This window comes from Engystomops pustulosus, chromosome 7 (genome assembly GCF_040894005.1).
Source record: "Engystomops pustulosus chromosome 7, aEngPut4.maternal, whole genome shotgun sequence".
NCBI lineage: Eukaryota > Metazoa > Chordata > Amphibia > Anura > Leptodactylidae > Engystomops > Engystomops pustulosus.
The window spans coordinates 42,045,799-42,167,694 of NC_092417.1; the positions used below are offsets into that span (position 1 = coordinate 42,045,799).

A 121,896-nucleotide genomic window follows, 5' to 3' on the forward strand; every position below is an offset into this window, starting at 1 on the left:
AAGCTGAGGGGACGTTTTTCAGCACATATATACCGAGTATATACGGTATATTAAAACACAAATACTCACCTACGCTCCTCGTGATGTAGATCTTGGCAGTGTCCTTCTCTAAGCTTGACACACCAGAATCACGTAGAAAAGAAACTTATAATTAGCAGCACGGAGCGTGGGGACAAGATAGCCGACGCTCCAGGCTGCTGATTATGCTCGCCCTCGCCAAATATTCAGCCACAAGTGTTAAAAAAGTTGGAAATCATCCTCTCTGCCTTCTGTTCACGAAATATTGAATATCATTAATTTTAAAATGGAATCTCTAATCGCAAACAATAAAGGTTACCAAGGTTCATTTAAAATTAAAGGTGTGTTCCCATTTCAGCAAATAAATGTTATTGTTTGTATGATAAATAATTATACAATTATTAATAATTATACAATTTTCCGCATCAATTCCGCATGGTTTTCTAGATCTGTACTTACTGTCCTTTTATAGAAAGCTTCTATGTTTACTTCTAGTGGATAGAAATCTAACCATGGTCACACAGGTGCACGGCTTGTTATATCACACAGCTCACAAAAGCAAATCAGTGGGAAATGTTAACTGTTGTATGTTTATACTTTTGTGTTTGTATTTAAAAAAAATTATATTTTTGCCTTAGATACTACATATATGTATGATATACAACATGTATACCTTAAACCCTGTATAATTTACTACTGTCATATTGCTATATATACTGTCATATGTATTGTTAATTAATTACTTTCAACAAAACAATTAAAAAAACAAAAAATAAATCCCCCCAAAAAAGTTATCAAAAAGTCATCTTACATATCCAAAAATGTTACCCCAAAACTTATTTTTACCCTCCAGAAAATGTTTTGGTTCTAGAATATGGCAATTTACAGCTCTGATGCAGCACTACATACAGGCTGTTGGCTTTTAAAAGGGTTGCCCACTTTCAGCAATTGATATTGTTTGTGTAAAGAGAAGTTATACAATTTTCCAATATACTTTGTGTATCAATTCCTCATTCTTTTTTAAGATATCTACTTGCTGTAACTTTTTCTTACACAAAAAAAAATCTATTATTTGCTGAAAGTAGACAACCCCTTTAAGTTACTTTATTGGAAATCTATTTTGACCATTGATGCCTGCATTCCAGGGACACCTCAGCCACTCTGTGTCGGAAATGGGAAACACAACCTTTAACCCCTTACTGTCATGTGACGTAATACTACGTCACATGCCGGGTGCGGGTACATGGAGAGGGCTCACGGGCTGAGTCCTCTCCATAGCCGGTAAGTCTTTGCTGCATATTTCCGGTAACACCCACGATTGGTGTTTTCCCGCTGATCGCCGCCACCAGCTTAAAAAAGATCTTTCTGAGGATCGTCGCTCCCCGTGGCGTCATCGGGGAGCGGCGATCCATTGCTATGGCAACCTCGGGACTTCCAAAGAACCGAGGCTGCTTCGGGTTAACCCATTCATTACAATGTGCTATCAGCACATTGTAATGATTGGGGAATAAAATCCACATCGTGGATCGTACAGAAAACCTAGGGTTAAAGTACCCTAGGGCAGTGATGGCGAACCTTTTAGAGACCGAGTGCCCAAACTACAACTGGAATCCACTTATTTACCGTGAAGTGCCAACATGGAATTTTAAGCAGTAACTTATTGCTATCTGTTCTTCCACATCTTTCAATTGTATTGGCCCCCTGAGGCCACCAGTTAAAAGAAGGAGGGCAAATTTAGATTATAATTGTAGCTTCTCTCCAGGGTCTCTCTGTAAAGGAACAATGGTCGGGTCCAGCATGATGACCTCCAAAGATAATGCAGTTCTGTCAAAACCTTCTCACTTTTCCTGCAGTTCCAAACAGCCAACGAAGTGTCGAATAGCACTGAGAGCAGCATCCCTTAAGTTCGCCACCACTGCCCTAGGGAGTCTGAAAAATAGTAAAAATTTTTAAAAAGTAAAAAAAGAATTATAATAAAAAAACCTAAAAACTCAAATCACCCCCCTTTCTCTAGAACTGATATACCGGTAAATATAAATACACAGTAAAAATCATAAACACATTAGGTATCAAAACATCCATAAATGCCCGGTCTATCAAAATATGATAACGGGTTTACACTGTGTTTAACCCCGTGACGGAAAATCGCTCCCTAAGTCGAAAATGACACTTTTTTGACATTTAAAAAAAAATACAAAATTCTATAAAAAGTGATCAAAAGGTCGTACAGTCCTAAAAATAATAACATTGTAAATGTCATCAAAATCCTCAAAAAATAACACCTCCCAAAGCTCCATACACCAAAGTCTAAAAAAGTTATTAGCGCCAGAAGACGCCAAAATCCAAGGTAATTTTTTTGTGCAGGAGGTTTGAATTTTTTTGAAATGTTTAAAAATATTATAAAACCTATACAAATTTGGTATCCGCGTAATCATACCGACCCAAAGAATAAAGTAGACATGTCATTTGGGGCATACAGTGAAATCCAGAAAAAATCCAAGCCCACAAGAATACGGCACAAATGCGTTTTTTCACTGCATTTGGAATTTTTTTTACCGCTTTCCAGTACACGGCATGGAATTTTAAATACCACCATTTTGAAGTGTCATTTGTTATGCAGAAAATAAGCCATCACACAGCTCTGTAAATGGAAAAATAAAAAAAGTTATAGATTTTTGAAGGTGGGGAGTAAAAAATTAAAACGCAAAAACGAAAAAGGGCTGCGGCGGGAAGGGGTTAACAAAATAGTGTTGGTGCTTGTTGAAGCCACAGTGACAGTGACAAGTGTTTAACAGCCTTTAAAAGGAATATTTCTTGTGCTAGTTCTGTAGAATACTTTAGCACTTCAGCTTGTGTGAGCATGTGAAAAGATCAACATATCCAACGTGAATAAATGGATAGGGGCCAATAATGCTTTGATAACCTATAAAGTCATGAAATGTTTCAGTAGCACATTTATTAGGATAATTGCACCTAACTATAGACTACAATTTAAAATAATATTCTACCCCATCTCCAAAGCCGGATTATCATTGGCACTCTTAGAGCATCAGAACCAGGGTCCGCAATCCAAGTTACTTCAGGGGCACCCGGCCTGGAGCTCCAACAACCGGAAGTAAAGGCAAGTAAAGGCATGGGCCTCTTGAAGAAGTTCAAGAGGGGAGCAGTATATAAAAGGGTTCAAGGGGGGCAGTATATATAAGAAATTAAGAGGGTTAAATAATTAATTCAGAAGGGCCACTGTATAAAGAAGTTCAGGGGGGCCGTATATAAAGAATCTCAAGGGGGGGGGGTAGTATATAAAGAAGTTCAAAGCAGGGGTTGTATATAAAGAATTCAAGGAGGCAATATATATATATATATATATATATATATATATAGAAAGAGAAAGTCCAAGCGGCACAAACCAGAGGAAGTGGTGGGTGCAGGCGTCCTGGGACTCGGCCTGAGGTCCCTCAACGATATATACAAGAAACTGGGCAGCACTCCAAATAGTGATGAAAGAGTGTAAGTTCTTTATTCCATGTTCAGCAACAAAACAGCGACGTTTCGGCTCCAAGGAGCCTTTCTCAAGCCGTCTATACAGTGTAAATGGCAGTATTATATACAAATCCCCGTGGTCACATGACCTCATGATTCACGCCCACCAAATTACCATATTTGTGATACAAAAACTTTAAAATACATATAATTCATTAGTGTACAGTGATCTGTGTATTCAATGCAATATATGAGTACATATAACATACAGACAGTTAATATTTAATAAAAAACCTGTGACAATGATATTCCGTGAGTACTCCACGTTAACCTCGTGTATTGAAAGAAAAGTGCTGCAGTGCTTCTTGTGCAAATAGTTTAAAAATTGTGCTTGTTCTTCAGGTGTCTCCCCGTAATAGCTATGATCTCCTGGGTCCGCAAACTTGATCGCGGTAAAAATTGTATGGAACGCATCTTGGAACGCACGCTCTGTGTTTTTCACTGCGCGTGCGCAGCCTAATGAATAGAGCGTGTATGATGTCATGGCAACCAAGTGAGTTGAAACAAAGTAGCTGGCTAGCTCGATCGACTGTAGTAGAAGGTAGGCCAATCCTTTATAAAAATTAATTATATGATACAATAATACGAGGCATCAGCTATTCATACGGGTATATTAGCTGTACTAACAGCTGTGGTCACAAAAGACGGGCCAGCGGTTTGTTAACCCCTCCCGGGGAAACACTCCGCTAGAGGGGACCTTATTGTCCGATAGATCCCTAAGAATAATCGGGATAAACGGCATTGGGGTCCCATTCCCTAAATGACCTGAATTAGGTAAAAACCTGTAAACCCCAGCTAGAGCCTCAAGAGTTGAAAGGAAGGCACATACCTACGCCAAATGTAGATGGAGAAAACTGTAGAAACTGCATGTAGGGAAAGTCTATGGTCGTAGTATTGTGGAGAAGGATGCTTCACGGGGAGACATCTGGAACTGGCTTTGTATTATCTGTGTAAAAAACATATATATATTAGAATATTGCTTGTCCAAAAAAAATTTTTTATTTTGTTTTGTATACACAAGTAGTTGCTGCACACTTAGTCACCTATGACAATGAAGCGAAAATGGTACAGATATAAATGATAAGATTATAATGTCCACAATTTATAATCTACATTGAGGCCATTAGGTCTCAATGTATTCAACGTATGGATCCATTGTAGTTCACGCCTTTTGAGCATGCCCTCTCTGTCACCACCTCTCCGAGGGAGAGGTATATGGTCTATCAGGCGAAAGCGTAGATCTTTTTCTAGATGGCCTGCTTCCTGGAAATGTTTAGGTACCGGGAGGTCCCTACGATTTGAGCGTATGGTGTACCTATGTTGGTTTAGTCGAGTTTTAAACTCTAATGTGGTTTCTCCCACATAGAGTAAGCCACATGGGCAGCTTAATAAATAAATGACAAACGAGCTATCGCATGTTAAATAATGTGTTATCAAACCCTCCAGGAAGACCTATTGTCTCTGGCTCAGATTCCATATTTTCCAATATAGCCACCTTCCTGGATAAGGTTTTGTGTAATTTAGCATTTGAAGGTTCCTCATATATACGAGATACAACAGACTTTATCACTAAACTTAACAATATACCTACCACAGCTTTGCAGAATGTCTTTCTTGTATCTTTCGATGTAGTTTCATTATACACTTCTATTGACCATCACAGAGGCCTCAATGCCATAAGGAAAATGATCAGTACAACCTAACATTCACTTCAAACTCAGGACTTCATTTTAGTTTTACTTGAGTTTGTACTCAAGAATAACTATTTTCTTTTTGGAGATGAATATTTTTTACAGAACATGGGAGTGGCTATGGGGGCCAATATGGCACCCACATATGCCAACATTGTTATGAGAGTCCTTGAAGAAGATATCATCTTTCTCTCCCCACTGTTCAGGCATTGCATGAGGTGGTGGAGATTTATTGATGATGTCTTTGTAGTATGGACTGGTACTAAGCAGGAACTAGAGACCTTTCACAATTTTTTGAACACAGTAGACGAGACGATTAAGTTTACAGTGGTAGTCTCGGAAATTGATTTACAGTTTCTAGACGTCACAGTATCTATCCAGAATGGTCAATTTACAACCGATATGTTCACGAAACCAACCGATAGAAACACATTGGTACGCTACGAAAGCAGCCATCCACGAACAACATTAAATTCTTTACCCTATAGTCAATTACTAAGAACCAAAAGAATAACCAGCCAACCACAAAAACTTGAACAAAATCTACAAACCATGGTTAATAAATTCAGACAGCGAGGGTACCCCAAAAAAATTCTTGAGATGAATCTACAAAAAGCCTCTAAAAAAGATTGTGCTGAACTATTATCTCCTTCTCCAAAAACCAATAGACAGGATAGAATACCTTTTGTTTCCACCTTTAGTACACAAAGCCACAACATTGCCAAAATCATAAATAAACACTGGACCAAATTATCAGGCAGTAACATTACTGTACCCGAATTCCAAAATCCACCGCTCATGTCCTACAGGAATGCACAAAAGATCGGTGACCGTCTGGTGAGGGCAGACATTGGGTCACGCAGAAGTAGTAGACAGACAGGGATATTGGGCCAATTGAAAAAGGGATGCTTCCCGTGCTGCAAATGCATAAGCTGTAAATATATGATCAAAGGGTCTGGCTTTGAATACAACAACAAATGGCATAATATAACACATTATTTAACATGCGATAGCTCGTTTGTCATTTATTTATTAAGCTGCCCATGTGGCTTACTCTATGTGGGAGAAACCACATTAGAGTTTAAAACTCGACTAAACCAACATAGGTACACCATACGCTCAAATCGTAGGGACCTCCCGGTACCTAAACATTTCCAGGAAGCAGGCCATCTAGAAAAAGATCTACGCTTTCGCCTGATAGACCATATACCTCTCCCTCGGAGAGGTGGTGACAGAGAGGGCATGCTCAAAAGGCGTGAACTACAATGGATCCATACGTTGAATACATTGAGACCTAATGGCCTCAATGTAGATTATAAATTGTGGACATTATAATCTTATCATTTATATCGGTACCATTTTCGCTTCATTGTCATAGGTGACTAAGTGTGCAGCAACTACTTGTGTATACAAAACAAAATAAAAAATTTTTTTTGGACAAGCAATATTCTAATATATATATGTTTTTTACACAGATAATACAAAGCCAGTTCCAGATGTCTCGACGTGAAGCATCCTTCTCCACAATACTACGACCATAGACTTTCCCTACATGCAGTTTCTACAGTTTTCTCCATCTACATTTGGCGTAGGTATGTGCCTTCCTTTCAACTCTTGAGGCTCTAGCTGGGGTTTACAGGTTTTTACCTAATTCAGGTCATTTAGGGAATGGGACCCCAATGCCGTTTATCCCGATTATTCTTAGGGATCTATCGGACAATAAGGTCCCCTCTAGCGGAGTGTTTCCCCGGGAGGGGTTAACAAACCGCTGGCCCGTCTTTTGTGACCACAGCTGTTAGTACAGCTAATATACCCGTATGAATAGCTGATGCCTCGTATTATTGTATCATATAATTAATTTTTATAAAGGATTGGCCTACCTTCTACTACAGTCGATCGAGCTAGCCAGCTACTTTGTTTCAACTCACTTGGTTGCCATGACATCATACACGCTCTATTCATTAGGCTGCGCACGCGCAGTGAAAAACACAGAGCGTGCGTTCCAAGATGCGTTCCATACAATTTTTACCGCGATCAAGTTTGCGGACCCAGGAGATCATAGCTATTACGGGGAGACACCTGAAGAACAAGCACAATTTTTAAACTATTTGCACAAGAAGCACTGCAGCACTTTTCTTTCAATACACGAGGTTAACGTGGAGTACTCACGGAATATCATTGTCACAGGTTTTTTATTAAATATTAACTGTCTGTATGTTATATGTACTCATATATTGCATTGAATACACAGATCACTGTACACTAATGAATTATATGTATTTTAAAGTTTTTGTATCACAAATATGGTAATTTGGTGGGCGTGAATCATGAGGTCATGTGACCACGGGGATTTGTATATAATACTGCCATTTACACTGTATAGACGGCTTGAGAAAGGCTCCTTGGAGCCGAAACGTCGCTGTTTTGTTGCTGAACATGGAATAAAGAACTTACACTCTTTCATCACTATTTGGAGTGCTGCCCAGTTTCTTGTATATATATATATATATATATATATATATATGTATATATATATATATAGGGGTTCAAAGGGGGCAGTATATAAAGAAGTTTAAAAGGAGGGGCGGTATATAAAAAAGTTCATGGCGGTAGTTGTTCAAGGGGGTAGTATATAAAGACATTCAAGGGGGCAGTATATAAAGAAGTTCAAGGGGAGGGTCAGTATATTATATATTCATTCAGAGGGGCCAGTATATAAAGACGTTCAGGGGGGGGGGGGCAGTATATTATGTAATTCTTTCAGAGGGGCCAGCATATAAAGAAGTTCAATGGCGGCAGTATATAAAGGAGTTCAAGGGGGAAGTATATAAAGAAGTTCAAGGCGGGCAGTATATAATGAAGATTATGCAGGCAGAGGAAGGAGGGAGAGAGCAGGGAAATGTTCTGCTCATTGTAACAGCCTGAGAAGCTACAGCACTAAGGGGCTCTGGAAACACCCACAAGAGACCTTCAGGCTCACTAGCATAATTTTTAATATTGATTTTAGAAGAAAGGGGGCTATGGACAACAAATATAAGAAGAAATGTAGAGCTTGGAACTACTGAATGAGTAAGTGTTGCCGGTTTATCCATGCTAGATTTTGATGGTAAATTTCCTTTAGTTACATATAGATACCCTCTTTAATAATTGTATGTAGCACTCCCCTGCCATAAAATGCCCGTAAAGCAGTACATATACTGATTATATCATTTAGGGGTAGATTCTTGTCCCTTGATTCTTGTCCCTTGTATGCCTTAGTACAGTCTGCAGCTCATATTATGTATTTTCCCTTGACATCTGGGAAACCTACCTGACTTTTTTACTTCTCTGTTATGTCCTCCTGTTTTGTGCCCTATTTTTGATTTGTTGTTAGACATTGTAGCAGTACTGCATGGACACGTAGAGGTTTGCCAACTATATGATTGTTGCTTCCTTCTAGAGGTCTAAGCACTCTTATATGGAAGGGAAAAGGAAGAGGAAATCCAGGCACAGGTTGTACCTTAGTCATCAACAATCTTTACCAGATGAATATCCTGAAAAATATGTGTTGAGAATGATTGCTGATTGACAACAAATCCCACTGTAATTTTTAAAAATGTGTATATTTTTTGTTATAATTTTTGTTGGTTCTAGGTAAAGATATGACAGGTATATAAAATGGTCAGACAATAGAAGACATCCAGAAAAAGTTCTCTGTGGCATATAGTCATGAAAGTGTAACTAAACCTTTGACAAATTTGCATAATAAACAACGCAGATGATAATAGTAAACTTTGCAATATACTTTATTAACCCCTTAAGGACGCAGCCATTTTGTAGCTTAAGGCTCAGCCCGATTTTTTGGATTCTGACTTGCGTCTCTTTATACGGTTATAACTTTTGAACACTGTTACTTATCAAAGCGATTCTGAGATTGTTTTTTCCCCACATGTTGTGCTTCATTTTAGTGGTAAATTTTGGCTGATAAGTTTTGCGTTTATTTACAAAAAAAAAAGAAAATATGATGAATTTTTGGAAAAATTTGCCATTTTCGAAATTCAAAATCATTGCGTTTTCAGGCAGATCGATTTACCACCTAAATAAGTTGCTGAATAACATTTCCCATTTGTCTACTTTACATTTTCATAATTTCTGAAATGTCTGGATAATTTATTTTGACGTCACGCGGCTTGCAAATAGAATAGCGATTTTCCGTATTTTCAGAATTGACTATTTTGGGGATAAATACAGTTTTGAATGAAATTTTACATATTTAGCATCAAAACCCCCTATATAATCTACCCATTTTCAAATCTGCACCCCTCAAACTATCAGAAACAGCTTTTACGAAGATTGTTAACCCCTTGAGATCTTCATAGTAATTACATCAAAATGGAGGTGAAATTTAGAATGGTCATATTGTTCCCTTATACGTTCATTTAGCCCTAAAATTTACACATTTCCAAAAGATAAAAAGAGAAAACCCACCATACAATTTGTTCTGCAATTTCTCCTGAGTACAAAGACCCCCCACATGTGGCTGTGACTTGTGTTATGGGGGCACAGCGAGGCGCAGGAGGGAAGGAGGGACCTGCAGCTGCCAGGATTTTAGTTTCCTCATTGGCCCCTTTTGAAGGCTATAAAATTTTCGCTTTTTCGTTATTGGGGCCATGTGATGCCATTTTTTTTGCGGGATGAGATGCTTTTTCCAGTGTTACCATTTTTGGGTTTGTATCACCTATTGTTGAAAATTTAGGAACTTTTTTTGAGGACATGAGTAGAAAAGCATCAATTCTGTACTGGATTTTTTACTTCTTTTTTTTTTGGTGTTCACCGTATAGACTAATAATCATGTTATCTTTATTCTATGGGTCGATACGATTACGGGGATACCAGACATGAATATATTTTCTTACGTTTTACTAAATTTGTCAAACAAAACCCTAATGTGGGAAAAAATCTATCATTTATGTATTGCCGTCTTCCAAGTGGCATAACATTGTTACTTTTTTGGCTACGGAGCTGGTTGATGGCTTGTTTTTTGCGGGACATGTTGTACTTTGCACCAGTATCATGTCGGAGTACATATGGTTTTTTGATCACATTTTATAGCATTTTTTGTGGGATTGAAAAGGTAAAAATCATAATTTTTGGAGGGTTTATAACAGTTTTTTTTATGGCGTTTATCGTGGGGGTTCAATAATGATTTACTTTTATTCTACGGGTTGTTACGGACGCGGTGATACTATATATGTGGGGTTTGTGTTATGATTTAGACTTTTTTTTGAGTTATATGTCTCTTTATATGTTTTGGGGCTTTTGGGCATTTTTAGTGATTTATTACTTTATTTTTTTATTGAATAACTTTTTTTTTTTTACTTTTTCACTTTTATACCATGGGACATGAAGAAGCAATCATCTGATTGCTTCTTCATGATAATATTCTGCAATACTCATGTATTGCAGAGTATTATCAGTGTCAGCCTATACACTTGCATAGGCTGGCACTGTGCCAGTAAGATGACGTCACAGACGTCATCTTACCGGCAATTCTTGCAAGTAACTCTGGGGTCCAGATCGGACCCCAGAGTTACTATAGCAACGATCGGCGCCCCCCGAAAACGGTTCGGGGGGGGCGATCGTGGGGGAAAGACCCCCCAGATGCATGTTAGATGCCGCGGTCGCGCTGACCGCGGCATTTAACGGGTTAAGCACCCGCGATCGGAGACAACTCCGATCGCGGGTGTTACACTGGGGTGCCGGCTATCAGTCACAGCCGGCACCCCGTGTTTCCCGATGCCGGTTCAGCTCAGATATTGAGCCGAACCGGCATCAGCTCAGCGTCCGATATATCGGACGCTGAGCGCTAAGTCACTGCGCTCAGCGTCCGATATATCGGACGCTGAGCGTTAAGAGGTTAAAGAAATAAGGTGGTTTGAAGGGCCACAAGATAATGGGGTATGAGGGACCACAAGATGAGGGGCCACAATATTAGGGGAAGATGAGGGCCACAAGATGAGGTGGGATGAGAGGCCACAATAAGGAGGTATGAGGGAGCACAATATGATGGGACACAATGGGGGTCATTTACTAAGGGCCCGAATCGCGTTTTCCCGACGTGTTACCCGAATATTTCCGATTTGCGCCGATTGTACCTGAATTGCCCCGGGATTGTGTCGCACGCGATCGGATTGTGGCGCATCGGCGCCGGCATGCACGCAACGGAAATCGGGGGGCGTGGCCGAACGAAAACCCGACGTATTCGGAAAAACCGCCGCATTTAAAAACCGAAAAAGTGTCGCTTGGGGAGCGCTTACCTTCACCTGGTCCGAGGTGGTGCATTCCGGCCCGTTGAGATGATTTTCAGCGGAGCAGCGCCACCTGGTGGACGGCGGAGGAACTGCCTTAATGAATCCCGGCCGGACCCGAATCCAGAGCAGAGAACGCGCCGCTGGATCGCGAATGGGCCGGGTAAGTAAATCTGCCCCAATATGGTGTAGATGAGATGGGCCACAATATGAAGTTTAAGAGGGCGGTGAAGGGTTCACAATAGGAGCTGGCAGAGGCACATATTGCTTTTAATAAGAGGTCCTATCTAATGCTGGACCCTTAGTCCATAATCTCAAGATTGAATTGCATTTTAAGATGTATTTCAGGTGCATCTAGAGTTTCTCCTCCCTGAATTCAGATGTGTTTAGATCTAAATGCTTGCGACTTGTAAAGAGACTGTACTGCAGGGGCAGTGGACATAGCCCCACCACGTCGCCCAGATGGCCAAGAAATTAGCATATCTGTCATTGAGAATTGAAAGGTTACTTTCTCAATGAAGATGTACCAGTTCCATTTCCATTTGACTCCAGAAAAGTCGAGGCCAGGTTTCTTTGAAGGTTGCAGTTACGGTCTGTTTAGTGGCCAAGAAAAAAAAAGATAGAAGTTAATACAAGTACCAAGAAATACTTATATCGAAATAACACTTCCTAGGAGCATAGATGGAGGTTGTGTCCAGTGATGAGTGGATGAGATTATAGACTCAAATCCAGATGTATTTCGTCCTGAGGCAGGAACACAAAATATGCAATATGCACATACAACGCACATACGGTAAGTTGGGCGGAAGGTCCACCGCCACATGTGCAATCCTGGTAGGAAATAAAAACTAGCGCATCATGAGAAATGTATGGAAATGTTATACAGGTTACTGTCCACAATTATGGAGTGAATTGGGAGGTAGTACACTCCATTTAACAATGATAAAAGCAGGTGCAGAGGTGTTACTAGTCTCATTAAAGATTCAGAGCTGAAGCCTTAATGCAAATGTACAAAACACTTAGCAGCAGCAACTCTACCAATATATGCCCCCTGCATGTGCTTGTACCAAAAACAACAGCACAAATCATGTGCAGATAAAAAAAACACTAGAAATATACTTATTGGGGCTTTTGCCATTTCTCTCCCATCATTGCGTGAATGGGGAGTACAGAGCATTATAAAAAAGCAGCTCCTAAAATGCAGGAACAGGAGACACAATACACACAGAAGTAAATATTCTTCATCCTGTGCATCATACTGCTGTGCTGGTCCTCCTTGCTTCTCTTCAGGGGCTAGTGTGCAGAGAAGGTTTATGGATGATACTTTATTCTTTATTAAACTGAGCGACTTCACTAGGAGGAGGTGGTCTGTGTGTTGGGAAATGAGTGCAGACTGTAGACAGGATAGACCAGACATGCTCATCTCCTGCCTGTTGAAGAAGCTACTTAGTCCCCTTCCCCTTTGCTCACCATGGAGTCCATAACCTCCTTCTCCTGTTACACAGTCTAGTATTATCATGGCAACTAGAGTGCAGGGCTGAAGGGAGAGGGGCTGAGGCAGGAAGAAAGCAGAGATAAGCAAGTGGCTGCAATAAGGTAACAATTGTACAAAAATGCTATTTTTTAGCTATAACAGCTATAAAAACTTTATTGTAATGCTTTACGTTTTCCATTAACCTCATCTCTCTTCTACCAGTCTTTCTGGAGATATCTTTTGTTCTTCAATTGCTCCTTTCATCATGGTCCCCTTACCTGTTTGTTATATATGTTACATGTATATGTTCTTCAACAAATTCACTGGTTTCACATCTATCGCAGGTGGAACCAATGGTCAGCGTTTATTTAGGACGCCTGTTTGAAAAGTAGGATTTAAATGGTATGTGCCATTGGTGTATAATGTTGCAATGCTTATATATGTTCCCAATAAATTTGTCTTATGCTGAATGGGTAATTCTTGTTGTAGATAAAAATTAATTTAGGGGTTTCTGTAACCCATTAATAATTCAATGGATGAGTGAGGTAGCTGATCCTAATAATATGTCATAAAATACTTGGATAAGGTAAATATTTTTTTATATTTTGAAAGACTGTATTTGGGCAAATTTCTCTAAAAGTTATAAAATAAGTTATTTTTATTTTAGTTCTTAGCTATAAAACATAGGCTTTGGCTCATAAGATTCCTGTTCTCGTTATATGGAGGAGTATCATTTAGTTCGGAAAGGAAAACATGTTTATATGTTATGAGTGTCCTCTTGTTTTAGGTTTACTCTTGCCTCATAGCTGTCACTCTGAACCAGGAAGTTTAGCTTGACTTTAGGCTAGCAGTATTCATTGGCTGGCAGGAAGTGTCCCATTGTTATATAGAAAAACGGTTTCCTATTGAGGCAGCATTGTGTGAAACTCCCACAAGATGTTCATCGTAATGAACACGTTTACCTTTATACATTTCATACACGACACATTCATATCCTCGGCCATGTGAACTTTTATAGTGGAAAGTTTAGATTAAAACAATAACTCCACCACTTACCACAATAATAATACATTTTTGGGGGAATGTACCACCGATGGTATACGATGTAGTGAATGCACTGCACAAATCTTTAGTTCATGGATAGGACTTCCTAGCACTGTGGTCCTGGGTTATCTGCAAAGAGTTGCAGTTATCTGCAGAGAGTTTGTATGTTCTCTTCGTGTTTGTGTGGGTTTCCTCCAGGTCCTCTGGTTTCCTCCCACACTCCAAAACAAAGGTTGATTAGATTGTGAGCTCCATGGACAGAGATTCATTTGGCAAGCTCTGTGCAGCGCTATATAAATAAATGAATTATTATTATTTCCTACTACAGTTCAAAAACTTCCCATCAATGACTGTCCTCGCACCACTACCCTACCTAAAAACCTGCCCCAATACTGAAGGCAACTAGAAATACCAGACCCAACTACTAATACTGTAGACCCCAGACCAGACTAGTAATATCATCATGTTCAATACAAATAATGGCGCATCATTTGTTGTTATGAGTTAGTGTGGCTTTCTGCAGAAATCAATGTAATCATCAATGTTCTGCTGTGGACACACTTTACCCTATTTTCTGGAATGACACCTGACAGGATGGATATTAAAAAATTAGTGGTATCACCTACCTGTCATCTAACAAAAAAATTGGTTATTTTCAGAATATATTGTACAGCATCCCCTTAAAATACATTGGGGCAGATTTACTTACCAGTCCCTGCATGATCCCCAAGGTGCGTTTCCCCGATGAGAATGCACAGCTGCCGCGATTCACTACGAGCGTGTGCCCAATATCCTGCTTCTGTTACTTCCCCGATTAGGTCTGCCGGAGTTCACCTTCTTCTTCCTGGTGTATGTAAGTGCTTGATTTTGCGACACAAAATTAAAGTTAAATCCCGCGGTTTGTCCGGATCCATCGCTCGACGGCCCGATTTGTGTCACATGAAATCTGACGCAATTGCGACACAATCTGATTGCGTACACCAAAAACCCCTGCTAAATGGGGCCCAAAACGGAAATCGGCAGAATATCCGACGATAGTGCAGTCCGCGGACCCTTAGTAAATGAGCCCCATTGGCTGCAATACTAATGTTACCTAAATGCTGGAAAATATGTATGAATAGAGTCTGACACAGTACGTTTTGCAGTTGTGCTACCCGGCACTCATCATAAATAAATGATAATAGTAATTCTCCACACTTTCAACTTTGCAGCTGGGAAAGGCTGATAAACAGCAACTTAAATGTATTCACATTGCTCAGGGGTATTGGAAATGCTTGTGAGTAATACTGCAACTCTCTGCTTCCTCATGTATGTGGCAGTGTGCCTAATGAATTCCAGCATACCTGAATCTGAGATGAGTACCAAGTACAAACTGCTGACTCAATTAGGCTGTGCCGATGTTATTGTTTCCTTCATCCTGCAAGTAAAAGTCTGCCATCAAGTGACCGAGAAGAGTAACATCACTGAGTTACAAGAGCCCTGTTACAATACGTCCATGCCACACATACCAGAATAGTGTTACTATAAGAATACAGAGGGCAGGGGCGGAACAAGGCAGGCCCGTCGCCAGAACCCGGAAACCCGGGCAAGTGCCGGGGCCCCGGGGAGCTGGAGGGGCCTACTCGAGCCCCCGGATCAATTGTACCAGTGTCGCTATAAGACACTGGTACAAATGATCACCATCCCGATCGATTACTTTTCTGCTTCTATGCTGTGCTCGTTGGGAGAGCAGCATAGAAGCAGGATCAGTGTGTCGGCAGGGGGAGGGGGGTCAGTGTGTCCGCAGGGTGAGGGTCAGTGTGTCCGCAGGGAGAGGGGGGGTCTGTGTGTCCACAGAGGGAGGCCGATCCAATATAGCACACATGCACAAAACTAAATTAGGTGAGGCAAATGTGCTAATCTTACATTTGTCATTATTGAGTATAGAGTATTGACTCTTATAGCACATTACAATCACACCGCCTTAACTCATGATTCTGTCGCTGGCTGAACAGTATTCATATCGTATTAGTCACACACACGCCTATCCTCCCTGCCTGACGCGTTTGTACATAGACTATTGTTGGCCCATGCCAATGCCAATGTGCAGCATAATATATATATTAGCCCCATTTTTGCTGTCCCTGTAGTTATGCCCATGGTAGAGGGTATAATGCTACTGCTTAGGAACGGATAATAAGAAGAAAGGGAAAGGACAGACATGGAAAGTGAGCCCTAAAGCTAGACCCAACCAGCTGTGTGTCCATCATACCCCAGATAGTATGTGACAATTAGTCAATGTTCCTTTCCGGCGCGAAAGGTAAACACAGACAAAAAGTGAGTGTCGGAGGCATCTGTCTATCACAGCTAGCTTAACCGTCTGCAGCCCAAAGCAACAAGTAAGCAGGTGACAGACGGGAGTGCTACAAATCAATTAAGGTAGCCAGGAGTAAAATAAAGCAGCACAGAGACCAAAACAGGACAGAATGCAACACATATTCTGTTGTACTTTATGGGCAGAGAATAGAGCTGAAGATCAATCTTGCACAGATATTGCAGGGAAGGAAAGAAGAGCCCATGTTACAGCAAGGTGACTACTACCAAATTGTGCTTAGGTTTCAATGTAATATGGAAGTCTGGGGTCTGGGCAGCATATTATATGATGGCACCTAGAACATTTATGGGATAAATTAAGTAGTAAAATACATTTAAAAACTTAAGTCTCTGGGGATAGGTTGTACCAGGTCCTGGGTGAACAGAAAGGTGCTTTTATACAGAATTTGCCTCAGGTCTCTAAAAGCATGTTTAGTATTTCGTATTTAGTAAGAGTTTATAATTTAAGCAGTATGGCCAGCAGACTGGGGTCCAGGGATTCTAGGGACCCCAAACCACCCACAAAGTTTTATATTGCTCTGTAGAAATGATAAAGACAAGGATCTTCAGTCCTGAAATCCTCATACATGTTTGCCAGCTCTAGAAACACATTAAAAGTCTAACTAAAAGTCTATGGAGAGGCGAGGAGGAATAGAAGAAAGACAAAGGCTCATTAGCTTATTAATCTTTATTTTTTTCATCCTTTTTTTTAGATTTCCTCTGGCACATTGCAATTTTTGCAACATTTTGGAGATTTTTTGAAAAGTGCACTGAAGTCCGCCGGACATTTGTTTATCATCAGTAAGACACATTTATCTTCTATTCCATGTGTTCTAAATGTCGCAAATAACATTTATCTTTTTTAAATTTTCTAAAATTTGCACGCAAAAAACTCCAGACGAAACCATAGTTAAGGAAAACTTAGAAAATGGAAAGATGTGACTTAAGACATTTGTGCAACATTTTTGAGACATTTGTAAAAAAATGTTGCAAACAGAGATCTGAAAAAAAAAATTAAACACAAGGAAAAAGAAGGAATGATAAATTACCAAAGAAGCAGAAAATGGCCAAAACAAACAGACATAAGATAAATGACCCCCAAAGACACATAAAGGGGCAGATTTACTTACCCGGTCCATTCCCGATCCAGTGGCGTGTTCTGTGTGGAGGATTCGGGTCTTCAGGCGATTCACTAAGGCAGTTCTTCCGACGTCCACCAGGTGTCACTGCTGCGCTGAAATTCATCGGAATGCAATGAAGTACACCAAGCCGGGCTGGGTGCAGGAAAGCGCGTGTCCAGCGACACCTTTTTTTTTTTTTAAATTCGGCGGTTTCTCCAAATCCGTTGGGTTTTCGGTCGGCTCTGCCCCCCGATTTCCGTCGCTTGCATGTCGGCCTCGCGTGTGCCAAAAACCCGGGGCAATTCAGGGAAAATCGGCGCAAAATGGAAAAATTCAGGTAACCCGCCGTAAAAACGCGATTCGGGCCCTTAGTAAATGACCCCCAAAGACTCAAGTTACTGATTATGGGGGTGAGCTACACAGACAGACGGGAGAAGATCCCCTTCTTATGTGCAGCTTGTCTACCCCAGTAAGACCTAAGAATTACAGATGGAGCCTGCAGAAGGAAAAATATTGTGAAAAACTGAGTAATTTATGGACAACTTATTCTGAAAAATCACCTAAATAACAGATATGATGATTTGCTGCCTCGGGAACAGCATGTGGAAACCTGTTATAACAAATTTCTTTTATATGAAAAATATTAAAATACAAAATACAAGACATTTTATTCAATGATTGTATGCACAGCTTTGATATTCTTGTCCTGTAATTACTGAGAGGTATATAATATCTGATGGAAAATCTGTGTCATAATCTGCTTTTCCCTATGTTTCAAGCTGCATCTTCCCGGACTTGGACTTATATTACCTGGACTTGTAGGGCACCTGCCTGGCCTGCTATTGGTCTTAAAGAAAGAGGGACTTTGACACAGGAAAATTAATCCATGTAGAGCACTGGGGCCAGTCCAGTCGTGATCCCGCAGCGTGGATTCGGGCCTGCCGGGATTCACAAAGGTCCATGCACCCGATATCCAGCAGGTGTTGCTGCTGCGCCGAGGTCTGCCGGAGTTCACCTTCTTCTTCCCGGTGTATGTGAGTGCTGATCTTGCGACACATTTAGTTTTTTTAAATTCTACGGTTTTTCCAAATCCGTCGGGTTGTCCGTTGGCCACGCCCCCCGATTTCTGTCATGTGAAAGCCTGCGCCAAAATACGATCGCGTGCGCCAAAATCACGGCGGATTTCGGCGCAAAACGGAAACATTCGGGAAACCCGACGAAAGTGTGGAGACCATAGTAAATGAGCCCCAATGTGATCAGTTTTACAAGGATGCTGGCTTAGAATCATTCTATATACCGACAGAGTTGAAGTTGCTGTAGGTGAAGCAATGATTTATATGCAATAACTATGTTTTGCTGGGTGTTTCAGAAATGTTTTAATTCCCTTCATATCTTGGCACATTTCTTCTATGCAAGTGCATTTCAAGAGAACAGAATGTTGGCAGGCATTCACTGCTTGGACCATTTCACAATAAGTATACTGGTAAAACGCTTGTCTAGAAACATAACATTAGGAAATTGCTTAGAGGGAACCACTCACCTACTTTTAACCCAAAAAGCTGGCAGCCCCCTCAGGTAGGGTATGGAACGTCCTTGTTAGCAATTCCTCTGTAAATTTTCACTCGTTTATATGTCAACAAAATCTCAACCAAAGTGCAAAAATGAGCAGAAATATATAATTTTTTGCCAGGGAAGATTTAGCTTCATAGACTGGAGGGGGAATGTCACACAAGACACCTATATTTTGCGTTCTATAGAAGCGTGGTTCTGGTACCAGATTTAATAAGCAAATTTTCTCTTTCAATTCCCATCAGACTTGTAGTTCTGTGAGCTAAAGGGCTGGAGATATTTGCAGATAAATTCAAAATTGAGAATGCAAGCTACAGATAAAGATCCAGTTTAATAATATTAAACTTTATTTGTCCCAAAAAAGGGAAACTAACGTATCACATCCACATATATTCAAATAACACAATAAATATTAACAAACACCAATTTAAAAGACATATAAAACATCAGACGTTGATGAAAAATACATCAATGCATACATTTGTCTCACCAGGGGAGTTTAGCCTTTATAATTTACCGTATATACTCGTGTATAAGCCGATATTTTCGGCACAAAAAATGTGCTGAAAACCCCCAACTCGGCTTATACTCAAGTCTATGGGAGGTAAAAATGCTGTACTCACCTTTCCGACGTCCTCCTCTGTCTTCTGAAGCTTGGCTACGTCTTCAGGTCCCTGCTTCGTCGCACACACCATGTCGTCAGTCGCTTGCCGACATCACAGTGTGTGTGCTGCCATTGGCACATACTATGATGTTAGTAAGGGACTGACATAATGGTATGTACGACACAGCAGGGACCCAAAAACGTAGGCAAAAAAGAAGACAGAAGAGGACCTGCATGGGGTGTCAGAAAGGTGAGTACAAAGTTTGTTTGTTTGTTTTTTTTAAGTAACAGGACTGCTGAATCACTTGATGAATTTGCAGGAATAAACTACAAGGCAAATGGGCAACTTATGCAAAGGAGTGGCCAACCCCTTTAATCCCCATGGCCCTAGACCACAACACCGCAGCAAGAGCTGACACCATGCAGTACTATACTGTACAAATAGCTCACAAAAGCTCACCATATTATGTAGTTTAAGATCAATATCAGAAAGCAGAAACTTTTTGGAAGTTTCTTGCTACTTAAACATATTTAGGCTAAATGGGGCAGAAGGCTGGTTCCAAGCCAAAACAAGAAAAAGAACATAAAATATAAGAACATAATAAAAAAAAACTGTACCACACATCCACATATTATCCAAAAACTTATTGCCACAAGTCTGAACTACTAAATCCTTATCATGATATGTTGTCCCCTATTCTAAAGTCACAATTGCATGTCATCCTGGGTGAGCTTTTTTTTACCAATATGTTTGTAGAGCTTGGCAGTGGAGACCATTGAGCTAAAAACAAAAAACTGCGTTGTCAGCATGATCAAATACTAGCTGACGTCACACACAAAACCGGTATAGGCACTTGTCAAGAACACATAATAGAAAAATGATAGCATTCCAGGTTTATACATTTGTGGAGAAGGGATTTTACTAAAGTATTTAATGTGTAACTACACATTTTCAGCTATCGGTCATTGCAGAAATGAATAGTACAGGTAATAATAGTAAACTTTGTAATATACTTCATTAAGTAAGAAAAACTGTGCCTCTGAGAGACTTCAAAGGTCTACACATCCAAAGGATAAAGTTTTACAAGGATGCTGGCTTAGAATCATTCTATATACCGACAGAGTTGAAGTTGCTGTAGGTGAAGCAATGATTTATATGCAATAACTATGTTTTGCTGGGTGTTTCAGAAATGTTTTAATTCCCTTCATATCTTGGCACATTTCTTCTATGCAAGTGCATTTCAAGAGAACAGAATGTTGGCAGGCATTCACTGCTTGGACCATTTCACAATAAGTATACTGGTAAAACGCTTGTCTAGAAACATAACATTAGGAAATTGCTTAGAGGGAACCACTCACCTACTTTTAACCCAAAAAGCTGGCAGCCCCCTCAGGTAGGGTATGGAACGTCCTTGTTAGCAATTCCTCTGTAAACTTTCACTCGTTTATATGTCAACAAAATCTCAACCAAAGTGCAAAAATGAGCAGAAATATATAATTTTTTGCCAGGGAAGATTTAGCTTCATAGACTGGAGGGGGAATGTCACACAAGACACCTATATTTTGCGTTCTATAGAAGCGTGGTTCTGGTACCAGATTTAATAAGCAAATTTTCTCTTTCAATTCCCATCAGACTTGTAGTTCTGTGAGCTAAAGGGCTGGAGATATTTGCAGATAAATTCAAAATTGAGAATGCAAGCTACAGATAAAGATCCAGTTTAATAATATTAAACTTTATTTGTCCCAAAAAAGGGAAACTAACGTATCACATCCACATATATTCAAATAACACAATAAATATTAACAAACACCAATTTAAAAGACATATAAAACATCAGACGTTGATGAAAAATACATCAATGCATACATTTGTCTCACCAGGGGAGTTTAGCCTTTATAATTTACCGTATATACTCGTGTATAAGCCGATATTTTCGGCACAAAAAATGTGCTGAAAACCCCCAACTCGGCTTATACTCAAGTCTATGGGAGGTAAAAATGCTGTACTCACCTTTCCGACGTCCTCCTCTGTCTTCTGAAGCTTGGCTACGTCTTCAGGTCCCTGCTTCGTCGCACACACCATGTCGTCAGTCGCTTGCCGACATCACAGTGTGTGTGCTGCCATTGGCACATACTATGATGTTAGTAAGGGACTGACATAATGGTATGTACGACACAGCAGGGACCCAAAAACGTAGGCAAAAAAGAAGACAGAAGAGGACCTGCATGGGGTGTCAGAAAGGTGAGTACAAAGTTTGTTTGTTTGTTTTTTTTAAGTAACAGGACTGCTGAATCACTTGATGAATTTGCAGGAATAAACTACAAGGCAAATGGGCAACTTATGCAAAGGAGTGGCCAACCCCTTTAATCCCCATGGCCCTAGACCACAACACCGCAGCAAGAGCTGACACCATGCAGTACTATACTGTACAAATAGCTCACAAAAGCTCACCATATTATGTAGTTTAAGATCAATATCAGAAAGCAGAAACTTTTTGGAAGTTTCTTGCTACTTAAACATATTTAGGCTAAATGGGGCAGAAGGCTGGTTCCAAGCCAAAACAAGAAAAAGAACATAAAATATAAGAACATAATAAAAAAAAACTGTACCACACATCCACATATTATCCAAAAACTTATTGCCACAAGTCTGAACTACTAAATCCTTATCATGATATGTTGTCCCCTATTCTAAAGTCACAATTGCATGTCATCCTGGGTGAGCTTTTTTTTACCAATATGTTTGTAGAGCTTGGCAGTGGAGACCATTGAGCTAAAAACAAAAAACTGCGTTGTCAGCATGATCAAATACTAGCTGACGTCACACACAAAACCGGTATAGGCACTTGTCAAGAACACATAATAGAAAAATGATAGCATTCCAGGTTTATACATTTGTGGAGAAGGGATTTTACTAAAGTATTTAATGTGTAACTACACATTTTCAGCTATCGGTCATTGCAGAAATGAATAGTACAGGTAATAATAGTAAACTTTGTAATATACTTCATTAAGTAAGAAAAACTGTGCCTCTGAGAGACTTCAAAGGTCTACACATCCAAAGGATAAAGACAAGAGGCTAAAGATTAACTCTTTCCATAACTGAAGAATATTTCATTTCATGATTCTGCTTCGTAAGAAGATAAATCTATCCAATGGGTGTCTGTAAACAGTTAAAGGGGTTGGCTGTTCATTTATATAAATTGGCAGTATGCCTTTACTGCCTTAATAATAATCCCTGAATGTTCATCAAGGGATACAGCATAACTTCTACTTACTGTCTGTGCTGTCTGTAGTCTCCGTATTATTCTTTCTTTTCTGAGCACTTCTGAGCACTGATGAATAGGAGGAGCTGTAGCAGCAGATTATGACTTGCTCCTCCCATCTTCCTGTCTCAGTCAGTCTGGACAGACAGTGAAAAGAGAGACATAGTGGGAGATGGCATTAGGACAGGCTGGAGCAATGAAAGAGAGAAAGTTATGTATATATGCAGTAGGCGGAATGGTGAAAACAGGGAAAGACTGAAGCTCTCCAAGGAGGCAAAGACACAGGTACATGAGAAACATGTGTAATGGAAGATATTTTTTGAAAAGTGGCCAACCCCTTTAAGTCATTCATTTTATCAGGCTCCTTTATCTGTCATAGGATACAGGACAGAAAGATGATTTACACAAACTGACAAAAGCAGGAAAAAAGACTTTTGTAATAACATTTATTACAAAGTTTACAATTATCATTTGCACTCTTCATTTAAATCATTTTTCTAAAAATATATTTACACTTAATGCAAACCTGTCACCGGGCATGTCGTATTTAGATGGTGACAGGTTCCAATAACCTAAGCTATGCTGATTTTAAAACTGTCTTTTTCAGAATTCTGAATCATTTCAGTAGTTTATAATAGTTTATTTTACATTACCTCCTCATGCATTCTTCTACTACTCCACCCCATCCCCCTCCATCCATGTCTGCTCAATGCACATGACAGGAATTGGAGAGGGGTGAGGGAGCTGCATTAATGTGCAGGAGATGAGATTGAGACCGGCACACACAGGCTGCAGCTGTCCCCTCCCCCCACGGGACTCACCACACAATGCTGTAATGTAAAATAAACTATTATAAATTACTGAAATGATTCAGAATGCTGACAAAGGCATTTTTTTAAAATCAGCATAGCATACTCTATTGGAACCTGTCACCAGCTAAAAATCACATTCCTGGTGACAAGTTCACTTTATTAAGGTTTTTAAAGTATAGTTTCCTCTCACAGTTGAAACTCTTTACACATTTTCATTGTCCTGTTTACAGGACAATGTGATATGAACTGGTTTTCAAATGGAACTATTGCTGCAATCCAGCAAGTCTGCTGCTGTTTTGTAACCTTTGCCAACTATACAGACTCCATGATTCATGATTAAGAGGCCAATCATCGGAAACAATGAGATTCTACATTCTGAAACTGATCATTCTTTTTATTCTTGAACACTACACTTTTTAGTATACTCACCATTATAATTTAGTTTTTGCTTGAACATTTTAAAAGAAATTCCGCCTACAATAGAACAATTTATAAAACTTTTTGCAGGAATATGTTTTGGCATAGATCTATGACATATTTATTATATATTAAACGTCCCAATTATCATTTTTTCTTAATTAAAATTCAACCTTTCTGATACCTGCTATTAAAATACACGTTCTGACTTGTGTTATCTGTGCTCTAGTTTTAGAAGATAAATTTGTGTTGCTAGACAATGATCACTATGTCCAACAACTGTAATTAATAAGGGATGTAAAAGAGGATACCTGTGTACGCCTGTCTATTAGCAAAACCCCAACACATAAGCCACATATGGTAAAGGTATAGGGCAGTGGTGGCGAACTTATGGCACGGGTGCCAGAGGTGGCACTCGGAGGCCTCTATATGGGCACCCTTGCCATCACCCCAGGGCAGGGTTCACCAGAAAGGACTCAAGGCCTCTTGCAGTCCCAGGCAGCCCAGGACCCTAGAAGGAAGCTACAATGATAATCCAAACTTCTTCTCCTTCTTTCTACTGTATTGGTGTCCTCAGGTGCGTATACAATTTAATCCTGTGACAGAGTAGGGAGTAATGAGTTACTGCTTAAATTGTGGCTTTGGCACTTTTGTGGGTTTTGGTTGTAGTTTGGGCACTCGGTGTCTAAAAGGTTTGCCGTGACTGGTATAGGGTAACAAAAACTCAGATATCGGTGTACTGAAATGGATGCCTTGGTTCCTGTATGTAAAGACGAGAGCTGGTCCCTGCAGATCCTGGTTATTCCTGCTAGAAAGTTGCTAGTGTCAGAATATCACATGTACCGATGTTGTAGGTCAAGCGATTTTCAGGATAAAAATAGAAATGTCGCTATTTTAGAGGCTGCTCCGGCCGGTAGCGAAGTCTCCCGTGTTGCCTCAACTGAGCAGTTTCGTATTACACACTTGAATACAGAGGTCCAAAAAGTTCCTACGCATTTCCAAAGCGTTGTCTTTCTTCCCAAGGGAATGGAGCAGAGCTGAGTCTTAGATCTTCCTTTACACAATCGGGGCTTATGTGTTGGGGTTTTGCTAATAGACAGGCGTACACAGGTATCCTCTTTTACATCCATTGTATCCAAAAGCTATGTTGTTACCCCTTTTAATCAGTTCACATCTGTATTTTATAATTATTTGCATGATACGATACTTGTATTGTCGGCACACATCCCTCTACTAGTTAGCACAGGTGTCTATAATTTTCTGTTGTTCCTTGTATAGCGAGCCCCTTTAGCTATAATCCTACTGGGGGATGGATACCCAGTTTGTTACTAGCTGAGAGACGTGTACTTAAATTTAAGTAAGAACCCCCTCCATTTTCTTCACTCTGTAGAGCGCCTGTGATTATCATTACTTCACATATCTTTCTGTAATCTATGGCTATGGCTTCCGATACAAAAGTTCATCTTGGTCCTCTATACACTGACCTCTCACTGATCTTTTTTTTTTTAACTTTTAAAAAATGTTATTGTTCAATTTCACTAAGTAAGAGAAGAAAAAAACAAAATAATCCAATAACTTAAATTATGAAAATATTTGAATAAATAATGTAAATTGCCAGGCAAATTTCAGAAACATTCCCTCCACTTTATTCATTTAATATTTAAATCACATTTAGAAATAATAGTAAAAATCAAGAAATGGTATAAATTATCCATATACCATTCCTACCATGATCCACTGATGTAGAAGCAGAAAGACCAGCAACAATGGGGGTCATTTACTAAGGGCCCGAATCGCGTTTTTCCGTCAGGTTACCCGAATTTTACTGCTTTGCACCAATTTTCCCTGAAAGCACGTGATCGGATTGGCATGCACTCAACGGAAATGGGGGGCGTGGCCGTAAGAAAACCCGATGGATTCGGAAAAACCGTCGTATTTAAAAAAAAAGTGTTGCTTGACACTGGCTTACCTGCACCACGCAACGGATGGTGAACTCCAGTGAACTCTGACGGACTTCAGCATAGCAGCGACACCTGGTGGACATCAGGTGTACTACCTTAGTGAATCGCAGGAAGACCCCAATCCTCCACAGAGAACGCGCAGCTGGATCGCGACAGGACCGGATAAGTAAATCTGCCCCACTGAGTTTCTGCCGGCAGCAGTGTGAGGTGAACTACAAGCTACCGACAGATAAGTTATTTATGGGGGAGGAAGGCACAGCAGATATAGTGTGTTGTGGAATAGAAGAGATGTAGGAGAGCTGACATTGTGTGCAATAGGCATCTAATGGATTTCATCATCTCTGATCAGTCTCATCTATTTCTATGTGGCCGTCACTGAGTGATAGGAGCTAAAAAAGCAATAAAACTGAGTAAAATTGTAAAGTAATGTGTTAACATTACTGGGGGATTAAAATTTGAGAATGTGCTTTCATGGTAAAACCCCTTCTGTATCAATTTTTATGGTCTTTTACTATTTTTAAGATCTCTACTTGCAGTCATTCTATTGGAAGCTTCCTATAGAATCCACATCCAGCCCCCATGTCTACCCCTTATCACAATTTGTTTTTGTTTTTTTTATGTATCTAGACATGGATGGGTGGATTGCAGGGTTTCTCTATCTACTATATTGTATAAAGCTGGAGTGCAATTGCCTGACTTGTTTATTTATGTTGCTGATCTGTGAACTCCGCCTGTAACTAAATATGTTTCATTCTGATTCCCATTGTACTTGTAGATTTGTGTAACCATGCCGGCATACTTACTGGTCATGTTTCAGCTGGCAGGAACATTACATTGTGTATATTCCAAGCACAGCCTGATCCTGTGCCCAGATTGTGACAGCACATTAACACTGTAGCTATAATACATTTACAAATGATTTCTTCCATCATAGAATCTACGTGGATCCTGGTATTTTCTGTATTCAGAGGACTTGTGTGTAACATATATAGCCCACATGACACTGTTAACCTGAAGAGAACTCCTAAGGGAGGGGTTAGCAGTGTCAGCATCAGTAAGGAGGTGGGCTAGCTTGACTGCATACTGCAGCTGTTCACCTCCATGACTGGAACAGACAACTTCATTAAAAGACTTTTTAAAAAGAATGGTTCTGTCCCATGGATAGATGCATCAGTGGAACAAGCGTGCAGATACCTAAAATAGATGCATTTTATAAATGCAGTAAAAAATCACAAGAGCAGAGAATAGTCTGAATATAAGCAAAAAATCTGAATGAAAAAGAAAAAAACTGTTTTCAGTTCAGCTCACCTCAGTAGTAGGATGTTTGATACGTGGATGCAGGGACACCTGGGTTAGGGCACCAGTAAGGAAAAAAAATAGCTATAGAAGAAGAGTTTGTCCAGCTTCCAACGTAATGCAGAAAATTGTTAAAAATCCACTTTATTAGAAAAAATAATCAACATAAAAACATCATAGGAAGCCCATAATGAAGAAAAAACTGAAACGTTTCGAACTAGCTGGTTTGAAACGCGTCAGTTTTTTCTTCATTATGGAGGTCCTATGATGTTTTTATCTTGATTATTTTTTCTAGTAAAGTGGATTTTTAACTATTTTCTGCATTACGTTGGAAGCTAAAAAATCTGAATACCAGGAGTCAGAAATCAGAATCACAAGCATAGTATGCAGCAAAGTACAACACATCAATAGCCAGCACCCTTACAAGGGTGGGCAAGACTCTTATGTGATACAAGAGCCCTGGCCCCAACAGTGATCTGGTCATAACTCAGATATCCGGACAAAACAGAAGTAATATGAGTAAAGTGTGACGCCGTCAATCACAGCAGGGTAACTATCAGTCAACCAGAGTGAAGCTGCAGGAGAGAGATTGGTGTTAAACAATCCAACCAGATCCAATGACACAATCAGCACCTCCTCAGGTGCACTACACGGGCAGAGGATGATGCTGACACAGTTGTTACAGGTATATTATATTATTATCACCTTCACTATTTATTTCTGAAGTTAAAAAAGTATCCTCAAAGGTTTAGATACGCTTTAAGGCATTTTCCAGTTTATGTCAACATCTCCCGACGTGCCTGGGTCAGCTGCCACTAAAGCAAAGTCTACATACTATGGGGCTAAGAGGATAAATGCCAGGACAGTACTTGACATCCTCAGTCTATAGCAAACCTTCTGGTAAAGAGTGAACATGGCCACAGTGTGGCACAATGATACAGTGTGGAGGTGCTGGCAGCAGCAGGAGGTCAGAGAGCGGCACAATGACAAATTCTTTAGGTGGCAGCAACAGCAACAATTAAATTTGAATTTGAAGATTAGAGATGCCACATGCATCATTCATTATAATTTCCCTGAAAATATTATGTCTTTGCCAAAAAAGAACTGAAATTTAGGATATACAGCTCCCCCAAAATGGACACCCTGGGATTGGAGCAGAAATCACTACAGAAACTATGTGGATTTTACACAGATTTCTTTCTATTCACTTCAGCAACAAAAAAGAGCTGCAATTTGGGGTATACAGATCCCCAAAACGGATAGGAGCAGAAATCACTACAGAAACTATGTGGATTTTACACAGATTTCTTCCCATTCACTTCAGCAACAAAAAACACTGCTATTTTGGGTATACAGACACCCTGGGATTGGAGCAGAAATTGCTACAGCACAGTACAGTACAAGCAGCTAGACGCTGGACTGGCACATGCAGTGTGAAATGCCAAATTGCTGCCTATTTTTATAGGACTGTGTGACATCACATAAGCCTGCCGGTCGCTAATTGGGTTACAGGTCTGCCCATGTGATCAAGGGTGTTCCTTCCTCCATCCGAGAGTTCTCTGCCCATTTCTACTCGCGCCCATTTTGGTAATAAAGGAGAAAAAAAAAACCTTTGTTCCCACAAATCACCGTAAATTTCGGATTCGTGACAAATCAAATTTTCCCTAAAATTCAGACCGAATTCCACTTCGTTAGAATCAATTATCCCATCTCTAGTTAATGAATTGGCGCACAACCAAAAAGATTTAGATTTGTCTCCACATTCATAATGGTAAAATAGAACCCCATAGACCAATTTTTTGCAGCTCTACGTGTGCAATAGAAGTGCAGGAAAAGTGTCAGGATTTCAAATTTCCGCCCAAAGTAGTGTGTGCCACTTCATAAATAGGGCACAACAAGCGCAGCAAGGGAAATAAAAAACAGTTTTCTGGCAGAAAAGCAATAATAAATAAATAGTATATATAAATGTATATAATAATAATTTACCACCAATACCACATTTTTGAAATATCAAAGATTGTTTCTTCTTTTTATATTAATTTTCCAATAAAATCTCACACAATATGAAAAACATGTCAACAGCATAAATGTAAAAAGTCTCTCATTTTCGTTTTGAGGTGGTTTTGAGGTGCAGTTTTGTTAATTAAGCAGGAAAAAGACATGAACATGTGAATTTGAATTTGAAGGAGAAAAACTGTTCAACAAATGTCATTCACTTGTTGATTTGATGTCTTTCACTTAAAATAAGAAATATCACCTAAAACCACCTCAAAACTAATTGTATTGCAATTTCAACTGCAACGTGTGACAGCACGCACCCTAACCCTCCCGATGTTATGGCTCTTTCTGACATCCTCCATATCACAGCTGCTGGCCACGCCATCAATTGTGTGGATGGATGCAACTTTATCTACGGTTATAATGGAAAGCCAAAATAATCATCAAAAAGAGAAAAAGGTGATTTTTGTGCATCTAAACTGGTGGAGGTTCCGACAGGTGGATTGCAGAATGAGTTGTAGAAGATGAAGTGCCATTGTCTGACTTGTTTATTTATGTTGCTGATCTGTGAACTCCGCCTGTAACTAAATATGTTTCATTCTAATTCCCATTGTACTTGTAGATTTGTGTAACCATGCCGCATACTTACTGGTCATGTTTCAGTTGGCATGAAAATTACATTGTGTTTATTCCAAGCACAGCCGGATCCTGTGCCCAGATTGTGACAGCACATTAACACTGTGGCTGTAACACATTTACAAATGATTTCTTCCATCATAGAATCTACCAGGTGGTGTTGTCTGTATTCAGAGGACTGGTGTGTAACATAACCCACATGTAATTTTTCAAAAATTACTTATTACTGTGCACCCAGGAAACAATCAATGTCCCCAGAGAGGTAGAAGACCTGTCACATTCAAAATGTAACTTACCTGCTGGTGGCTTGTAACAGATCAGGAGGAGCTGGACAGAGCAGATTGTTATATAGTTACATGACTTATAATTTATTCATTTAAAGCTGGACTCATTCTGGGCTTAGGAGTCCATCCGGTGGATGGCTCTCTGTGGTGGATGGCTCTCTGTGATGGAAGGCTCTCTGTGATGGAAGGCTCTCTGTGATGGATGGCTCTCTGTGGTGGACGGCTCTCTGTGGTGGATGGCTCTCTGTGGTGGATGGCTCTCTGTGGTGGACAGCTCTTTGTGGTGGACGGCTCTCTGTGGTGGACGGCTCTCTGTGGTGGATGAGTCTCTGTGGTGGACAGCTCTCTGTGGTGGACAGCTCTCTGTGGTGGAGGGCTCTCTGTGGTGGACGGCTCTCTGTGGTGGATGGCTCTCTGTGGTGGACAGCTTTCTGTGGTGGATGGCTCTCTGTGGTGGACGGCTCTCTGTGGTGGACGGCTCTCTGGGGTGGAGGGCTCTCTGTGGTGGATGGCTCTCTGGGGTGTAGGGCTCTCTGTGGTGGATGGCTCTCTGTGGTGGAGTGCTCTCTGTGGTGGATGGCTCTCAGTGGTGGACAGCTCTCTGTGGTTGACAGCTCTCAGTAGTGGACGGCTCTCTGTGGTGGACGGCTCTCAGTGGTGGATGGCTCTCTGTGGTGGATGGCTCTCTGTGGTGGATGGCTCTCTGTGGTGGAAGGCTCTCTGTGGTGGATGGCTCTCTGTGGTGGACGGCTCTCTGTGGTGGACAGCTCTCAGTGGTGGACAGCTCTCTGTGGTGGACGGCTCTCAGTGGTGGATGGCTCTCTGTGGTGGATGGCTCTCTGTGGTGGACAGCTCTCTGTGGTGGACAGCTCTCTGTGGTGGACAGCTCTCTGTGGTGGACGGCTCTCTGTGGTGGACGGCTCTCTGTGGTGCACATTTATTAAAGTATTTGCGCCTGTTTTCTGTCTTACTTCTGTCTTACTTTCCACTAGAGATAACGTGTAAACGGCTTGCACATGTATTTTTAAAGTGTCCGCACCAGTTTTGTGTCCGACAAGACTGAAAAAATGTGCACAGTTGAATTGTGTGCCACAATTCTGTCTGTGCCACAATTCGAAAACATTTAGTGCTTCAGAAAAAAAATGGTGCATTTTGCCGTAGAAGTGCAGGGGCCGCCAGATTCAAGAAGACCGGGTGTCACATTTCAGGAATCTGTCGCATACTGCACTCTCTACAGGAATAGTGCAGTTTGTGCTAATTTTGATAAATGTGCCCCTATATGTACCCTTATCCCAGAAAATCTGTCCACCACTGAGCAGGAGCATTTTCTGGATTTCTATGCCCTGACTAAGTAGAAATTTAAATAATCACCAAAAACTCTTCTTTTCCCATGTAGCAAGCTCATTCTTATCTTTCCCCACCTTCTTCAACTTTCATTCACTTTAAAATCCCTGTTTACAGAAGATATCCTAGATGTATTGGATTACCAGTACACAATGAAAAGAGATGCATTAATACCGCCCAAATATAAACCAAAATCTTTATTGTACATCGACAAGGACATAGGGGATCATTTACCAATGGTTCGTGGAGCGCATTTTCGTTGGGTTACCCAACGATTTCCGTTTTTCACCAAATTGCCCCGGGATTTTGGCACACGCGAACGGATTTTGGTGCATTGCATCGTGCACGTGACCGAAATTGGGGCGGGCCGTCGGACAACCTGACGGAATTGGACGACGTGCGAGATTTAACATTTAGAAATGTGTCGTAAGACACGCACTTGCAAGCACCGAGAAGAAGCAGGTGAACTCCGGCGGACCTCAGCGCAGAAGCAACGGATGCAGAAACTCAGGCGAATGATCTTAGTGAATGGCGGCAGACCCGAATCCTCGTCTGACAACGCGCTGCGGGATCACGACAGGATCTATCAGGGCTGTTGTACCATCTCTGCACCAATCTCAATTCCTGGCAATTACTTTCCCCCTTACACCATCTCATGCCATCAAGTGGGCACGAAGGGGTTCGTGCCAGGCGGCGGTGTTCCTGCCCTGTGCCTGCAGACTAGCTATAGCCTGTGTCCATTCAGGTAGGGCCTGGCATTGAACTGTTCAACAGGGCAACCATCCGCCAGAGATATCAGGTGGCCAGTGCCTCCAGATATATCCAACATGGGCTGGAAATGGGGGTTTCATCATAAATTCACCCCAAAATGTTAAAACCACTTTAAAAAGTACATACAACACTTTACATGAATATCTATGGAAACTGTACAGTATGACCCACATCCCAAGTCCCCTCCATCAGCAGGAAATTGGTCAACTGTGAATTTCAGATATTATACGTTTGGTAGTATTGGATTACACAGAAGTCTATGAGCAGGGAGAAGTAGGAGCTAATGAGAGGTCCAGGTAAAGATAGAAGCTACTGGTGCTAAAAAATAAGTTTCTATCTTATCTTAATATTCACATCAGAACTGGTCAGTACTTTTCTGAGTTCTATATGGTCCTGCTGATTGTTTTGAGTCCAATTCATTAGGGAAGTTACATAGCAGATTCACCTCCACTTTCTGTGTCCAATGTATGATGGATACTGGCATCTGATATATGTTTTTAAAGAGGATGTCCTGAAAGGACTATTTTGTACTGCGGCCCAGGTATAAACATGACTTACAGTATAGACTTACCTCTTTACAGTGCTCTGGTGCAGTGCAGTTCTGCATGTCACTGTCCGTCAGTTTTTATACACAGTGTCAGTGATGACGTGATATTGACAGCAGCATGGCCCTACTACATTTTGGTGTAGCTTGTAGCTTAGGGCCCACAGTATAGAAAAGGTGATCCCAGACAACCCCTTTAAAGGAAACCTACCACTTTATAATGGCAGTTATAACCCTCAAATACCTTGCACCAGATCAGGTCGAGCTGGTGCCGGAGCATATCTTCATTATTTGCAGAAACCGCCGTATTCCTTATTAAACTGCTTTATTCTTTATATTTCAACCACGCTTCTCGCACCATGATACGTGCTCGGCGCACCATGCGTGTGACCGTGCGAGCGCCTGATTAGGAAGTGCCGGAGAGCTAGTGACGTCACCGAGCTCTCGGGCACAACTTCAAATTTTTATCCTGGCCGGCTTCGCACGCGAAGTTGCGCAGGCGTAAATACGTAGAAAAAAGGACATGCTCTATATTTTTTTGTGTCCTGCTCATGGTACATAACGTATGGTGGGCAATATGGCCATTTAACCCCATAAAGACCAGGCCCGTTTTCGTTTTTGCATGCTTCCAGCACTGTGGAGGCCATTTGAGTACAGTGAACTCATTGTCATGTTCAAGAAACCAGTCTGAGATGATTCCAGCTTTATGACATGGCGCATTATCCTGCTGAAAGTAGCCATCAGATGTTGGGTACATTGTGGTCATAAAGGGATGGACATGGTCAGCAACAATACTCAGGTAGGCTGTGTCGTTGCAACAATGCTCAATTGGTACCAAGGGGCCCAAAGAGTGCCAAGAAAATATTCCCCACACCATGACACCACCACCACCAGCCTGAACCGTTGATACAAGGCAGGATGGATCCATGCTTTCATGTTGTTGACACCAAATTCTGACCCTACCATCCGAATTTCACAGCAGAAATCGAGACTCATCAGACCAGGCAACGTTTTTCCAATCTTCTACTGTCCAATTTCGATGAGCTTGTGCAAATTGTAGCCTCAGTTTCCTGTTCTTAGCTGAAAGGAGTGGCACCCAGTGTGGTCTTCTGCTGCTGTAGCCCATCTGCCTCAAAGTTCGACGTACTGTGCATTCAGAGATGCTCTTCTGCCTACCTTGGTTGTAACGGGTGGTGATTTGAGTCACTGTTGCTTTTCTATCAGCTCAAACCAGTCTGCCCATTCTCCTCTGACCTCTGGCATCAACAAGGCATTTCTGCCCACAGAACTGCCGCTCACTGGACGTTTTTTCTTTTTCGGACCATTCTCTAAACCCTAGAGATGGTTGTGTGTGAAAATCCCAGCAGATCAGCAGTTTCTGAAATACTCAGACCAGCCCTTCTGGCACCAACAACCATGCCACGTTCAAAGGCACTCAAATCACCTTTCTTCCCCATATTGATGCTCGGTTTGAACTGCAGGAGATTGTCTCGACCATGTGTACATGCCTAAATGCACTGAGTTGCCGCCATGTGATTGGCTGAGTAGAAATTAAGTGTTAACAAGCAGTTGGACAGGTGTACCTAATAAAGTGGCCGGTGAGTGTATCTATATCAGTTCTATGGAATATACTATTCTTCAGACTCCCTAGGGGACTTTAACCCTAGGTTGTCTGATTGATCCTACCATATACTGCCATACTACAGTATGGCAGTATATGGGGATTTTCCTCATTTACTGTGGATTTTTGAAGCAATTGCAATGTAAACACCGGCGATCGGTGTAGGTGTTACCAATGTATATATACCCGGTGTATACCGGGTATGGAGAGGGCTCAGCCCGTGAGTCCTCTCCAAACATTGCCAGGCTCCTAAGCTCCCATTTATAATCAATTTAGAAAAATCTTGTGAAACCTTTTACAATCTTTTTCCAAATAATATTTTGATACAATGTAGATGGTTGCAAGAATCTAAATTATGATCAATCCAATGTTGAGAACATATCTGTGAACCCTTGTTGTTATTCTCAAGAATAAGATACTCCAAAAGAACAACCAGTCTTGCACTGCTGGAAATTTAATATGCCAAGGAGTTAGTTCTTAGTCTGTTATTTTCTCACCTATTATTTTTTTCCATTATTCATTCTTATACACAGTAATAATGGGATTCATCACTTGACATAATTATGTCATACCAGGAGACATGTCATTTCACACTTTCCAGCAGTTTTATAGGACCTGTAATTGTCAGGGTGAAGTAAAGATCTCCATTCTTTCCTGACTACTGCGCCTAGGAGAAATACAGTCACTCCTCTGTTACACCATCATGATTTCCAGACAAACCCAATTCTATATTTATATTTCCACACAGTGTTGATGCTGAGATGTCGGACTATTAACAATCTGATCTTTATGAACAGGAAATACACTGCCGCCATTCTGACAAGTCGACTATGCAGCTAGACTGGTTATATTGCTACTGCACCTAAAAGAAGTAAACTGGTTACTTTCCAATATTTTGTCAATTTATGCATAGTTGCAAGGCTCTTTCTTGCATAGACTTTATTTTTTCATAGATCTTCCTTTTGTGTTAGGTCTTAGTTTGTCAACTTACAATGGATAAGTGGGTCAACATGTTGCATTTTGGGATCAGAGCAGAACATGTTTAATCTGGACAGTAAAGTACAAATGTACCATCTTTGATTAATATTTACTACTTAAATCTAGCATATGTAGCGTATATACTCGAGTATAAGCCGACCCGAGTATAAGCCGAGCCCCCTAATTTTACCACAAAATACTGGGAAAACCTATTGACTCGAGTATAAGCCGAGGGTGGAAAATGCATTGGTCACAGCTGCCCCAGTGTATATAGCCTGCCAGACCCTGCCCCAGTGTATATAGCCTGCCAGACCCTGCCCCAGTGTATATAGCCTGCCAGACCCTGCCCCAGTGTATATAGCCTGCCAGACCCTGCCCCAGTGTATATAGCCTGCCAGACCCTGCCCCAGTGTATATAGCCTGCCAGACCCTGCCCCAGTGTATATAGCCTGCCGCCGCTGCCGGACAGATCGCACAGAAGATATACAGGGGTCGCCGGAAAGGTGAGTTTAGATATATTTATTTTTTTGACTCGAGTATAAGCCGAGTTTGGGTTTTTCAGCACATTTTTTGTGTTGAAAAACTAGGCTTATACTCGAGTATATAAGGTACTCTATGGGATATCAAAAGTGCCTTAAAGGGTTTTTCCATGAATTTGAAAAACTCTGAGGGGGCCATGGTGCAAAAAAACCCAAACATATTGCCGTGTTATTTCTGGTTTTTGGTTCTGACCAAAAATTGGAGGCGGTCATGGGACCCACTTCATTTAATTAGTGGCCTTTTCAAATCAGGGGACAACAAAGAAAGTAAAGTCCCCTGGAAAACAGAAGTGATGTCTCATGGTCCAGTGAGGCTAGTAATTATATGAAGATGGTTCATTGACTCCCCTCCACTGAAATACCCCTCAGATGTAGTCAGGATTACCAGAAGTCCTGAAGTTAAGCTGCGTCTAAAATTTTGGATACATGCAGTGTTTTTGGCATTCAATACACCATTCTTAATAGATTCACCACAATGGGGCACATTTACTAAGGGGCCGTCGGACGCATTTCCGCTGGGTTTTGCGTTTGTTTCCGATTTGCGTGGAATTGCCCCGGGTTTCTTGGCGCACACGAGCGGATTGTGGCGCATCGGCGCCAGCTTGCATGCGACACAAATCGGGGGCCTGAACCAAATTGTATCAGCAGATCAGCACTTACATGCATCGGGAAAAAAAAGGTGAACTCCGGCGGACCTCAGCGGGGGAAGCCACAGATGCAGGAAATTGGACGCACGATCTTAGTGAATCGCGGGAGATCCGAATCCTTGTCGGACATTCCGGATTGTGCGGCATCAATGGGAGGGGTAAGTAAATGTGCCCCAATATGTTATTCATTACTTTATATATTGTACCAATTAAGTAATCCCAAACTCCAAAAATCTTATTCTAATGTTTGGATTGGCACAATTGATCAATTTTACATCTGGGAGAACATATACACCTGTACATTCCTTGCACATAACACTCTGGATTATAGTTTTAATTTATGGTTTCGGTATTTTAAATTACTCAAAAACTAATTTGGGACATTGGGCCTAGGCATATTTTTTCATTTTTAAAATAAATTCCAGGACTGACATATCTGAGTGTTAGGGTCTAAAACCTAGCATTGATAGGTCTGTGAAGAGGAAGTGGCTGGCGTTCAATTGTTGTTTCCAACAGCTAATAAGATGGGATTCCGGGTATCAGACTCCTATCAATCTGACAGGTCATCAATATTTTAGTCCTGGAGAACTATCTCAATGTTCAATAAAAGTTATCTCATGTGAGTTACTTAGTTAAATAATTAACTCTTTTCTACATTTTTATAAAGAAGGCAGTGAAGCAGATACCACCAGGTTTATTACATCTCTGTAAGCCTGGGAGAATTATAGCTGCAGGTAGCTGTTCATAACAAACAAAGTGAACACCATAAATCAATGACTGTTGTAACCTCCGCTTCTAAGAAAGAAAAGCAATGGAAACAGCTCTTTGTAATTTACAATTATTGGAAAATGTTGTCCCGTGTCTCTGTGACAATAGCACAGAGCTGATGCAATAAAATCAGATTTACCTCCTTTGACTGATTCGACAGACCTTGGCCGGGGTCATTCAAAGGTCCTCAAAAAACGTTTACCACATCAGTATTTTATTCTATTGATTAGGGAATTGCATTCTGACCAGTTTCCTTACACAAGTCTATCACTAAGGCCCTATTCACACGACCGCTGGGGCAACGAATATATATCTGGCCGCTAATACAATAGATGGCTATGGCACCATTCCGAGCCGCAGCTGCAAAAGAGATGGAGCATGCTCTATCATTGGCCGTAAGAACGGCTCTATTTTCTATGAAGATAGGAGGGGTGAGCGCTGCTCCAGAGCTCCTCCTGTACCCTCCATATGTTCATGTGAATGTAGCCCTAAAGTGATTTTAACAGACACTTGGGCACATTCACGTACCCCGTCCCTGGAGTTTACCGAAAGGGCATTGTCCGATGATAATGCACTCTTGGCACAGTGCATTATCATCGGACAATGCACTTTCGGTACACTAAGATCATCCGATATCCTACATGTGTCGCTTCCCTGTTTAGGTCCGACAGAATTCACTGGCTGATCTAAGTGCTTGGGCTTGCGACACAATTTGAAAAATCCGAATCAGTTGGATCGTCTGACGGCATGCCTCCAAATTTGTGTCGCATGAAAGCCAAAGCAGCTTTTCTAAAAAGTGGTTGCGAGCGACACAATTCCATTGCAAACACTTGTTAAATACCTGTCCAAGCTGTGCAATCCCCGAAAGTGAGCAGTGCGCCCGTAAGTAGAGGACCCCCTCAGTTGCTCACAAGCAAGTCTGATCCAAGAAACGCTGATGGGATTACCCAGAGTAAACCTCTATTCACTGGACTGAACGGACATGCTGAGTTAAGTCTAGTGATACGAAGTTAAGTATGGGAATTCCACCAATTAATACGAAGTTCAGTATGAGAAATTCCACCGGTTCATGCAGCAAGTTTCCCGCACTGAGCTCCCTTGTTGGCAATCGACCTCAAAGATCATTTATATAATATATTATATAGCCTCCTGGGTTCTTGAAGCAAAGCCGCTTCAATGGAGTCATATGAAATCTCCACATGCTGTGGAAAAAAATGAAACTCCATTACTTAATACTGTAATGTGAATAAATGTCATTTATTTTAATTAATTCATTTTATTTTGGATGCTGAAGAAGAAGTTGCTACTTTGAAGCGTGTCCACTAAATGCTTTAAAATGAGACCACACTACATAAGTTTGGCAAGATTTTAGTGAGATGTGAAGCGACTGCAGGAGAGAGGGACTGCACGAGATGTGAGGGGATAAGGTCACATGCAGGTAGTGGGGCAGGCAAAGGAAAGGAGCCTGGGCACTTTGTCCTGTCCTGTGGTGCCAGAGGGAAGGTGATTAATGGAGTTAGTTATGTGCAGTTTGCCTGTGCAGTGTGCAGGGTTCATAAATGATTCATAAATTGTGGTGCACATTCTTTATGAATCTGGCGCCCCCTGAATTGCTCTGGAAGTGTGCACCAGTTTTTATTTTGCACTTTGTTAATAATGTAGAATTGTGGCACAGACAGAATTGTGGCACACATTGGACAGAACTGTGGTGCACGGTCCAACTAAGCAATAACACACTCCTTTTGTTGCACATTATTTCTGTCTTGTTGGACACAGAGCAGCCACAACAAAAACCTGGCACAAAACCTTTATATATACATGTACAAGTAGTTTGCACATTCTTTTCAGTGCAAAGTCACACAGAAAACTGGTGCAAACACTTTGATAAATGTGGGCCAAAGTGTGCTGAGGTAGCCTTACTATGACTGCGCAGGGACCAGGCATAGCTTAGGTTGTAAAATAATCAACTACAAATAGACTGCACATGAGAGTGAGGTGCCATTGCAAAGAAAACAAATTGGGGGACATTTACTATGGTGTTTCCGCCAGTTTTTTGGTGGTTTCACCTCATCTTCTGCTCTCCTACCTATTTATTAGCTGTCGGGGACAGAAAAAATGACTTTTTCCGCCTGCTCCGACTCTTCTCTGAAAAGGGGCGTGGCTTTGGCGGAGTGGAAACTCAGACACAATTAATATGTGTCACAGCCATTTTTGGACGCTGTAAACTGGCGTAAAGTAGACCAAAAGAAATTTGGTCTAGCAGGGACACAAATCAGTGCTATTGCACTGTTGCCTGTTCTCTGACTGTTGGACACATGGTCCCAGGGACAGAAAATGGTCTCGGCGCCAGAAATTTATCTGCACAGCTACACAATATTAAATGTGTGTCTTCTTACAGAGAGCAGGTCGGTAACAAAGCCAATGCATACACCGACACTTTATGTAAATGCCCCCCATTGTGTTGTATCCAGAGAGATCAGTTAACCCCTTAGTGACCGCCGTATCGGCTTTTTATGGCGGTCATTAAGGGTACTTCTTCTGATGCAACGCCTTTCTACGGCGGTGCGTCAGAAGAAGATTTCGGGACACCGGGTCTCGCTGGTGCCGGTGTCGGGCTGTGATATCACAGCCCAGACCCGGCACTAACACCCGGGATCGGAAAAACTCCGATCCCGGGTGTTTAACCCCTTACACGCCGCGGTCAAGCATGACCGCGGCATGCAAGTGTGTCCTCCGTGGATCGGACCCCCCCGGTGTGCTTACCGGGGAATCCGATCCCTCCTGCTGCTGCCCCGGGTCCCGACGAGTGACCCGGGGCTGTCGGCTCCTCTCTGTGCCGGGTTCCGCCTCCTGGCAGGACGCGGCTGTGTGTAACTGAGCATGCTTAGCATGCTCAGTTACTTACAGTATACACTGCAATACAAGTGTATTGCAGTGTAAAGGCTTGAATAAGCGATCGGACAATCGCTTATTCTAGCCAAGAAGTAGAAAATGTAAAAAAGTTTTAAAAAAAATTAAATCTTTTTATAATATAATTAAATAAATAAATGAAATAAAAGTCCCATAATCTCTCCAGTAACACATAAAATGCAAATAAAGTAAATAAAACACAAAAACACGTACATATTTGGTATCACCGCGTCCGTATTATTCTGTACAATAAATCTAAATCAATATTGAACCTGCTCGGTGAACTACGTAAAAAAAAAACTCCAAAAACTTCCCATAATATACAATTTTTCATCAAACACCATCACAGAAAATGTTCTAAAAAGTGATCAAAAAAAGTTACGTTCCCTAATATGATACGACTGAAAAGAACAACTGTTTTTGCAAAAGCCCTCAACCAGATCTGACAACAGAAAAATACAGAAGTTATGGCCCTGAAAAGTTGTCAATAGTAAAAACAATGCGATTTTCTCCAATATTGGTTTTGCTCAGGAAAATTGAGCAAAAATAAGAAAAACTATATAAATGAGGTATCACCGCAATCGTAGTGAACCAGAGAATAAAGATAAAATATTATTTTTACATTACGGTGAGTGGGGGGAAAAAAATGCTAACAATCCAAAATAAAAATTGATGATTTTGTTTGTGTCCCCCTTGAAATAGTTAATAAAATCTCAAGAATAAGCTTTAGACTCCCAAAATAAATTATCTATACATTGTATCTCATCCCATAAAAAATAAGCCCTAATATGTTCGCATTACCAAAAAAAATAAAAATTTATAGGTCGTACAAATCTGCTGTGAATGGCACCTCCATTTATTCTATACTCGGCCGTGCGCCCGTACAGCAGTCACCACCACATATGGGGTATCAGTACACTCGGGAGGAATTGGGCATCAAGCGTTGCAGTGCGTTTCATCATTTAATTTATTCTGAAAATGTCAGTTTTGGCCTAAATGAATGTATTTTCCAAAAAAATTCTATAGTTTCTAAATCGCAGGTCCATATTTTTTAACCCATGTGAAACACTTAAAGGGTTAATAGACTTAATAGAAGTTGTTTTACATATGTTGAGGGGTGAACTTTCTATAGTGGGGTAATTTATGGGGTTTTACTATTATTTAGGCCTCTCAAAGTCACTTGAAAGCTGAGTTGTCCCTCAAAATGTGAGTTTTGGCAATTTTCATGAAAATTAGAAAAATCGCACCTAAAGTTCTGTGCCTCATAACATCCTAGAAAAATGACCGGAAGCATAAAATATCATCCCAACATAAAGCAGATATTCTGTAAATGCTAATTATCAAACTTTTTGGGTACTTTTACATCTTGTCTGGAAACCAGAACATTTCAAACTTGGAAAATGAAGAATTTTTACAAACTTTTGCCAAATTTTCACTTTTTTTCAGAACGAAACGCAAAACTTATCACTTAAATTTTATAACTAACATGAAGTACAATGTGTCACGAGAAAACATTCTCAAAATCACCCAGATATGTTAAAGCGTTCCGAAGTTATAACCAATTATCGTGAGACAGGGCAGATTTGAAAAATCGAGTCTGGTCATTGAGCTGAAAACTAGTGTCGGTGATAAGGGGTTAATCAACCCCTTCCCGCTCTGCGTCGGATATATCGGACAATGAGCTGATGCCGGCTCAGTTCAAGATCGGAACCGAGCCAGAATTGGGATACAAGGGGTGCTGGCTGTAACTTACAGCCGACACCCTAGTGTAACACCCATGGTTAGATTGGGCTCCGATTGCGGGAGTGTTAAACCGATTAAATGCGGCGGTCAGCGCGACCACGGCATTTAAACTGCCTACTAGGGGTCTCGGCCCCACGATGACCACTGATTGTTCCTATGGCAGCCCTGAGGTCTAATTAGGACCCCAGGGCTGTCTGCAGGCAGTGCCTGAAAGATGGTGTCTATGACGTCATCTTAAAGGCACAGTGTCAGCCTATGCATGTGCAAAGGCTGACACTGCTAATACCCTGCAATACATCAGTATTGCAGAGTATTATCATGAACAAGCAATCAGATGATTGCTTGTTCATGTCCCATGGTGGAACAGGTAAAAAAGTGAAAAATGATGTTATTCAATAAAAAATAAAGCAATAAATCAATAAAAATGCCCATAAGCCCCATAACATATAAAGAGACATATAACGCAAAAAAAGTCTAAATGATAACACAAACCCCACATATATCGTATCACGCATCTGTAAAAACCCGTAGAATAAAAATGAATAATTATTGAACCCGCACGATGAACTCCTTAAAAAAACTGTTAAAGACCCACCAAAAATTATGACTTTTACCTATTTAATCCCACAAAAATGCAATAAAATGTGATCAAATACACATATGTACTCCAGAATGATACTGGTGCAAAGTACAAAATGTACCAAAAAAAAAAGCCAACAACCAGCTCCATTTCCAAAAAGGTAAAAATGTTATGCTACTTGGAAGATGGAGATGAACAAATAATAGATTTTTCCTCACATTAGGGTTTTATTTGGCAAATTTAGTAAAACGTAAGAAATAGGTGATACCAACCCCAAAATGGTAATACTGGAAAAAGCATCTCCTCAAGCAAAAAAAATGTCGTCACATGGCCCCAATAATGAAAAAGCTAAAATTTTATAGCCTACAAAAGGAGCCAATGAGGAAACTATAATCCTGGTAGCTGCAGGGCGGTCCTTCCCTTCTGCGCCTCGCTGTGCCCCCATAAAACAAGTAACGGCCACATGTGGCAGGGTCTCTGTACTTGGGAGAAATTGCAGAACAAATTGTAAGATGGGTTTTCTCTTTTTATCTTTTGTAAATGTGTAAATTTTAGGGCTAAATGAACGTATAACCGACAACATTTGACTATTCTAAATTTCATCTCCATTTTGATTTATTTACTGTGAAGATCTCAAGGGGTTAACAATCTTCCTAAAAGCTGTTTCTGATAGTTTGAGGGGTGCAGATCTGAAAATGAGTTGATTATACAGGCAGTCCTCTACTTAAAGAGGACCTGTCACCCCAAAATAGCCCCTCACCAAATGGGGCCCCCCTAACCCTCTCCCTAGCCCCTTTCTCCCCAGCAATTTTTTAAAAAAAGTCTATGGTCAGAAACGCTGTTTAAACAGATCCGACCTCTTACAAAATAAGAGGTCGGACCCTCATATCTGGGGAGCTGCAGTCGGCTTTATTCATAAGGGGGCCGGCCAACACTCCCCCAGCACTCCCCCTGTCACCGAGGACCAATAGGAGAAGCCGGGATTATTGACAGTGCCGGACGAATGTTATATATATTCGTCCGGCAGCGCAGCTGTGCAGCGTGGCCGGCCATGTGAATAAGCCCCGTGCCGCTATTAGTGGAACAGCGTTGGCGCGGCCGCATCGCATAGAGCCGACAGCAATTATGCAATACATGCTGCCGGCTTCTCCTATTGGTTCTCGTGACAGGGGGCGTGCTGGGGGAGTGTCGGCCGGCCCCCTTATGAATAAAGCGGACTGCAGCTCCCCAGTTATGAGGATCCGTCCTCTTATTTTGTAAGAGGTCGGATCTGTTTAAAGAGCGTTTCTGACCATAGATTTAAAAAAAAAATTGCTGGGGAGAAAGGGGCTAGGGAGAGGGTTATTGGGGTCCCATTTGGTGGGGGGCTATTTTGGGGTGACAGGTCCTCTTTAAGGACACCCAACTTACAGACGACCCCTAGTTAAAGAAGGGACCCCTCTGCCCACTGTGACCTCTGGTGATGCACTCTGGATGCTTTACTTTAGTCCCAGACTGCAATGATCAGCTGTAAGGTGTCTGTAATGAAGCTTTATTGATAATCCTTGATCTAATTACAGCAAAAAATTCTGAAACTCCAATTGTCATTGGAGCAAAAAAATCTTATGTCTGGATCTACAATTATAAAATATACAATTTCGACTTACATATAAATTCAACTTAAGAACAAACCTATGGAGCCTATCTTGTACGTAACCCGGGGACTGCCTGTATATGGGTTTTTTAATGCTAAATATTTCAAAAGTCATTAAAAACGTATTTATCCCCAAGATGACATCAAAATCCAGACATTTCCAAAATTATGAAACTTTAAAGTAGACATATGGGAAATGTTATTCAGCAACTTATTTATGGTAAATCTATCTGCCTGAAAGAGCGATGTTTTGGAATTTTGAAAATGGCTAATTTTTTTTTGTAAAAAAAATTACCACTAAAATGAAGTACAACATGTGGGGGATAAAATCTAAGAATCACTTTGATAAGTAACAGTGTTCGAAAGTTATAACAACACAAGTCACAATACAAAAAATGGGGCTGAGCCTTAAACTACAAAATGGCTGCATCCTTAAAGGGTTAAAGAACAAAGAGGATTGTAAAAATTTCTTAGATGGATATAAACAAAGCTATGTATCAGATAAACAGAAGACCAGGCTTTGCAGAGTTCAGATGAAAAATACAGAAATATGACAGCAAGCAGGGATGATGATAACGCATATACCAGATACGGGTTCACTGTCTTGTCTTTCATTCCTCACATTAAGTTCCTACCTTACCTTACTACAGTTCACAAATCACTCCAATACTTAGGGGGTCAATGAGTGACCTCTTTGGACCTCAGGATAACAAATCCAGTGACCTTCCATTGTCAACTGAAGTGATATCCTGTAACCTGAGGAGGCGGCTCATTGTCTGAATCAGGTTCTTTGACCCCAGGGTCTTCGGCCCGGCTCAGTTCTGGAAACTGGAAGTATCCAGTAAACTGGAGTTACAAAGGAACTGGAACAGAGTATTTATACTTCCCTTCCCCTTCCTCATACATGTCCTAGCTGAATTTATTATTGTGGCTGCACTGAAATCCTGGCTTTTTGCATGCCAAAATCTGGCACATTTGAATAATTGAAATATGATTAGTCATATTCATTAAACAACTACACCAAAACGATATATGACGTTTTCAACACTCTCTACTGTGTCGAGGCAAATGGGCGTGTTTTGTACTGCACCAAATTATTAAAGTATAAAAATAAGTATAAAAATCAAACAGGATGAGTAAATATCCCCCAATTTCTTGAAACCAAAGCACATTCACCCTATTACCCCCCTTCACCACCAAGCGGATCATCAGCAGCAGGAGCTGTATGTCGGACAACTGGTTTCAACAGAGCGCCTGAACCAGAACCCGGCAGCCAAGAGCACCAGTTACGGTTTAATCGGAGCACCTGAAATGCAGTGCCTACCGCAAGTCAGGAGGAACACAGTACCAAGGCTCCTGTGGTAACCAGCACCAGGCAGCTTCAGCACCAGTACTTGGCAAAAGTGGAGCTACGGGCAGTGTCTCTTCTGCCAAACCAACAGCAGCAGCACACTTCTGTTTCCCTACAATGCCGTTAGAGCCGCACCGGAAATCCTACTATAGTAACCCCTATGCATCTCTGTTTAGTCTGTGTCTATTTGTAATTATGACTAGTATATTTTTGAACCATATTGTTTCCCCATATGTAATGTAATATGGCAGTGATGGAGAACCTTTTAGAGACCGGATGCCCAAACTACAACCAAAACACACTTATTTATTCCAATGTGCCACAGCAATTTAAGTAGTAGTTTATTGCTACCCGTTCTACCACAACTTTCAATTATATCGGCCTCTTGAGGACAACAAAACAGTTAAAAGAAGAAGGGAAAATTTGGAATATTGTTGTAGCATCTCGCTATGGTCCCCCTGTACAGGAAGAAATGTGGGGCCTAGAGGGGGCCTTTTCCACATGTTCCACCTCTTCCTGCAGTCCCAAGCAAACAAGAAAGTGTTGCTTTAAAATAGCACTGAGAGCAGAATTTCTTGAGTCGCCTGGAACTGCAGGATGATTCTTTGAGTTCTATGTCAAGTGCTATGTTTATGGTTTGGGTACCCAAAAAGAGGGCTCCAAGTGCCACCACTGGCACCCGTCCCGCACCCGTTTGTTACATGCCTCCTGTAGTGTATTTATGTATCTGTAATAGAGATGAGCGAACACACTCGTCCGAGCTTGATGCTCGTTCGAGCATTAGTGACTCGAAACTGCTCGTTGCTCGGACGAGTATTTCGCCAGCTCGAGAAAATGGCATCTCCCACCGTTGTGATTTTTGGCGGTCAGAAACAGAGCCAATCACAAGCCAGGAGACTCTGCACTCCACCCAGCATGACGTGGTACCCTTACACGTCGATAGCAGTGGTTGGCTGGCCTGATCAGGTGACCCTGGATTAGACGAGCCCCTGCCCGAGCTGCTCGGATCATTCCCTGTCTGGATGCCGTTAGGGAGAGAGCTGCTGCTGGTCAGGGAAAGCGTTAGGCTGTTCTATTAGAATAGTGTTAGGCAGGAGTGATTCTACAAGAACCCAACAGCCCTTCTTAGGGCTACAATAACGTTTTTTTTTTTTTTTTTGCTTGTGGCTGGGCTTGCTGGCACTAGTAGTGCAGCTAGTACCATATTGTGAGGAATTTGCAGGGAGACTTGCGACCGTTGTGTTTAGCTCTTAGTGACACACATATCCACCTCAAACATCTAAGTGGGACAATTTATTAGGGGTTTGATTTGAATTAGGCACAGTCTTCTGATTTATTTTTTTTTACGTTTATTTTTTTTTATAACTCAAAGTAATCTGGCAAAGCAGTGTGCTTTCAGTGTAGGCTAGAAAATAGCCATAGGAGAACCCCAATGGCTTACTTAGGCCTACAATAGCGTTATATTTTACTTTTTTTTTGTTAGCTTGTGGCTGGGCTTGCTGGCACTAGTAGTGCAGCTAGTACCATATTGTGAGGAATTTGCAAGGAGACTTGCGACCGTTGTGTTTAGCTCTTAGTGACACGCATATCCACCTCAAACACCGAAGTGGGACAATTTATTAGGGGTTTGATTAGAATTAGGCAGAGTCTGCTGATTTATTTTTTTTTAACGTTTATAACTCAAAGTCATCAGGCACAGCACAAACACAACTACTGCAGGGGTCAGAGGCCGTGGTCCTGGGCGGGGTGAGACACCACCTGCTGATGGGGGAGCAGGGGAACGCCGCAGAGGTACACTCCCTAGGTTCATCATGTCTCAAGTTACTGGGACTCGTGGTAGAGCACTGTTGAGGCCAGAACAGTGCGAAGAGGTGATGTCGTGGATTGCGGACAATACTTCTAGCCATTTGTCCACCAGTCAGTCTTCCACGCAGTCCACCCATGTCACCGAAATCGGCACTCCTCCAGCTCCTCCACCTCAGCCTCCTTCCCCCCAGTCTGCCCCCTCCCACCAAAATTTGGCATTTGAACCGGCATACTCTGAGGAACTGTTTTCTGGACCTTTCCCACAGTCACAAACCACTTGTCCTGCTGCTGCTGCTGAGCTATTTTCCGATGCCCAGGTTTTCCACCAGTCGCAGTCTGTGGGTGATGATGACATTATTGACGTAGTGGAAGAAGTGTGTAAAGAGGTGTCGGACGATGAGGAGACACGGTTGTCAGACAGTGGTGAAGTTGTTGTCAGGGCAGGAAGTCCGAGGGGGGAGCAGACTGAGGGATCGGAGGATGATGAGGTGACAGACCCAAGCTGGGTTGATAGGCCGGGTGAACACAGTGCTTCTGAGACGGAGGCGAGTCCTATAGCAGAACAGGTTGGAAGAGGCAGTGGTGGTGCCAGACGGAGAGGCAGGGCCAGAGCTGGTGCATCAGCGCCAAATGTTTCACGTAGTCAAGCTCCCGTGGCGAGGGCTAGATTTTCAGAAGTCTGGAGGTTCTTTAAAGAAACACCGGATGACCGACGGACTGTGGTGTGCAACCTGTGCCAAACCAGGATCAGCAGGGGTTCCACCACTACTAGCTTAACTGCCACCAGTATGCGCAGGCATATGAATGCTAAACACACCACTCAACGGCACTAAGCCCGTTCACCTCCGGCCGTGCACACCACTGCTCCTTCCCCTGTGTCATCTGCTAGTCAGCCCCCTGCCCAGGACCCCGGCCCAAACACCTCCCGTGCGAAAACCCCATCTTCGCCTCCACGATCCTCCACAGCATCCACCAGCGTTCAGCTCTCCATACCCCAGACGCCCGAGCGCAAAAGGATGTATAGTGCAACCCACCCACACGCCCAAGCCCTCAACGTCCACATCTCCAAACTGCTTAGCCTGGAGATGCTGCCCTATAGGCTGGTAGAGACCGAGGCCTTTCGAAACCTCATGGCGGCGGCCGCCCCTCGGTATTCGGTCCCCAGCCGCCATTACTTCTCCCGATGTGCCGTCCCAGCCCTGCACAAGCACGTGTCAGACAACATCATCCGTGCCCTGACCAACGCCGTTTCTGACAAGGTCCACCTGACCACGGACACGTGGACGAGTGCTTCCGGGCAGGGCCACTATATATCGCTGACGGCACATTGGGTTAACTTGGTGGAGGCTGGGACCGAGTCTGACCCTGGGGCTGGTCATATACTGCCGACGCCGAGGATTGGGGGGCCTACCTCGGTCCAGGTCTCTCAGGCCTACTATGCCTCCTCCTCATCCCACCCCTCCTCCACCTCCTCCTCCAAATTACCATCCTTGGGCAGAGCGCCATCAGTCGGTAGCTCTAGGCACAGCAGCAGTGCCATCACTAAGCGACAGCAAGCGGTACTCAAACTGCTGAGCCTAGGCGATAAAAGGCACACCGCCCAAAAACTATTACAGGGCATCACGGGCAGACTGATCTGTGGCTGCCACCGCTGAACCTGAAGCCAGGCATGGTTGTGTGTGACAACGGCCATAACCTGGTGGCGGCTCTGCAACTCGGCAGACTGACACATGTGCCATGCCTGGCCCATGTGTTAAATCTCATAGTTCAGCGTTTCCTCAAGACATACCCCAATCTGTCAGATTTGCTCACGAAGGTGCGCCGCATCTGTGCGCATTTCAGGAAGTCCAGCACAGATGCTGCCACTCTCAGGGCAGCGCAGCGCCGCCTCCAACTGCCCGCTCACCGACCGTTGTGCGACGTGCCCACGAGGTGGAATTCAACATTAACCATGTTATCCAGAGTTTACCAGCAGCGCAGAGCGATTGTAGACTGCCAGATGTCAACTTCCACCAGAACTGGTAGTCAGGTCAGTCAGCTTCCTCAAGTCTACAATGAGGAGTGGACGTGGATGTCTGATATCTGTCAGGTGCTGAGTAACTTTGAGGAGTCAACACAGATGGTCAGTGGCGATGCCGCCATCATCAGCCTCACCATCCCGCTGCTTTGCCTGTTGAAAAACTCTCTGGTCAGCATGAAGTCGGAAGCTTTGCGCTCGTCACAAGAGACGGGGGAAGAAGATTCCCTTGTTGATAGCCAAAGCACCCTCAGGTCTGTTTCTCAGCGCATATCGGAGGAGGTGGAGGAGGATGAGGAGGAGAATGTTGGCGAGACAGAAGAGGGGAGCATTGTTCAGTCCTTCACTGTTCAGCCTGTATGGGCAGAAGAAGAGGAGTTGGAGGAGGAGGAAATGGAGAGTCAGGCCAGTGAGGGGAGTGAATTCTTGCCCGTTGGGACTCTGGTGCATATGGCAGATTTCATGCTAGGCTGCCTATCCCGTGACCCTCGCGTTCAAAGAATGTATTCCAGCACCAATTACTGGGTATTCACTCTCCTGGACCCACGGTACAAGCAAAATCTTTCCACTCTCATCCCTGGAGAGGAAGGGAGTGTGAAAATGCATGAATACCAGCAGGCCCTGGTGCACAAGCTGAAACAGTATTTCCCTTCTGACAGCGCTAGCGGCAGAGGGTGTACTTCTGCGGGACAAGTAGCGAGGGAGAGTAGGCGAGCAGGCAGCTTGTCCAGCACTGGCAGGGGTACGCTTTACAAGGCCTTTGCCAGTTTTATGTCACCCCAGCAAGACACTGTCACCTGTCCCAAGTCTCGGCAGGGTAGGGCTGATCGTTACAGAAAGATGGTGAGGGAGTGCGTAGCTGACCATACCATCGCCCTAAATGATCACACAGCTCCCTACAACTACTGGGTTTCAAAGCTGGACATGTGGCACTGGTGCTGTACGCCTTGGAGGTTCTTGCCTGCCCTGCCGCTAGCGTGTTGTCCGAGCGGGTTTTCAGTGCAGCTGGTGGCATCAGCGTACACGCCTGTTGACTGACAGCGCTGACAGGCTGACGCTTATCAAGATGAATAAAGCCTGGATTTCTCAGGATTTCCATTCTCCACCAGGTGAAGGAAGCTCAACCAGAATAATTTATGCACTCCTCCTCCTCATTTTCCTCCTTCTCCTCCTCTTTGTACACTAAAGCAGAGGAAACTGGCTATTTTTTTGCCAGGGCCAACTGGCTCTAGCTATAGTACTCTATGTATTTAATTTTTCTGGAGGGCCACCTACCCGGTCCTCTGTTTTAAACAATTTTTGAGAGTGCCACATACAGGCACTCAATCTTTTTAATTTTTCTGGAGGACCACCTACCTGCTCCTTTGGTTTGAAAACTTTTTTGGACTGCCACATACAGGCACTCAATCTATTTAATTTTTCTGGAGGACCACCTACCTGCTCCTCTGGTTTGAAAACTTTTTTGGACTGCCACATACAGGCGCTATCCAAATTAAATTGTCTCCTTAGCAGCCTCCACATGTCGTCTTTTTAGCTGCCTCCACACGTTGTCTCCATTGCTACCTCCACACGTCATTGCCATAGCTGCCTCCAAAAGTCATCCATATAGCTACCTCCATACATCGTCCCCTTAGCAAACGAACTGTGTCAGGCAGAATTTTGGGTTGTTTTCATGGCTTCCACATCAAACTTGTTAACTTTGTTGCCACCCTGCTGTGATATCCACAAAATATACTGGCAAACTTTTATCATTTACCGATATTATTTCAGCGCTTCTTGCGCATCTGTTTACATTCCCCTCACCTGCCAAAACCCAAACTTATAAGAACACTACTACACTTGATCTTATACAAAAGGTTCTTAGAAGTGCTGTTTGGGGAGTAGCCGAGAGACAGGGGCTTGGATAGGCGAAAACTCGCCTGGCAGCGGAGCGCCAGCTCCATCCCAAGATCCAACTAACATAGTTTTAACTGCAGCACTGTAGATTAAACTACTACTACTTCACTGCCTCCATACATCGTCCCCTTATCAAACGAGCTGTGTCAGGCAGAATTTTCAGGTGTTTCACCAGATACATAGTGGAACTCGGCCCATCTGTCGCCGCCATGCTGGAGACCTGAAGTAGCAATCATAGCAGCGCAATATGGATGCCCCATACTGTCACTCTTAATCATGGAAACATTTCCGAAAAAACAATTAAAAATAGAACCACTATGCTATTTCATTATTCCTAGGTGAAATATTCAAATGACCCGGCCTGCTTTGAAAATTATAATTTTTTCAAAGTAAACGCTTCTGGCCCCCAGGCCCATTTTGGGTGGGGAGGAGCCGAGAGACAGGGGCTTGGACAGGCGAAAGCTCGCCTGGCAGCGGACCGCCAGCTCCATCCCAAGATTAGGCAGCCTCAGAGGCATCCATGCATACTGCCCCTGCTGTTTCCTGTCCATTTTGCCTCCACGATCCTCCACAGCGTCCACCAATGTCTCCATGCGCAACTTTCAACTCTCTATACCCCAGACGCTGGAGCACGAGAGGATATGCAGCACATCATCCCCTTATCAAACAAGCTGTGTCAGGCAGAATTTTCAGGTGTTTCACCAGATACATAGTGGAACTCGGCCCATCTGTCGCCGCCATGCTGGAGACCTGAAGTTGCAATCATAGCAGCGCAATATGGATGCCCCATATCGCTCTTAATCATGGAAGTCGTCTCCATGGCTGCCTCCACATATCGTCCCCTTATCAAAAGAGCTGTGTCAGGCTCATTTTTCGGGTGTTTCACCAGATACGTTATGGAACTTGGTCACTATGTCGCCACCATGCTGTGTTATCGACTAAATATACCGTCAACCTTTTGTTCACATAGGAAATCATTTCAGCGCTTCTTGCTCACCTCCTTTGGTTCCTCTCTGCCACCCATTGGTTTGAAGCCTGAGTCCATTTAGGGCAGTGGTTTTCAAGCTTTTTTGAGCCGCGGCACAGTTTTTATACTTAGAAAATCCTGGGGCACACCACCAACCAAAATAGCACAAAATGACACTAAAACAGTCATATTATACATATAGTTAATAATATAGATTCTAAATTTATTTTACTCACTCAGTGAGTGAGTGTGAAACCTCTTCCTCAACAGTTCTCAGTTTCTCCCTGTTTTTAGTATATGCTGCTGATTATTATGTGGCTCATATACTGCAAAATAAAGGGGTACAATGAGAAGTACTATGGCCATGCTCATATACTCATATGAGATGGTACTTGTAGTACTCCAACCTCATGACTATAGTATTTCTCATTTTACATCGCTGCGCATTGCTGGGAAACATAACACAGGGGGCACCATAGTTTGGGGAACTTTCCCCGCGGCACACCCGACCATGTGTCGCGGCACACTAGTGTGCCACGGCACACTGGTTGAAAATCACTGATTTAGGGTATGTCGCCATGCCCCTCTCTAGCCTGCCGCTGCTGCCTCTGCATGCCGTCCCCTATAGTGTCAGGGTCAATTATTGGATGTTTTAGATGCTATCTAGCCTCATTCGGTCACTCTGTCATTGCCATGCTGTTGCCCATACTTTTGGCATAATGGTGCGTTTAAGCAGCCTCAGAGGCATCCATGCATGCTGCCCCTGCTGTTTCCTGTCCATTTCCGTGGTGTTTCCATCCTTTTCTGAGGTTCCCAGGTGCTTGGCCAAGCTTCCCTGTGCAGAGCCTTGGTCCCCTTGAAAAATGCTCGAGTCTCCCATTGACTTCAATGGGGTTCGTTATTCGAGACGAGCACTCGAGCATCGGGAAAAGTTCGTCTCGAATAACGAGCACCCGAGCATTTTAGTGCTCGCTCATCTCTAATCTGTAACGTTAAGCCTGTCTCTAACTGTGTAAAAATTGCCAGAACTATGTATAAAATAATTTACCCCCAGGGGATCAATAGAGTTGTATCGTATCGTATTGTACAGTCGGTTTTTTACTTTCCTCTCAACATGTTTGTTCTATATCATGTAAAGCCATTTTTTAAGGAATTCCTCTCCTCTTCACGTGAAGTATATATTTAAATTATCATATATACCCTCTAATACTAAATAATAATCGTGCTCATTACTTTTGTGAATTTAGAAAAACAAGTGAAGGATTGCTATATTTACTGAATGGAAAAGTATGCTTTTAAAAAGCAATGGGGCAAGTTACGTTCACGCCAGCAAAGAATAAGCATGAATGAGCATGAATTAGGTGCCAGGCTTGACCATACATAGATATAGGCTTTGGGGGAGATTTATCATAAATTTCTGAGGTAAAACTGTTCTAGTTGCCCATGGAAACCAATCAGAGCTCAGCTTTAATTTTATAAACATCTGTGAGAAAATGAAAGCTGAGCTCTGATTGGTTGCCATGAGCAACTAGAACAGTTCTGCTCTAAGAGACTTCTTATAAATCTTCCCCTTATCTCTTTATGATCTTTATAACTTTCCACATCTTAGAAATGGTGAAGCCGTATTGTAACTAAAGCTGAATTCGCCGGCTGGTGACACGAGCCCTTTAATGGATTTTTGAGTGTGTGTATGTCTCGCCGTCTATTAGCATAAAACACTGTAAAATAGATGAGAAATGCCTAAATAAAATATCACTAGTAATAGCTGCAATGAAGAATGCATGAAATATGTTTCCGCTAGGAAAAATACAACTCAGGCTCTGTCGGGAAAGTCTTACTTCTCAAGACATGAACAGATGGTAGTGGGATGGGAACACCTGTTCTTTCTAGGGTCAAAGGAAGTGTTAGCCAGGGGATCAGGTGTCTTATTGAGCCTTTTCTCACACCTATCTACACAAATACAGAAAACAAGCAGTTCATTGTCATGTCACACTAATTATTCTTCTCAGTTCCAAAATTTTAGAATGTTCCCTTTTCTCGCTTTTCTTTAGAAATCATTTTGTTGTTTTACATGAGTGTTTGAAACCAGACTCTAGATTATAGAAAATGTAACAACGCATTCCCCTGGCTGTTCTTTGTTGAAACCAAGCTTACTACTTTATTTTCAGAATAAACTGGTTTAAATTATGGTGCATTCTTCACATGGGCAGTGGCAAAGCATGATAAAACTAGAATGACCAAATTTAGCAGCAAGTTCAGAAAATTAAAAGCTTATGATTATTTTGTTCTCCTTGATGCACAGCGATAATGCACAAATGCACACAGTGATGTAGTAGTGCTTCAAGTAGCGGTGTCACAGTACAGTGAAAATAAACTGTAATGTCACAGTACAAGGATAATACCAAAAGTGATGTCACAGTAAGGGGATAATACAAAGTGATGTCACAGTACAGGGATAATAATACATAAAGTGATGTCACAGTAAGGGGATAATACACACATTGATGTGACAGTTTAGAGATAATGGACACAGTGAATTCAAAGTAAAGGGTTAATACACACAGTAATGTCACAGTACAGGGATAATACCAAAAGTGATGTCACAGTACAGGGATAATATGACTAATGATGTCACAGTACTGAGATAATACACACAGTGATGTCACAGTACAGGGATAATATAACCAATGATGTCACAGTACTGAGATAATGCACACAGTGATGTCACAGTACAGGGATAATATGACTAATGATGTCACAGTACTGAGATACCGGTAATACACACAGTGATGTCACAGTACAGGGATAATATGACTAATGATGTCACAGTACTGAGATAATACACGCAGTGATGTTACAGTACAGGGATAATATAACCAATGATGTCACAGTACTGAGATAATGCACACAGTGATGTTACAGTACAGGGATAATATGACTAATGATGTCACAGTACTGAGATAATACACAGAGTGATGTTTCGGTGTAGGGATTATAAGTAAAGAGGTAACAAAGGTTAACAGCATAAAGCAAGTAGCACTCCTAAAGTATCCACTATAAGTTTATTAAAAGGGTATTGCCACAAAGACAAGATTCTTAAATATATTCAGGATAACAAAATAACACATTGGGGCAGATATATCATGGTCTCTGCGCCTAAAAAATGCCGTGATCTCTCTGGGTTTTTTTTGCGCAGAATTGTTGCGGATCATTTATAATGAGTTTGCGCCAGATAGAACAGATGTTTCTGACTATCCCGACTCCTCCATTTTTTTTGACGCAAGTGGGCGTGGCCTAACTTTTCCACATTATCCGTCACATTTATGTGTATTTTGTCAACATTTTTAGGCGCAAATTTTGGCGCACAATAGACCAGGAAAAAAATGGTCAGAGAGCAAAGGCACAGTCCATGTAAGATTTTGGCGCACATCTCATCGATGTTGGCATTTTTATGGTGCATGACTGATTATTACCATCTACCCATTATTTACTTACAGCCGTGCACCACTTTAATACATCGGGCTGTGCTTTCAGGAGTCTGATCTCCGATGCTGACAGTCGTGCTTGCGCCAGAATAAGCAAATCCCCCCTATTCTCTATTTCACTGTTATTAACAAAAATACAGCATTTCATATAATTTCAACCTGTCTCTATCAGTCCTTTTGGTTGCCCGGGATCCGACCGTAAATTCTCTGATTTAAAGGGAACCTGTCACCATAGACCTCATTTTCACTAAAGACAGGTTGCAGAAGCTTATTACAAATGCAGTGCAAAATGCCTCCCTGCCGTTTCTAAGCATTTGCATTACAGTATAATCAGTGGCGGTCTGGCCATTCAACCCACCAGGGCTGTTCCTGGTGGGCCTACAGATCTGAGCCGGTTTGAGAACGTTCGGCTGTAACTTCACATGCTGCTGCCGAATTGCACAGGCCGCACGCCTGGCACGCACAGATTTCACAAGACTACGGGGCAAATTTACTTACCCGGCCCATTCGCGATCCAGCGGCGCGTTCTCTGCTCTGGATTCGGGTCCGGCCGAGATTTAAGAAGGTAGTTCCTCCGCCGTCCACCAGGTGGCGCTGCTGCGCTGAAAGTCATCTCATCGCGCCGGAATGCACCTCCTCGGACCAGGTGAAGGTAAGCGCTCCCCAAGCGACACTTTTTCGGTTTTTAAATGCGGCGGTTTTTCTGAATACGCCGGGTTTTCGTTCGGCCACGCCCCCCGATTTCCGGCGCGCGCATGCCGGCGCCGATGCGCCACAATCCGATCACGTGCGCCACAATCCCGGGGCAATTCAGATACAATCGGCGCAAATCGGAAATATTCGGGTAACAAGTCGGGAAAACGCGAATCGGGCCCTTAGTAAATGACCCCCTACGTGTGCTGTGCTGCGCACAAAGTGAGCATCCTCCTTCCAGGAAGCGGCCTGCAGAGGAATAGAAAGGCGGTTGTGGGAGCTTGTGCCAGCGCCAGCCAGGTAAGTTAAAGGGGTATTCCGGGAATATGAACGTCTGACACAAAAACCCATGATGATATAAATAAATAAATACAACAATACTCAATGTCATTAGTAACAAAATGGAGCTTAAATAATTTGATTTTATGATTTACAAAATGTATAACCTTTCTAAAGTAGGTGGAGTTATCACTAAGATGGCCGCCACTGGAAACTACAAGTTCCATGATCCTTTAGTTCTCAGTAACTCCTCCTCCCTCTTATGCTCTGCTCCCAGTGATGATGTAACAGGTTTTCTTGCTCTGTTACCATAGTAATGATGTGTAACTGCCATCACCAAAACACTAACCATACTGGATGCACTGCAACCAACTGACTACAGCCAAACTTAGTGGTGATCACATGACCCTGCCAAGGCAGGTACAGGACATGTGATGTGGACATGTGACCAGCAGCCATCTTCTGTCTTGCAACGGACCGTGCGGAGGAAATTAACGGACTGATTAAAGGGCCAGTAGCATTTTAATTCTTCATTACAGACTATGTCACCAGCATTTTCTGCTAAGGGGAGCAAAATTTTAAATAACAACTAATTACACATTAGCTTATATTTTGAGTGCCCACTTGTATATGAATTATGCTGATTCCTGGAATACCCCTTTAACATTTTTTTCCCAAGCACCAAGCTACTACTTGGGGCGGGGGCTGTCCAATATTATTACAAATGAGCAGAGTACTGCCAGCACTGTTTATAAAATTAATTGTGAGGTGAATATGTACTGCCAGTATTATAGCATACCTCCCAACATTTGTGAAAGGGAAAGAGGGACAAAATGGCGGCCGCGGCGATCCCCCTGAGCCACACCCCCAATCACTCCCTGGTCACGCCCCAAATTTTAGCCATATTATAATAATAAAAATGATCTCAATAAAAAAATATATATATATTATCCTCATTGGGATTAGAACCCAGAACCTGCAGTGTCCATGTACAACAATGACACAGTGCCCCAACCAACTGGGCTATAATCTCAGTGATTATCTAGGTGTAGAATTTTGGTAACTAAGAACTATGAGTACTGTTACACTGTGACACAGATTTAATGCCTTGGTATATAGAGATTATCTCAGAGATTATTGTAATTATTGAGACTATTATTATTATTATGGAGATTATTATTATTATTATTATTATTGAGATGATTATTATTATTTTTACTATTATTAATAATCATCTCCATAATAATAAAAATAATAACATTTATAATAATAATAATAATAGTCTCAATAATTACAATAATAATCTCTGAGAAGATCCCTCTCTATATATCAGTGCATTAGTCTGTGTCACAGTGTAAATGGCAGATAACATGTCTTAGTTACCAGAAATCCTCAGCTCTGTATCACTGGGCTTATAGCTCAGTTAGTTAAGCTCCTGTCTGCAGTGCAGAGGGTCCCAGGTTCAAATCTCAGCCTGGCCAAAACTTAATTTAATTAAATAAAGAGCTTGTGTCTGGGGAAGCCCTGGAGACCATATATGGACAGATGCTGACCTGAACCTGATGAGGTGGTCCTTGCTCTCTCCACTAAGCTGACACTGCTCTGAAAAGGATTCCCTCCTGATGTCTGCTCTGGGGAACCCTAGGAGATGCAGTGACCATGTATGGACAGATGCTGATCTGAAGCTGATGATGTGGTCCCTGCTCTCCGCTAAGCCTGACACTTATCTGAAAAGGATTCCCTCCTGATGTCTGTAGAAGCCATTCTGTACTGTGAGTTCTGGCTTTCAAAGTATTTACTATGGGGACCTGGGGGGAAAATCCGTGACAATCTGACAGCTGCCCGTGACGCGGGGCAGAGGTACGAAAAACGGGAAAGTCCCGTCAAAATCGGGACGGTTGGGAGCTATGTTATAGTAGTTTTTCTTGCCCATAGGGAGCAGTATAGTGACAAATCTTCTAGACCATCTTTGACAATTACTGCCTACAGGAAAACAGACAGGAGGAGTTCAGAAAGCAATTGGTAAGATAACTATATGGCTAGCTTCTCATTGTGAAGCCTTAACAAAAGTCACAAGATTTCTTAGTTTTCTGAGACAGATTATTTCATTAAGGCAATGATGTCTAATCCAAAAATCCCTTTATTGAACTGCTGTGCTATTTTATGTTCTATTTTGTTGTCATCCAGTGTTAACCATAACTGAGGGGTACTTCACTTACTAATCTAACACCAATGACTTCTTGACCACGCCCACCAGTGTTGACCACACCCAGTGCTGGCCCGCCTAAAATATAGGGCCACTTTAAAAAATTTTCCAGGGCCACTTTTTCTTCGCAGTCCTCCCCTGAGTATAGTTGTGTGTTATAACTTACCTTGCACCCTGTCAAAATCCTGGGGTAGTCACAGGGGATGTGCTTTGGTTGGGAGGCATTTAAAAAAACAACATGTGTTACTCACTCCTCAGACCCAAGCCCCCACCTTTGTGCTCCTGTACAGTTCCTGTTAACCAGCTCTGGCAGATGTGCTACGTTACTGCAGTCTTGTTGACGGCGCACACACTCTACAGCCGGTGGAACGGACTGGAAACTGCAGTAACAGTTCGGCTCTGTTACTATGCCGAAAGACACGGAACTCCTTGCATCATATTTCACTATGGAAACTGTTCTAGGTCCACAATGTGGAGCCAGCCTTAGATTTACCATCAGACACAGAAGGCTGCTCTTGTAGTCCTAGCGTCATCTTAATTTCATCAGATGTTCACATCCAATTTTCACAGCTCTGAGCCCATGAAAAGCTGACCGCACTAGAAGTGCCATCCATTTCTCTTTCACACACCCCTTGACTCCAATGGGAAAGTTTCGGATGAGAACTGCACATTATTGTTTTTTATACGGTATGACTGGATCAACGGTGAAAAACCTCTGGCGTGTGCATGGCACAATAGACATTAGTTCTGTCCGTTGGAGACTCAAACCATTCATGGCCAAGAGATCTCATTACATACAAGCCGGGAATATCAAGATCTGATAGATCTGATAGATAGAAACGACGTTAGACGAAAAAATTAATTTTGAAATTATATAAAAAAAAGCTAAAAGCTAAAGAAAATGGAATATATAAATTGGAATATATATAGACAGACAGGCTAGTTCTGGGGACATAGTGTAGCTCTTCACAGACTGACATGGCTGATGTCTGGGGACACCTACCTGCAGTACAGGTTGGTCATTAGTAATGTATTTGTGTGCACTACTGTACACATGCTGGCGCTGCAGTACCAGGAGCCGCCGCTAGGTGGGGCTCCCGCTTCCTCCAGTAGCTCCCGGAGACGTTCTACACGCCACTCTATGGTTGTTCTGAAGGGAGAACCAGCGTTGAAGGCTAAGGCCGCTGGTCGCTGGAGGACCCGAGCTTCCTCCGGGGGTGAGAGGAGATAAAATGGCCGCCGTGAGGCCGCCCGGGCCTGTCTGCTGTCGTTGTGTCCCTCTTGTTTTGCGGACGGGAAGGTGAAGGCGGCGGCGCCGGAGGAGGGGGAGGAGGTGACGGAGGACCATGGGCTCTCAGACGCTGCAGATCCTCCGGCAGGGAGTGTGGGCTTCCATCACCGGGGGCTGGTACTACGACCCTCATCAGAGCACCTTTGTCAACACCCTGCACCTCTACATATGGCTCTTCCTGCTCTGCTTCCCCTTCACCCTGTACATGGTGAGTATGGACGTACCTCCTCCATCTTGTGTGCTCGCAGGCCTTCCCCCATAGCACAGCCCGAGTGGTGGGCACTGCCAGGCTGTGGTGGGCACCAGCCTCTGTGTGCTGGAGAGATGCCAGGGGCTGGATGGGCTATGTCACCCACTGTCACATCTGACGCCCAGGAGGAGGGTTACACCTTACACCCCTATCATAGTGCCCATCCTGTGTGCCCCTTACACCCCTATCATAGTGCCCATCCTGTGTGCCCCTTACACCCCTATCATAGTGCCCATCCTGTGTGCCCCTTACACCCCTATCATAGTGCCCATCCTGTGTGCCCCTTACACCCCTATCATAGTGCCCATCCTGTGTGCCCCTTACACCCCTATCATAGTGCCCATCCTGTGTGCCCCTTACACCCCTATCATAGTGCCCATCCTGTGTGCCCCTTACACCCCTATCATAGTGCCCATCCTGTGTGCCCCTTACACCCCTATCATAGTGCCCATCCTGTGTGCCCCTTACACCCCTATCATAGTGCCCATCCTGTGTGCCCCTTACACCCCTATCATAGTGCCCATCCTGTGTGCCCCTTACACCCCTATCATAGTGCCCATCCTGTGTGCCCCTTACACCCCTATCATAGTGCCCATCCTGTGTGCCCCTTACACCCCTATCATAGTGCCCATCCTGTGTGCCCCTTACACCCCTATCATAGTGCCCATCCTGTGTGCCCCTTACACCCCTATCATAGTGCCCATCCTGTGTGCCCCTTACACCCCTATCATAGTGCCCATCCTGTGTGCCCCTTACACCCCTATCATAGTGCCCATCCTGTGTGCCCCTTACACCCCTATCATAGTGCCCATCCTGTGTGCCCCTTACACCCCTATCATAGTGCCCATCCTGTGTGCCATGCTGAATGGGGTCCCCCACAACACATCACCATATCATTATCTTGTGGATTCCTTCATCAGACTGTAATAATGTATTTAGGTCTATGATCAGTGCCGATCCATAGCCTTCATAGTCAGTCTGTGATCGCCCCCGTGTGTCACTACAACTCCCAGCATGCCTAGACCATCCCTGAATGCCAGGCCACGCTTCATGGTACCACCTGTCGTGGCTGTACCCAATATACTTTTACCTTTAATAATAATGAATCCCTCTTTATATGGCAATCTTGGGGTGGGGGATATATACAGAGCAAATAAGACATTACAGGCCAATTACATGGTCATAACAAGGGTTAGGGCCCTGCTCAGGCATAAACCTTTCATGGATGGGCAGTTAGTACATGTAAAGCTGATTAAAACTGGGAATTTACTGTTCAATCTGCCTGTCTCCACTACAGAGAAAAGATATCACCACCATATCACCCTAAAATAAGTTACTGAGGCTCCGTTTTTACAATTCCCCTTTGTTCACTGCGTAGCGGCAGTCTCTGTAAACCTTACCTCGCTTTATATCCTGGAATACTGGCCTGGCAGCAATCACAGTGGTGATCTCTGTTACATGACTGCTGCTGCCACAAGACTCCACAGAAGAATATTCTATCATAGTGGAGGTATATCCGAAGCCCTTGCACCCTAATGGTACCTGATATTGACACTAGTGTTAAACAGAGCTCTTATACATGAATGGGTATAACCTCCTCTATCCTGACAGCAGATGTGACGCCGTCGTTGGCTGAATGAGCATTCACACCTCTCATTTGTATGGCCAGCCTGGACTACCCAGGAAACTTTTTTAATATTTTAGCGGGTTGTCAAGGATTTTTTTTTTTTTAATGGATTCCAGATAATATAAAACAACAAAACACAGCTCGGTGTTTAGCATTACAGCCTTGCAGCGCTGGGGTCCTGGGTTCAAATCCCGTCCAAGTCAACATCTGCAAAGAGTTTGTATGTTCTCTCCATGTTTGTGTGGGTTTCCATCGGGTCCTCCGGTTTCCTCCCAGACTCCAAAGCATACTGGTAGGTTGATTAGATTGTGAGCCCCATGGGGACAGGGACTGATCTGGCAAACTTTGTGAAGCGCTGTGTGTGGTATATGAATAAAGTTTTATTCTACTGGGCACACACTGTCTTTCAATGCAATATACAGGAGCGAGAAGACTGTGGTGCTAATCTGAACACTTCAGTCTCAATCAGTGGGAGCGCTGACCCTGCTGATCTGATGAGTTGTCATAGGGACAGATGATCGCTTAGTGAAAAAAATATGTATTTTACCTTTGTGAATACTCATCTAATGTAAGTTTGCTCACGTTAAAGGGGCTTGTCCAATTGTTATTGTTTGTACTGAAATCTTATATCATTTTCCAATATACTTTAGCTGTCTTGCTGTCATTATATAGGAGGCTTCATTGATTACTTCCTGTGGATAGAAATCTGTCCCTGGTCATGTGATGTCACACAGGTGCATGGCTCGTTAGATTAATAAGAACTGTGTGATATAACGAGCCGTGCACCTGCGTGACATCACATGACCAGGGACTGGTTACTATCCACAGGAACTAAACACAGAAGCTTCCTACAGACTGACAGCAAGCAGAGATCTAGAAAATCAGGAGGAATTGACACAAAGTATTTTGGACAATTGTTTAACTTTTCATTACCCAAACCATATCAATTCTTTACATAAAACAACTTTTAGGTATCTCATGTATTTATTGTAATCTAGAATTTTTTCCATGTTGGAGGTTTTGTTTGTAGGCCTGGATGCCTATGTAAGTGAAACAATGATGGTGATGTTTAAAGGACATCTACCACCAGGATGAAGGATTGTAAACCAAGCACATTGACATACTGATGTGTCCACTCTGGCAGGATCCACTCCTCTTTAAGCTTACTATGCTCTTGGTTTTAAGGGGAAAACCTCTCAGGCTCATTTGCATACTCTTAGAAGCCTTTTTTTTTTAAATTGGGGTATAAGAAGCTAAAAGAGCTGATCCTGCCAGAGGCGGCGTACGACAGTATGTCAGTGTGCTTGGTTTACAATCCTTCATCCTTTAAACTCCTCTCCTGATGATGTCCGCATTGAGGTCACTGCAGCCTTTTGACATGTTAAAGTTATATCACCATTTTTTAATGAAATGATAATATAATTCTAGTAATTATTCCTGTGCTCATAGATCCCACCAATTGTGTCTAGCAATGCCTTGTGTTGATCTATACAAGGTGCATGCTGCCGGGCTCTGTGTGCAGGTTACTGGGTAGGTTGAGGAATAAAAAAGCTTTTGTAAGAGGATGATTTCCATACACTGTGGCTGGTTCATCTCTTCTTATTTGGTCCATGGGCAGCTCGCTGTCATGTACAGTTATTGTCTGTTCTCATGGCCTGGGGTATACGGCTAATTGGAGAACTAAGCCAGACAGAAAGATTGTAAAGATGGTCATGAACTAGTTCAGGGCACAGGAGTGTAAATTGTTAGAGACTGATCCTGTTGTTCTCTGGGTGATCTTTATTTCTATAGATCTTGAGCTGAGCTGCTCAGAATTACGTGTATGCTGGTCAGCAGGATTTTCTCATAATAATCCTTCAGTCCTGCTATTGTTTGTCCTCCCAAAAGCTTGAGTAATTTATAATACTATGCCAGCAGGAGGACGTGAGGAAATATTCCAAAACAAAATCTATGGATCAAATCAGGACAAAGGGAACATTTCACCAATCACATTCTTGGCCCTTAATATAGTATACAGTGAGAATGCTGGGTTATATATAAGGGTTACTTACGCTCACACTTATGTGACAAATAATAGAAGTGACTCTTCTCTTATATGTTCCCTAGTCCAATACTGGCAGTATTGCCTTACTGGAAATGATGTCCCAGTTGTCTTCATTTGACTGCTGCAACCAGTGTCTGGCTGTACCGCTAATATACATGAGTGGCTTGTGTCTGGCTGGTCTCAGTAGTCGCCTGCCGTTACCGAGTACACTTGTGCTTGATGAACATGTTGGCCCAACTGGGGCTATACTAGAAGGGCTATCCCAGTCACAACAAACTGCTCCCTTTCTACTGAATAAGGGCTAACTTGCTGATTAGCGGTGGAACCCCCGTGGATTATGAAAAGAATGTGGCGATCTCGTTCCATTCTATGGCAATGATGGACATGGTAAAGTATTGTCCATTATGATCTCTATCAATGGCATAGAGATAAATAGACCAGCAGCTGCATGTGGAGGCTGTTCAATGAATATAGGGGTGCAGTGGACCCCCCACTACTAAGACGTCCACTGATCACTTATGGATAGGGGATAACTAAAAAATCCCCTTAATGGGCGAGTTATGTTGTATACTTTTATGCCGCTGTTCACATTGGAGATACAAGTTATTCATTTGATGTGTAATTGGAGAGAAATTGAACTAGATATGGAGGCCATGAAAAGCTTGCCAGAGTTGATAAATGTTGTGGTGCAAAATGTGTAAAAAAATAAAGAAAAATTGTTGCCTGTGGAAAGTTTTTTTTTTTTTACATATGCTGAAAGCTGCACCTTGACTGGTTGCTATGGGCAAGTCCGCCTCTGTTTTACTATCTACTCCTCTCATAATCCTAGCTGGATGCAGATTGTTTTAAATAACATTTTCGTTATTTCAAAGAAATACTGTGAGTACACAGGATTATGGAGAGATTTTTTCAGGGCAGTTTTTAGCGCAGAAAATCTACAGTGGCAACAGGAACGCCAGGATCTCCGCAGCAGATTAAGATTTAATTATTGCTGCTGGATTTTCGGTATTAAATATGGGTGTTTATTATGTAGATGTGTTATGTTGTGTGTGGTTTTTATTTGGATTTACATGCATCTGTTACTTTTATCTGAACTGACTTCATTTTAAGCAAATTTTCTAAAGCCCATAAATTTCAATAAACGCCCAGGAATCATGTCACAGAAGAAAAGTGACGTTATCATTCATTTATTTTCTGCATCACAGAACAATTTCTGCACAATAAAAAAGACTGGTCCACATTATCTTTTCCGAATCGCAATCTCTTTGATGCTACTTGGAATCTAACCACAATATAATCAATGAAGGGTATAAAACCTGCAATGTAGTTGTAGCTTAACGCATTTCGGCCTCACAATGTGGATAGTTTGCTCTTGGGATAGGTCATAAGTATGAGGGTATCTGACTCCCGACACCCTGTCGACCAGCTGTTTGATATGGGTCTCTTCATTATGTACATGGCTGCATGCTTTTTGGCTAGGGTTTTGCAGCATTAACTTGATTTGGATAAAGCTGTAATTGCCTAATAACCTGCATGTAAACAAATAAGATGCAGTGCTCGCTGAAGGAGGGGTGCTGGCACCGATATGATATTGATAACTTATCCTGAGGATAAGACTTTATTGTTCTGAGACTGGAAACTTTAACAATGCTAGAGATCCAGTACTACTACATTTATTAAAGAAAATCAACCATCAAAGTCGAGAATGATAAACCAGACGCTCTTACTCCTAGATCCAGGCACCCTGGTAATCTTCTTCTGCCTCCTTCCTTCTAGAATCAACATTTAAAGTAATAAACCTGCAGGACTCTCATGGTAAATGCCAGAGCGCCTATGTGCTGTAGCTTCACAGGATGTTGTACTGTGCAGGAACACTTTTCCCTCCTTTCTGCTTGCTGTAATCTCACACAGTGGAAGAGGGGCATTGCTCCTGCACAGTGTAACAGCCTGTGAAGCTACAGCTCTGCTAACACCCCCAGAGCCCTTTTGCCCCATAGGCAATAATATATATAAAAGTTGATAACAAATACATGAAGATTACCAAAGTCACGGTGCCTGGATCTATGAGTAAGTGTCCCTGGTTTATCATGCTTGATTTTGATGGTAGATTTCTGTTAAATTTGCCATCTCGTCAATCTTTAGCTACTTCTCTGGAGTGTTACGGTGACATCACTATGACTCACTACCAGGAAAAACTGGGTAAAGTGCTTCGTATTTGCTTCTATAAATACATCATCTACAGCTGAAGTTACTATCGGCCTTGGTGGCTTGTATTTCTTTACGGTCGAATGGATCTCTGTGAGGAGCTTATTCCATCTTTAGAAGATTTGACCTCATGAGCCACCAATCAATCTGCCGGGCTCCTTGGATATTGGAGATTCCATCGAGCAACACTTAATACAGGTCTGAGGATCTCTGTGCAAGGGGAACATCAGCGCTAACTAACCACAACCCTAATAATGGGAGTTCCAGAGATTGTCAACAGAAACCACCATGTTATAGGGAAAGAATATAGGAGTATTTGACTAATTAGAAACATAAATGGGTCATTTATCAAACTTTTTTTTTTTTTTTTTTGCAACTCTTAGTGTATGGGTCTCAAAATTTGTGATTTTTACAAAGTTTTGTAAATTTCACCATGACCCTACTTGTGCCCGATTTCCTATTTGGGCACCTGTAAAAGTACAATTTTTCTCTGTCCAGAGCAGGCATAGACGTTTGTTTCTAGACTTTTAAGTGTCCTCCAAAATCATGGAGATGTGGGACATTGGTTCCTGATCTTATGGTGTGCCTAAGTGTATGATTGCATTGACTTGGTGACATTTGGGAAAGATTTGAGAAAATGAAGCAAGACAAATGAAAAGAAAAAAAAGAATATTCTATCATTTAAAGTAGATATTTATGGAGAATGATAAGGATTATGCAATAAAACAGACAAGCTGCAACTAGTTCCAAGGAATCACGGAGAAAACAAATCCACTTCCTTGAATATTCTGCTGCGCTGGGTGCATACATATTGTAGAAAATGGAATTAACCAGTGTAGATGTTTGTTACATACAGCAAAGGAAGGGATAATTTACTTTATTATGCATACTTTTGACAAATGTTCCTGTAAATTGTGTGATGGCATGCTATGTGTCTACCACTCTTATCTACAGCAGCTATGATCTCTAAGAACAAAGGTTTTGGGGACTGTTTTGTAAGGTTATGTTCTCATACCAACGCAGCGCTAGCATACAGGGGCGGGCCTCTGCCCGATTGCATATGTTTTTCTATGGAAATGCATGCGATTGGTAACCAGAACCTGGTGTCCTGCAGTAATACAATGCAAGACACCGGATACTGGTTACCGATAGTTTGAGTTTCCATTGAAACGCCTGCAGATAGCGCCAGCGTTGGCACTTTCGGATAGGACACTATGTACAATCTGCTCCGCTCCTGCTGTATATCTCGCTGCCTGCAGATAGGACACTATGTACAATCTGCTCAGTTCCTCCTGCTCTATAACATGCTGCCTGCAGATTACACTGCATTTTCATGGTGACACATTTACTTTAAATTCTGTTCACACTTTCTTCCTTTAGTTTTTTCTAAAAAAAAAAGTGATTGTAAGCAAACACACTTATCTTCATCCATGCTGCTAAGCTTCGATAAGTACTAACAGAGCCATTATAAGTTATTGGGATTGTGGCCAGTGTGAACAAAGCCTTACATAGACTTCTTTACATGTGCTTCTGTGTGTTACATAAATTGTTATTTTGTGTAAATCCAAAAAAGTAGGACTTAGAAGGCGGTGGTCAGACATCGGCAGAGGAATGTTAAGCTATTTAATACTTTAATCTGTAAAAGTGAACTCTTTGTAGTGTTGTATGTAGCTGTATCCTACATTTATTGCTGCATGTTCTATTGCGATGGATGTCGCGACTAAATGGAACTATACCCACTGGTATTTCTATACACTTGCCCCCCACTACCTGCTCTCGCCCGCTACTTTATATCAGATGTGGCGTGTAAGGGCGGCCTTGTATTGTTGTCTGGAGCTTGTAGCCTTGTAGCTTCCTTCTGAATGTGTGTAACAAACAAGCCAAGTGCCATGTTTTTCCTCGCAGGCCATGTCACATGTAGGTTTCCTAGCGGTCTGAGCAGCTGTAGCTATTGTTTCTGAGCTCCATTCATAACAGGCCATTGTTAAGTCTCGTCGCCAGGAAGCCTTTTTTTCAGAAACCAGTCAGCGCTTGTGAGATGGATTTTGCTTCCCAGAGAAAAATTAATTCCTCAAAGTTCCATGAAGTGGCAAATTCTGTTGCAACACTCTTGATAAAGTGGTTATTTCCCCCCCCCCCTTTTTTTAACATTTTGTACATTAACTATACAAAGGTGTGAGACAGTAAGAAAAGATGCAAGTCTTGTATATCTAGGGCTGCAATGCCCATTAGAGGAATGTCTTACCATTTACAGACACATTCAGATGACTTTTCTCTGGGTTTCAAGGAATGACTACAGTGCAGAGAATGGGATTCCATGCATCATCATCATATGATACCTGGAGTTCCTTTTTTACCTGCAAAACAGAAGCCCCAAGATGTAATCGTGATGTGTATCTATTGGTAAACAGAGGATAGTCTGTAAGAGTTATTAGGAAGTCATCTGAATGGAGGCCAAAGCTCCACTGCTGATTGTATTGGATTTTCCTGCTGAACTGCTTCCAGCTATTAAGATGTGAGAATTGTTTATTGAACAGAGCTCTACATAGTTTTAGGACTCTGCTTTGTTCAGAATATCACAGGGTTCCTACTAGATCAGATCACAATATGAGACCGCTGCCTATTTTACCAATGCTCTCTTTGGGACAGATGTACTATTGGTATCTAATAGTACAGAAGATTGTTCAGTTGTCTTATTGCTGGACATAATGGTCAGCATAAGGCTCGGCTGCACGTGATCATCGTAATTTTGTGAAAAATGGACTGTAAACTGGCCTGGACTAACCACAGTATGGAGGATGGGATTATGAGCATCAGTGATGCAAGGAGTCCCTGCTTCCATGCAAAACAACTGCAATCATGATATATCTCTGATGCTTGGAGCCCCATCTTTTGCACCATGTTGAGCCTGTGAAACCCACCATGGCACGGTACTCTTTACACATCTTGTGCAGTCGGCCTAACGTATGCAAGCCCATGCCGTAGCCCAGGTGTGCATGGAGCAGTGCACTGGAGAGAGAAGTGTGCGCTGCTCACCCCTCCCCTCTCCATGCGGACAAATGCGGTACAGTATGTACTTACGGGTGATTACTGAGCCTGCTTTATCTTTTCCCCCAGGTACGGTATGGCACGGTGGGCAATACTTCCGTCAAAATGAGTGATTGTATCACTCATTGAAATGCATAGGGGATGTATGAAAACCATACCACATACGTTGGTGTATTCAAATGGAAGCCTGCCCATAGCCTGGGTGAGCACACGTCGGTGCACTGGAGAGGAGGATGGGTCAGCGGTGTTCTCTCTAGGAAATAGGAACAGTAAAGTAACACAACAGGGGTAGGAGGAACCACACAGTGGCACATGTGCTGCCACCCATCACCAGCCTGGTTCTGCAGTAACAATGACTGCCACCACTCGCCTTCATCTCTCCTTTTGTATTTTCAGCCATAAAAGGAATTGTGCGCCTCCTACTTTTAAAAGTGTTTTTATTGTTGACTTCATTGTAGAAACATTGTGATTTTTTTTTTTCAGTGTGGTGTTTGTTGAGAAATCGGCTTGTTTTTAGGTGGTGAGTTATGATTTAGTGGTGGAGTATGTGTCACACTGTTCTGCCGCTGCCTGGAAAGGAAGTGAGTCAGTCATAACAGAATGATATAGTTAGTGGTTGTTCTTAGAAATGAATGTGCGGTTTTCGTCTTGTGAAAGCGTAAAGCTATTCTGCTGTTTCTTCCTTGTGCTGGAGGCTACTGACTACGCAGTCTCCTGGTCTGGGAGCACACGCCTGCTCGGCCGCTATTACACGGGCGGCTTTGTGAGCACCATGAGTTGACAAATTCCTCATAGACCTATTCTTCTCAGGTGCATCAGGGATTTAACTGTGAAAGGAATGAATGAAGAGGGAAATGTATGGAAAATCTTCATCTGTCATCACCCGTGATGATGTGGTCATAAAAGACTGTGATCAGGCAAGCTAATAATGAATCTGCTGCACACCCAGTGAAAGGTCTATCCCTGCTGATGCATTATAAAGACTATGCTGTACAGTTAACATAGTATTATCTCATTCTGAGGGCATCTAGTTTCTGAAAGCCTGGGCTCGATTTCAAGCTCAATGCACACGCTAAAGATTTTTAGGGCCTTAGGCTGTCTACACGTGAGAGAGTTTTATACGTCAAACTCGCAACGTCTGCTGGCTGGAACGTCCTGGTCACTGAGTGTTCGGCTGAACTGAACTCTGCATGTCCGTTCAGTTCTGGTTGCTCAGATTTCGAGCCGTGCGTTCCAGCCAGAACACGCTGCATGTTCGATACAAGTTGGACACATCCAACACACTCGTGTGTAAGAGGCCAGTGTTGACCAGTGGCAGGTGTCTATTAGAAGGTCATGTTTCGGGAGAACATTTTCGGTGTATTGTTTATGTCCAGACGATCTATGAAGGCAGAGATCAATTGTCAAATGTGTCATTGTGAGTGGATATCCAAATATGTAGCCATCACATAACCCCTGATTGGTAAGTCATTCAGCAAACGGCTGTCTACACTCTCTAATGTTGTGGGCAGCTTAAGGCTAGAGATGGTTTATAATTTTTCCAAATATTTGTATTATATTTATATTACAGAATTGTTGATATCAAGCCCTTTGGTAAAGGGTTCTACTGACTACCGGAACCCCCTCTGTTTGCAAGAAAGGGTTATCCGGAGAATGTGGATCCTGTTCTCGCTAATGGATGGAGCGGCAGGAGGAGCATGTGTCCTACTGCTCCATTTAGTCACAAATCGTAGAGCACCGCGCTCAGCTGTCTCGGCACTCAAAATCACTGTCTTAGTGAGTGCTGGGATAGCAGAGTGTTATCCTTGTCAATTCCTGACACCCCCCATACTAATGAATGGGGCAGCAAGATGCATTCCTGACCTTCTGATGAGCACTTATGAGAAAAGGACACTAAACAATCCAGAGGACACGGTCCTGTTCTCGAGAACAATAGAGGGTCCTGGAGCCGCACCATTTCTATTCAGCTACTCCAGGATAGAGGATAACTTAGGCAGTGCAACCCCTGTGTAGACTTCTAATAACACATAGGAGGGGATTAATCCTTTTTTGTGCCTATAGATGTCTGTGATTTCATATAGATTTCTAAGGTGACCCCTCGCCCTTTGGGCAGGGATTTAATAGCACTCCCATTGCATTATATACTGTAATACTTGCCCTTTGTATTTTGGCATCTCTGCAGTATGGAGCTGTGGGGAACGCTGCTGCTTTTACTGCCCTGTCTATGAGGCATTAGTCACATTACAGTCGCTGTACACTTGTATGCCACCAATGTGCACCGCTGACCTTTTAGATGATGGGGCAAATATCATGCTTCGCTCTCTATTTATCTAATATGTGTAAGTGATCACCCAAAGTGTCAACCGGAGGGCAAAACAGAAATGGGCCATTCCTTTGTTCAGTTCATGCAGGTCATACAAATCTGATATGTAGCTTTCTAAGATAATAAACATAATTTAATTATTATCTTTTCTCTTCCAGGCACTTCCCTCCTCTCTGGTGATTGTAGCCGTGTACTGCCCCGTTGTAGCAGGTGTCTTCATAGTGTTAAAGCTTGTGAACTACCGACTACACAGGGCCCTGGATGAAGGCGAAATTGTGGAGAGGAGCGCCAGCGAGTTAACGGAGAGGGTGGCAAAGGCGGAACGTAGTGACAGCTCAGCCAGAAGAGAAGATAGCAATGGACCTGGGTAAAATTAATGAATTTTTTTCTATGTTGAGTGAGTTCCTTACTTGTAAGGTAAAATTAGGAGTGGATCCTACTGACAAATTGTGTATCTTGCGTTTTCATTGTCTTAGATTGGAAATAGACAAGTACACTTCCGTCTCAACAGCGTTTTATTTATCATGATGCTTCTGTAGCTCACTTGACGAGGAAGAATTTTTTGGCTTTTTTCATAGTTTATTATTTGGTGACACATTAAGTTGCAAGTTAATTCCCATTTCCAAAGTTTTAGCTGAGTCTGGAATTGACACACAATAGCTAAAGGGCATCGAGTTGGGTGTCCCAATGGTAACACTTCCCAAAAAGTGCACAGGCTAGCAGTGCAATCATAGGGGTAACATAACACCAGGCCTCAGGCTGCTTACTTCAAGCAGGGGTAATTTATAATGACGTGTACATTGTTTACATTTACATGCTTTTCTTACATTTTATGAAGGGTAACAGGCATTTTAGGAAGCATTTATGGTAGTTCTTCAATATTAATTTGTTTCTTTGTGCCTCTCAGTGATCCTGGGGGAGGAATTGAGATGTCGGAGTTTGTGAGAGAAGCCACCCCTCCTGTTGGATGCAGTTCACGGAATTCCTATTCTGGGTTGGACCCAAGTAACCAGGTACCAAGTATACCAGCAAGCAAAGCAACTTTGTATCAATAGGTTAAGCCCTTTGTGTTTGATGCTCATTGATGCCTGATTGTCCAGGTCAATTTCTACAAATGTGAAAAAAATAAGCTTTTTTTCTAATTTTTCCGATTTAAAATGGAGCTTTTACCAAAATGTTATAAATATGTACAGCATTATTCCATCACCCTTTCCCAGGCTCAGCTACAGATGCAGAGGGTGCATGTACTTCTGCAAAGTGAAAGTGTTTCCTCCACTCCTTCTACATTCAGGCTGCATCTGACAGGCTAGAGGGAGGCAGACTTCAAATGCCTATATCTCCTGAAACCTTGCACCTAAATACACGATTCTGGTGTCATATTAAACAGGAGAGACTCTTCTTTACACCTTATGACAACCTTACTTGTCTCTCCTATTCACACGGCCGTTGGGGGGCGTATATACGGCCATCGTATATACGTCCCCCATTGGCCGGCAATAGGCGCACAGAGCCGCGCGGCACTGTACTTTTTTGTACCTGCGATGGTGTATCTCCTCGCGATACGGCGCCTTGCGTCGTGTATCTCTATGGAGAGGGGCGGGGACGAGCAGCATTTACCCCCTCCTCCTCTCCTGTGCGCCCGCCTTGCTAGGTTACGGCAGATACACGTTCGTCTGAATGTAACCTTAAAGTTACATTTGCAAATAGAAAGCTGTACATTAAAAAAAAAAATCTAATTTATTCACTACAATCTTAAAGGAGGACATCTATGGATCTGTGAAGCATACAAACACAATCACAGATATCTTATTAAAGGGGAGATTGTCAGAAGTAGATCTAATTGGAACATTACATAACTTGTTACTTTATTTTAGTAATATGTAAATCAATTGCATGGGCTACTGGGGCGTGTACTAGTTTGGCCAGGCTCTGGGAGCTAAGTCTACTCCATGCCCCAGTAGTTAATTTACATATTACTGAAATAAAGTTTTTAACATGTTATGTTCCAGGATTATTCAATTACAGATTAGGGCAGAGGTAGACAGGAGGAATCTACCTTTTAGATATACCTCTGATGGTAGGTTCCTCATGGTAGGTTTTCTTTAATATGACACCAGGATTGTGTTTCTAGGTGCCAGAGTTCAGGAGATATAGCTGTATGAAATTGGTTACTTTCATGACGTTTATAAACATTTTATTTTCTGCGCGAGGCATGTGCAAATAGGTGTATATTCATTTCAATCCATGTGTCAGCTGGATTTATCAGCCACAGCTCAGCATTTCAGTTCAGCTATAGAGATTTTGGAATGGTATATTCATAAGACTTGCACTGACTTGCTGGCATTTTTGAAACCGTTTTTTTTTAAGGATAATGTTTACCTCCAATTTGCTCTGCTGTAAACACATTTCTGTTGTGTGTGTGTGTTTTTTTTTTCTCACCTCTTCCTTCCCTTTTCAGGTTGGGATGTCTAGATATGGAGCTGCATCAACCAGTAAAGGTATGAAGTCAACCACTGTAGAGATAATGGGGGATTTGCATTTTCTATTTTAATGAACCTTTTTCTTTTGCATCTGTATATGGAAATTCATTGACACTATAGAATATAACATCCTTTATTTTTTGGTACCTGTTATTAAAAGGGAGATATTGCTTTGAAAACTATACTATTGTATGGCACAGTAACAATCCTGTAACTTATTAGAACAAAGTCTTGCATCATTTTGTGTGAGGGGGACAGTCTATTCATTTCTTAACCGGTTTACTGATAGATGGTGTTTCTTTCTTGTTAAAGTTTCCTCATTTCCTGCTTTTCTGATATTGGCAAGAACTAGAGCAAGCATTGTGAATGACATGCAGTTTAATCGAATTTTTTCATTATTTTTGTGGCAAACTACTACAGATTTTTTGAGCAAAAAATCCACCACCGTGCATATCACTTTTCACTTATATGGTACTATATATCACTATTGATTTTACCCTCGATATCCCCCCGAAAAAAATCTGCTGTGACCTTATAGGATAGGATGCTACTTGCTCGTCCTAATGAATCATCTTATGCCACATTGCACCAAAAAGTTCCTCAAAGTTGCACATGGTGGGAGCTTGAGCGCAGCAGTTTCCAGCCAGATTCATAATTTTTTGCAAGAAGAATTATTGAATATATGTGCGAAAATGTCTGCGAAGTTCATAAAGCATAAATGACAAATTGGTCATCTGCAGGCTGTCCTCATACACTACTGCGTGGTCAGTGTCCTCTAGCCGTTATTCTTGTTTTTGCACTAAGCCCATTAGTGTAGAATTTCCTCTTTAGAAAGCTGCATTGTAAAAGAAAAATAATCCGTTACCCCATATATACTGCATCCAGCGGACACAGAAGACATTAGTGTGACCCTTCTTGTCTCTGCAGGGGACACAGATGCAAAGACTTCAGATGATATCAGTCTGAGCCTTGGACAGAGCTATAGTTTGTGCAAAGAAGGAAGTGAAGACCAAGGTAAAATAAAAGTTATTTAGCATGCATCCAGCTATAGTGGTGACAGATCTTTCAGCGCAAATGTAGAAATGTGAGCTTAAGATGCAGGAAGAGGAATTGGGTCTGGCTTTTTCGTTCTGTATCTTTTTTCCTGTCCCTTCAGATTGTCTTGTTCCCTTCCCTAGCTGGAGATTTAAACAGAGCCAAAAATGAGAAAAAATTAAGGCAATTTATCTGAATTTGTTAACTTTTCACTCTACGCGCGGTCTTAAGTATCATACATGTTATGACAACCTTACTTGTCCCTCCTGTGCTTGTTTGACCTTTGATCCTTATTTCCCTTGACCTCTTTCAATGGCATAGATGTTGCATAATGCCATACACATGATATTGTAGCCGAAATCTATGACCAGTTGCACCTGGTGTAGATTTCATTTGAGTACTCCACCGGGTTTACGATGAGGTTGGAACCTCTTAGTAATACCTGCTTGTGGCACGCTAGGTGTGGTGGTTATTACTGGTACACAGTCCAGATTTTTAATGTGGTTTAAGTCAATTGTGACTCTCTTCCAGTGCAGATTAAAATCTGCATGTATTTTGCATGGAAACTCCGCACCAACTTGTGTGTATTTCAGTGTGATATTTGATGGATATCTTTATACCGGTTCCCCTCATGAGGATCGGCATGGTGTGCAGCTACTTTAATAATTGTAGTTTGAACTGGACAAAATATGGGTGTATTTACACAGTGAGGATTATATGTGTTGAAAATTGAATTGACAGAGCAATTGGAGGACCTGTCACCAGTCCTTACATGATGATCAGTCAAATTTCGATATTGCTAATTTCTTTCTTTTCTTTTTTGCAGATTTAACTGTGGATCAGAAACTTTTTCGCCTGGTCTCCAATGACTCCTTTGTCTCCATCCAGCCTTCTATATCATCCGGAGGCAAGGACTTAACTAGGGACTTCAGCGACAAAGGTTCGATTGCAACACACAGCCACCATCACCACGTGGATCTGTCCCTGTCTAACGCATGCGACACGGAAATAGCTTCACTGGTTCCATTGCATTCGCATTCATATAGAAAAGAACATAGACCAAGAGGTGTCCCAAGGACGTCAAGCTCTGCCGTTGCTTTTCCAGACACTTCCCTCACTGACTTTCCACTCTATCAACAAAGGCGCGGGCTGGATCCTGTTAGTGAACTTGAAGCTTCCAAACCACATTCTGGGTCCAAAGATTCTCTCGTAGAAAACGCTTGTGCTTCAGGGATTTTTCAATTAGACTGTCTCAAAAGCAAAGGAGCCCAGCAGCTTTCAAGGAACGGTAGCGTGAAACACATGAAGTCTGACAAAAGCATGGATAGCTTGAGGAGCCTTAGCACGAGGAGTAGCGGATCTACAGAAAGCTACTGTAGCGGGACAGACAGGGACACAAATAGCACCATTAGCAGTTATAAGAGTGAACAGACAAGCTCCACTCATGTAGAGAGCATTTTATCTGAACATGAGGAGCCGAGTGCTGTCAAGAGAGGCCTTTGTAGTGACCCAGAGGAGGAGCATAGTTCAGCTACTGATAAAAGGACTAGTAGTGTAAGGACTGCTGTAGAAAGAAACTCAGCTCAGGAAGCCAAGGATGCCAACACATCTGATGATGTGCAAAGCCCAAGGGGTCTTAGCTCATCGGCATCTGAAGAAGCAAACAAGAACCCCCATGCAAACGAACTCACTGCGCAAGTGGACTGGCTGCCTGGGAAGCTTTCGGTTAATCACGATGACCCGGGCGAGAAACCAGTGATTTTAGTAGACTTGAGATCCTTTAAGGAAACGGGTATTAAACATCGGGATAGCGATGTGCGACCCAAATCATCCAGTTTAATACACAGGACGTCCTCCTCTCATAAATCATGCAGGAGGCGGACAGGTAAAAAAAGAGCCAGCAGTTTTGACGCCAGTAGACACAAAGAATACGTCTCGTTTCAAGGCATAGCTGATACCAAACCTCACAGCACTGGGTTTTGTCATGACGAGGATTCTAGCGACCAAAGCGACTTGAGCCGGACCTCAAGTCTGCATTCGGCCCACCGTTTTAGCAGCGATAGCTCTTCCAGCACTACTTCGCATTCGTGTCAGTCTCCCGAGGCCAGATATACTGCTCTAAGGACAAAGTATCACATCAAAGAGAAAGGAGCAGAATCTCGTCGAACTCACTTAAGTTGTGAAGGAAGCGGCAAAAAGCGCTCCAATCGTAGGACTTCAAGTGCGAGTGGTACAAAAAGTCGTGCCAGGGTGTTGAGCCTGGACAGTGGCACTGTAGTAAGCCTTGGCGACCCAAACAGACTCGCAGCCCCTGAAAGTATCAAACCATTAACCACTTCAAAGTCAGATCTAGAGGCCAAAGAGGGGGAAGTTCTAGATCAGCTGTCCTTACTAGGTCGCGCATCACAATTAGAATCTGTAACTCGTTCAAGAAATAGTTTGCCTAGTCAGGTCACGTTTCAGGACGTGGAAGAGAGAGAATCCGCTGTTGCAGGTACGTGTCACTGAAGTTAGAAATTGTCACCGTGTTTGTTTTATAGGCATGAAAACTGCCAAAAGTTCTATGCTTAAAAACTGCATAGCATCCCGGAAATGTAACATGTACCTCTGGTTTTAATACACGGTATTTTAGTAATGCCCTAGTATACTGTAGTGGTCTAACAAAGCTGCTTCTCAGGGTATTCTCAGGAGCTGATCAAACAACTTAGACGATCATCTAACGACTTCAGTCTTTATACATTTACTCTTATTGTTACTAATCGGTTGAACTACCAGAGTAAAGGATACACTTTACATTTTCTGTGTTGCTGCAAATCCTAAAAGGAAATCTGTCACAATGAATATGCTGTCTTAAACGTGGGCAACAGGTTATAGAGCAGGCAGAGCTGGACTGGTGGATGTCAAGTTTTCCGGGAAAAGATTCTGCACAACTTGTAATTTGATGTAATCCTCTGCTCATTCTGACTACAGGAGTCCAGTGGGCGGTCACAAGGAGTAACTGATGGCCCTCTCTATATGTAAGGCTGGCTGCACCTGACTACAGTGTAGAGGCTGGGACTCTGAGCATAATATAATAGCGGGTCCCTATTTCCCTGCAACAGAACCACACCCAACAGTAATTATGATGCTGTGTTGCAGGAAAAAAGGGACTCCATGTATCATAAATCACTGTTAGAGTTCCCTCCTCTCCACTGTGGTCGGTTCATAAAATCCAGCCATCGCATGCGCCGTTTATCACAGGTGTGGCCAGCACTTGCTTATGATTGAGTGGGATCGCCCATACAGCTCAGAGTGCCCAGCTCCTTCTGCTCTATAACATACTACCTGCGGAATGGACTGATGGCATTGTCACAGATTTACATTAGATGTTAAAGGTTTTCACACAAAACAAGTTAAGTCCTATACACAGGATAGGGCTTTACTTGCTGATCATGTCGGTATCTATTATGAGACCCCCCCCCCCCCCCACAGATCACGAGAATAGGGGTCCAACGAAGTCTGAGGTGCCATAGTTGGACCCTTCCATCACTTCCCAAGTTGAGTGGAGCAGCCAGTCACACATGCCTGGGCAGCCCATTCTTTCCAGAATTGACGACTTAACAGACCAGGTCCATAAAATCACAAGAATTATTTACAAAAAAGTTCCACAAAGAAACTCGCTGAAACCCTTAGTCTAAAACGTAACCTTTATTTGTCGATATGTGTAAAAGGGGTAACACTGTACATTGATAGATAAAAAAATCTACCGCTCATGTGATTTAGTCTATTTATGGGCTGCCCCATTCATCTGTATGGAGCTGACAGAGATTTCCGAGTACATCACTGAGACCCCCACCGATCAGCAAGTTAGGCTTTCTCTTGTGGATAGGGCCTAACTTGTCTTGTGGGAAAACCTCTTTAAAAAGTTTTTTTTTTTTTTTTTTTGTCCTTAATGGTTAGCATAGAGTGGGCTTGAAGAAGAATAAAGAGTACTCACTTTCTCCCCCCCCCCCCCCCCCGTCTCCCGTTTTAAGAGACGCCTGCTCTTTCTTTTATTTTTTTTCTTTAACTTTCTGATGACGGTAACATCACATGATGTGATATAGGTGAATTAATGGTTGGTTCTGGAAACGGTGAGCGGTGAGGAGTGAATATTTATTATTATTTTTCAGGTTGCAGTTGTCTTAAGTTGTCTGCTGTCAATATGTCCTTTATGCTCAGTGCTAGTCGCGAAACCTTATTCTTCTCTGTAGCCTTAATGAAACATACACATTTGCTGCCATATTGTGCTGCAGGTTTTAAGTTTTCGATATTATGAAGACCTTTTCAGTGGACGGTTCATTCATTTCTATGTTGCATTACAAGTTCTCAGCTCCATGTAAGTGTGAACATGTACGGAACGACTGCTCCTTATCATGCCAGTGGTTTCCCACTCTCTAATTATTAAACCGGTGTTAAACACTTCTGAAAAACCTGCAGCGCATTGGAACAAGGAAGTGTGATGTTTTATTGTTTTTCTGATTTCTGTTATGTTTACATGGCACCAACATGATTAAATTGTGACTTTCTTCTCCTGTCTACAATGGTTGCATGCATGGCCTGGATCAGTGGGTGGCCCTTTTAGTCCTGTTAGTTTCTACTCTTCATATTTATGTGGTTTGCCCTAAGGATTCTGTAAATCGGCACTCCGTCATTCAGTTTGCTGCAGAATCAAGTTTTCATAAATTTTATGTCTGTTCTGTGCACCTGTATGGGAGCTAAACTGCATTTACCCATCACCAAATACACAGAGCCTTAAGCTATTCTTCTGGCATGGAAGGCAGCTAGAATCAGCTGATAGGTGGGGGTCTGAGTGCCTAACTGCCCGAAATTTAATGCAGCAGACCTATTTTATTAAAAAGCCATTAATATATTTTGGCTTGAAATCCCTTTTGATTTTTTTTTTCTTGTAGGGAGTTTAGACTTCCCATACACATTGGATTGACTTAGTCTGTCGGGTAAAGAGGCATTTCCATGTCTTATTGAGCTGTGAATATAGGTGGTTGTGTAGGATGCATTGCCTACTACTTTCTTCTATAGTTAAAGGACATCTGCCACCAGGATTGTAAATCATGCACACTGTCACCTCTGGCAGGATCCGTTCTTCTTTTAGCTTTCTATGCCCTGGTGTTTACAAAAAAATGGCTGCAAAAGGCTAAAATGATGCAAATAAGCCTTAGGGACTGTTATTGGAGCCTGGAGCCCCTCAGGCTCATTTGCATCATTTTTAAAGCCTTTTTTTCTTAAAAACCAGGGCATAAGAAGCTAAAAAATAAAAGCAGAACCTGCCAGCGGGGCACACACCAGTATGTCAGTGTGCTTGGTTTACGATCCTTCATCCTGGTGGTAGATGTCCTTTAAGTGTTAGTAGTAGAGATTGGAGAAGGTTACTGTTTGGTGACAAACTTTCCTTTCACAGTGGCTACAGGGTATCAGGAGTCCCCTAATCCACATGTCCAGTCCAGTAGAGCTGCAGGTGACCTGGGTGCTTGTATTACGGCTCATGCTGCCTTGGGTCATCAGCAAGATTGACCAAACCTTTTAAGCTTAAAGCTGGTTAATTATTTTGGATCCCAACGCGCAGGTTACTCCAATGCCAAAGTATTATTCATGGTTGATCTTGTTGTTCTGCCTGTTATCTGGGCAGTGATGTCCATTGTATTTACTTGTTGACCTTTCCGCAATGTTTTTAAGATTTAAAGGGGTTGGGCTCTATCCCATGGATAGGGCCTATCTTGCTGATAGGTGGGGGTCTCCGTGATGGGACCACCATTGATCACAAGAACAGGGGTCTGATGTCCCTGGAGATGACCAAAGCAGCTGATCTAGGTGTGTGTGTGTGTGTGTGTGTGTGTGAGAGAGATTTGAGCCCGATCCTTGGGTTCCCATCACTGAGACCCCTATTGTTTAGCAAGTTAGTTCTGTGGATAAGGCCTAACTTAGATGGGACCAACCCCTTTTAGTTTTGTGGATAAATGTGCTAAATAACCAATGTTTTTCCTTTTCTTCTATGCATATACAGTGTTTTAGCTTGTTTTTTTCCCCTAATTGTATGTGTGCAGGGAAATGTCTAACGTTTAGATTTTTTTTAAAGATTTCTTTTAAGCAAGAAAAAGTCCCCTATATATTTAGGTCTTTAAATTTTTATTTTTTTTTACCTGGACTGGAGCTAGATCCCCCCCCAACTGTTTCCTCCAGTTAGGACATTTTAGACAATATATTTTGACAGCCTTTCTATAGGATAGTTCTTCTTCATTAGTACAAATCTTGGGATCCCCACTAATCAGCTGATTCTGAAGAACCTGCTCCATTGTGTGTGGTTGGCAAGCTATAATACTGCAGCTCTGCTTCTCTTCGCATCCATGTACCTGAACCCGTTGTTCCCCTGAGAACTGTTCTTGAGGCACTGATCACATTGCTACCTGTCTCCAGGCCAGTGCTTTGCATTGCGTGTCTGTCCACGACCTTTATATGTGACAATGGCTGAGGCCTATTGCAACATCATGTGGAATTTTTGCTGTGATTCTGTTGCGCCTGCAGCAACTTTTAATTGCGCTCACATTTGCTTTCATCCGCTGTTACAAATGAAGTTACCCAACCAGTATTGCAGACAATGCAGTCATCTAACCCTTATTCCAGCAGCTTTTAGCCTATAATTTACATCTTGGTCACTTGTAGCCTTTTATTTCTTAGTTTCTCCATGAGCCAGTTTCTTTCTTGGGATTGTTTTATCCTCTTCTTTCTGAAACTTGTTTTTGCTCTTAAATCCCAATTTTTATCTTGTTGAATAGACTGTAAACCCACAGCAGCTGCCGCATTGTAATTTCTCCCTTTTTTTTTTTTTAACTTGTGTAAATGATGTGCAGTTTGTCTTGTTAATTAGCCCTTGTTTCGTGGAATCCACGCTATCACAGTAAATATGGCGCTAAATACTGGCTTTGTCTATGTAGGAGTTCATGGCGTCAGGGCTGGCTTTGCTGAAACCCAATGTATCCTGAAGAAGTTCTTATTTAGAGCATTTAATTCTGCCCTTCACAGCTGTTCTTTTTGGGGGTTTTTTCACCTCTTTTCTTTTTGCCTGTAGTTTGTTTTTCTGTGTTTTTACAGTTGCTTTGCATTCTATAGGCAATTTGCAGATGTACAGAAAATTATTTGCAGAAAATCTGGAGTGTGATGCAGTAGCATTAAAGTGATTTAAGATTGGGAAAAAGTAATGTAGACTATATTTTTTTGTGTGTGTGGAAATGGTTTCTCAAAAAAATTAATGATCATATCCTTTTTCTTGTGCGTCTCTGCTAATTTTTTTATGCATTTTTTTACAATGTACTATATGCGCATATGAAAACCTGCAACAAATATGATGTTTATTTGATGCAGATTTTTGCTTCATATGACTTCGCATCCGGTGAAACAAAACAAATACCGAAGAAACTCTTTTAATCCGTGTCAAATACGCATACAAAAACTGTGCATATTTGTTGCAGATTTTATGCAGATTCTAATGCTTTCATAATTTTTACTAGAGGGAGCTATAGAGTTTACTGCATAGTGTTAATAACATTTTTGCCACTCAATTGTTGGTTTTTGATTTTTTTACCTCCCATAGTTTAGAGTTTAGACCGGTATTAGACTTGGAAAGGGTCAGGGCGGTAGGATGATAACAATAATAATTCTTTATATAGCGCACACAATTACACAGCGCTGCACAGAGCTTGTCACACTCTTCACCCCATCTTCACAGAAAAAACAGAAATGTAGATATTATTCCTAATTTATTAAACAAGACTTGAAATATCACATGGTCATAAGTATTCACACCATTTGCTGTTACACTCATATTTAACTTGCATGCTGTTCATTTCCTTCTGATCCTCCTTGAGATGTTTCTACTGCGTCATTGCGTTTTGGTTTTGGTTAGACACACACCTGTCTATATATAAGACCTCAGAGCACATGAGGTCTAAGGAACTGCCCAAGGAGCTCAGAGACAGAACTGTATCAAGGTACAGATCTAGCCAGGGTTACAAAAGACTTTCTGCAGCACTCAAGGTTCCTAAGAGCACAGTGACCACCATAATCCTTAAATGGAAGGAGTTTGGGATGCCTTTAACTGTTCCTCAACCTGAATACCAAGATCACTGTGGTTGAGCTCCAGAGATGCAGAAGGGGAGATGGGAGAAAGTTACACAGTCACCTATCACTGAAGCCTCCACCAGTCGGGGCTTTGTGGCAGAGTGTGCCGACAGAAGCCTCTCCTCAGTGCAAGACATAAGCAAGCCGCATACAGTTTGTAAAAAGAGACTCCCAGACTATGGGGGAATTAATCCATTGTGTTCTTATTTCTTTTTTTTTTTGTGTGTGTGTGTGACTTATTAGGCACAGAATTGAGGAGCATACTAAAGTGAGCTGCCTCAAGGGTTTAATACAGTGTGCCATATTTATCTTCGGGCCCTCTAACCCTCCTCTTCCCCGCTCCCTTCTCCTCCATAGATTTCTTGATGGCGATTTGGAAGTCTTTTTAGCTTGGGTGCATTCAGCTTTTTTTTTTTTTTTTTTTTTGGAATGGTGCTTGTCTTATACAGTACATTTTAACTTGCATGTAACAGAGTACTGGACTCTGCATTGTTCCAGCTTGGGGTTTATTGTGGTAGTCTGAACACTTTTATTAAACGTACAGATCAATTGCAGATCAATTTAAACCTTCGGCCCGGTTTCCTTGAGGGGGTTCGGTCTGAGGAACTCACTTTGGACGCTTTCGGGATTTCCTGGATTGAATCGAGAATCACTGAATGTGTTGAGTTCAGTAAATTGAGATACAATTCATGAAATCCTGCAGCCACACAATGCGGGTTTCTATGATCGACCTCTTTTGGGAGTCCCGGAATTTCTAAATTTTCCTACCGCTTGCTCAGCACGCACTTGTGCCAGTGATAAGATCTCTTATAATATTGCTACATGTTTGATCAGAGATGATTTCTTTCCTCCTGCAGGTAGCATTCATGTTTTGTTGCTTCAGCCTCCTGTCCATTTTTATTTAATTTTTGATGTGTACTATTGTGTAATGTAAACCTTTTTGTGTAGAGGATATGGTATAACATAGTCCCTGTGATCGGGTTCATTGGGAGAAGCATAAAGTGAATATTTAGGTTACTTATATCAGAGATAGTTTTAATTTTCTTTTCACCTGAAGTCTCTGTCTTGCTGCTGCAGCACACACCAGTGAGGAGACTGTAACATTTCGGCGCGAACGCAGCACATTTAGGCGCCAGGCCGTACGGCGCAGGCACAATGCAGGGAGTAATCCCACTCCTCCCGCATCGCTCATTGGATCACCCCTCAGGTATGGTATTCCAAGTTCCATTATATGGCATGCTGCAGGCTTCTAACCATTACCCCCGAGCTTACTTCACCTACCCGCACCCACCATCCTAATACCCGGAAATACATAAGTCCTGCTTTGAACCCCCTCCCTTTCCTCTGTTGGCTTTCTCTGCATGGCACTGTGAGCATGTGATATGCATGGATCTGCTGCATTGACAAGAAGTAGCCAGAAACCTATATTCTACTCCCTGCCTAAGATACAAATCACCAATAAATAGACATCCTTTAGTTGTCCTCTTACTGACAAGATTCAAATGTTTCATAGTTCTAATAGTTGGGCCCATATTGGATGTCGGACCTCTAAGTGTTATGTCTGCCCAATTATATAGCAAAAAGAGGGTTGATTCTGCATCTGTATATAATTTGACATAGAATATGCAGAATAAGTCAATGAAAGGACTTTTTTTATTTACTGGTGATACCTGTTCCTTTTTGCCTATTAAACCAATAACAGCACCAGGTAAAGGACTCCTGTAGAAACTTATCTTTGTTGTTTTATAAAGTTTTTATTACAAAGATGATTAACTTTGGTCACTTAAGCAGATGTGTTTTGCAAGTGTCCGGTGGGTGGTTCCAAGGTCAGCAAGTGCCTTCTAATTGTTGTCTCCAGCATTTGTTGGGAACATACGGTATGTTTAGAGTACTTTAATCGCACAAGGTGCTTCCAATGCTAAACAATCAAGTAGTAGTACAGTACTAGAATCTTCAATCACTGATGGGGCAGGGCTTAACAGAAGAGTCTTAATGCTTGCTGTGCACAGTGCTGGAACCTTGTAAGTTAATATGCATATACATATATTGATAGCCTTTAGTGCTTTTAACTGTAGCCCCCCTACTTTCCCTTACCTGGTGCTGTTACTGTGCAGAAAACATATAACACACTCCCTTTAAGGGAAATCTACCATCAAAATCGACCAAGTCACTTACTTATAGATCAGGCACCGTGAGTGTGTTAATCTTCTATTTGTTCTCCATGGCCTCCTTCATTATAAAAGCAACTGTTAAAATTATGCTAATGAGCCACACTGTTACACTGTGCAAAAGCCCCTATGTTCTGTGGCTTCTTATGCTGTTACACTGTGCAGGAGTATTACTTACATCTGCTCCTTCTGCAGCACACAGGGGCCCTTGTAACACCCCCAGAGCTAATCTGGCTCATTAGTATAATTATAAAAGTTGATTTTAAAAGGAAGGAGACCATGGATAACAAATATAAGAAGATTACCACAATCACAGTGTCTGGATCTGTGCCCCTGGTTTATTGTGCTTTGTTTTTATGGTAAATTTCCTTTAAGATGCTCTTTTCCACAGTGGCGAAACTGACAGCATATCGCTAGCATATGTTTTCAGTACTCGGTCATGGAGGGGTCCTTGATTATGGCACCCAGGTGGTGGGTTCTACTTGGTGCCTTTCTATTGTGCTTTCCAGAATCTCTATACCTCTATAACAAGCAGCACCTAGCGGATAGCTGTGGTCATATCGGCCGTACACCGATAATAAGACTATATTATTACATGTCCATCGCCTGCTTCATTGTATGTGCTGGTCGTCTTATTTGTGATTACCCTGGCACTATTCACAGGTTTACCATCAGTAAATTATTCATGTCATGCTATAGATTACACAGACCCCAAAATACCACCTTTCGGCATTGCTGTGCTGCATTATGTGCTGGAAATGAGAATTTGAGAAGCTGATGGAAATGTATCCTCACAATCCTAGCCCTAAGCTTTATTTAGTGTACATGGAGCCATGCACTTTGGCTCAGAATGTAACCTCCCTTTATGATGATCCATGGTGATGGTTAGATCTGAACTGACTGACTTTTTTTTTTTGTTGTTAAATTGTCCTTAAAGTGAAACAGTGTATGGGTTATGTCAGGGGTCAGGAACCTTTTTGGCCGAGAGAGCCATAAGCGCCACATATTTTATAATATATGCAAGAGCCATACAGTATGTTCATACAGTACATAGCCAGCACTCCCACCCAGCACATGGCCGGCCGGCACCTCCCTCCCACCCAGCACATGGCCGGCCGGCACCTCCCTCCCACCCAGCACATGGCCGGCCGGCACCTCCCTCCCACCCAGCACATGGCCGGCCGGCACCTCCCTCCCACCCAGCACATGGCCGGCCGGCACCTCCCTCCCACCCAGCACATGGCCGGCCGGCACCTCCCTCCCACCCAGCACATGGCCGGCCGGCACCTCCCTCCCACCCAGCACATGGCCGGCCGGCACCTCCCTCCCACCCAGCACATGGCCGGCCGGCACCTCCCTCCCACCCAGCACATGGCCGGCCGGCACCTCCCTCCCACCCAGCACATGGCCGGCCGGCACCTCCCTCCCACCCAGCACATGGCCGGCCAGTCCCCCCGCCGCCGCCCTCCCGCCCAAGTAGACGGCCAAACCTGACTTTGGTTAGTAGTAATTCAGTCAGCAAAATAGTCCCTGGTGACATATGTGCCATAGGTCTGTTGCGTGCACTATAAACCCGGGATCTTCTTCCCAGCCTTCACTCAACGCAACACACGTGCTGTGGGAGCACCAGAGAAAGGTCTCATTAGACCCATGTCTAGGTAAGTATGTTTTTTATGGCCCCACTGTTCTAGCCTCTGTTCTGCTGCAGTATATTTTTTGGGGGAAGCCATTGCTGCAGCCAATTTCTATAGTCAGTGGTGATTTCTGTACCCCTTGTTGAAGCGAGCCTGTGCTGGGGATGAGGTGATCTGTGACCACTTGTCGCCAGCACATCCCAGCCTAACAACACTAGCTGCAAAAGTCTGTACTGAAATGGATGGCCGGAAAAGTCATTACTGCAAGTTCAGATTTTGGACATCCCCTTTAATTTACTATTTTGAAGGGAACCTGTCATCAGAAATTGGCCGGATAAACCACTAACAGTATGTTGTCAAGCAGCTGAGCAGATTCTAGATGTTTCCTTCATGACCCTGTGTGGTGGCATCATCCAGAAAATCAACTTTGAAGTTGGATGTAAATTGGTTTTATGAAGTCAAGGAGGTGGAGAGTTTAACACTGAAGTCAAGCTTTTTCTGCCTCAGAATTCCCCTTCACTGTAATTGATGGTTTTTCATCCAGAGACAACATTGATCAGATCTCTTGAAGTCTGAACACCTCCTCCCATGTGACTGACATCATGTGCCAGAGGCAGGGAGAGCTTGACTTCAGTGTTACTCTCTCTGCCTCCCTGACTTTATACATCTAACTACAAAGTTCATTTTCTGGGTAATACCACCAAGCTCGACCATGAAAGAAACATGATCTAGAAGCTGTTCTACTGATTGACAACATACTGGTAGTGTTTTATTAGACCAATTTCCGATGACGGGTTCCTTTAAGTGAAGCTGGCAAACCTCCTTCAAATCAGGTCTGCAATCGGACAATCCTTGTGTTGAAGCCTAGTATGGAGAGGGCAAAAGTCCCTTATACGCAAATGGCACAAAACTCAATTGGCCGAATATAGGAAGGGAGGCTCAATGGCATAATAGAATTGTATAATAGAAGACCAAACCCTGCACCCCCCCCCCCCCCCCGCATATTATTTTTTCTCTAGATACTTCAGCATATTCTGATCCTAATCGTCTCACTTGGGTCTTGTTTCACTGCCCCCTTTAATGTCTACCCAATAACTGTTTTCTTGTAGCCTTCAAGATGGTCATCAAGGCCAGCAGCCATCAACCCAGGTCAAAGTGCAGTCCCGCCCCCACTCCCAGGCTGCAGTGCTCAGCGCTAGCGCCTCCTTGCTGGTGAGAAATGGGAGTGTCCACTTAGAGGCATCACATGACAATGCATCTGCCGTAGGCAATAGCAGTTTGCACGATGAACTTGGTATGCAGGCCTTATGTAACCTTGGGGACATGGAAGTTTTAATGCAGCACATTTTGGGTAATGATGCAGTTCACTTTATTCTTTTTTTTCCATTCCAGAACCCTGTGTGAATGTGGCGGTGTGGAGATATTCTGATTCATGCCGTTTAACAAATTTTTTTTTAAATTTGGTGTACTAATTATTATTTTTCCTGACAGCTCCCAAAACTTAAGTCTACCTCTGCTAACATACACTTTAGGGCTCATGTATAAAATGGGTTGTTAAATGGTGCATACATGCCATATACGTGAAAACTCTTAAAGGGGTTTTTGTCATCAATTAACCCCCTTTAATATGAGAACTCTAGTTTTCTGAGCTGATTGTGGCGGTTTTAGAAACAGCACTTAGTTAATTTCTTCTGCAGTAAATACTACATCTCCCCAGTAGTGACATGTTCAGTCATTCTAATGGTTGTTCATATGATGCATAGACTAAAGCCCCATTCCCCACAAGCAAGTTTTATCTGACAAACTAGTTCCATGGGCTTGCGGGGTTTACCAGGCCGGACCAAGAATCGCTGAACTTAACTTGGCCTATTTGTTCGGTTTAGTGGTTTAAGGTCTGGTCCAGCACATGGAGTGAATTTATTGAACCAAAGTTGCTTGTGGGCAGTGGTGTTACAGGAGATCTACCACCAGGCTGAAAGCTTGTAAACCAAGTACACTTGCATAATGGTGCGTGCCCCCTCTGGCAGGATCTGCTCTCCATTAGCTTCTTATTCCCTGTTTTTTTTTTTTTTTTTTAAAGGCTTTTTAATATTATGTAAATGAGCCTGGAGGGCTCAGGGCTCCATAGATGTTAATGGAGCCTGAAGCCCCTCAGGCTCATTTGCATAATTTTTGAATGCCTTTTTTCTTACAAGAGCATAAGAAGCTAAAGAGTGGATCCTGCATGAGGGGGCACATAGCACTATGTAAGTGTGCTTGGTTTACTATCCTTCATACTGGTGGTAGATGTTCTTTAAATCTGCAGGAGCCGTTGTTTGAAAGCTGCTCTTTTTTTATTGAGTAATAGGGGGGGGTCCTAATATTTTTCTCATTGAAATGGGTGTTTTTGGATTCGGTTGATGCATATTTGCAACATTTTTATAAGCTTTGATCTCTTTTTTTCACTTTATACATGAACCCTCTTTAGTTTCACATATAAACTTGGTTATTGAATACTGGTGTAGAGTGTATTGCTGTGAACTTTTTCACATTTTTATCTTGCCTCGCCACAATGGGGCAAAACCGTAACTCTAGTCCTTGACTAAACGAATTACTGACATATTTTCTGTCCTACAGCATTTACAGCAATTTTTTTTCCAGGCTTTCAGGTTCCTCATCATATTTTAGAACTGTTTATATTGTGTATAGATCTACCATTTTGTTGCTTTCTAATCTCGTTTAATGCAGTAATTTCTCCTTCCAGTAAATTGTTTATACTAGATTTAAGAAGAAACAGTTTTTAGTTGTCTTTTTGTCTTTTGTAAATTGATCATATCTTGTCTTAACTATGTTGGTGCCATATAAACATATATGCAATGTGTACCTGTTATATAATATATGAACAATGTCTATGAATGGATTCATCTGATTGAAATAAGTCTAAAAGGAGTCTGATCTTGCAGTTTGTGTTATACTATATTCTAAAAATTCATCCCTTTTTTCTTTCTGGTCTTTTTATCTTTGGGTATGGGTTAAGCTAAATCACATTAACTGAACATATCTAAAAATACTGCTATTATACTGCAGTGCAACTATCCCTATATTGATCTTCCCCATGCTTGTAAAGTTTTACAGGCCATTTATAAAGTTGACTCATTAACTATGCATATTGGTGTTCTTTCAGCTCAGCCGTGCCACCTCATTGACAAGGGGCCTGCTTTTTCGTCAAAGTGAGCTTTGCTCTTCTACTTTGCTCACACCCTGACTCTGTCCCTCACTAAAAAGAGTTCCTGAGAAAGTGGTGACTTAGGTGACCGACAGTGGGGACATTTATCAGAAGTGTCTGAGAGCGAAACTGATCTAATTGTTTATGGAAACCAATCGGAGCTTAGCTGCTCACAGCAATTTTATAAATTAAAGCTGAGAACAGTTTTCCTCTGAAACCTATGAAAAGTCTCTCCTACTGGCTGTATGTGATTGGCTGAAGAGAAATCAGCTCGCCTCTCCCTCAGGAGTTCTCATTTTAACAATGTGGATGAGCTGGAGATGCGGCTGAGCAGGAACGACATGAATGTACTGGACACGGCTCAGAGGAAAGCAGATCTGACTCGCATGAGGTCATTTGCATAGATGGTGAATCAACATCACAAACCAACTGGGGAACTTTTTTAGGCATGGAGAAGAACAGTTTAGGGATGGTTGTACTTCTGTATAATAGCAGTTTTTAAAGAGAAGTTTAGTGTGAATTAGGTTCAATGACCGGTTCCCCTTTTCTAGAGGACACACTATAAATATTATAGGTCCAGTTCACATCCGTGTTCGGACCTACCTTACAAACTTCCATCACTTTGTATTATTTGAGTTGAAAAAGAAATAGCACTGTAGCTTCCTTAGGATTTTCCCCTCAAACAATCGAAACACTAACACCAAAAAGTGCACAAAAGTGGTGCAAATGGACACCATTAAAGGTTCTCTGAAATCCATAGACGTTTTAACGCATGCATTGGACTTTCGTTATTCTCTTTTAATTGATACAAGTCCAAATGCAGGTTTGAACGGCGTCTTAGACTTTTAATACCAAAAATGCTTTTGAACACGTCCTAATTAAGCTGCTCATACAGTCTAGGGCAGTGATGGCGAACCTTCTAGAGCCTCAGTGCCCGAACTTCAACCAAAAGCCATGTATTTATTGAAGTGCCAGCGCAGCAATTTAAGCAGTAATTTATTTCTCCTTGTTCTTTGACAACTTTCAATCGTTCAGCCTCCCAAGGACACCAACACAGTTGAAAGGAGGAGGGCAAATTCGTCTATCATTGTAGGAAGATTCTGCAGGTAGATTCTTTGAGTCCTGTCTGGTAAACTTCATTCTGGGGTGATGGCCTGGGTGCCCACAGAAAGGGCTCTGAGTGCCACCTGTGGCACCCAGGCCATAGGTTCGCCATCACTGGTCTAGGGGATGGAGGGACCAGTTTTAACATGTTTTCTGGCATCTTTATTATGAACTTTGTAAAACATCCGGAGGCACTCGGGCTGACGGTGCCTGAACACCTCTCGGCTCCCCTTGCTTTTGATTTATGCACGCAACCCACTTCAAACCTCCTCCTGCTGCCAGTTTGGGAATGAAGAGCGAACACGCCCAGCTCTCTCCAAGCCCTGGCTCTGACGTCACTGGCTGTATCTATTGTATTTCCCTGGCCAGGAGCAGGAGGCGGCTTGCAGCAAGGGGCGTGCATAAAATAAAAAACGGGGAAGCCGAGAGGCGCTTGAGCACAGTCAGCTTCACTGCCTCCGGCTGTTTTATAAAATTAATATTTATTTAATAAAGATGCCAGAAAACTACTAAAAACTGCCCCCCCCCATCCCCTAGACCAGTGGTGGCGAACCTATGGCACAGGTGCCAGAGGTGGCACTCAGAGCCCTCTATATGGGCACCCTTGCCATCGCCCCAGAGTAGAGCTTGCCAAACAGGACTCGGGGCCTCTTGCAGCCCAGGAACCTAGAAGGAAGCTACAATGATAATCCAAACTTCTTCTCCTTCTTTCTATCGTATTGGTGTCTTCAGGTGCTTATACAATTTAAACCTGTGACAAAGCAGGGAGTAATAAGTTACTGCTTAAATTGTAGCATTGGCACTTTGCAAAAAATACGCGGGTTTTGGTTGTAGTTTGGGCACTCGGTGTCTAAAAGGTTTACCATCACTGCCCTAGACTGAACGAGCAGACTAATTAGGACACTCTACCACCAGTCGATTGGTGGTAGATGTCCTTTAAGTACACGTTCAGATGGGCATTTGTCACATACACTTTTGATCTTGGAATATACGCTTTCTGAACACTGTACTTTGAAGTGAGACTGTATTCAGTCAAATACTGTAGCTGTTCTTTCATTTGAATAGAAGGCATGTAATATATTCATGTGAATAGAAATCAAGGATGTGCGATTATAAAGTAGACATATGATGTGTCCCCAGTCTGTGAACTAGAATGTTCAAGTTCATTTGTTTGAGACCTTGAACATAGTAGGGAATTCACAGAACACCTATGAGAACCTTGTATTACTTCATTATAAAATATGGATACACATCAAATAAACACCCATTTAACCCTTCATTTTTCTAAAATAGTGATGAAATGCTAACTACAAATTTGCTGAAACTAACTTCCTAATTTGTCATACTGTTCCGAAGTTCTCTAATCTGTCCCCAGAATATCTGCTTCCGCTGTGTTAAAGTCCCTTTATTCCTTTGTGAGGCACAGTCGTGTCATTTGTCCTGTTCTGCTCCGAGCAGCTTTTCCTTTTCCTCGTGTAACTTTTTTTGCTCTCTGCGTTGTGTGTGACCTTTGCTGTAGGATTGTACTTGAAGTGCGGCTTGTTGAATGCGAGTTCTGGAAAGGTTAAGAATGACTGCTCCTTCCTCATTGTAATGTGATTTCATGCATAGAAGTGCTGGTAGTATTCCTTACTCGTGTATTAAGATGCAATGGCGCCCACATACACAGCAATTTTTCATTAAATTACCTTTTGTAAGACATTTTTGAGATTGTACAATGTCCCCAGGAATGTAACCGGAGACTTGATTTCAGATATGTTCTATTCCTTTCTGAGCTATGGAGAATTTTATGCTGACGTTTGCATCATACGCTTCTGTAAATAATGGAGACATGACACTGTGACAGATCCAAACGGTGACCAATGGAAACTTATTTCATTTTCATCTATTTAATCTCATTTTTATTATGGTTTGTGATTTTTGATCTCAAGATTGGTGCTATATGCTGCTTTATTGCCATCAAATTTGATGGGAACCCCATCAGAGTTAATGTTTGGATCAAGCGCATGCTGTCACACAGTCATGGCTTTTGTAAACGGAGGCTATGAAATCTGTAAAATCTAATCTTTTGGATAATTTGTGTCTGTGGGCACCTTTTTGTTGGGAAATGTGTATTAAAGGGGTTCCTTTTATTTACAGTTTTATTTAAATTAGGGATATGGCATATAAATGTGCACAGTCCATGAAATACAGACCATGTGGTGGAAGCATTTCACAGACCAAAAACCATTTAGGTGAAGAATGCAGTTCTACAAGATGCAAGGAGTCCCTGCCTCCAAAAGTAACATCCGCACTGTACTGAAGACATTATAGTATGTAGCTGTTGTCTCAAGGTTTTATGGTGGCTCCTTGCATCATGTAACGCTATGATGCTTGGACTGCTGTTGCCAAAACACTGCTCAGTCCGTGGAATATGGCTGCTGCATGGTCTGTGTAACAACCAGATCACATTTGTGTCCTTTAACCCCATGAATAAGATTAAAAAGAGGCAATACTCTCCTAACCCTTCCTTGGGTGTTTTAGTTGGGATGTAGCGTGGATCACCTACTGATGACCGCTCTCTCGATCACTGATCGCAGAAATGATTGGCGGAGTGACATCTACTCTGTGGTGAAAAGACTAGGAAGTGGTGCCCAGCGGAGGACTGAAAGGGAGCGATAACCTATTCTATGCCCATTTTGCAAACCCCTTTAATAAATATTTTCATTAGCAACATAAATGCTCTTGTTACTGCTCACTGGTGTGAAATTGTTTAACCAGTGCCGTGTGCTTTCATTTTCTCCCATCACTTCCAGGTAAATTCACCCCATCCCTCTATGAAACTGGTGGCTGCGACATGTCACTAGTGAACTTTGAACCAGCTGCAAGAAGAACATCCAATAACCTCTGGTAGGTGTCAATATTTGTATGTGTGTAAAACCTGGTAAAGAAGCTAGGAATCCACTGGGAAATTGGTGTCTCCGGGTAGAGTTAAAATTGGGCACACAATAAACTGTGGCACACCCCTAGTGTAATACTGCAAGGATGGAAGCTGTATAAAGGTGCAATGCGTCAGGTGGTTTCTTCACTGATAGTGCTGGTATAACGCTTTGATTAGAGTTCTGGAAAGCCAGACCCAGTGATGGCAGTCTCCTTAGAATTCTAGATGATCAGGGGGACAAAACGCTCCAACACACTAGAGGTGCAGAGGCGGGACCACCTACTGCTGCCTCCTCTCGGTATGCAAATGAGCCTCGGGAGTTTCAGGCTCCATCAACACCTATGCAGCCTGGAGCCCCTCAGACTCATTTGCATACAGTCATTCATCCTGGTGGTAGATGCCCTTTAAACAGAGTAGAGGAAGCAGGAGCTGATCCCACCTTCTGGTCTCAGCTCTGCACCTTTTGTGTGTCGGGGGGGAAGACCAGCTTCCTGACCGCTTGAGACGGCAGGACAGCACCCAAAAAACGTGACTGTCCTGCCAAATCCAAGACATTTGGGACCTATAGATTTAATGAGGTTAATGGTTTAATGAGCAAAAAAAAAATCCCTTTTAAACTTTTGTAAAACTGTTTTTGCCTGTAGGATTGTGTGTAGGCTGTAACTGTATTACTTCTCATGTACTAAGTCACGGACGGTCATAGTATGGTAGAACCTGAAGGTTCCTGATGTAGACGTATGATTAAAAGATACAATAAATGTGTCTGTATACTCCTCGTTCATCCAAGCTGCATGATAGAAAAAAATCACTAAGTCAAGGGCAGAGTGCTTGCACTCCACAATATCAACATCTCCAGCTTCTCCCAGCTTATAAGCTTTATCTCCGTATGGGCAAAGTCCTTCATGTCCTTCATATCTCTTCACAGTCACGAATATTTGTGTTTCCTGTGGATATAGAATTTTAAAGAATGCGTCTTTAAGTGTTTAAATAAAGTTGATAAAATTTTGTTATTGGTTTAGTTACGCTTTAACTTCACAATCAATAGTGCAGGTTCTAAACATTATTAAAGAAATCTCTTCCTGTGTCCTCTTTTTTTTCCTCTGCCTTTCTTATTTAAGCAGTTGGTGTAAATCTGTTTTCTGTTCTGTATCCACCAACACCTGAGAGATGCAGGAACCTGATAGTGTCTAATGACTTAAAGGTGCTTTCCATATGGAAAGCCCCCAAGTAGTTGGGGTAAGAAAAACGCAAAAAACTAACATGCGTAACCCACTATGGATCCGGACTCTGGTACTTGCAGTTTTGGGGCCTGCACTTAACAGGAAGCTTGTGGGGGTGAGGTGGTCACCGGTTACCATTTCATCCAAAACGTGACCACCTCAGACATGGGGACAACACAGGAAGTGAAATCCTATGAAAATAGAGGTCATGTACTGGGTCCAAGGAGGGCTGAGTACAGGACTTCTGGATTCCCTGCTCGCTACAGGAGAAAGTATAAAAAAGGCACTTGGAAACTGCTGTATTATATTTAATGAACTGCACTGTTCATTTGTGCATTAAGAAAAACATTAATGCACAAGGGAGGGGTGAGCACTCTTCGACCCTTCTCCCTCCAGAGGCAAAGGAACACCTAACACGGTAATGATGCTGTAACACACCGTGTGCTCACCGCCTTCTGACTTGGAGCCATAGACTTCTCTTGTGGGCATGATCTGGCTGCAATTGTTGCGGCTTGATCACAGCCAGAATTCCGGACTTCTGAATGAGCCCCAAGTTGGCGTCCTTCTATTAATCCTAAATCAATGGCACAACCTAGCGAAAGGTCATCACCTTACAGTAAAGGAATAACCCAAGACGATCATTATACAGGCAGTCCCCGGGTTACATACAAGATAGGGTCTGTAGGTTTGTTCTTAAGTTGAGTTTGTATGTAAGTCGGAACCGTATACTTTATTATTGTAACCCTAGTCAAAAATTTTTTGGTCTCTGTGACAATTGGATTTTAAAAATGTTGGGTTGTCATAAGAACCAGGATTAGCAATAAATCTTCATTACAGACACCTATGATAACTGTTACAGCTGATTATTGTAGCCTAGGACTAAAGTACAGTAAATTATTAAAATCCAGAGGTCCGTTTGTAACTAGGGGTCGTATGTAAGTCAGGTGTTCTTAAGTAGGGGACCGCCTGTAATCATTTAGCAGAACTCGTACTGTAATCATGAAATACGTTTTCCTATAGCAGGTTATTGTTCAACTGACTGTCCACTTCTTTTGCAGTGACACGGATTCCCATGTATCAAGTTCTACCTCAGTTCGATTCTACCCACATGATCTAGTAAGATTATTTATGTTCCCTTTTCTTTATCCTAGCCGTGAATTGTTGTCGCCCTCGTGACGCCGTATGCTCCTGCTGCCTGTGCTGCACGTTAGAGGATATCTGCTCAGAGTTACTTTAGAATAACCTTGTTCTTTGCCCTGTGTGTTTTATACTTTCTTGGCTTCCTTTTTTTAATGGTTCAGACTGGAGCCAAACACAGGAGTTATGATGGCAAACATTGTGCGCAAATTGGAACTAACAAAAAGTACATAAATTATTTACACGCAATTTACTAGTATTTAACATTGTGCTCTGGTAAATGGAAAATATGTTGCCCTGACTAAGCTTTGTGTTGTGCAGCAATATAGAAACTCCTGGGAAATCTCCTTTGGCGTAGATCCAGCTAAATGTTGATGCTAGTCTAGGTATTTGTTGTTATATCTTCTTTTGGACTATGTTAAGGTGTCTCCCTCTAACTCTCTGGTAGCTCTCTCTCCCTCAGATTCGATTAAACAGGCTGCTCACCATAGACACAGATCTGCTGGAGCAGCCCGATATTGACCTAAGTCCCGACCTGCAGGACCAGATGCAGCCACAGGAGCAGGCATCCCACAAAGTGAAACACTACTACCGCTTCTGGATTCTGCCCAAGCTCTGGGTTGGCATCAACTTTGACAGGTTGACACTCTTGGCCTTGTTTGACAGGTAAAGACAACAATTGGTACATGTGACTAGCGTATCTTGACTTGCCATCTCGCTTTCCCAACTATGCGTTTTACTGACACGTATCTGGTTCTGTAACTCGCAGAACTACAAGCATATTGGAGGGGATTTTGTATGATGAGATTCTTATCTTTAATTGGACCTGAAATCATTGTTGTAGATACCATAGATCTAATGATGGGGTAGTCTTAATTTACCCTCCATAAGAGGGAATTCTAGAAAGAATGTCATACCCTACATGTGGGGGCTGCTAGTCTATTGGGGTGCAATATGCTAATAGGCTAGAAGTGCTATAGAAGTGGGTGTGACCAAAGGCCCTCTGTGCTCGCGTTTAACATTCCCCTCTGCTCCCACGGCAATTGCCCTCTCAGTCTTCCTGCTGTAATCTCAATGAAGCAGGGAGTTTAAGCACACAATGGGATGGGGGTGGAGTTCTACCTTGTACAGTGTGTGACTGTGAAGCTGCAGCATGAAGGGGCTCTGGTAACACCTCCCAGAAACCACCTAGCTGGTTGGCATCATTTTAAAAGTTGAATTTTGAAGTTTGGTTTCATATAAATAACAAATATATGAAAATTATCACCGTCACGGTGCCTGGATCCTGACGCTGGTTTATCATGATGGATTTTGATGGTAGGTTTCTTTTAAAGGAACTTTTATGCTGCATGGTAACAAATCACTCGGTCGCTTTTCCACTGCAAAAGTTTCTGAAATCCTTGTTTAATGAATACTTTATAAGTACCTACTTTAGACTAGGATACAAGTACCTTATATACTCGAGTATAAGCCTAGTTTTTCAGCACAAAATTTGTGCTCAAAAACCCTAACTCGGCTTATACTCGAGTCAACTAAAAACATAAAGACAAAACTCACCTTTCTGACATCACCTGTAGGTCCTCTTCTGTCTGGGACAGTCTGAGACAGAAGAGGACCTATGGGGGACGTCGGAAAGATGAGTACAGTGTTATTTTTTTTCCTACTACAGGGGCTGGGCAGGCTGTATGCTACAGGGGCTGGCAGACTATATACTGGGAGGCTGTAACCAATGCATTTCCCACCCTCGGCTTATACTCGAGTCAATAGGTTTTCCCAGTTTTTGTGTTGAAATTAGGGGTCTCGGCTTATACTCGGGTCGGCTTATACTCGAGTATATACGGTAATCTGCTCTGGTTAGATTGGAGAAGTGAAAGTCTAGAATAAAGTCTAGAAAAGGTTCCCACAGGTGGAAAATCATGGGAAATCTGTCTACGTGTCTGTATTAGATATTAGAGCACAAATTAATGCTGGATTCTCCAGAACAAGATATGCCCTTTGCCGTGGCTCTCGGCTGTAAACCACTGACCATACTAAGCGAGGGTATATGTATCCATATTGTCCTGCACGGATGACTCTTTGAAATGATTTTGGTTGATATATTAAATTTTCAACATTTTGCCACATCTTCTATTACTACTGACTCCAATGTTCCTAAAACCTTTCAGGAACAGAGAGATCCTTGAAAATGTCCTGTCTATCATCCTTGCAATTCTCGTTGCCTTTTTGGGCTCCGTTCTTCTCACAGAAGGCTTCTTCAAAGATATCTGGGTCTTCCAGTTTTGTCTTGTTATTGCCAGCTGTCAGTACTCCCTCCTCAAGGTGAGCTTATTACCATTTTTTGGTTTCATTTTCAGTTGTTTAGGTATTCAGAACATCTAGTTTCAGGTAGAAGGTCATGCTTTGTTTGCTGCTCAGCATATTTTTAACATGTATTTGTAAATTGTTCCATTATATATCTATCGTGACTGCTGGCATATATTTTATTTTGTCTATGATCAACTTTCCACCACATGATTTTAACTTCAAACATAAATGATCTTTTTAAAGAGACCACAGCATTGCATGGGTGCTATTATGCCCTTTATAAATTTCCCCCCAATGTAGTATGCCCCACTTAAACGCCATTCCTAATATTCCACCCTGGTGTCCCGGCTCTACTAGAAGATCCTGATGCCTAAACCAGGCGTAAATTTCTGCTGTTTCTTATGGGAGGGGTCACCTCCTCCTCTGCAGCACATGGCGGTATGCCCGCACAATGGGCATACCGCATCTGAATGCACCCTCGTGCTATGCTGGACATGCATATCTTTTCTACCAGAAAACTTGTTTGGGGCTGTGCATGATGTTGCAGCTCAAGCCCATTAGCGTGAAAAGCAGTGAGCTGCAAACAGGTCATGTGAATGATGGATGTGACCAAATAAGAGGTAATGGCGCTTACTGTAGCTGCTTCAAACAGCAGGTGAGTGGTGGGGGGGCTAGTTGTCACTTTCCTTCTGAACCACAACTAACGTGATATATTAAAAATACACAGAACACATATCCAGTATCTGAAAGCAGATCTGGGTGAAAAAAATCTGTAAAAAAATATTAAGGAAGACATATTTTGGCTTATAAACTTTAATATCATTCATTTACCTCACTGACATGGGTTAAAATGGTGGCCTTAGTCTTTACTCCAACTCAAAAAATATCGTCTTTTTCTGTTTTCTTGCAGAGTGTTCAACCTGATTCTTCCTCCCCTAGACATGTAAGTATTTGGTTGCGCGAATGGGAATTTTGATGAACAGTGTTATTATGAAACTTATACACAACTTGGGTCAAATTGGCAAAAGCATGACCAAAATAAAAGAAGTTTTGTTTTTGTCTGTAATATATAAACCTTTTATTTCAGGGCCATAACCGTATCATAGCCTATAGTAGGCCTGTTTACTTCTGTGCCTGTTGTGGCCTTATTTGGTTACTGGACTATGGAAGCAAAAACCTGTCTACCACCAAATACAAATTATATGGAATGGCCTTCACCAATCCTGTGCTCCTCATCTCAGCAAGGGACTTAGTCATTGGTAAGTGTGTCGTCTTCTCAATGTCTTGTCAGCTCATGTATATAACTTAAAGGACCTGTCACCCTGAAAAACGGCAATTTACGGCAGTTTAGAAAAATTAATAAAATATAAAAAATTCAAATCACCCCCCTTACCCTAGAACTGATATAAAATATAATAAACAGTAAAAATCAAACGCATTAGGTATCGCCGCGTCCCAAAATGCCAGATCTATCAAAATATAAAAACGGTTATTGCCTACGGGGACCTCTGAGAAGGGAAATGGCGCCCAAATGTCCGAAATACGACTTTTTATTTTTTTTATGTGATGTAAAATGGTGTAAAAGTGATCAAAATGTCGCACAGACCTCAAAATGGTAGCAATATAAAAAAACGTCGTTTCATTTCGCAAAAAATGACACATCACACAGCTCTGTACCCCAAAGTATGAAAAAGTTATTAGCGTCAGATGTCAAAAAAAATTTTTCTTTTTTTTACACATTCGTTTAATTTTTGAAAATGTATTAAAACACAATAAAACCTGGATAAATTTGGTATCACCGGGATCGTACCGAACCAAAGAATAAAGTATATGTGTTATTTGGAGCGCACAAAGTCGTAAAAACTGAGCCCAATTTTTCCTCATTTGGAATTTTTTTCCAGCTTACCAGAACACGGCATGTTAAAATAAATAACATTATGGGAAAGTAGAATTTGTTACGCACAAAAAAAGCCCTCACACAGCTCTGTACATGATAAAATTAAAAAGTTATGGATTTTCGAAGGTGGAGAGCGAGAAATGAGCAAAAAAAAACCCTGCCTCCTTAAGGGGTTAAATAGCTGCTATGATACTACTCTCTACAATTTAATTATTTTTGAGATTTTTTTTCATGGGGGTTGCACCAATAAGCAATCATCCAAATACTGATGAAATGCTTATGTATTTCCGGAAAATATTTTGCATCAGTCAGATTTGTTTGATGTTCTTTTCTGATTATAATTCCTGCATGATTACTGATGTATTTAGAGTAAGAATTCTGATATATATTAATTTGTGAGCTAAGTGCAATGGATTCTACTTGATAGTGCAAGGAGTGTATTTGGTTAAATCTAGCTCTTTCCACATGTTAATTTAACTTCTTTTTTGCCCCCACAGTGTTCACCCTTTGTTTCCCAGTTGTGTTTTTTATTGGTCTTCTGCCTCAGGTGAACACATTTGTTATGTACCTATGTGAACAAGTGGATATACATGTATTTGGTGGAAATGGTAAGTGTTGTTTCCTTTCACCATTGATAAGTGATGCTCTATAGTGTACCTATTCCAGGCTGTCATCATGTATAGTTCCATATAGAATCTATACAATAAAGTATATTGGGAGTTAGATTTATATCTCAGGATATACATTAATCTGCTGGAACCTCAAGGGTCCCGTCTCGATGCATCTATAGTGGTCATGTGTTGACTAACAGAGTTCCAGCAGATAAAATGAAATCCTATATAACACCACTGCTCCATTCATGGATATAAGTATCACTTTTCCTGAAACACCTTTAACAACGATTTATGGTTGGGCTCCACCATTGGAAACATTTTTCTAAAATAATTTCTCTGCTGATATGAACCTTATTTTTGGAGTCTATTTTAGCCTGATCACTAGCAAACATTAGTAAAAATCTAAACCCTTGTGGTGTTCTCCTTGATGTGGGATCAGTTATGGAAGGATTCTACAGATTGCTATATAATTCTTTGTATTCTGTCTTTCAGCTACCACCAGCCTGCTTGCAGCACTTTACAGCTTTATTCGTAGCATTGTGGCAGTAGCTTTACTCTATGGACTGTGTTATGGTGCTCTTAAGGTAAGTCTTTACAGCCTGTTTATAACATATTCGTCACACAATCCATTATGCAGATTGAATAATTTTCTGTTCATGAAGCAGCTCAGGCTCAAATAAACTAGTGTGAAAAACCAATTTGGATGAATGAAAACTTAATATGTATTTGCACCTTAATTTGCATTACGAAATTATTTACTCTGCGAAAGTTTCATTACTTTTGAAGTAGCAGGTAACGTGTACTGCAAGAGCAGATGTGGCCCATGTATTTCAGTACTGTAAAAGTAAATGACGTCCTCTTTTTGCCCTTGTGTCAGACTTTTGCCTCAGCAGTAAAGTGATCCTTGTACTTTGCATGATAAATATTAAATAGCTGATGTGCTTCAGATTTCTACACCTTGTCCGTCACAGTGTAACATTTCACCTCTGCTACCTTCCTGCATGGGACTTTGTCTCCGTTTATCACCTTTGTCAGCGATATTTCTCACTGTGCCTCTGGGCTTCCTCTAATGGATTTGTATGTACATTAGTAGGTTGTATTACTTGCCCAAGTTCTAAGACGACGTTGCTGTGCTCCATATTTTTCAGGATCCCTGGGACGCCCCGCATGTTCCTGTATTGTTCTCCATTTTTTGTGGTGTACTAGTGGCCGTTTCTTACCATCTCAGCAGACAGAGCAGCGACCCCTCTGTCCTCATGTAAGTTCCAGACAAATTACTTCCTAGTCTGTGGTTATAAAGAAAATTGTAAAATTGTGTATGATTAAAAATTGACAAGTACACTAAAATAAAATATAAGATATAAATAAGTTGGGTGGGGGGGGCTGTAAAAACAAACAAACAAAAAAAACTATACTTGCCTCCCTCAGTGCTCCTAATGTCCCACACTGCCATGACCGTTTGCTTAAAGAAGCATAGCAGCCGCCCCCCTGGCATGTCCACCCGTCCCAAACTCCCAGGGCTATAGCAGGTGCTTGAACAGGAATGTGTTGGCGTACCAGACTGCCAGAACTTTTCACACAGGAGCTGCTGTTCCCATGTAAACAAACGGGTACGGCAGCACAGGACACCGGGAGCAAAGAGGCCTGAAAAGGACACTAATAGGGTCATCAATATAGTGCTTACGCTGGTAAAGTTTGTGTAATACAGCCAGAACAAGCAGGGTCACATGCCAGCGAGAGTTCTTGTGACATCTTGTGTCCTGCTCCTTTATGCAAACATTACCAGGACAACTGCTGTATGGGTCTCGGGTTTACTCTTAAAGTTTTAAAGTACTTTAAAAAATAATTTAAAAAAAGCCACAATACCTCTGTAGTAGCACCCCCCTCCCCCCAAAGCCTTTCTTGTTTATCCATGTGTATGGTAGGTGTGTAAGACGGAACCTACGCGTTTTGCTTTATATCCAAGCCTAACTAATCCAATTGCTGCATTATAAAGATGGCAATGGCTGTTTTTTGTTATCCATGGTTTCTTGATGAAGTGTGGATAATACAAAACTGCTCTTACATAAGCGAAGTCAACCCAAAATTGGCTGACATTTTGGGTATTTAGCTTTTAAAGGCTGATATGTCTTCTGAGACCCTGGGGGTTAAATGGTTTTCATTGTAGTACCTGAGGTCTTGTGGTTTAATGTGAGACATGTTGTAAGTGACAGGAAAGTATATGCCGTACCCCCTTATGGGAATACGTTTAGCAGTGATTAGCACACGTGTGTAGATCCTGTTGCACTATACAGACTGATGAGGGATCACCATAGTCTTTCCAGTGACTACACAGGCTCTCGGCTGTCATCATGTCACTCACAACCTCTGTATGCAGCTCAATGGGAGCCCTGGAGGAGCTATTAACGCTTTGTCTAATCATCTGGAGTCTTATATGAAAAGTTTTAGCCCTGTGCAGTCCCTTTTAATAACAAGGGCATAATGAAACCACATATTTATCCTTGTTTTATTCTGGCTTGCTTTAGCTCATTGGTGCAATCAAAACTCTTTCCAAACAATGAGGATAAAAATCCAGAGGACCCTCTGTCAGAAGTGAAAGACCCACTTCCTGAGAAACTAAGAAACTCTGTAGTAAGTCAACCTTTTATTTAGTATATCTTAATTTTGTTTTATTAATATAAACATTCACATTCGTGTATAAACAAAATTGTGAATACTAGTCGCGGCTACTCCACGCCCCAGTAGCCTCGTTCCTCCGTTTCCCAGGTAATCTTCGGCGCGCAGCTCCTCGTAGCTTATGTTTGATTTGGCCTTAAAGGGTTGACCACTTTCAGCAAATTAATATGGTTTGTGTAAGGAGATGTTATACAATTTTCCAATATATTTTCTGTATCAATTCCTAACAGTTTTCTAGATCTCTGCTTGCTGTCCTATTTTTATGTCCTGTTCTATGTTTACTTCCAGTGGATAGAAATCTGAGCATGGTCACACAGGTGCACGGCTCGTTATATCACACAGCTCTGATTACTCTCTATGATACTAACGAGCCGTGCACCTGTGTGACCATGGTCCCCATTTCTGTCTACTGGAAGCAAGCATAGAAGCTTTCTCTAGCAGAAAAACAAGCAGAGATCTAGAAAACGGTGAGGAATTGATACAGAGAGTATATTGGAAAATTGTATAACTTACACAAACCATATCAATTATTTGCTGAAAACCCTTTAAGGGACTGGCATCTAATTTGTTCATTAAAATATTTAGTATTTTTCAAAGAAATATCTACAACTGCTTAGCATCATTTTCACTTTTTTAAGCTTTGCTTTATGCATTAACATTAAACGTCTAGTTTAACTTTAATGAATGAAATTCTTTTGTACACCTAGAATGAGCGACTTCAGTCTGACCTGGTTGTCTGTGTGGTTATAGCGGTTCTCTATTTTGCCATTCACGTCAGCACTGTGTTTACAGCATTACAGGTAAGTGATACCCTCTGTTCATGAACTCCTAAACTTGTACTTATAATAAATTGACGTCATGTTGGGTTTGTGCAAGTTCAGTGTATGTGTACAGTGCTTTGTATATTTTTATATTTCCTCTAGGTGCTGCCTTAATACCTGTTCAAGCATCAAAGATGCCTGCACATGCAGTTTTACTCCTTGAAAAGTGCCTTGTGTGCATTAATAATAACTCTGTCAAGACCACAAGCTGCAGCCACATCAAGTTTCTTCACCACTGCAACTCTCAGCCCAGATAAAAGGTCCTGTGAACAGCATCCGGTGATGCTCCAGTCACATGACCTTTTACAGGCGCGACAACCCAGCCTTCCTACATGGCACTAAACACTCCTGCTGTTTACTGTGACAGAGGGTCAACACAGTGCCACTTAAAATAGCGCTGGTACTGCGCATTGTGGCCGAATGGGATCCTGTTATGTCACAGGGATTCTTGGTGCAAAGGAGGCAAAGTGACATGCATGGAAGTCACAGATCATTGTTAACCGTGATCCAATGGGATGTAATCATTAGATCACTGTTATATGGGATCTGTATAAACCTACTGTAGGGTACACACATACATATGTCTACACATTGGGCCCCAGTTGTCTGCATTGGTCATAGCCTGCTATTAGGGTTTTCTGTGGAGGTGAAAAAGTTTATGCACCCCTTGTATAATGCATGATTACTATATTAATGCGAGATTACTATAGTTGATGCTAGTTTACTATAATATAGGCACAGAAGACAGTTATGATTTTCTTGAAGAAATATTTACGGTATTTATTTGCAATAGTATGCGCTATATTTATAAAGATTATTATTATTAGCTTGAGAAATATTTTAGCTGCGGAAGAGTGACGTTTTAAGAAAAAATGTCTCAACATAAAATTTCTTAGTGTCTTACATATGCATTGTGCACTGATGCTTTTTACGCCCTGTGTTTTGCAGCCTGTTCTGAGTTACGTTCTCTATGCAGTAGTCGGCTCGGTTGGTTTTCTTACTCACTACGTTTTACCACAAGTACGCAAACAGCTTCCCTGGCACTGCTTCTCACACCCGCTGCTAAAAACTAAGGAATATTATCAGTTTGAAGTTCGAAGTAAGTAATCCAGTGGCAATGGAAGATTATAAAAAAAATTTTTTTTGTTTTTTTTTTACATTCTTAAATTATAAGATTAGAAAATAATAAAGAATCTATTCACCTGTTTATTAATCGGATATATATGTCTTTTGCCTTCCAAAGATGCTGCTCATATGATGTGGTTTGAAAAGGCTCATGTCTGGCTGCTCTTTGTGGAAAAGAATGTTATCTACCCACTCATAGTTCTCAATGAACTCAGCAATGGTGCCAAGGATATAGGTAGTCCTAAGAAACTTGGTGCAGAGTGAGTATGCAACTTATAACCTCTTTTATAGCTTTACATTGGGTTCCCCTCAAAGTGAGGGCATATTGTGGAGGTCTGACCACTGCACTGACAGGTTGCACATGGTTCGGCTATCTCTGGCGCATTCATTGATTTGATTGAAGCGGGGAGCATGCCCTGCCTGCAACCCCCACCCACTAGTGAGAACAGGATCCCCATTCTCCTGATCCAGGGTTCCTGTAGATGTGGGTTAACTCGTAAATTAAGGACAAACACTGTAAAGCAGTCAGTTTTAATCCAGTTTAATCATTGTAGTGAGACATTTTGATCTATTTTGCCAACAGGGTTGGTGCGTTGTTCATCACAATTGCTGGAATGAAGCTGCTAAGGTCGTCTTACAGTAGCCCTACCTGTCAGTATGCCACATTCATCTTCACTGTCCTCTTCTTCACGTTTGATTATAAGGATTGTTCAGAGAAACTCTTATTAGACCTGTTCTTCATGTCCATCCTCTTCAGCAAGGTATACACTGAATTGTTTTCCTCTTTCCCTGTAATGTCCCTTTGTCCTGCTGATTTATGCCAAGTTTGTTGAAAAGTTAGTGACCAATAAAGTATATTTGAATTGATGATTAAAATACCATTCTACAAATGCAATGTTTTATTGTAATGGTATAACTATGGCGGTTTACTCTGTTTCAGCTTTGGGAGCTCTTTTACAAGTTGCGCTTTGTCTACACATACATTGCTCCGTGGCAGATTACATGGGGATCAGCATTCCATGCCTTTGCTCAGCCATTTGCCGTACCTCGTATCCTTTTTGGAATTTACTTTTCTTTAAAATGTTTAGTTTTCTGATGCCAGCATATTCTGCAGTGATTAATTCCAATCGTTCTTTGTTTCATGCAGAACTCAAGATGTGTTTCCTTAACCATAATCAGATTCTGCTATGCTGTTTGTACAGGCTATTGTGTCTGCTTTATTTTCAACCCCTTTGAACCCTTTCCTTGGGAGTGCAATATTTATCACTTCATATGTAAGGCCTGTAAAATTTTGGGAAAGAGACTACAAGTAAGTAATAGAAACATTCTGATCCTGATGACTTAATATTATTATATTGATGTATACGTAAAGTTTAAATGTTCCTAGTAAAAGTGTTCCTTTGTTTTTTAAACGTGCTAGAATGTTTTTTGGTTTGTTTGTAAAATGGAAAATTATTTTCTGTTACAGCACAAAACGCGTGGATCACTCAAATACAAGGCTGGCCTCTCAACTTGACCGAAATCCAGGTATGTAGTTGTTTTCTTTAAAAATAATATCCTTACTTTTAATGAACTATGATTACTTTCACCAACATGGAAATAAGAAATAATCCAGTAAGGAAGGCCGAAGTAACAAGATTTCCCTGTTTTAAATGCATAATACACAAGATGTATTAATTTCACATAAATAAGTATTATGAAGTTACATTACAAAGATAATCTACCCATTCATATGTGAGCACTGATGCTGCACAAGGATAAAGATTTAAATATAATTTTCATAGAGATAATGTAAATAGTAATGTCAAGATAGAGAAAGCAACTGGAGGTGGAACAGTGAGGATGAGGGCACATCGGTCATTGTAGAGTAATAGCATTTCTGTGTAATTTTGAGTATCTTGGTTGAACTCTCTCTGTTGGTATATAGATGTATTTTTTTGGTCTGTAAATGATAAATTTGTGAATGTTTTGTATTATAAAGGTAAATAATCCTCAGCATTCCATATTGCTCTCATACCAAATGTTATTACAAACATTTTGTGCATAACTAGAAAAAAAAAATAAAACATGTCCATCTTCTTTTTTGTTTTATAGGGTCCGATGACAACAACCTGAATTCAATATTTTATGAGCACCTCACCCGCTCATTACAGCACAGTCTTTGTGGGGACCTTCTTCTCGGACGCTGGGGCAATTACAACACAGGAGACTGTTTTATCCTCGCCTCGGATTATCTCAATGCTCTTGTCCACCTCATAGAAATTGGGAATGGACTTGTCACCTTTCAGCTTCGAGGCTTAGAGTTTCGAGGTACACATGTTGTTTGACCACTTTGGGATGTGACATTGCAATGGCCTGTAACACTTCTAATGTCTTTGTGGCCATGACTTTAAAAATTACTACAGACAAAGGCTATACCAGAAGAGTTTAGTTCTGCTAGCGGACATGCAACATAAAAGTATATGTCAGAATGGTTCTGTGAGCACTGCAGCACTTACCCATTCTGCTTACCCTGTCACCCATAAAAAAGGCACTAGGAGCTGCTTACTAAAGTAAGCAGCCCCTAGCGCTAGCCCATTTTTAGCAGTGTAAACTGCTAGCTTTATCAGAACCCTCCAATAGCAGACACTGCCACGAAGTGCAATAGGAACATCGGACCGTGCTCAAAGCGGTCTGGAGCATTAATGAGAGGGTGGGACTAGAAGGGGGTGACTGCAGCATGAAGCCTGGCAGTCACCACTGGCCTCTGGAGTTGGCAGAGTAGTCCGGGGAAAAAGCAGCACCTCGGTTTGCCCCCTCATGAATGCGCCCCCTCATGAATGCACCCCCTCATGAATGCACCCCCTCATGAATGCACCCCCTCATGAATGCACCCCCTCATGAATGCACCCCCTCATGAATGCACCCCCTCATGAATGCACCCCCTCATGAATGCACCCCCTCATGAATGCACCCCCTCATGAATGCACCCCCTCATGAATGCACCCCCTCATGAATGCACCCCCTCGTGAGAGGGTTCCAATAAAGCTAGCCGTTTATTACTGCTAACAAATGGTCCTAGCGCTCATAATTTATAGCGCTTATAATTTATTGTCCTCCATACCGTTGGTACACTTGCACATACATAACTAACCATCAAGCAGTGCTATATTTCTCCTGTAGTGATATGAGCAGCTGCTACTGCTAATATCTCCAGCTTCATTACATTCCTTTTGAATAAAGCTCGGCTACATTACCTAAACAATTGCACTTGAATGGGTGCAGTGAAGGGGAGTCATAGCCTCCCTCACACACACTTGGATAACCAAAAAATACATCACTGATGTTATGTGCTTGAAAAACCTATTCTTTAACTGTTTTGTGGATTAAGTTAAAGTTGTAATATTTTATTAACACTTCAATACTTGTCACCTAGTTGTCATGCGTAATTGGAAGGGTTTTATGGACTGACGCCTCTCTATACGGGGCAAGTGTCTGCTGCATTATCAGGGGACATCTGCTATATAATCTGTTAGGTGTTACTGTCATACCTGACCACTACACCCGTATAGCATCAGTGGGCTTCAAATGAAAAGCTTCACTTGCTGCCAGAATTTGTATATTAAGGTGATCAGGCTCACTAGTGTGATCAAATGTGGTTGCAATGAAATGTTGTGTCGCCCGCTAAAAACAAACGTTACTGTCGTTGGTTTATTGGCATTATGGTGATGCAAAGATCAGTACTTTCCTTTTTTTTTTTTTTTTTTTTTTTTTATAAACATAAGAAAACTAATAATATAACTTTAAATATCTTAGTGATTTGTATTGATCCAACAAATAAAGGGGATTCGTCATTTAGAACTCAGTGAAAGGCGTTAAAGCAAAATGGTGCGACTGTGTTTATCAGTTCCATTGCATTTGGTTTGGATTCCAGCTTCCCGGGACATGGCGCAGAATATTAAATGGGGCCACTAGGAAGTACAATTTGTCCTGCAGATAAGTTCCTCTTATGGTTCTGTAAACGGGAACATGAAAAGAGAAGTCTCGTGGAACGTGGGAAAACATATTGTTTACATTTTTTGCAATATAAACATAAAACATCATCTACCACCAGGATGAAGGATTGTAAACCAAGCCCTTTGACTTATTAATGTGTTCCCTTTCTGGGAGGGTCCACACTTCAAACTTCTTTTAGCTTTGTTTTTACAAAAAAAAGCTTTCAATATTATGCAAATCTAGGCTCCATTAACACGCAGTATAGAGCCCAGAGCCCTTCAGGCTAATTTGCATAATTGTGAATTCCTTTTATTTTGTTAAAAATGCAGGGTAAAAGAAGCTAAACTAAGAGCAGATCCTGGCAGAGGGTGCAGACACCAGTATGTCAGTGTGCTTGGTTTACAATCCTTCATCCTGGTGCTGGATGTCCTTTAAGTAGTCCAGAAAGGGGCACTTTACTGCAAAACTTGCCCATATTTAATCCTTTCTCTTTCAATACCATGATTTGTAGGCACCTATTGCCAACAGCGTGAAGTAGAGGCCATCACAGAGGGTGTGGAGGAAGATGAGGGGTTCTGTTGCTGTGAGCCCGGTCACGTCCCCCACATGCTCTCCTTCAATGCTGCTTTTGGACAGCGCTGGCTCGCGTGGGAAGTCTTGGTAACAAAGTACGTTTTAGAGGGTTACAGCATTACAGATAACAGCGCAGCCTCCATGCTTCAGGTTTTTGACCTTCGTCGGATTCTAACTACCTACTATGTCAAGGTAAGGAGTGTGTCCAATAACAGCGGCATTGTCTACATATCTCACTGTTGTATGTGTTAAATTTGTCTGTACCGTCCACTAGGGCATTATCTACTACGTGACAACATCTGCAAAATTGGAGGAGTGGTTGGCCAATGAAACTATGCAGGAAGGACTCCGACCATGTTCAGATCACTGCTACGTAGATGTGGACCCTACATTTAATCCAAACATTGATGAAGACTATGACCTTCGTTTGGCCGGCATCTCAAGAGAGAGCTTCTGTGCAAGCTACCTGAACTGGATCAAGTACTGCTCCTCCCGCAGAGAGAAGGTGAAGAATAATTTAGCATAGCTACACAAACATTTACAGCTAAAACCACTCCATTGCATTTAGTGGGGTTAGGAAACTGTTCATTTTATACTTTTTTTTGTTGGTTTTATTTCAGCCTATTGAAGCGGAGAAAGATTCCCCTCTGGTTACACTTTGTTATGGACTTTGTATTTTGGGGAGAAGAGCCCTCGGCACCGCTTCTCATCATATGTCTAGGTGGAGTAGACTCATTTTTCTTGAATGATTTTAGTAGTTATTTTTTTAGCTACAGTTTAGAATTATTTTTTTATTCTTGTATAATTGTAGCTTCCATGCGCTATCCTCTTACTTGCTTATTTCACAGCCAGGGTGGTGCAATGTGATCTGTTCAGTCTCATTTACTTAGCAAAATTTTGTTTAGTTTTATTATTGTAGCTGTTTAAATTGCAGTAGTGACACATGCTAAATGCACCCTTTCCCGTATTAAAGGCTGTATCGCCCATAGTGCCGCAGCTTTTATACAATAGCAGTTTTACTCTGTTTAGCTATGTTCTTTTGACTTTTTCCTTTTAGTAACCTGGAGTCCTTTCTCTATGGTCTGCATGCCTTGTTTAAGGGAGATTTCCGCATCTCCTCCATTCGTGATGAGTGGATTTTTGCAGATATGGAATTACTCCGAAAAGTAGTAGTTCCTGGAATCCGGATGTCACTAAAACTTCACCAGGTTTGTGTTGAGAATACAATCAATTAAAATTAAAAAGGGTTGTCCACTTTAAGCAAATAATCATTGTTTGTGTAATTTATACAATTTTCCAATATATTTTCTGAATCAATTCCTCAGTTTTAATGGTTTTCTGGAACTTTGCTTGTTGTCATTCAACGGGAAGCTTCATTGCTCCTGTAGATAAATGCAGATCAATGGTGATGTGATGTCACACAGGTACATGGCTCATTATATTGTAATCGGAGCTGTTTTATATAATAAAGGCTCATAAACCTGTGTGACATCACATGGCCATAGCTTGGAAGTAGACGTTGAAACTTCCTATAGAATGACATGACATGCTGTTTTCCTTTTTCAGGATCATTTCACATCTCCAGACGAGTATGATGACCCTGCGGTGTTATATGAAGCCATCATGTCTCATGAGCAAAATCTGGTAATTGCACATGAGGGAGATCCTGCCTGGAGAAGCGCCGTTCTCTCAAACTCTCCTTCGCTGCTCGCCCTTCGCCATGTCATGGATGACGGGACAAACGAGTACAAGATTATTATGTTAAATAAACGCTATCTCAGTTTCCGCGTTATCAAGGTGAGCAATTTCTTTACCTTTTCACTCTGGGTTGTCTTGGAGGATACAGAAAATATCTTGCCCGTTAAACTAAATCTACAGTTTTAGAAAGGCACAAACATAGTACAATAGTGGGAAGAATAATTCTTCAACATAAATAGCAATGCGAACTATGCAGTGCAGGTTGACTTATATCATCGCACCAGGAGACCCAGCAACAATACACCATGCTTGAGGCAGATATTGCATAAAAAAAACTATATTTTGCTAAAAACTTACAGTGCAGATTTGTACACTATAATTGTATCTATAATATAATTATATACACTAGAATTATAATTACATAATAAGAGGGTCATTTTTCAAATTTGTACATTGCCATTGTAACACAGAGACCTCTGTATTAGTTATAAATATCATTTATGGAAGTCACTTTACCCCTTTCTAACAGGTAAACAAAGAATGTGTTCGTGGTTTGTGGGCCGGCCAGCAGCAGGAACTGGTATTTCTACGGAACCGTAACCCAGAGAGAGGAAGCATACAGAATGCTAAACAGGCTCTCAGGAACATGATCAACTCTTCTTGTGACCAGCCTATTGGATACCCCATCTATGTGTCCCCACTAACAACTTCCTACTCTGACAGCCATGATCAGCTCAAGGGAATACTCGGAGGACCGATAAGTGTGGCAAATATCAGGAATTTTATTGTATCTACATGGCACAGGTAAAGAGAATCTCCTTTCGAAGTTTCATCTAAGAGACTGCTTTGAGACCTCCTAATAGGTCTACTTGAGAAAACACTTAGATTTCTCATAAATTAAATGTGTTTTCCATAAATGTGCAGTTTTCTAAGCCAAAGCCAGAAGCGGATCCTAGAAGTAACTAGTATAAACCTTTCCATGCTGACATTGGTTTAGCAACCTGCATGTTCCTATTCTCCTTGAAGTTTTCAGTGTGCCATCCCTCTGAAATCTGTTCTTTTACTAAATTGACCGCTCCTGCCGTCTTATGGCATATGTCCCTATGCATTATCTCTGACCGGATAGTGCAAATGATAGAGACAAAGCAATTATACAGAGATAATAATTAAGATGATCATAGGAGAAAGGATTGTATGTGCACGGATTTTTGTCAGGTTACGGTTTATCTTGTTTTTTTTTCTGTCTTCTAGGTTAAGGAAAGGCTGCGGAGCGGGATGTAACAGTGGTGGTAATATAGAGGACTCTGATGCTGGAGGCGGGACCTCCATTAATAGTAACAACCCTCCTAATGCAAATGATGCGCAGATCAGTGTATCACAAGGGGGAATTCCTGGGGGTACAGGACATGTACAGACTTCACGCCTCCAACCTCCAGGAGTCCCTCATCTATCAACACTAGGTAAGAAGTGGCAGAATCTAGTAGGATTGTGAAGCTGCACATAAGTAGCAGCAGAAAAATGTCTCTCTGGTTGATGTGTTTGTTTTTTCTGGCTATATGTTTTGTAGAAACCTATAAAAGAAAAATTATACATATAATATCTATATTTATAGTATAGTGGAAAGACTGTTTTGTGGAATGGGTGTTGTCACTAGTTTTGCAGCGATGGATGTCTTTTTCTCTTAGGTTTTTATTTCTATTGTTCCTGTGTAGTCAGTTACTTGTGTAGATAACTTCCAATACATAATGTTGTAATGAATGTGAATACAATGTATTAAAATGTCGTTCCTTTCTTCTTCCAGGAACCAGCCACAGTTCTCACTCCATGCAGTCCAGCCTTGTCAGACATTCCCCCGCTCGCGGCTCTGTAGCCAGTCAGTCGTCTTATTGCTACAACAGCCGTCACTCATCCCTCCGGACGTCCAACACGGGATTTGTGCCTTGCAGGCGATCCTCTACCAGCCAGATCTCTCTCCGTAATCTCCCAACATCCATCCAGTCACGTTTGTCCATGGCAAACCAGGCAGAGCCCACAAGCCAGTCAGTTGTGATCGGCCTTCCTTCCTCTAGCAGCTCCAGCCAGAGTATACCTGCATGCAAGCGGCACACTTTAGTGGGATTTTTGGGAACTGAAGGGGGTAATAACCTTATTGAAACCCAGTCATGTGGCAACTCAAGTCCAGCAACACATTCAAGAGCCAAAAAGGAAGATGTCATGTACAGAGTACAGGTATAGTATTGGACAGTCTGCTTTATGTAAGACATGGATGTGTCTATTTGATTGTAGCATGGAGCAGCCGCCCATTTCTCTTTTTTTGTCAGATGGCAGCCATAGCCTGGGCGCTTCCCATCTCATAGTAGAGGCCTGAAAATGTGGTTGATTTTTTTTTTTTTCAGAACAGTAAAGACTTTCAGCTGTGATTAGAAGTGGTAGAACATTAAGTAGATGTAAAGGTGTTGTGTTGGTGAAAAAGTTTTAAAGTTCCTCTTATAAGGAACTTTTGACAGCCGCGATCATGATGCTTTATGCTGCGCTTGAGGTCGAAAATCAGTATCAACTTTGTCACCTTGAACCAGTTTGGCAGGCTGCATTTTTTCTGAACTGCTGGAAAGTGCATTAAGCGCAATTAGAGGCTATGAGGATGGATGCAACTGTATGGTATCTGTCCCCAGCCTCCCCTGTGTGTACCAGGGTGTTGCCCCAGTGATAAAACTATCCATATAAGGACAGTTATGTCTCTCGGGAGACACCAGAACATCAGCAGCACCAGTGATTGCCCCCGCTTTCAGGGGGAAGAGCCGAGTCACAGTACATTCCTACTGTATGACCATACCATGGGATGTACTGCTGCCCTGTATCTACACTAAAGGCACAGAGGTTTGGTTCAAATGTGGGTGGTGGATAAGCCCTTTAAAATGTGTTTTTGTTTTTTCGTTAGTAATAAGAAATGTTTTATATTCTATAGATTGTGGATCCAAGCCAGGTGCTTGAAGGAGTTAATATATCCAAAAGAAAAGAGCTGCAATGGCCAGATGAGCTAGTGCGGCTCAAAGCTGGGAAAAATAGCTGGAAAGACTGGAGCCCTCAGGAAGGCATGGAAGGCCATGTAGGTTACTACAGTTATGATGATATCTATTAATATCTCCAAGGGAGAAGCGCAATTATTTTATTTTTTTCTTTTTGTTTTTATCCTTGATGACAAATTTACATTGTTCCATCTGTCGGGATAATATTTTAAATTAATAAAGTATTTTTCTTTTTGTTTGTTAATGGTAGTTGCTAAGGATGCAAGGATCTTAATTTCTGTTCCACAATATCTTGGGTATCCCTCAGATTGTCTCAGGTGGGACCGATTGTTGCACTGCTGCTTTAATAAACAGGGATTACTTGTAAAACAGACTTCTCATTCCTACATTATTTTACCAGGAGTTGGGGGGGTTTGCCACTTTTAGTTTTATCCAGGGCCGATTCTAGCCTTTTTGCTGCCTGAGGCGAAAATTCAAATAGCGCCCCCCCCCCCCCCCCCCCCAACGCTGTATACACAGGCTTATTTAAATGTTTATTTCCACACTCTTTGTATATAGACAATCACTCACACAAATACCCATATGTATCAATTGTTTACCTCCTGAGATCAGTATTTTAAATAAAATTTTTGAACAAATAGTTATAACACAAAAATGACTTAATAAATAACATTCGCCATATGTCTGCTTTGCGTTGGCAACATTTTTAAAAATTCTTTTGTATCTTTAGGATGGTAGAAGTTTAGTAGATATTTTTTTAAAAATTTCCAAATTCATTTTATTAAGGGCAATTTCAAGTGATTTCAATGGACCTAAACAACAGATACAAACACATAAATTACACCATTTAAGAAACTACACCTTCAATTATTCAAAATGTCTTTAAGGAGCTTTATTAACCCTTTAGGTTTTCTTCAAAGTTAAATAAAAATGTAGAGGAGGGCACAGATGGGAGAGGTATGCAGCTGGGCAGTGAAGGGGTTAATTGTGTGTGGTGTGCAGGTGATTTATGGTGTGGAGGGTCTGTGAAGGAAAATGAGGAGATAGGATACTGATAAGGTGAGCTCCGCCAGGGAATGCTACTTTCTTCTGGGATTTGTCTGTCTGTACTAAATGACCAGTCACAGCAATCGCTGCATATTGTCAGAGTGACAGAAGTCATGACGTTCCACAATGTCATGGTGTCTTTATGCACTGCTGCCCATAACGTTGGGGTACGTCATGGTGGCTTGAGGGGTTAATTGTCTGCTAGCTAAAAGGATCCTAACTAAATAGTGTATGACCTGTGCAGGGGGGAGCAGAGAGCAGCCAGCAGGAACTTCTGCTGGGTGATAGATCAGGTCACGAGCTGCCTCCTAAATCATGCCATTCTGCCGCCTCTGATGTCCGCCGCCTGAAACAAGATTTTCATCCTGCCTCATGGCAGATGCGGCCCTGGTTTTATCTACACCCCGGTGTACATCCTAGTACAAGGGACACGCATGTCACATATTAGTGATTCATTACCATTGGGTTGTGTTCACACACAGCTTTTGAGTTGTTTACATTGTGTTTATGTAAACATATTAACACTATGTTGACATGTTTAATTGCATTTACAAACACTGTGTGTGAAACCAACATTGAGGTTTTTGGGGTTTTTTTGGGGTTTTTTTGCTGTACCATGGCACAACCATATGTAAATATCTGCAATGTTTGTGTTGCGTTTCCACTTGACACTGTTATATTAAATTTCCGCTTTGGTTGCGGGTTACATCCAAACTCTGCATGGTGATTATGTAGTCCTACTCCCTTCCATCTGATCTTTGATATCCCGTCTACTCTTTGATATATCTCACGGAGTATAGAGGCATCAAGATGAAGAGCAGTGGAAGGAAATGTGACTATAGGGTTTGTAGTCTGTTACCATGGAGATGTATTGCGCTGCATAGGTGCTGCAGACAAAACCGCCTTTTTTTTTTTTTTTCCTTTTTTACACATATAGATGGGCATAGAGTCAGCGAAACTGAACACCGTAACAACTTGTAATCTATGTTGCATTACTAAATTGCAATTGAGGTTGTTTTGTGCTACCTCCTAATTTTTGTCACAAATCACGCACTCCCTATTGGCTGCTCAACGTTTTATGTTGTGCCTTGTAGCCCTATAACTTTTTAGTTGATTTGACTCCAAAATGGTATCTCACAATTTAAGTTCTGGATAGAAAAAGGGAAAGTAAAGGCAATGTATACTTTGTGATAAGCACCACCATAAAGGCAAATTTTGTTGCCCTACTTTTTTATTTATATATATTTTGGACTATAAGACACACTTGGGCAAGAATTAAAATGCTGTGTGGGTTGTTGTAGCAGAACTGTGTGAGTGAAGGAGCAGTTGTAGCAGGGCTGTAGCTGTGCGAGGGGGGGGGGGGGGCGGCGCCGGGACGGGGCTGTGCGAGGGGGGGGGGGGGGCGGCGGCGGCGCCGGGACGGGGCTGTGCGAGAGAGGAGGGCGGCGGCGCCGGGACGGGGCTGTGCGAGCGAGGGGGGCGGCGGCGCCGGGGCTGTGCGAGCGAGGGGGGCGACGCCGGGGACGGGGCTGTGCGAGCGAGGGGGGCGACGCCGGGGACGGGGCTGTGCGAGCGAGGGGGGCGACGCCGGGGACGGGGCTGTGCGAGCGAGGGCGGCGGCGGCGCCGGGACGGGGCTGTGCGAGCAGTGTTTGTGTGTGACCAGCAGGGAAGTTTTCATTTGTTGTCAAATATATTTTGCCTGCATGACTAAATATCCGGTGCGTCTTATCGCTTCAAAAATATGGTATATATAAAATACATTTTAAGCATCCTTTTATTTTTTTATTACGTTTTTTTTTTTCCTGCCCCACTTTGGTGTAAAATTATTGGAATCATTCTTGTATTTCATGAAATGTCTAGTACAAAATAATATAGAAATATACTGATTTCACCTTCAGGTCAAAAAGGACCATATGAAATGCGACCTCTTCACCAGACTGACCTCTAACGCTCGTCTCTCTCTCCCGATCTCTTCCCCTCTTTCCTTCTCTCTCGCTCTGTTCTTCTGTGTCGCTTTCCACAGGTAATTCACCGCTGGGTGCCTTGCAGCAGAGACCCTTGTAATAGGTCCCACATTGACAAAACTATCCTGCTGATTAAGATTGAGGACAAATATGTTGCTGTGATAGAGACTGGGGTGCTTGAGCTTGGGGCCGAAGTGTGACTCTGCCGTTCACTCGTCTTTTGAAGCTTTCTGACAGAAATGAACTTTTTAAACTGTTTGGGGACAGAGTTTTCAAGACGGAGAAGGGCTCTGACACGGCCCAGACGTGTAAAATGATTATTTTTCTGCATTTGTTTTAAGAATCTACGGATGTTCACCTGCATAAGGAATATAAACAAGAAAAAAAAAAACTATAAGACCATTATCTTATATGTACAATGAAATAATGCTATGCATTTCATATGCTTTAAGTCAGAAACCTATTGAATTTCTCCATGCAGAATATGATCTTCATATTTTTCTAATTTATTTGCCAAAAACAGTTGCCATGTCTCATATTGCAGCATGTTGTCGTCTCTTTCTTTCTTTATCCCCTCCCACATTACAATTATTTTTTCAGATTTCTATTCAGGTTATGTTGTTATACACTAGACTGCATTTGTTTTGTTTTTTTTAACCCTTATATAGATTTTTTTTTTAATTTGAAGAAACTGCATTAGATCGTTTTCCTACAACAGTGCACTAAGAGAAAAAAAATTCTGATATTGGTCAGAGCGTTTATTTATAAATATATATATATATATAAATATACAGAAATAACATAATTTAAATTGATTTTTATTGGATTTAAGGTCTATTTCCCCCCAACCATCCTCAGCCTGTGATTCCTCCCTGTAGGTGGCTATTGGCCTTCAGCCTATATGGTAGAGGCTGTACTGTAGCCATGTTTCCAAATTTTCCTAAAAAATAAACTGCTGAATTCCCAGAGAATGAAAAGTTTCTAACCTACTGCTGCACATTGTTATATGTTACCTTCTAGAAAGTCTGAACATTAAGACTAACTCTATATACTGTATACATTTATATTCACTGAATACTGTATTTTACCCAAATCTTCCTTTTCTAGACATGGTGAGTAGCGGAAAAGGTCACCTCACCTTCCCATGGAGGTCAGAGGTTGTAAGTGATCTTTCGTTGATTAAGTGTCTCCTCAGACAACTATTCTTGGTCTTTGAATCACAGACTGGGTACCGGATTTCTTAGACTGATGACCGTGCCAGGAAGGGGATGTCTAGTATCATAGTGATGTACCATACAAGGAAGAGTCCCTTCTTCCCCCCCTCCCTGATAAAGATCCCTCTGTTTTGCTGCTTCAAAAGGAGACTATGTGCATCATATATCACTATGATTCATAGAATCCCATTCCCCGTCAGCCCAGTTGGTTCAGACCATCTATAGTTGTTTGGATCTGCCTATAATGACCCGAAGATTCTGTGGGACGCCCCGCAAATGGGTGCTTATGCAAGATTTTATCACGGGAAGCAGTTTATGCATGTCCATTAGGTGATCATTAGAGGGGCAATGAAGGGCATCATCCCACCCTCCCCAGGTTAGAAGCGGATAGTCTACTAGTATTGGCACCTAAGCACCACCATGTTTCTCACAGCTGTATGCTAGAGGTTTCTCTAGCTAGTTCAGAACAGGGGCAACCTTCATGGGGGTAATATTTCTAGGTTTTATTTTCACACATTGTGATTTTTTTGCTGCTATTGTGCAAAATTATAGAACTATATGTAAATGCTCTACAAGGCAGCAAGTCTCTTTCCCAATATCTAATTACTTGGCGCCCCCTCTCCTCAAATTTACCGGAAAGTAGAGACTGGTGGTGGATAAGGGTGTGTCCAACCGGAGCGGCAGAGAATTTCTGCGTATGTGTTGCTTTAAAGATCATCTTATCTAGCTAAAAATCCTCCATATTTCTCCCTGGGATGGAAATTAAAGAAGTCTACCACGGGGAAGGAGGATTGTGAACAAAGCACTCTTACATGCTGGTGTGTACCCCCTCTGGTAGGATCTGCTCTCCTTTTAAGCTCTAGTTTTTAAGAGTACAAGGCTTTAGAAATTATGCAAATGAACCTGAGGGTCTCCAGGCTCCATTAAAATGTTGCATAATTTTAAAATCCTTAAAAAAAAAAAAAAAAAAGGGAATAAGAAGCTAAGAGAAGAGCAGCCAGATGGGTCACACACCAGTATTTCAGTGTGCTTAGTTTACAATCCTTCATCCTGGTGGTAGATGTTCTTCAATGTACTAAGGTTAACTGCAGTCTTGTCATATTTGTAAAGTTATAACTCCTGGGTTCATTTGGGCTTAAGAGCTTGTTGCCCATGAGTGAGTTTAGAGTCAGCAAGTCCATTCAGTGGTTATAGGTCCGGTCCAGTAAATCCCATAGCGCTCATAGAGAGTCAGACCAAACCTGCTCATCTGTCATAGAGGTAAATCAGATCATTGGGTATTTGTGTCCACCTTTAATTTACTTGGTATAAAGAAAAATCTTAAATAGTGGTTGTTCATATTTGACCTTCTTCCTAAATCTCATACCATAGTGAGGCATGTCATCTTCTGGTAAGACAGTAGGTGGGGGATGGATAATAATCTGAGGGTAGCCCCCAGCACCATGCACTCATATCCAGACTATATTTTCCTTTGCCATTTTCCTGCTCCTTGTAACTTCCCTCGATTTATAAAAATGAACGTTTTGAGTATTTATAACTGTGACAATGACTTATACATACGTGTTGTCAAATCTGTTGGTTTATTAGATGGCTATCAATGCATTTTCAGGATGTGAGAATACCTTGTATCTGTGTGTTTTTAATCCGATTCTTCTACCCCAGCCTCAGTCTTTCTATAGAAATTGATGCTTTTGGGTTTATTGGCCTCCAGAACGTGTGGTTGATATTTGCAAGAACAGCCCATTTTAATATGAATGTTTTTGTTATATATATATATTTTTTTTTACTATTTTTTTTTTTAACATTGCCTTTACTTTCCAATTTTTTTTTTTTTTTTTATCCTGGAAATATAGTTATTTATTTGCAATCCTTCTTTTATTTTGTATTCAATTAGGTCTAGAAGCTCAGGAAAAGCTGTGTGTTTTTGATCATTTTTGCTATATGTTTCTTGTGCTGTTTAGAAAACTTGG

The 121,896-nt window shown here is 41.9% G+C and overlaps 1 protein-coding gene across 6 annotated transcripts; it reads left to right on the forward strand.

Annotated features, from left to right (window-relative positions):
- Nucleotides 1–60,276: 60,276 nt before the first annotated feature.
- PCNX1 (pecanex 1) lies at nt 60,277–120,926 on the forward strand. 6 transcript variants are annotated; one of them, XM_072115596.1, is made up of 36 exons: nt 60,277–60,647; nt 72,095–72,303; nt 72,844–72,949; nt 74,395–74,434; nt 75,344–75,430; nt 76,278–77,945; nt 84,680–84,809; nt 88,514–88,755; nt 94,509–94,602; nt 96,912–96,969; nt 97,439–97,656; nt 99,156–99,309; nt 100,205–100,237; nt 100,382–100,553; nt 101,689–101,799; nt 102,298–102,389; nt 102,954–103,063; nt 104,331–104,436; nt 105,189–105,281; nt 106,251–106,401; nt 106,546–106,687; nt 107,011–107,188; nt 107,368–107,476; nt 107,607–107,736; nt 107,896–107,954; nt 108,522–108,737; nt 110,914–111,167; nt 111,250–111,480; nt 111,596–111,696; nt 112,033–112,183; nt 112,542–112,772; nt 113,203–113,477; nt 113,925–114,133; nt 114,475–114,902; nt 115,639–115,779; nt 118,772–120,926. In XM_072115596.1, the coding sequence occupies exons 1-36, from the start codon at nt 60,495–60,497 to the stop codon at nt 118,910–118,912; spliced, it is 7,023 nt and encodes a 2,340-aa protein (XP_071971697.1). In that variant the 5' UTR covers nt 60,277–60,494; the 3' UTR covers nt 118,913–120,926. The 6 variants fall into 6 exon arrangements, with proteins under 6 accessions (XP_071971697.1, XP_071971698.1, XP_071971699.1 ...); XM_072115597.1 differs by having other exon boundaries at nt 97,454–97,656; XM_072115598.1 differs by having other exon boundaries at nt 88,514–88,698.
- Nucleotides 120,927–121,896: the final 970 nt, after the last annotated feature.

Coding starts and splice junctions, on each gene's coding strand:
- PCNX1 (XM_072115596.1), top strand. CDS start 60,495: ATGGGCTCTCAGACGCTGCAGATCCTCCGGCAGGGAGTGTGGGCTTCC. Junction 105,282..106,250: donor CTGTGTTTACAGCATTACAG/GTAAGTGATACC, acceptor TGTGTTTTGCAG/CCTGTTCTGAGTTACGTTCT. Junction 107,189..107,367: donor TGTCCATCCTCTTCAGCAAG/GTATACACTGAA, acceptor ACTCTGTTTCAG/CTTTGGGAGCTCTTTTACAA.